General features: G+C 46.5%; 1 protein-coding gene across 6 annotated transcripts; it reads left to right on the top strand.

Annotated features, from left to right (window-relative positions):
• Nucleotides 1-17,826: 17,826 nt before the first annotated feature.
• Ift81 (intraflagellar transport 81) lies at nt 17,827-97,239 on the top strand. Of its 6 annotated transcripts, none has more exons than XM_039089655.1 (20): nt 17,827-17,970; nt 21,224-21,444; nt 22,419-22,522; nt 23,646-23,826; nt 25,898-25,987; nt 29,448-29,513; nt 29,820-29,930; nt 31,684-31,768; nt 36,940-37,103; nt 38,319-38,414; nt 40,479-40,625; nt 59,536-59,685; nt 63,215-63,343; nt 64,876-64,965; nt 74,385-74,471; nt 75,465-75,536; nt 76,568-76,653; nt 81,918-81,963; nt 86,091-86,234; nt 96,977-97,239. In XM_039089655.1, exons 2-20 carry the CDS (start codon nt 21,301-21,303, stop codon nt 97,010-97,012), a joined length of 2,028 nt encoding a protein of 675 aa, XP_038945583.1. In that variant the 5' UTR covers nt 17,827-17,970; nt 21,224-21,300; the 3' UTR covers nt 97,013-97,239. The 6 variants fall into 6 exon arrangements, with proteins under 6 accessions (XP_038945583.1, XP_038945584.1, NP_954551.2 ...); XM_039089656.2 differs by lacking the exon at nt 96,977-97,239 and adding an exon at nt 86,584-86,798; XM_063271568.1 differs by having other exon boundaries at nt 17,895-18,202.
• Nucleotides 97,240-132,571: the final 35,332 nt, after the last annotated feature.

The raw sequence follows: 132,571 nt of genomic DNA on the forward strand, positions 1-132,571 counted from the left end.
ACTGTGGGACATCTTGGTTTATTTCAATGTTAAATCATGTGACTTTACTTTTTTTTTTGGAGCTGGGGACCGAACCCAGGGCCTTGTGCTAGCTAGGCAAGTGCTCTACCACTGAGCTAAATCCCCAACCCGATGCTGAAGCTTTTTATTTTTGATAAGATGAGGCTCCATCTTTTATCCTTTCTTACTGTCCTGCCTGCAAGGGACCTGCCAGCTTCTCCCTTAGTGCAGAAATCTCACGTCCATGATGGATGGGTTGACAACATCTAACTTCCGTAAATCAAAAGGATTCCGTTGTTGTTTGAGGCAGGGTCTCTCCTTGCTGCCCTGGCTGTCCTGGAACTCTTTGTGTAGACCACGCTGGCCTTGAACTCCCAGAGATCCACTCGGTTCTACCACCCAAGCACTGGGATCCAAGGTGTGCACCACCATGCCTGGGAACTCCTTATGAAACTGGGGATGAGCTCAAATTTCTGATCAGCTTAGGTTCTACCTCCCAAGTGCTAGCGTTCCAGGCCCAAGCCAGCACATTAAGCTTGAATTTATTTTTATTGGTGTGTGTGTGTGTGTGTGTGTGTGTGTGTGTGCATACTACACAGGAGTCACACACTCGTGGACATGTATGCTACCGCATGAGTGTGGTGGTCAGAAGACACTTTGTGGGAGTTCTTTCTTTCTATCATGTCGGTCCTAGGGGGGCAAATTCAAGTCTTCAGGCTTGGCAGCAAACTCCTTTACCCACTGAGGCTTCTTGCCAGGCCTTGAATTACTTTTAAGTATGCAGTGCAGTAACATTAAGTATGCATACATTGTTGCAAAAACATCTGCTTAGCTCCTTTATTGCTACAGTAGGAAAATACCCGGGACCAGGTAAAGAAGGGAAGTCCAGAGCCAGCTGACATCTGTTTGGGATTTTGTGAGGGCCTCCTGCTGCATCAAAACATGGGAGAAAGACAAGTATGTGTCTTAGATGTCTCCCTGACTCCTTTGTTATCAGGATCTTCCTGCTTAGCCCAAGATGACCTTGACGCCCCATCCTCCTGACCCCCTCAGCCTGGTAAATGCTGAGATCACAAGTCTGAACCACCATGCCTAGCTGTTCTGTTGAGACAAAGCCTCAGTCTGTAGTCTATCTTGGCCTCGGGTGTGGCTCAGGCTGGCTTTGAACTTCCAACAGTCCTGTCTCAGCCTCCTGAGTACTGAGATGACAGATGTGAACTGGCTCACCCAGCTCCTGCTTCTAATTCTTTTAGGTATAAACAGTTTCTAGCGGTGGAGTGGCTGGATCATATGGTAATTCTGTATTTAAGCTTTTGTGGAGTGGGGTTGGCTTTTGTTTAATCTACCAGAATATCCACCCGTGCCTGACAGAGGCTCCTTTTTAACCCCAAAACTGTTCGTTCGTTCACTCTCTCTCTCTCTCTCTCTCTCTCTCTCTCTCTCCCTCTCCCTCTCCCTCTCCCTCTCCCTCTCCCTCTCTCTCTTTCTCCCTCCCTCCCTCCTTTCCTCCCTCTTCTTCCTCCCTCCCTCCCTCCCCCACCCCAGGAAGCAAGGCTGAAGTTGATTTGATTCCAGCACGGTATTCCAGAGGCGAAGACAAAATGATGTCATTCTGGATGGATGAAATTTCAAGGTGGGAGAGAAGGGAAGGTATGAAAGGAAAGAGGCAAGGAGAAGGCAAAAGAGGGAGAGGATGAATGTGGGGAACCACCAGCTTCACCTCTTCCCAGAATACCCTCAACAAAGACTTGTTCCCAAGCAAGCCTGACCTAAGTGCAGCTTCATGGTGTCTGTTCATAGCATTAAAACCCTAGCTAAGACAGCTCCCATTAAAACCTTTCTTCTCACTGACCGTCTTACCGACTCAAGCCGAACCCTTGGTGCTTACACTACTCTCCTCTCTGGCGTTTTGCTTACCCACTCCCACTAACACTCTCCCACTTAGCGTTTTCATGCCCTGCCCTTAGATCTGCATGCCCCGCCCTTCATATCTGCATGCCCCGCCCCACCTTCCCTTAAGGCTCCACCTACCACTCAGCGGCTGCTCTGATTAAGAGCAAGCTGAATATTGGTACTTGTTCCCCTGAAATGCACATTTTAATCGCAAATGTCCCTGGGGCTGCTATTCACAAAGAAAGAGCTCTGATTGCCTAATTTCTCATTAAGGGAATTGTGAGATTTCTAAGAATAAGCACCACTCCTGAAGTCCAATGAACTGCAGCTATTAATGTGACAATGATGGTGTTGATGATGATGATGATGATGATGGGGGTGATAGTGATGATGGTGTTGGGGGCGATGACGATGGTGATGAGCTATAAGTTCTTGGAAAACAAGGATAATGGCCAGTCCATACCAAGGTTCAGAAACCCAATATTTAAATGTTTAACTGTTGCAAAGACTAATATTTTTTTCTGCCGTTCATGCCCGTGGTGGTTTGAATAAGAATGGCCCCTATAGGCTCATATTTGAATGCTTAGTCACAGAAGAGTAGAACTCTTCGAAAGTCTCCCATTCTCCACCCTCTCTTTGGATCAGGATGTAGCTCTCAGCTGCTCCTCCAGCACCACATTTGCCTGCTGCCGTGCTCTCCACCATGACGATAATGGCCTCTGAAACCATAATCATTAGTGCTTTCTTTTATAAGCGTTGACTTGGTCACGGTATCTCATCACAGCAAGACAACACTGACTGACTGTGCCTTGCTTCCCTTTCCAGCCTCAACCTGACATCAGTAGACTCTTGTGTCGTCAGACTATTGGCTGGCTAGAGGCTAGTCATGACTTCTCTATGAAGAATATGAATAAGGGGGGCGGCGGGTGGAGAGATGGCTTAATATTTAAGTGCACCGGCTCCGTCTTTGAGTCACTGTGTGTGGCGCTGCTCTAGGCCAGTTCTTTTTTTGCAAGGATGTGTTTGAGTGACCGTTCTTCAATTCTTTGGGGGTAAAAATCTAAGAGCAGGATTCTTCCATCACACTCTCACCAGCACACGGCATGTGTTCTAAAGACCTTCTTTCTACCATTGCTTCATCATGGTTTGCCCAAAACATACTTTAGTTTAAACCATGGTTTTTCCTTTTATCTTTTCTTTTCTTTTCTTTTCTTTATTTCTGAGACAACACCTCCCTTTGTAGACAGACTGGAGGGTTCTGGAACTTTCTTTGTAGACCAGGCTGGGATTTTCTTCGGTTAAAAAAAAAAAAAAAAAGCTTATGTCTATTCGAGTGAGAGCATGTGGTATTTGCCTGTGTGCCATAGCGTGTATGTTGAGGTCAGAGAATAATTTGTGGGTGCCATTTCTCTGCTCCCACTATATGAGACCCAGGAAGTGAGCTGGCTGCTGTGTGCCATTTCTCACTGAGCTGTCTCAGCGAGCTCTTACGTAATATTACCAGTACCAGTCACCATGATGGTTTGCCTCTTTTGTATTTTGGTGGTAGAATCTTTACTCTGGAGCTGAACTCAAGAGAGTTCAAGTCTGGCATCTGTGTTTATTGACTGTTGGACCCCAGACAAGTGTCTTGACCTCTCTGAGCTTTGGTTTCCCAGCCTACCTTACAAAAGATCCAAGATAGGTGAGCACCTTTAGGCCCAGGGGCAGCTACTGTGGTTTATGTAAAATGACAAGAATTCCAGTCAGTCTGAGGCATGTCTTAGCTTCTTTGTCCTAACCAAAGCAACCCAAGAGGGAATGGGTTTATTCTGGATCACAATTTGAAGGCGGGTCCATGATGGCAGAGAAAGTCAAGGCAATGGGAGCTTGTGGTACCAGGTCACATCACATCCACACTCCGAAAGCAGGGAGATAAAGATGGATGTGTGCGGGGGCTGGGGAGATGGCTCAGTGGTTAGGAGCACCGACTGCTCTTCCAGAGGTCCTGAGTTCAATTCCCAGCAACCACATGGTGGCTCACAACCATCTGTAATGGGATCTGATGCCCTCTTCTAGTGTGTCTGAAGACAGCTACAGTGTACTCATATACATTAATAAATAATATTTAATACATTAAATAATAATATTTAACTAATACTGGGCACCAGGAGGAGGAGGAAGAGGAAGAGGAGGAGGAAGACGGAAAGGAGGGTGGGGGAGGGATGTGCTCAGGCCTGGGAATAGGTGCCATCCGAAATGGGAAAGTGTGAGCCAAGTTAGATAACCCCACCCCACCTCACCCTCGTGGATATGCGTGAATGTATGTATCTGTTGCAGGTGGTTCTAATTTATATCAATTTGACAATTAACACCAGCCATCACAGGTAGCACAGAAGATATAAAGACAGACAGAGACAGTGGTAGAGCGCTTACCTAGGAAGCGCAAGGCCCTGGGTTCGGTCCCCAGCTCCGAAAAAAAAGAACCAAAAAAAAAAAAAAAAAGACAGACAGAGACAGAGAGACAGAGAGATCGATCCCAGACTGTTTGGAAAACCCTGAGAGCCCGAGCAGAATACAATATATAGGTTTCTTCTCTCTCTTGTTACGCAGTTAGTCCCCAATTCAACATTCGGTTTGCTCAGTCCAAGGATAGATAGATAACTCTGTGCCCTTGACTGGCCTGTTGTCCAGAGGCCATGGGCATGGCCAGCAGGGGGCAGCAATGCACTAACATTCAGTATGGCGTCTGCGCTGCTTTTGTCTAACCCTGGAGGGGAAATCTGGTGAAATAACGCAGTATGTCTCTATTTCCAGATAAGGTTATTTTACCCTCAATGCGCACTGGAACAAGGTCTTCCCACTGGATCGAGATGAAAAGGTTGAGTCTCCAAAGCCTAAGAAACGTAACAAGGCTCTGTCTAAACCATAGACTCATAGGCTCACAAGCGTCCCAAATTGAGACCTGTTGGGAGGCATGACTGCCGTGTGTCTGCGCTGCAGAACATTGATGACCTTTTACCCGTTTGATGTCTCACAAAGCTCTTTCTGGGCCGCGACACGAGAGAATTTGCATCTGAATTCCCAGTTTATAGCGAGGGGCGGGGGTCCCTTAGACTCGCCTGCTTTGGGTCTTGACTTAATCTCAGAGGCTAAAAGCGGATTCTCAGGATCAGATCGGAAGCGGAATAACAATGCAGTCTAGACGGTCTGCAGCAAGTTGGTTTATTTTAATTTTATGGGTGTGTGCACCTGTGCGTGTGCACTGTGCTGGGAATTGAAGTCCGGTCCTCTTCAAGAGCAGCAAATGCTTTTAACCACTCTCCAGCCTGTTCGTTTTTAGTTATGTGCATATGTGCCAGTTTGTGTCCCGTTGTGCATGTGTGAGTGCAAGTTCCCCTGAGAGGCCAGAAGACGGTGTGGGATCCCCTGGAGCTGGTGTTATAGGTGGTTGTCACACACACACACACACACACACACACACACACACACACACACACACAGAGTATAGGTAGATACTGGGAACTGCGCTCAGGTCTTCTCTAAGAGTAGCAAGCGCTATTATCCGCTGAGTGCTGGTCCCTTGTACATTGTTTTGATGCGGTAATACAAGACGATTTCTAGCCAGGTATCAGTCCTGTCTTCAGCTACCTATGCGGGCTGCTTCTCTGTCTCAGCGAGCCTGCACCAGCGGTTAACGATTCCTTCTAGAACTGGAATCCCTTTTGATCAACCACAGTCCTCAGAACTATCAGTGGAACTCGGCACCAGATGCTGCTACCCACCACCCTCTGCTGCCCACTCCCTGTTGCTGATGGCTGTTTGGCCAGTTTTGCATGTGCCATGTCTTCAACAGACGCCTGGTTTGTAGACGATGATGTAATAGAAAAGCTCAACTTAAATTAGCTTCAACATAAGGAACCTGTAACTTGGATTTAACAAGCAGATGGCCAGGTGGTGCGAGCAGCCATTCACCCACTTCCAAGGGTCTGGAACACATTTGCTCTCCGAGACATTTCATTGGCTAGAAGCGTGTCACATGACCCTGCCTAAACCAATTACAAGCCGGGACAATGAGATTGCCAGAAAGACTTAGACCAGGTCTAAGTCAACCAAGACTTGGTTTTGTGGGAAGGCAATTAGTAGTGTCTTGGTGATCCCTGGTGCTGTTACTCTAGTTTACAGGGAGCAACAACCCGTTCTGATACTATGGTCCCTGCCTTCAGAAGGGAGGGACTACGAGAGAACCAAGTCCCGGTCTTGGTCGTCTCCCATTACCGGTGCCTGGGCTGTTTATACCAGGCTTTAACTTCCTTTACGCTGTGGCCGCTTGTCTCTTATGGTGGAAAATTTTGGCAAGGAAGGAAAAACCACAGAACTGATTGCTCACGACCCTACCATTCAGAGATGGCTGCTGTGCTACTGACAGTCCCCGCTCCCTAACCCACCCACCCCTGCCCCCAACCTCAACCGTTTTCTAGAGATTGAGGTTTAGGCGCCTTTCTTCTGGTCTTCCCATTCAGCTCCAGCGCTGTATTATGTGGTTCAAATTCTCTGTGTACCAGTTTCAAGGAGACCCAGGGAGGTTGAATCCAGGAGGCTCAACATGGATGCAAAAGTCCATTTGAAAGAAGAAAAAGCATTTAAGGGTGACCTTCCCCAAAAAGAGGGCTTGCCTCAGGAGCACTGTAAGTAGCAAACATTTTTCTGTTTTAATAAGAGAACAGCTCATCCAGCATTCAGTCCCTTTCCTGATAACATCAGTCAACCGTCCTTGAGAGGAGTTATTGTTAATCCTTTGTCCATTCCTCTAGTTCTGGCCTGTTCCCCGATTTCTGGTGATAGGCTCCCAGAAGGTGGCCACATGACTACATCAGGCCAATCAGGACCAAGGAGGTTCAATTTTGTTTGTTCAGACGGTCTGCAAGCGGCAGTCCTGTTGGATTTGAAGCTAAACAGGATTTGAGAGCTGTCAATTATCTTGCCATTATGAATATATTGGTTGCTTATCTATAGGGCCAAGGGGATGGAGATGTGTCTCAGGAGCTCAGGCGCTCAGGAGCTCAGGAGCTCAGGAGCGCAAGGCCCTGCCTCATTAGGGTTAAGGTAAGGGTAAGGGTTAGGGTTAGGGTTAGGCTTAGGGTTAGGGTTAGGGTTAGGGTTAGGGTTAGGGTTAGGGTTTGGTTAGGGTTGGGTTGGGTTAGGGTTAGGGTTAGGGTTCTGGGTTGTTCCCTTGCACAGAATCAACCCAGTGTGGTGTGGATGCCTGTAATGGCTTCACTTGGAAAGTACACACAGGGATATCAGAAGTTCAAAGTTGGGGCTGGAGAGATGGCTCAGTGGTTTAGTGCACTGATGCTCTTCCAGAGGTTCTGAGTTCAATTCCCAGCAACCACATGATGCCTCACAATCATCTAAATGGGATCTGATGTCCTCTTCTGGTGTGTCTGAAGACAGTGTACTGATATAAATAAAATAAATCTTTTTTTAAAAAAAGTTCAAAGTTGTACTCAGCTACGCAGCAAATCAAATTGTCATTTATTCTATGTGAGTTTGTGTTTTTGAGATAGGGTTTGTTGGTGTAGCTCATATGGTATTGAACTCATGGTCCTCTTGCTTCAGCCTGGTGACTACCGGGAATTCAAGCGTATAACCCATCACTACTCTGTTGCCTATCTTTGCATACACAAGTTTTAGTTAATTTCTTTCCTGTGGGATGTCAGAGCAGCTCAGCGGATAGGAGTGCTTGCTACACAAGCCTGTAAGACCTGAGAGAGTTCCGTCTCCCAAAACTCACAGTGGAAAGACAGAGCCAGCTTCTAAAGGATAGCCCCTGGCCACACATGTATGTTTAGCATGTGTGCTCCTGCACTCAAACACATCAGACACACAATAATTATAAGCGAACTAAACACTTCTGTCTTGTGCAGCAAAAGCTCGAATCCATTTTGTTGCTAAAAGTAAAGGGTAGGGGGGAGTATCAGGACTAAGTCAGAAGGGGCTGGCTGTTCCGCGGGCCAACCAGCTGTGCGAGCACCAGTTCTGCTCCTCCCTCCAGGTTCAATGCTGGGAATTAGGGGAAATAACCCATACCTTTGGGGGGAGGGGTGGAAGGAGTGACTGACTCTTTGTAGCTGACAGCGCCTCATGGATGTGATGAGAAATATAAATGTAAAAAAAAAAATTCTTCTGAAATGTCAGGGATAATTTTAGAGATCCCAGAAGGGCGGCAAATCGGAAAGTAAACACAAGCACTGCAGGAGCTAACAGGCCACGGGAAGAAGTGAGGTGACCGTAGGGATAAGAAAGCTCCCCAACTTCCTATTGGTTCCTTTTTGATCTCCTTCCCTTACAGTGAATGTAACCACTGGGCCATGCTTTGTGACTGCTAACTCCTGTCTCCTCCTGGGATTCTGATTCTGAGAGCGCTGTCACCTCCAAGTTCTTGCTAAAGCCACCCTTTCACTCTCCTGGGGACCAACCTGTGCAGCCCTTCTGCTGCCAGAACTGTGATTCCTGGTACCTGTGTACCCCTAGCAGGAGGCCAAATGCCTTTGGTAAACTGATGGCAGGCAGAGGCTCCACCCACCCTCTCCTTGCCCCGCCTACTATCCCTTCCTTCTTGGTTTCAGGTGTTTGAACACTCTTAGTCCCTAAGCTGGAACTGCCATTTTAGAAGGCTGTAGAAAATCTAGGCGGTGGGGCGTGGCTTGAGGAAGTGCGTCACTGGAGGCGGGGCCTTGAGATTTGATAGGAAGATCCTTCTTCCTATCCAATCTCTTCCTGTTTGCAGGTGCAGTGTCACCAGTTGCCTCACCAAAATAAACTCTTCCTCCCTTAAGTTACTTCTTGTCACGTACTTTGGTCATGGCGACAAGAAAAGAAAGAATATGAACTTCTGACCCTTCACAGCTCCCTTCCGGGTTCGTTCCTTCCTTGCTTCTTAGAGGATCCAAATGGCCAGAGCCCCTCTCTTCGAGGAGTTGAGCTCAGGGAGGGTTTCAGTCATCCAAACTCATGACCGTCCGTTCCTCAAGAGACAGAGTTCTACTCTGTAGTGATTAGGATCACAGGTTTAGGATCAGGGTATGAAGGCTACTCGCGATCACGTGACCCTTAGGAGCCTCTTCGCTCACTCTGCACCTCCTCTTCCCCAGCTCCTCAATCAGTGATTCTCAGCCGGGGACAGGGCTTGGCATCTCCTGTCCCCAAGACATTTGCCGTCAGATGGAGATAACTCTTCGTCATGATGGGTCCAAAAAGAAGCGTGGAGGAGAGGTCCGAGATAACCGCTGAACATCCAACAGTAACGAAAGAGCCCTCCGCAACAGGCAAGCCAGCCTCAATGTCTACCATGGCCAGGTTGAAACGCCCTGTGTTAAACGGAGATATTCCTGGGGGGTACTGGAAGAGCTGTCTTCAGAACCGACGGATTGTCATTCTGCCTCCTTTCAACTTCCCGAGTCCACCATGGTAGCGGCCGACGATGCTCAACCAATGTTCTGCATCAGTAATGAACACAGGCAGAGTTAAGCAAATATTTTTTTTAAAAGATTTATTTATTTATTATATATGAGTACACTGTTGCTGTTTTCAGATACACCAGAAGAGGGCATCAGATCTCATTACAGATGGTTGTGAGCCACCATGTGGTTGCTGGGATTTGAACTCAGGACCTCTGGAAGAGCAGTCAGTGCTCTTAACCACTGAGCCGTCTCTCCAGCCCCAAGCAAATATTTTTAATTGTTGAAATATCTGTCAAGTCTTTCCAGCCCCTGGATCAACCAACACCTAGAAATAAGAGAGTCTCAGTATTTGTTGAGTGGCTGGGTTTTTGTTGTTGTTGTTTGTTTTTTAATTTTATTACCCACTAATGTATGTGCTTTGGGAGAATTACTGGAAACTCATAAGAGACAAGCCTGGTCTCTTTTCTCCTTGTGTTCTGCGACAAGGTATATGGTTCACCAAAGAAACGACTTCAAAACGCCGAGACCTCTGTCAGCCAGCCATGGGGGGTGGGGGCCAGAAACCAAGTTGTGGAGAGTTTTGGATGAAGGTCTTGCTCCGTTTAGGCAAAAAAAAAAAAAAAAAGGAAAGCCAGGCCAGCTTTGTGCAGCCTCGCTGTGAAACGAGAGCTGTTTTCTGGGCCCAGAACCTGCTCTGTCCCATGTTTAATTTCTTCCAGCTGTCTGGTATCTGACCTCTGCCGCCCTCTAAGCCATTGCCACATATTGTCTGCCTATGTTCCCATATAAGGCCATCTAGCTCTCTCCCTCCCTCTTGTCCTCTCCCTCTCTCTCTCTCTCTCTTTCTCTTTCTCAGGGTTGGCCAGCAACACTGCTAGCCCAGCCTCCCCCTTCCCCCACTCCCTGGCAGCCTCTGCTGCCTGGATGGAGGGCTGAGAGCGGGAAGGGGCAGGGGGCTGCCAAGGAATGCGGCAGGTTTATTTTTACTCAAGCTGAATTCTTTGCCTGGCCCGCAGGCCTCAGCCACTCGGGGATGTCACATGCCGATAAAGTAGCAGGGTGACTGAGATCTGTGGCTCAAATCTACAACACCCCAGGTGTGAGCCACCATCATCCTGGAGTTGGGGTGGAGGGGAGGGAACGGGCAGGGACACCGAGGTCATGGGATTCACTGGTTCCCATTGCTCTGGGGCCTGTTCCCAGAAGGCAAGTTTGGTCTTTCTGAGAAGCAAGGTTAGGGCCTGAGATCTGTAACCACCAAGGCCTCACTCTGGGCAAAACTCAACACCTGCTGGGATGTGGGGTGAAGCTAGGTCTCTGAGTGAACTGAGTGGCCTTGCGACCCTTGGAGACCTCGCTCTTGTTTTCTTCTCGATCAAAATAGCAACGGTACATCTGTTTGATGCTATTATGTTGTGCTAAGGAAAGCACGCTCTACCCAGCAGGACTTCTGGTCTGTCTTGTTCTGTATTTTTTGTGGCAGTGGCACTTGTGTTAGTCATGCCTGGCACACAGTAGGCAGGCAAATGTGTACAAGGCAACGCCATGAAACAACGTTTTTGTTTAGTGGCACCCAAGAAATATTAACTGATTTGACCGTAGCCCATTTTTGTGTCCCTGGGCATCTGCCAGATACCAGTTAAGTGCCAGGTCATTTTAGGTCCTGAACAATGTAAGAGTGAACAAGGCAGAGAGGGCTGGAAGGAGGCTCAGTGGTTAGAATGCTCGCTTGCTCAATATGTGTCCTTTGGGATGGGTTCTTCCCCTCAGCACAGCGTCCTCCCGGTTCATCCATGGTGCAGCCTGTACCAGTACTCCGTGGGTGTGTGTTCGTATACACAGGTGTGTGCAGGTGCATCTGTGTGCCCAGACTGATGGAAGCCAGAGATCAGTGTCCACTGTCTCTTTCTTTCTGTTTTCAGGCTTACTCTGTGTAGCCCTGGCTGTCCTGGAACTCACTCTGCAAGACAAGGCTGGCCTCGAACTCACAGTGATCCTCCTGACTCTGCCTCCCAAGTGCTGCATTAAAGGCAGATGCCACCATTGCCCAGCCCTACCTTTTTGTTTTTTCCAATATGGTCTCTCACTGAACACGGTGCCCATCATTTTGGCCTAGACCGACTAACCAATGATCTCCAAGCATCCTCCTGATTCTCCCTCCCATGCTTGGCATCTCCTCACGGATTATGAAGATTTAAATCAAGTCCTTATACCTGCACAGCAAGCACCTCACTGAGCCATCCCTCCAGCCCCTAAGTTCTCTGTTTCATTTTTTAAAGGAAGACTCTCGTTTTACTGTACTCACACACCAACCATGGTTTCCTTGTTCATTCATTGGCTTACCCATCATTTGGGTTCTGTCATTCCATCTGTGGCCCTATCAAAGACTTTGCCTTGATGTCATCGGTTCAGGAGACTGAGAAGGTCTCGGTCACGTGAAGGATGAAGCCCATCTGTGTCCTTCTGTTCCTGGCCTCTTCTCACCCCCTCCCACCTTCCCAACAACCTTTTCCCGCATGGTTCTGAGTTTTCTGATGGCCCCAAATGCAGCTCTATCGCCAGCTACCCTTAAATACTCCCCCTGAATTCTATAAATACACCAAACATTAAGCTCGGGAAAAGAAGAAGATGAGAGAAAAAAATAGCACCGGCGAAGCATCCAGAACGAAAATACACTTTTGCTTTCCCATCACCAGCCAACGGTTTTGATCCATCTTCCTCTGCTCTGAAGTATGGGCTTGGGTTTCTTTTTTTCTCAACCATTAGCCCCACGTGGGTAGGAGACAAGGCTGCCTGGGCTGGGCGTAGCAATGCACACCTGTAATCCCATGCCTGAGACAAGAAAATTATGAGTTCAAGGTCAGCCTGGGTTCTGAGGTTCTAGCTCAGAAAAGGAGGGGAGGGGAGGCAGGTAAACGTGCTCGCCACACAAGCCCGATGTCCTGGATCCAATCCCCTGAACCCACAAAAGGTTGGATATGGAGGCCCCCTTCTGTAACCCCAGGACTCCCATCTTGGGATGGAAGGTAGAGACAGGAAAGTTGTCCCAAAGCCCACAGGTCAGGTATCCTGGAGAATGAAGAAACAAGAGAGTTACTACTTAATGAGTCAGAAAGGAGGAACTGACTTCTCAGAGTTAGTCTCTGACCTCCGTGTGATTGGGTGGCTTATTTTCATGCACATATCCACTTAAAATAGTAGCAACGTAAGTTAGAATGTAGGGAGAGCGGGCTGCTTCGAGAGCCCCTGGAGACAAAGAAAGCCACACAATATGTTGGTGCTAACCCTCGAGGAGCCCTTCAGTCACCTACCTTGGTGGCCTGATGGTGGCTCTTCCTCCAGACTCTTCTATGCCAGTGTGAGGTAGTTTAGTGGCCTGGCGAATTAAACTTTGGAACCAGGTAGACCGGTGTCTGAATTTTTGCTCCGGCGCAAGTCATCAGCTATGTGACTCTGGGCCCTCTGCTAACTGGCTGGCTCAGGTCCTCTGTTAACTGGCTCAACAGGCCTCCATCCATTTCCTTCATGGTAAACCCAGGAGAGTGACTGACTGACCTTGAAAAGCCTTTCAGTTCCTCATTGGATTTCGGAATTCAACCCACAGAAAATCGGTCTGCCTGTCCAGGTTCCCCTCTACAATCTACATGGAGCTCCGTGGCGGTGGGAACCTCTCCCACTTTGGCTACTGGGCTCAGCCGGATGGGCAGGCAGGCAGGAGATGAGAGAGGGGGAAACATGGGGTCAGGACTGACTACATATAGACTCCCTTGGATCGGCAGCTCCCTTTAGCTTTGGATGGATCTGACTCTTCCTTGAACTTCCTGCTTCTGGCTCAGGGAATCTACGACACCTTTATTGCCAGTCCCCTGTTGGGGCAGTGAAATCCTGCCCAAACCTTTATACACAGTCCTTTCTTATACTGTCCTGTTATCCTGGGGGTGGGCTGTCTCTACCTTAATGGGATTGCCAACTGACAGAAGTCATAATTGATCTTCATGGATGACTTTATTATTTCGTAATCTGCTGAAGTCTGACCTTGAGTTCCTCTTCTGCTAGGTTGAATGGAATCTCACAATAGGGTCACCACCCCGTCCCCACGCCCCCCGCCCCCGCTCCCACCATGGGCACACATGGTAAGGGGTGCCAGCTCCCAGGGATTTTCTGCAGGAGTGGAGCTTTGAGTATGACCATCCATCAATCATTCCAGCCTGCAGCTCTGTCCACATACAATAGCTCCATGTGAAGCCCAGGACAAGGACCAGGTCATTCACACCAGAAGCCACAGGACTTGTGGTGTGGCCTCTGTGGACTGTTTCCATCTTTTCTAGGGCTCTGTCTCTAACCTGGGATACCTCTTGTCTCTGTTGACCCCCGGGGGGGGGGTCTCCTCTTCTCCCCCAAAGATTTCACAGATTTGCTGTGGGAAGCCCAGTCCAGTCACAGTAATGGGAATTGCTTCCAGAGGAGGAGAAATAGGGCCGCGCCCGCCACACGCATTTAATATTGGAGTCAGTTCTGACACGTTTGTGAAGTATTTCTCAAAGATGCTGGTAAATACGAAGCTCTCAGCCCTGGCGATGGTTTGAGCCTCTGGGAGAACGTCAGGTGATGACTACACTTCAATCCAAATGGATAACCAAGGAGTCTATATAAATTGTAATAGGGTTTTGGCTACTTTATTTAGCCCATTAATCTAGCCGGTGATTTTTCAGGCTTTGCAAAGTGTGGTCCACTTGCAAACACAAAATCCATTACCCAGAAAGCCTGACAAAGTGCGGCATGAGGCATGCATTTAATTAGGCCTCCGAAATCTCGTCCGTTTAGCTGAATGTTTCACAAGATATTTGTCTTTCTGCCTTTTAAGAAAGCACATCCTGCTACCAAATGTGCCCACAAGATCCAACTGCCAGAGCAGAGAGAGCTCGGGGTATCTTCCAACCTGGATTCAGGTTTTTATTTAGATTTAATGACTTTCATCTCCACATAACCTAGATGGCAAAGGTGTTAAATGACAATTAATGGGTAATGAAATGACCCACTTCCGAGTGTGTTCCGGCGTCTGGGTCATCCCCCCCCCCCCCCCCCCCCCCCCCCCCCGGTCTTCAAAGGAGAAGATAACTCGGGTAGCGTGCAGAGCCACCCCAGATGGGATCTTGGAAACTGGCATTCACTGAATGCTCATTGGAGATCCAGAAATATCTCCTGGTCAGGATGGTAAGTCTAAATTTAAGGCCCCAAACAGAAAACTGGCTTGGATTCTTTGGATTCTGAACAGGGAAGCTTTTGTTTGGAAGTTCGGAACTGAAAAGGGGGCTGGAGACGGAGCATGCGTGGCTCCCTTCAGATCTCTACGAAGATCTAGGGACTCTATGGTGATCCCAAGAAGGCTCTTATCCCACAGTGGGGGCCTGCACCAGAGACAGATACTTTGTTGTAAGGAAACAAAGAAGAAACATTGTATCCCATTGATACAGACTCTCCACACACGAATACACGTGCACTTCTTGTTTTATTTTTATTTATTTATTTATTTATTTATTTTGGTTCTTTTTTTCGGAGCTGGGGACAGAACCCAGGGCCTTGCGCTTCCTAGGTAAGCGCTCTACCACTGAGCTAAATCCCCAGCCCCCACTTCTTGTTTTAAATTACCTCCTGTGCCCATGTGTGGAGCTCAGGAGTCTGCTTTCTCCTTCCACTCTATGGGTTCCAGGGATCAAACCCAGGTCATGAGGCTTGGCAGCAAGTGCCTTTATACCGCTGACTCATCTTGTTCCCCCTTCCCCCTTTTTTGAAATAGTGTTCCACCTAGCATAGGCTGGCCTCAAACTTACTAGGTACTTAAGGATGACCTAGAATGGCTAATACTCTTGCCTTTAACTCTCTAGTGCTGCCATACTCAGTTTTATGTGGAGATCAAACCTAGGGCTTTGTGCACTCCAGGCAAGCGCTCTGCCAGCTGAGCCACACTCCCAGCTTTTGAGGCATAACAGTCTCTCCTGACACAACTGCCCGATGTTGCTCTTGATGGCACAGCATCTCTTTGTCTGCTAAAGAGCCCAGCCTTTCCTTCTGGAGCGTCACCCACTGTTACTGGTGCTATAAGAGAAGAACTGGTTGATGCAACAAGGGTTTGAGGGGGCTGGAGAGATGGTTCAGTGGTTAAGAGCTCCGACTGCTCTTTCCAGAGGTCCTGAGTTCAATTCCCAGCAACCACATGGTGGCTCACAACCATCTGTAATGGGATCTGATGCCCTCTTCTGGTGTGTGTGAAGACAGAGATGGTGTACTCATATACATAATATATAAATCAGTAATTTAAAAAAAAATGGTTGGAACTGAGTGTGGTGTACATGCCTATGTAAGGTGGAGGCAGGACAGAGTCAGGCCAGCCTCGTCCACACAATGAGTTCCAAACATGTCTGGGCTATATGTTAAAGACCTTGTTTCAAAAAAACCAAGCACAGTGATATATATACCATTGACCCCAGCTACTCAGGAGGAGTATCCCAGCTGAGACAGGAGGATCAAAGAGCCAAGGCCAGCATGGGTGACTTAGCAAGACAGTTTCAAAATCAAATATGACCAAAAGAATTTTTTTTTAATTTAAAAAGGGAATCATCTGGGCGCTGGGAAGATGGTTCAGGCATTAAAATCATGTGCTGCTCTTCCAGAGAATCCAAGCTTGATTCCTTGCACACACACAAGGTGGCTTGTAGCAGTCTCTAACTCCATTTCCAAGGGTCTGATGCTCCCTTCTGGCCTCCATGGGCTCTGCATGCAAGTGGTGCACACACATGCAGGGAAAACCATTTGTATGCATAAAATAAAAATGAAGATATTGGGGGGGGTAGTTTAACATACTTTGGGCCAATGAGCATTTGCTCCAAGATTTTCTGACACACTAGGCTGCTGCCAGGCTAGGAGTAATCCCACCAGTACTAGCAGCAGCTGGTTCAGAGCAAAGTGGGGAGGAGACAGAGATGGAGAGAGAAAGCAAGTCAAGATGACAGTGAGCTCTTAGATTGAGTCAGACAGGAGTGATAGCCTTCCCAAGTACACAGCCTCTAACCACCTGTCTGCTTTCTGTCTTAGTTTACAGATCGCACAGTCTGTCATCCAGAAAGAAAAGGCAGGAGCTTGAAGCAGGAACCACAAAGGTGTGCTTCTTACTGGCTGGCACCTCCGGGCATGCTCAACCACCTTTCTTATATAGGCCAGGTCCCCATGTCCAGGCATGGCCTTGCTCACAGTGGTCCCGGTCCTTCTACACACAATAAATAAATGATGTAATAGAAAGAAAAAGCAAAGTTGGAGATGTCACTCAATGGTAGCACAGGCTACTAGAAGAACAGGAAGGGGAGGTGGAGGAAGAGGGGGTGGAGTGGGTGGGAGGTGAGGAAGTGAGGGGTGAAGTAGAAGTGACAAGTTTTGAGAACCGCTGTGGCGTAGGGTTAGAGCCTGTTAATAATCTATTCAAAATCTCAAACACAGTTCAGTTAAAAGGTACTTACAAGCTTATACAGAAGGCTTGACCTGGTGTCTCTAGGGAAAAAGAAAAGCTACCCAGAGAGGCTTGTTTCAGGCACACTAAGCAACACCTCTGTGTGGTAAAACTGGTGCTGGACTCCTTCATGAGTCCCACCAAGGAACAACAGGCAAAGTCAATTCCTCCTTTGGTGTGTCAGCAGGCAGAGACACAATCTGTCTCTGTGGAACCTGTCCCTAGGTTTGTGTGCCAAGCGCCTTTACCAGCTGAACTACTGCACCGGTTTGGATCCTTTTTGCTGGTCTTTAAACATGACTCTGTCTAATGGAGACTTGACAGTACGATCCCTTTCCCCCCAGTAAACATCCAGTGTGCTCTGTCATCACTGGGACATCTTGTTATATTTCTCTCAGTCCTGGGCTGTTTAACTATATTGTCTTTCTTACCTCATTACCTCTATGAGGGCAGAACCAACCCTATTGGGTCTCTGTTGCATTCCCAGTAGTCAGCAGTATGGGGCACGTAAGAAACGCCTAATTAATCATTTGTTAGTTTTAAGTTGTGGCAAGTCTGATGATAAATTTACACTCTCCAAGGATGTCTGAGCATCTAACCCAATTTTCAGAGTGAGACTCCGTTTGTCTGTCTCTCTCTCCTCCCCATGTCTGGGTCTCTTAATCCATAGTTTATAATTGCTCCATGCGCAGTTTAATCTGGAAATTCTTTTGTCGAAAACCTAAATTCGGAAACCACACCTATTGCCTTCTGACCCCCCAAACCCTATCTAGCCCTGATTCAAACAAGTCGTCGCCCCAAGTTTGGTAAATAAATAAAGGGCTGAAACAGTACACGCAAACAGCACAGGTTAAGTCCTCTGTCAAGTGCGAACTGGAGACGGTTATTATCAGCAGGAGTCTAAGTGGGGCTGACAACTCTGGTCACCCTTGGCTTTCTGTGGTGGCTCTGAACCCCAGGTACCAGAAACCCAGCTTTCCAGCCCGAGGCCCCGCCCCCGGTGCCCGCCCCCAAGCCATAGGAAGTGACATCACTGCATGGCAACCGTTGCCAAGGAGCGGTCTCTAGGAACCCGCTAGCGCCCCGGTGTCTCCCGGGGGTGGGGAGGTGGTTTCGTGAGGAGGATTTGAGGTAACCCCGCCAACTCGCGGTCGGGAACGCCGCGAACCCCGATTCCCCTCAAGCTGCGCCCGCTCCCGGTCGGTGGCGGCAGCAGGGCCTGTCGGGGGTCGGCCGCGCGGGTCCCCCTCCGCCCGGGGCCTCGCAGGAGGCCGTGGGCCTGCGCGCGCTGCCCCGGCTAGGCCAGAATAACACGCGCGTCCTGGTTTTAATTCTTGCCCCGGCCCCCTGGGTGCTGCTGTGGGTGAGTGCTGGTGAATTAGCTCGGCCTCTTGCGCTGGAAGAGGGAGAGTAATTGCTTTTGCTAATTTTAGCGCGCAGCGCCCGCAGGGCACCGACAACCCTACCTGTTCAAGAAACATCTCTGTCCTCTGAAAGCTGGTGGGGGACGTGGGGTGCGGGAGCCCCAACTCATTTCTTTCTTTAAACAATGTTTTGAAGATTGGCGTATGCTAGTTACGCATAATGGGTACCATTATTTTCACACATGCATACATACGGTGTATTTCCACCGTCCCATCCCGGTTTCTCGCTCTTCACCACTGATTCCCAACTGGGCTCCCTTCCACTTTTTTGCCCTCTTTCCTTTTTGGCGGTCCAGTGAATTTAATCACGGTTTCTTTCAGGAGCATGGGTTACTTCCCAGTGGCCAAGCACTGAAGAAAATGTGTTTCCCTCCCCTAGCAACCATTACCTGCCTGTAAATACTCGAGAGCCCCAGACCCCGTCTTTTCTTCTCTTAGCAACATTTACTTGTTTATCTGGATATTTGGTTTGATTTTGTGTTTTTCAAAGAAGAAAAAACTGCACCAACAACTTCTAAATTGTCTTAAATACATGTGAATATAAGGATATGTATTATTACAGTTGAAAACTTGAACCTCCCAAGTTTTAAAACGTAAAGATATTCTTTCTTTCTTTCTTCCTTTGTTTGTTTGTTTATTTATTTTTGGTCTGTTGTTTGAGACAAGACTTCTCTGTGTAGCTCTGGCTCTCTAGGAACTCACTCTGTAGACCAGGCTGTCTTCCAACTCAGAGATCCTCCTGCCTCTGCCTCCCAGCACTGAGATTAAAGTTGCACACCACTCTCTCTGGCTGAAACATTCCTTTTACATAAGCTTGAAAGAAACCTTAAATTTAGCAACGGTACCGGTTTTGCCGTTCTTTCTTGTCTTTTTAAACAACTTCATTTACTCATTTTTTATTATTATGAGGTAGTAAGATCTTTCTTCCTTTCTTCTAAGTTCCTTCCTTCCTTCCTTTTTATTGTCTTCTAAATGTAAACTTCACCCACTCAATTAAGGAACCCATTTCAGGCCAAACTTGGCGGCCCTTGGTTTTTGATCCTAGCATTCAGGAGACAGAAGCTTGGTCTACACAGTGAGTTCCAGGCCTGCAAAGGCTACACAGCAAGACCTGTTTTAAAAGGAGTGTGTGTGTGTGTGTGTGTGTCTGTGTCTATGTCTGTGTCTGTGTGCACGCGTGCATGTGCCTGTGTGTAGTAAGATGCTCATGGCTCACTCTACATCTTGAGGGAAACAGTATCTTTTTTCATAGTTTTTAACTGAGAAAGCATTGAGATAACTCTGTCTTGTCCAACTCATCTTTTCTAGTTTAAGAGGGTCGTCTTCCTGGACAGCCCAGGCTGGCCTCAAACTTCCGCTCCTTCTGGCTCAGCCTCCCCAGTGCTGGGATTACAGGTGTGTGGCATCGCTCTCAGGAGCAGAAGCTCAGTTTTGTTGCCATGGCCCAGGCTGCTTTGAACTCACTAAGTAGCCAAGGATCACTTTGCACTTGTGAGCTTCCTGCTTGCACCTCCTGAGTGACGACTTATAGCACCTGTCTCCACTTTACTCAGTGCTGGGAATCAAACCCAGAGCTCCCTACGTTCTAGGCAAGCTGTAAATCCCTAGCCCAGCAATTCATTTTAGTAAAGCAATTTACCCCGGTAAAGCCATTTCAGCTGTTAAGAAATCAGTTACTCAATTTTTTTAATTAAAAAAATTAAAAAATAATTTCTTTTCTTTTCTTTTTTTCGGAGCTGGGGACCGAACCCAGGGCCTTGCGCTTGCTAGGCAAGCGCTTTACCGCTAAGCTAAATCCCCAACCCCTAAAAAATAATTTTAAAATATACATCTATTATATATATATATATATATATATATATATATATATATAGTCTTGCTTGCATTATGTACGTGTGCCATGTGGATGCCTGATGCTGATGCTGTTCAGAGAGGGTGTTAGATTCCCTGGAAACAAAGTTAGGGATACTTGTGAATCACCATGTGGGTTCTGGGAACTAAACCCAGGGTATTCTCCAAATTTTTAAGGTTATGGTTTTTCATAACTGCCTTATTTCTCTTCCACTTAAGCTTCTAGGCTGTTTGTTTTGCCTTTCAGCTTGAGGCCAATGAACAAGTTCCTTCAGTCTAGTAGAAGTCGCCACTGTTTCAGGCTCCACATGTATTCAAAATGGAGTTGGATGGATGCCTTGTAGAATGCACAGTTTAGCAAAGAAAGAAAGAACGGCAGCTAAGAAACTAGAACCACATAAAAAGTGACCCAAGGAAAGCCGTGAGACTGGTGTGGTGGGCATGGAGGACAGGCTGTGTGCCTGTGCTGCAGAAGCCGAGCAGGGAGGGCCTGCAGAGTGGTGAGATCCTCTCCTGCTAATGAGGGCAAAGGAGGAGCCATGTTGTAAGGCAGAGAGGGGACAGTTGATTGAACGTTGAATCTAGGCAGGCAGAAGTGGGAGCAGTGATGGGGGTCAAGTTTGAGGGATTAAGTTGAGTTGGGTCATGAAAGCCTTGAGATCCCCAACCCAAAAATCTGATTTTTAAAATAGGAATTACCAATTAAAAAAAAAAAAGCTTGCCTATAGTTCTATCTTTAAAAACTATATTGGGGGGGTTGGGGATTTAGCTCAGTGGTAGAGTGCTTGCTTAGCAAATGCAAGGCCCTGGGTTCGGTCCCCAGCTCCGAAAAAAAGAAAAAGAAAAAGAAAAAAAAATATATTGGGGGCAGTTGTAATGTGGGTGGATATCATTCATTTGTCTGTGTCTAAGTGCATCAGAGTCAAGACAGGTACAAAAGCAGTTGATAATCGGATATTAGCAGCATATACAGATTTCATAATAAAATCCTGATATTCTAATTTCTCCCAACAAAACTGGCCTTGTCATAGCATTTTGTATGCAGTGCAGAAGTACCCCTCTCTACCTACTTCCTACGAATTTAATTCTGATTTTCTTTCTCCCAACAGGTTAGCTGCCAAGATTGAGGATTCCTCGCTCCTCTTTCTCTCTTTCCCCTCTGTAGTTTTAAGCTATAAGATTAATCATGAGTGACCAAATCAAATTCATCGTGGACAGCCTCAATAAGGAGCCTTTTAAGAAGAACTATAATTTAATCACATTTGATTCTTTGGGACCAATGCAACTATTACAAGTTCTCAATGATGTCCTGGCTGAGATAGACCCCAAGGTAAGTTTCCTCTTCCTTTGTAATGAAAAGTATAGCAGAGCAGCCCTTCTTTGCCCTTGATCAACTGTCCTGGGTTTGTTGCAAAGGCCTTTCCTGGGCGAGCTTCATTTATCTGCATGAAAAGGAGTAGCAAAAGAACCTGTAGGCCTCTGCACTAACTCACACTTCAGTTACCTACCTGAAGTTTCTACTTTTTTTTTTTTTGGTTCTTTTTTTCGGAGCTGGGGACCGAACCCAGGGCCTTGTGCTTCCTAGGCAAGCGCTCTACCACTGAGCTAAATCCCCAACCCCAAGTTTCTACTTTTTTACATTTCGTTTATTTTTTCTGAATGTGTGGGAGCATGTACTTGCTGTGTGCATGTGTGGTGGGTATGTCCTTGCTGTGTGCCTGTGTGGTGGGTGTGTACCTGCTGTGTGCATGTGTGGTGGGTGTGTACTTTTTGTGTGCATGTGTGGTGGGTGTATACTTGCTGTGTACATGTGTGGTGGGTGTGTGCTTGCTGTGTGCATGTGCAGGGCATGCATATGCTATCAAACCTATGTGGAGGTCAGAGGACAGCTGCAGGCATCAGTTCCTTCTATCATGTGGATCCCTGTGGTCAAACCGGACTTACCAGGCTTGGTGGTAGAGAGAGCCATTTCGCTGGTCCCTCAGTTATCTACTTATTTAGACATTATTTCTCTACTTAATAGACACAAATAGATTTGGTCCTGGAATAAAGATGCATTTTACAAAAAGTTTTGTTGTATTGCAAGTTAGTTCATGTCTTTTGTTCACTTTCCCATTGGAGACTTTTGAAGCTTGACATTAAAAATGTGAATCCTGACGTGACTTGGAATTAGGGACCCTCTATTGAATCTGTTTTATGAAGAGACCATTGTTTGTGCTCTAGCAGAACAAACTTGTCGATGAGTTTAAGTATCTTTCTTTGTTAAGCCTACAGGAATAACATGTTTTTCAACTCTGTTGCTAGCAAGACGTTGATATCAGAGAGGAGACGCCGGAGCAGACAGCCAAGCGCATGTTGAGCCTTCTTGGTATCCTGAAGTACAAACCTCCGGGGAATGCCACAGACATGTAAGGATCTGCTCCTCACACACATGCTTCTTAACGTCCGGCCCTCCGGATGATGCACTTGATCTTTTTGGGTAACAGCCGGTCCTCCCTCACCTGATGGCCTTAGGACACCACAGGATTTGCAGAACAGCAGTCTAATCCTTCTAGTACTGTTTTGTTACAGAGATCTTAAGTGGTCACTTCTCCCCCTCACCAGCAATCAGGCAAATACTATTTTATGATTTGTGTCATTAGCTAAGAACAGCTTGGGCGGTGGGAGGATGCTCAGTGGTTAATGCTGTTTGCTGCTCCTCCCAAGGACCTGAGTTTGGTGGCTCACAACCACCTACAACTCCAGCTCCAGGGGATCATATGCCCTCTTCTGGCTTCTCAGGGCATAAACACACAGACACACAGACACACACACACACAGACACACACATACACCCCACACACACACCCCACACACACACATACACACATACACTCCCACACATACACACCACACCTCCCCCACACTACACACACACACACACACATACACACATACACTCCCACACATACACACCACACCTCCTCCACACCACACACACACACACACACACACACACACACACACACACACACAGAGCACACACCAACCATATACTTAGACAAATATACACACGCACATGATTAAAAATAAATCTTCGGGCTGGAGAGATGGCTCAGCGGTTAAGAGCACCGACTGCTCTTCCAGAGGTCCTGAGTTCAATTCCCAGCAACCACATGGTGGCTCACAACCATCTGTAAAGAGATCCGATGCCCTCTTCTGGTGTATCTGAAGACAGCTACAGTGTACTCATATATAATAAATGAATAAATAAATCTTTAAAAAAAATAAATCTTCAGAAACCAAAACAACGTAAATGCTGCCCAGCCAATAAGGTATTGAGGTTAACTCTGCTGACTGAGTTTCAGCACAACATGGATACTGTAGTCCTATACCGAGGATCTAATTTTCTCACTAATGTAAGACCACATTAGCTTGTACCTGTATTTTAGAAGCAGTTATATAAAGGGACGAGGACCCTGAAAATCACACGTTGAACAAAGGCTGTCTTTTCCAGCTGTGCTGACAAGCATCTGTGTGTTTCCGTTTCAGGAGCACCTTCCGCCAGGGTTTGGTGATCGGGAGTAAACCTGTCATCTACCCGGTGCTCCACTGGCTCCTCCAGCGGAGCAGTGAACTAAAGAAAAGGGCGTATTTAGCTCGCTTCTTAATAAAGCTGGAGGTGCCCAGCGAGTTTCTCCAAGATGAAACCGTGGCTGACACCAACAAACAGGTACACCGCAGTGATGAGAGCTGCTGGGGTAGTGTTAATTGCTCTTTAATTGTTACTTTAGAGTTCCAGGTGACACCAGAGGGGACAGCAGTATCAGCTGACAGTCAGCCATAGTCCTGTCTACAAGTGTGACTTTTTCCCACAAACACCGTTTAGTGCGAGGACCTGTGAAAGGAAGTGGAGATCTTCAAGTACTTTCTGTGCTCAGTGATTCTGGGTAGACGGGCTCCTGGGCTTGAGATCGCAGGGCGCTGTGCTGGTCATAAGGCAGTGGTGTAGTTTGTCATCCACCTGGGAGGAACCGAACACCTTCATAATTACCCCAGGACCAATGACAGACGTTCAGACTACCTCTGGCCAGTTGGGACACATGAGGCCCTGCAGCTGAGCCAGGCCTGTGTCTCTCAGGGCAGAGGGAGGATGGGATGCTGCCATGTGTTTCACTCATCAGCACTGGACTCTGACCTCAGGTCTGTAAGGAGTGACTGTTGAGCACTCGGCTGCTCTGTGTCCTGGGTCCTCCTGTCACAAAGTGCTTGGCTGACCAGAGACGGTAGAGGCAACAGCCAGCGTGGGTTCCACACAGTTCTAGTCCTCTATACTTTCACTCAGTAGTTAGGTTGAGTTGGGTCAGTTTGTTACAAAGCTTTCGTTCTGTCTTTTCCAGTAGACCATGATGTCCAAGGAGACAGTGTCAGGTTCACAATGTCCATCTTTGTTTTCCTCCAGGATTTGATTCAGTGGCTCAGTATGGGACTGAATCAAAATAATGAACTGAAGGCTTTTCTTTTTCGTCTGTGTACTGTTAAAGGTGGCACTAAAAATATAGTTGATATTGATGTCTTAAAGCTGCAGCTGTGCAAGCCCCTAGGTCAAATGCTACCGTAGGCGTTTCTGTGATAAAGGGGACGGGTGTGTAAGTGTGGAGTGTGTCTGCTCCTCCCCACCCCTTCAGAAATGGGTTCATATATATTACACAGACCACTAGCAGGGATTTTAAAAGATTACATTTTGAATATATGTTTGATATGTGTTTGATGATGTAAATAGATCATCTATAGGAAGTTTATTAGTAGTATCTTAATATGCTCAGCTAACTAAGGGGATAAAAGGAAATCTAGATGTTCTTGAAGAATGTCCAAGAGGTATATATATTTAAAAAGAGAGGCATTTAGCAAAAACACTAATAAAAATTGTATGTTGTCTTTCTCAATGAAAAGCTTTAGATGAATACTTTGTAGATTTATAGCATATTATCAGTCACAAATACTGATTTTCTGATATTGTCATTTAAAAAAACAAAAAAAACACTGTGGTGTGTGTGAGGTGCTAGAGGTCGACCAGATCTTAGTCATGCTAGGCATGTGTTCTACCACTGAGCTACATGCTCAGTCCTTACAGTGCCCTTGATTAAAAATGAGGGTAAGAGCTGTGGATGGCATCCCATGAGCTCCACTCCTCTTTATCACGCACCTGTGTGGATCACGTCCTAGGGCTGCGAGGGTCTGCAGAACAAGTACAGCTCCTGCCGTTTCCTGGGGGAGCCAGACAGGTAACTCCTCAGCTATATATAGTGTGACCTCTCCCTGATAGACGGTCAGAGCAGGCTTTGCTTAGGATGGTGGTGTCTGTGGCTCTGTTTACTGGGATGAGTCTTTGGTTCAGATTAGGAGGGAGCGTGTCGTGAGTGTTCTCAGAGGGCATAGGTCACCTGAGGTGGGAGCACGGACTGTTCCAGGTTGACATGGCTAGAGGGTAGACTGAGAAAGTATTTAGAGAGAGGCATTTAGTGAGGAGACCAGCAGATCTTGTTTTTTAGATCCTGTATAGTTTGCAAGAATGTGAGGGCTTTTGTTTTGGCTTTGAGACAAGGCTTTGATCTGTGGCCCATTCTGAGTTCACACTCATGATCCTGCCTCAGCCTTCCTGGGCCTTGAATTGTATTCATGAGGCATCATGTGTTTAGTGCTCTTCTCTAGGGACTGAAGTGATTGAAGAGGTAGTGGGTGCTTGGTGAAAAGAACACTGCTAGGGGTGGGTGCGGCTGCTAACCTGCTGACTTCCTTTCCAGTATGAAGAGCTGATGGAAGCCTTCAAAGCCCTGCATAAAGAGTGTGAGCAGCTCAAAACATCTGGATTCTCCACAGCGGAGATAAGAAGGGTAAGGAAACGGCTATTTGGATTTTAATAATAATGTGTTTACCTTTTATGGTTTTAGTTAATTCAGCATGAGTTTGAGCTGTATGGAAACTAGATAAATGACTGCTTTTGTAGGACCTTTAATATGTAGTATACTTAATATGTAGTATATTTAATGTGTAGTATGTGTGTAGACATACGTATCCATGTGCGTGGATGTAGAAGCTAGAGGTCATCTGGAGTCTTTCTCTTCACTGTACGTTATTTTTTGAGGCAGAATCTCTCCTTGGATCTGACACTTAGTCTGATTGGGCAGCAAGCTCTCAACACCCATCTGTCTCACCCGCAGCCCTGAAGGCCAGACTCACTCAGCCAGCCCTGCCCCTCCTCTGTCTTTCTCTGCTGAAGCAATCAGTGAGGGCACTGAGCGCATGTTTTATGTTGATAACTAGCAGGGATTTATGAATGCTTCATTTCGAATCTATTTGATAGGTATTCCTCATGTGATACAGAAAAATGCAGAAAAGAACAAGGAACGAGAGGTTGCATCAGCGTGAGAACATAGAACACAATTACTCCATTTTTGAGGACTCCCTCAGGAGACCATTCTCCTTAGAGACAGGGTTTCTCATTGGCCTGAAGCTCACTGATGGGGTTAGACTGTCTGGCCAGCAAAGCTCCGAGATCCTCCTATCTCAGCTCCCTGGTGCTGGGATGACATGTGTTTACCATGCATGCTCATCATGTCGGTCCTGGACTCAGGTCCTGGCTCCAGTTTGCTTGGTGAGCTTTACTGGCCGAGCCATTCCCACAGTCTCACCAGTGAGCCTCACTGCTTTTTATGTGTCTATGTATCTGTGTGGGAGTGTGTGCATGAAAGTGCAGGTGTCTGCAGAGTCCAGAGAAGGATGTTGAAGCCCAAGAGCTGGAGTTATAGGCAGTGGTGAGCGGCCTACTGTGGGCGCTGAGAACTGAACTCGTGCACACATGCGCTTAGCTGCTGAGCCGTCTCTGCAGCCCCTCACTGGTTTGTAATCATTACGTTGTGAGTGCATTTCCATTGTTCCTGCAGTGGCCAAATCTGTTTTCCTCTGTGCATATACATTAGTCATTTTCTCCATTTGTTTGCTCTTATAAATAAAGTCATGAGTATCAACATAGCTTCTGCATGGCTGGGTTTGGTCCTACAATAGTTTTTAGAAAGAGAATTGCTTATTAACATGCGTAAATTATTTTAGGGCTTTTAATACATGTTCTCCAGAAAACATTTTTACATTCTGCCCTGGCATTTAAGTACCTTCCTTAAAGACTTGCTATTCTGACTTGCATGAATCTTGTATTTTTAGAATTCCTGAGTTATGAGTGCTATCTTTATATTCTCATTAAATCGGGGACATCAAAGTTTCTTCCTCAGGGAAGCCGTCCCTGACTCCCTAAATAGATCACTTTCCCTAGTTCTTTTCCTGTGATGGCATTCATTGCCCTTATAAGTGCCTTAATGTCTGCCTTTCTAGCTGCGTGAAGCCCTAAGAAGGCAAGGACTGTGACTGTGTGTCTTCTCCACTGTGTCCCAGGGCCTGGCATGGCGCTTGGTGTATGGCAGGCCACAGTAGGACCCCTGAGAAAAGGGAGTCCATCTCCTGTGTCCTGGGAATGAATCACAGAGGGGACAGAATCCGGAGTCTGACTTTAATTTCACTCATTATTACTAAATATCCTTGAACCTGTTCTCTGCAACAGATTTAGGAAACATGGTAACAAAAGAAATAAAGAATTCAGTCACACTCACATGCTGTCAAGATACCTGCTGTTGACATTTTTCCTTGGACTTGAACTATATATAATGTTTGAAATTTGCTTCTTTCAAGTAGTGTCATTTGTTTTATGAATTTTTCTCATGACATTAGTCTTCCATATCATTTTAATAACTTTCATTTTGTTACATCATAGTTTATAACCGTCAGACATTTAGATTCTTTAAAATTTTAGCTTCATTGGCATCAGTAAGAATCCTTACAGGAAAGGCCTGACTTTGCTGGGCAGTGGTGGTTCACACCTTTGATCCCAGCACTTGGGAAGCAGAGGCAGGTGGATATCTCTGAGTCTGAGGACAGCCAGGGCTACACAGAGAAACCCTGTCTCGACAAACACACACACACACACATACACACACACAAATATACATACATACACACACACGTGTTCTGACATATGTATACATGTGGAGGTCAGAGGATAACTTATGGCAGTCAATTCTCTCCACCGTGTAAGTCTGAGGAGTTGCCCTCAGGTTGTCAGGCTTGGCACCAAGCATCCTAACCCAGTGAGCCATCTTGTTTGCTGCTGTGAATATTTTACTAGAACATCCCACGTGCAGCGTTCATGGCCTGCAGGGATGCATGTTTGTTTAATGACTTCTCACATTATTCTTTAGCACAGCATTATCAATGTTTCCTGAAATCCTACCAGTGATGGCTGCCATTGCACATGTGTTTCTGCATGAGCCCTTGGGTTTTGTTGTTTGTTTTGCTTTGCTTTTGCTTCCTTAAGATGGAAATTTGTTTGTTTCTCTGTTTTCCTTGCAAACTATTGTAGAGCTGATTTAAAAGGAGGTAGTTTTTTTGTTTTTTAAGTTTCTTTTCAGGGAGGTTGACAAAACAGTTTTCAAGATGTGAGCCATGCCTGGCCATAGTTTTTTGTTTTTTTCCAGTTTAGTTTTTTTGGGACAGGGTTTCTTTGTGTAGCCTTGGCTGACCTAGAATTTGCTGTGAAGACCAGTCTGTCTTTGAACTCACAGAAATGCACTTCCTCTGCCTCCCGAGCACTGGGATTAAAGGTGTGTGCCACCACCACTGACAAGCTTCAGTCTTGCATCTTAAGAATACATTCTGACAGGGCACTGTGGCACATGCCTTTAATTCCAGCACATGTAGGGGTGGAGGCAGGTGAATCTCTTGAATTTGAGGCCAGTCTGGCCTACATGGTGAACTCGGAGACATCAGGATTCTGTAGGGAGACCCTGCCTCAAAAACAAACCAAAGCCAACTGCCCCACAACCAAAGACCCCATCATAACCTTAAAATAGTTTTGGTGGGAAATTGGCAGGATACGTGGTCAGAATTTAACAGAGCAGGGCCTTCGGCGGCTGTTCAGGCATTTAGACCTGCACACATTTCACTATGGAAGATTTTGGAAGACTCCTGCAGGCATGTTTGGGAGCAGAGCACAAATGTGCCGTAACAGCTTTACCTGCCGCGTGCACTGTAACCTGCCGTACTTACTTCTCTAGGTGAGTGCCATGCTGCCAGAAGGTTTTTCCTTGCATAGAGAAGCCTGTGGAAATGAAACTGCCCTCAAGTCAAAAGAGGGGCTTTGTTACTTGCTGCTCTGGTTATGAAGGCATGGAAGGTGCAGGGCTTGAGCAAGCCTCACCTCATCCCGCAGACCGAGTGTGTTTTTATTGCCTCTTTACTGCTTTTCAGGATATCAGCGCAATGGAGGAGGAGAAAGACCAGCTCATGAAGAGAGTTGAACGGTTGAAGAAGAGGGTAAGTCATGAATTACCCTGGACACCTCAGCCCAGTCCCAAGGACTGGCAGAGACTTAGGAATGCACATAAAGATTAAGCCAGGCATGGGCGTCCAGTGGCCGACGGACTCGAGTAACACAGGAGGAAAGGGATCTCCCAGGCAGTAGCCCAAGACTTTCAAGGACCTGAGTTGAAAGCTTGGCTGTCTTCTCTGGGGAGTACTGTTTACCAAGAGAAAGTGATAAGTGGATGCCAGGGTCACCTGACCTGCTAATGCCTTTCCTAAGCGTGACAGTGACATGCACTACTTCTTCTCTAACTGTAGGTGGAGACTGTCCAGAACCATCAGCGAATGCTTAAAATAGCAAGACAGCTTCGGGTTGAGAAAGAGAGAGAAGAGTTTCTTGCTCAACAGAAGCAGGAACAAAAGAATCAGGTATCCGCAGGAGGTTTATGCTCAAGACCACAGAAGTAGCTCCTCTTGGAATTCAGACTGAAAAAAAGAATTTGGGGTTGGGGATTTAGCTCAGTGATAGAGCGCTTGAAGGCCCTGGGTTCGGTCCCCAGCTCCGAAAAAAAGAAAAAAGAAAAAAAAAAGAATTTTACAATTTCTCATTTCCTTTTGATAGACCTATTCTTTTTCTTTAAGACTGGTTTTGTGAGAGTATGGTGTGTGTGTGTGTGTGTGTGTGTGTGTATGTGTGTGTGTGTGTGTGTGTGTTGCTGGGAATCAAGCCAGGGGCCTTTCTCATGCTATACAAGTACTGTATGGTTGACCTGTATCCCTAGTCAAGACTACAGTTTCTCTCCCTCTCCCTCTCTCTCTCCCCTTCCTTCCTTCCTTCTTTCTTTTCTATTTCTTTTTTCCTTTTTTCAGTAATTGAGGGTTGACCCTCAGACACATGTTAGGCAAGCACTCTACAACAGAGCTGTATCCCCAGATTCTTTTTTACTTTTTATTTTGAGACACAATTTGCTTATTTGTCACTAGAATAAAACGTACAGGGTGCTGCTATCACTGAAAGCAAAAGAACGTTCTAGCCGCCTGGTGAACACCGTAGGGTTAGCACTGACTTTACGGCTGCACAGTAGCGGGATCTGAGGAACAACCTGAGGCCAGTGCAGTCCAGAACACAACGCTTGCACATCGTACAGAGCCCCACCTAGGGTGTCGTTGCTGTTGACGGTGTCACAGAAGCTCTTAAGTGAGTGGTTGGGTGTTCACAGTCACCCACACCGCCATGCTTTGAAACTGCACCTTAAAGAAGAAAATATTTGGCTTTAAAGTATTATTTCAATTTATTAAAAATCTGCCTTAAACTTTAAACATATATTTCAAATCAAGGTAATTTCTAAATTGCCAATTTAAGCTGGCAGCCAAGATACTTAGCTCCTCGGGAGCTGACTCGGCAGCACAGCCATTTACTGCAGTGGAGGGTTCTGTTCCCTGAGCCTTGGTGGTTATTTCAGGTCAGGGACTGGTGCTGAGCCATTACTGCAAATGTGAACATTCCCTAGGGAAGAAAACCTTGTTACACAAGGGAAGGCATGCATCTCTCTAAGGAATAGTTTCTCTAAAATGTTTTCTATTGACTTTATTCTTTATTTATTTTGAGACAGGATCTTCCTGTATAGTCCTTGCTGTCCTGGAGCTGGCTGTATACACTGGCCTTGAACTCACAGAGATCCTCCTGCCTCTGTTTCCTGAGTGCTGGGATTAAAGGTGCATGCTACCATACCCAAATGGATGATTTTTCTTTAATCGCTACCTTAAAAAGTAACTAAAGGAAAATGTTCTGGAAGCATTTTTTAAATTTCGCATGAGGGTCTAGAGAGATGATAGTTTAATAGATTAGAACATATTGCTGCTCTCACAGAAGATCTGAGTTTGGTTCCCAGCATCCATACAGGATGGCTTACAACTTCCTGTAACTAATTCCATAGGATCTGACACCGTTTTCTAGCACACACACACACATACACACACACACACACACACTAACTAAAATAAATAAAATTTAAATGAACATGCAAATATCTTGAGAAAAGTATGTGCCTTTGCTTTGGTGCACTTCTTAGTATTTTCCTGTTTCTTGTGTAGCTAGGAATCCCATGTATCCCCGTTGCTTGTCTATGTAAGCCTTACTTCACTGGACTGAGCAACTAATAAGTTGAATTGTCGTTTAAAGCTGTTTCATGCGGTGCAGAGATTGCAAAGAGTGCAAAACCAGCTGAAGAGTATGCGGCACGCGGCAGCAGACGCCAAGCCTGAGAGTAAGTGGAGCCCTGAGTGACGTGTACTCGAGAACAGGCATTCACTGCAGGACAGCCCTGATCATGGTTGGCGGCCATTAACCGACTCCGCATTTTAGGGCATCATTGCTTTCCTACCTGGTCAAAGGGAATCCTGATTTAAAAAAATATCCATGGGTTTTCAAAAATAGTTTTTGCCTCCTGTTTTCAGTCAAACGATGAAAGTAGGCCCTTTCCTGTGTGCGTAGGATGGGTGTTGTAAAAGTGATGGATGGAAAAATTAGGAATCCTTGACAAGGCTAAAAGGAAAACGAAGGTTGGCAGTCACGGCACATACCTGTAATCCCAGTGCTTGGGAGGCAGAGGCAGGCGGATCTCTCCGAGTTTGAGTCCATCCTGGTCTACAGGGTGAGTTCCAGGACATTGAGGACTACTATAGAGAGAAACCCTACCTCAAAAAAAAAAAATCAAATACTAGACCTTGAGGCGAATGTTTTCTATGGGCTGGTTTGGAGAATGGCAGGTAATAACATGGGTGTCCCTGGCTGAGTTCTTCATAGCTCTGTGCAGGTGATGAGCTGTTTTCCTGGCCCACTCAATCCCATTCCAGGTATTCAAAGTGTCCTTGCTCCTCAGAGAGGAGCTCACAGGAGCTAAAGGAGCTGGACAAAGTTCTCATTTGTGTTGGGAAACTGTTACAATGTGAACATCTAGCCTAGGGAGGGACCATAAGCTATAAATAGTGCATGGCACCTAGGATGCAGTAACACAGCAACAGACAATCATGGGTGTTGGCAAGAGGCACAGGAACAGGATCCTCATGTTTGCTGCTGTGAAGACAGGGTAGAGATTCCTCAAAATGCTAACAGTCATTACCGTGTGAACTTCTAACTCTTCCCTTTTTAACCTTTATTCGTAAGGGGGCACATACGCCACCATATGAGTATGGAGGTCAGAGGACAGCTTGTGGGAGGTGGTTTTCTTCTATCGTGTGGCTCCAGAGCTAAGACCCAGATGGTCGGATCTGGTTGGCGGCCAGCAGCACCACTGCTGAGCCATCTCACCAGCTCCTGAACCAATACTTCTAACCTTAGCCATATACTTAAGAGATGGTAAACATCTGCTCACACAAAACCTGAACATACATGTTCATAGCAGCATTATGTGTAATAAACAAGAGTTGAAGCACCCCACACGTTCCTAGCGTGTATTTGTACAATGGAGTATTGCTGTGCCACCAAAGCGGGTGAATTGCTAATACGAGCTCATGGCGTGCGTGAATCTCAAAACCAACTGTAAGAAGCCAATCACAAAACACCATGTATTGTATGGTACTATTTATAAGAAATATCTAAGATGAGAAAACCCATAGAGGGCTGGAGAGATGGCTCAGAGGTTAAGAGCCCTGACTGCTCTTCAGAGGTCCTGAGTTCAATTCCCAGCAACCACATGGTGGCTCACAACCATCTGTAATGGGGATCTGATGCCCTCTTCTGGCACACAGGTGTACATGCAGATAGAACATGCATTTATATCATCATCATCATCATCATCATAAATATAATAATAATAATAATAATAATAATAATAATAATAATAATAATAAAGAAAAAAGTAAGTTCAGAGACTCCTTTGCTAATAATGACCTAATGAATTGTTCTGGTAGTTGGATAACTGTTTATATACTGAATTCATTGAATTGTACCTCTGAATGGGTGAACTCTGTGGCAGTTAAGTGGTAGCCCAATAAAGCTATTAAAAGGGACAATGCAGGGGCTGGAGTAATGGGTCAGTAGTTGAAATGGTAAAATGGCTTAGCCCTTGTACAGAGGACCCAGGTTCAGTTCCCAGCACCCACACAACAGCTTACAACCATATCTAACTTCAGCTCCAGGAGATCTGATGTCCTTCTCTGACATCTGTGGGCACCGCACACATGTGGTACACAAACATACAATGTAGGCAAAATACCCAGACACAAAATAAACCCTTTTATTTAGTTGTGGGTGTCCCTTATCTAATTCTTTGTTTACTAAGTTTTACTTTGTAGGAGGTAGAGTCTCAGCAGATTTTCCTACATGTGTACGACATGTTCTTCATAGTTCTCTTATAAAATGATGACTGTCCTAAAGATTTCATTATATTACAGCCACATTACAATATCAAAAAGTAATTTGTGTGTCAGAAATCTAGTAAATATTCTGTTAGTAGTTGGGGTATGCGTTCTGTCATAATACTTTTCCTGGGGAGATGAAACCATGTCTTCTTATAGACCAGTGTAAATATACTAAGTTCAGCCTAGTGAACCATGAGATTTTAGGGCTACTTAGAGGAATACAGGCGAGGGGTTATTTAGAGGAGCAGAAGGGACTCAGTGACAGCGGTATCACCAAAGCCCACCCCAGCATGGGTGAGAGCTCACAGAAGCTGGGGCCTGGAGCACACTGCACAGTATACAGGCAGCTCAGTGGGTAGAGAATGTTCTTTCCAGGTGACTTCTGGGAAGCCAGGACAATTTCTCCTCCTTTCAGACAGCATGTCTGTCTTAGAGTTTTCTAGGCAGTTTGATGGCATAGTCAGAGTTCTCTAGAGTAACTTAACTCATAGAATGAATCTGTATGTGTGTGTATTTGTGTATATACTGATGTATACATATACATATACATACATACATACATACATACATACATACATACATACAGGCTATGGTACAGCTAATCCAACAATGACTGGCTATGAATAAGAAGCCCAAGAATCCAATAGTTGATCAGTTCCTGAAGCTGGATGTCTCAACTGGTCTTCACTGGAATCCCAGAGAAGTAGACTTTTAGACTTTAATGCCAGTGAAGTAGTGGGCCTGGTAGCAAGCCAAGAGGACATGGGCAAAGAGTAAAAACTTCCTTCTTCCATGTCCTTCCTTACATAGGCATCCAGAAGAAGTTATGGCCCATAGTAGAGGTGGGTTTTCTCAGCTCAAAAGATATGGATTAAAGGCCTGTCTTCCTACCTCAAAGATCCAGATTAGAAGCAGATCTTCCTATTATTAAGCTTAAAAACCCCTTACAAGTATGCTCTCCAATTTTGGTTCTTAATTTCAGATGTAGTCAAGTTGACAACCAAGAATAACCATCACAACTAGTCTAAGAGTAACTGTCAGCAGTTTTATTACTTACTTCAGGTGGGAGGGACCTGGTGAATCTGGTCAATTTCAGGAACTTCCTGAAGTTGTTTTGAGTTGTTTACCTTCCTGGTTATGGGGTTTCCCTGCAGGATACAGTGCTTCAATGTATAGCTTCTAGGGAACAGTTACACAATAGGAAGTAGGAGCTGAAGCTTAACCTTGGATAAAAAAACACAATGTTTTCCATAGACAAGAGGGAAAAATCGAGTGAGAAAAACTGGCTGAAAACAGGTAAACATAAGATATTATATGTTATGCATGTACTTTGTAAGTGGACAGGAACTGAGGCCTAGGATCCTCTGCTCATAGTTCATGCATGCTGGGCTCTGTCATATCTGAGCTCTTCCCCAGACTGCCATCAGCCTTTAATCAAGGTAGTAGACATGCCTCTTACCTGAATGTTCTCTGTGGCCTTTGCAATGCCTCCCTCAGGCCCTGTTCCCTTCCTCAAGCAGGCATTGATCTACTCTTTGTCACCGTAGGGTTAGTTTGTGTTTTCAAAGCTTTTTAAAGTAGAAAAGTAATTAGGGCTGGAGAGATGATGGCTCAGTATTTAAGAGCACTGGCTGTTCTTCCAGAGGATTGGGGTTCAAGCCCCAATACTCACATGCAGTTCACAACTGTCTGTAACTCCAGTTACAGGCAAAACACCAATGCACCTAAAAATAAATTATTAAAAATAAAAATGTTTAAGAATCTTACATGTAAAAACATTTTAGGTGTAGATTTCATGCACCTGTGCTTATAGGAAGTGTGTAGCTACCTGGAAATGAGCAGGCTGGTCCCCACATGGACAAGGAGACGAATGTAGAGTTGGTGAGAAAGTGCATGGGGCTGGGCGCCATAGGAGCGTAGAGCAACCTTCCCTTCTCTACCTTTCTCCAGTCCTGAAGGGGCTGGGGGAGCACTGAGAGGATGAGTAGAAAACCCGTGAATTTGCACTAATAAAATTTTACATGTCTGATCTGTACAACAGAACTAAAATAACTTTAAGGCTTTGGGCCAGATTTGTTACGCAATCTTCATACGTAGATTACTTAAGCTAGAAACTCATCATTTTTAAAAGTCAAGAATTTGTAAATGTGTAACGGAAAGATCAGAAATAAACTACGTAAATCTCTCCAGGCTGGGAATTTACAATAAAACCATTATTCACTGAAAATCTGTATATAGTTGTACAGCTGCCAAAGTAAGAAAACTATTAAATCTTAAAATATTTACTATAAATTAATACTTTATAAAATTAAAAGCAACTAAATTTAAAACATTTATGGAAGTGGGCACTTTTATTTCTCTTTTCCGGATTTGAACTTGTTGACCTCTCACTGTCTGCATTGGTCTGAAGCTGGCGCATTACCATGTGTTACTAGTTATGAACTATTAGAAGTAGAGAAGCTATTAAAGAAAAAGAAGCCAGGCAAGCCTTTAATTCCAGCACTGGGGAGGCAGAGGCAGGTGGATCTCTGTGAGTTCAAGGCCAGCCTGGTCTACAGACTGAATTCCAGGACAGCCAAAGCAAGACAGACAGACAGACAGACAGACACACACACACACACACACACACACACACACACACACACACACACACAGATAGGAAGGGAGGAAGGGAAGGGAATAAAGTGCCCTGTGTAGGAGAATTCCTGGGGTAGATTGCTTTGTGTTTTCCTTTGGCCCACTGGCTTCTTAAATACTTAGAAGATGAAATAGGGCCCTGATAGATGTGCTTCCATAACGGTTATTTGTAATTTAAGGAGTTAGGTTATACAGTTAGAAAGATCCTAATCAGTTCTGCTATAACTATCTCAATGTTTTATGTAAATTGTGTAAATTGTGATTTATGCTCTTACTAATTAACCTGGAAAGGTTTCAGTGATGTATGGTACTGTATAGATACTGCACAGAGAGTGTTAACACATTACCCCACCGCTCACGCCTGACTCACAAAGCAGGATACAGAATGTCATAGTAAATGCCCTTTGAACTAAACTTTCATTTACTTTGTCTTTTAAAGGTTTAATGAAGAGGCTAGAGGAGGAGATAAAATTTAATTCATATATGGTCACTGAAAAATTTCCAAAAGAATTAGAAAGCAAGAAAAAGGAATTACACTTTTTACAAAAAGTGGTTTCTGAGCCAGCTATGGGCCACTCTGACCTTCTTGAACTTGAGTCTAAAGTAAGTGATGGTCTTCTAGTTTGGCGGTATGTGTCCTGGGACAAGGACCTGCACTCTTCTGTGATGTCCTCCTGTGACCCTAGAGCTAGCCTGGGCTAAGAGCTGACAGCCCCGCTGATGCATTGTCCTGTGGATATTCTGGAATGTTGTGTTCTTTAGAATAAATCACAATATAATATCACTTCTGTTTTTAAGTGTAACAAATAGGGTGGTTTTATATTTAAAACGTTTCATGTGTACTTTGACTAGACTTTGCTTCAGGATTCACTGAACGTTAATGTATTATAACATCTTGTTCCTATAAATAAGGCACTAATATTTGTATATTTTTAAAAGTTCTCATGCAAATTGATTGAGAGGTTTTTACTTGCTGATTCTTTAATTTGTTTAATAAGCTCTCCTATTAAGTATCTATTTCTGACCATATTGCCCTCCTAACTCACTTAGACAACATGGCTGTCCAAGTCAGATATGGCTTAAATTGAAGGTCACAGGTTAGGGGTTCAGACCTTTGAAGGATGGATATAGGAAGCCATGGTTGGTTGGTTGGTTTCTCTTTGTTGAGAGTCTGATGTTACTCAGTTTTGTTACTTTGGAAAGGGTTAGTGATCAGGATAAATGGTATCTATCAGTGAGTGTTAGATGTTCCATGTCGGCTCTCAGCTGGGTCCGTGAACTCCCTGCACTCTGCCTCTGGGGAATGTCTGTCTGGGTTCACATTGTTGCCTGGTAACTTGTAAGTCCCAGCGGAGGAGTGTGGGTAACTTCAGGTTTATAGAGCGCACCTTTCCTTTGAGTGCTTCAGGATCATGTAGGCATTCTGATTCAGTCTCTAGAAGTAGTCAAGTTGTATAATATTTATTATTATTTTAGTTGTTTCTAAAAGTGCTCACGACAGTCCACTCATACAGTAGTTGGTACTTTGTTCCTGGTGACTTCCAAAATGGCTGACTGTTACATAAACTCAAGCCGAGCGTGGCCCTGCTGCCGCACTGAGCTCACTGAGTGCACACAATCATGGGGATGGTGGTGTTGTTGTCTGGCTGCTTGTTTTAGTGTTTTTTGGTTTTTTGAGAGAGTTCTGCTGAGTAGCTGAAGCTGACCTAAAGTATCTATCCTCCTGCCTCAGTTTCCCTAGTGCTCAGAGTTTCAAGTATGCGCTACCACTCCTGGCTGTCAGGGAGAGTTTAACATCTTTCACCTTTCACATTTTAGGTCAATGAAGTAAACGCAGAGATCAATCAGTTGATTGAGAAAAAAATGATGAGAAACGAGCCAATAGAAGGCAAGCTCTCACTGTACAGGCAACAGGTAAGGTGGTTATCTATGGTCTTACGGTGAGGAGGAGAGGAATCACGGCTTCCAGGTCTCTGCTAATCTCCATGTTACAACAGAGGAGTAGCCGAGGCCTGGGAAGGCAGCACTTCAAGTTTGAAATGCAGTGTGCCAGTTTCTGTGAATGTGGAGTTCTGTTTATTAAATGGCAAGTTCATGCTAGGTGGTGTCAGTCAGGATGGACGCACACTGATCATGGTAGGTGGTGTCAGTCGGGATGGACGCACACTGATCATGGTTGGTGGTGTCAGTCGGGATGGACGCACACCCTCAGGTTAAACTACTGATGTTTTAGCTCTAGTGTTGCTGTTCGTTTTTTAGGATATAAAATCATCTGATCAGGTTCCAGCGCTCACATTCCTGTTCTGTCTGATGGAGTTAGCGCATAGCTTCACAGTGTTGGATGTAGGGAGAACCTGGGCACTTTGATCTTGGGAGGGGTTCTCCTGTTTCTCTGTCACATGAGATCTCAGTTCCCACACAGAGTGGCACTTCACTCCCTTGTCTTTAAGGTGGAGTCCCTGCATAAGGGGACACATTTCTTCATTGCTTCTCTTTTGTTTGTTTGTTTATTTATTTATTTATTTATTTATTTATTTATTGGTTCTTTTTTTCGGAGCTGGGGACCGAACCCAGGGCCTTGCGCTTCCTAGGTAAGCGCTCTACCACTGAGCTAAATCCCCAGCCTCTTATTTATTTTTTAATAAAATGAAAAAATAGAATTTTTAAAGGGTCTGCACAGCATGCCCCTCTCTTGTCATGCTTGTTTTACTCTATGGTATCTACTGTGTCACAATCTGGCTGATACCATTCTAAGAATCTAAGAAAACTCTCAAGGCTGAGTGTAGTGGTGCATGCCTTTAATCTCAGCACCGAGGAGCAGGCCAGCCTGCTCTACAGAGTAAGTTCCAGGACAGCCAGGGCCATGTACAGGAACCCTTTTTCCAAACAAATACAAACCCTGTCTCAAAAATAAATAAACAAATAAAAGAAAGACAGAAAAGAGAATTTCCAGAGTTCTAGCTCATGTAGATGTTCATTCACATTTAAGAGCATCCATCTGGATTATGTAAATATGTACAAGTCTGATGTTTGACTTTTAACCTATATCTTACTTATTAAAATGCTAGACAGATGCCTCTGCAATTAAAAGCTCCTGCTGCTCTTACAGAGGACCCCAGTTTTGTTCCCAGTCCCCAGGTCAGGCAGCTCACAGAAGCCTGTGCCTTCAGCTCCAGAGGACTCCGTGCCTTCTTGTCTCCATGGACCTACACACACACACACACACACACACACACACACACACACACACACACACACAGAGATGAGTCTTGGGCTGGAGAGATTGCTCAATGGTACAGAGCATGTGCTGCTCACATAGGACCCCAGTTTGGTTCTCAGCACCCACATGACACTGAAAACCTCCTGTACCTTCAGTTCCAGTGCCCCTGTCTGACCTCTGTGAGCTCCTGCACACACATAGTGCCATGCAGACACTGAGGTGTGCACGCATACACGTAACAGAAATATCTCAAAACAAATCATTTATTAAATGTACCAAATGTCATAGATATCTTAGTGAGGCTTCATTGCCACACAGGTGCTGGGAAGTGTGTATGTGGAGGTCCATGGAGACCAGACTGCATTGACTTCACTGTATTTCTCAAAATAAGGTGCTCATATTTTCTACCAGTGAGTGGAGATCTACAAACCGTAGACTGGGTCTTAGTCTGCGTCCTTCCCTGGAAGGTGTTTTCATTGCCTTTCAGTGTTACTCAAGAAGGCCTGAATATTTTTACTAGTGTATATTGGGGGGCAGTTAGTGGTTCCCCCCATCCCAGGGCTTTTGCCTTTCAGCATGTCTTGGGTTTGACAATACACATTGTTCCTGCTAAACACTAGCTGAGGAAAAGGACTGGTTGGCGCAGGTGGTATTTCTGGAAATATTGGTAAAAATAAAAAATAAAAAAGGTAATTTCACAAGATAACAGACAACTGAATGTATGTATTATTTTATTCTCATATTAAATATCCATCTAGGCGTCCATCATTTCTCGTAAGAAAGAGGCCAAAGCTGAGGAGCTGCAGGAGACCAAGGAGAAGCTGGCCAGCCTCGAGAGAGAGGTGTCTGTGAAGACAAACCAGACCCGGGAATTTGACGGCACTGAGGTTCTGAAGGGAGATGAGGTAGGTTGAAGCATCTGAGGCTCGAGGTTGTGTCAGTGGGGTTTTGTTTGAAATCACTGACATGTTCAACTTTCTTAAGTGTATGCTGATGTGAGGTTAATCTCAATTAGTAAAAGTTACTGAAAGCCGAAGTATTAAATATTGTGTCTGTTTGAGGTAATATTAAAAATTTCTTGATATGAGATACAAAAGACTGGTGTTTTCCGAAACAGTATTCTAGAGTTCCACTTGCCTTTTGATTTAAATTGTGAGTGTGTGGGAGGGGGTGTGTGCTTGTGAGTGTGCGTGCCTGCAGAGGCCAGAGCTGGTGTGCCGCACGCCGCTGCAGTCACAGTGGTCGTGAACCACCTGATGTGGGCGCTGGGACTCACCCTTAGTTCTCTGGAAAAGCAGGGCGTGCTCCGAGCCATTTCTACATCTCTGACTTTATGTTGGATTTATTTAAATATTAAATTATAAAGGCAAAGCAAGTCTAGGGAATCAAACAGATAATAAATTTGTCTTTGTTACTGAATATGGAACTAAGGAAGCATTATCACTAAATGACTGTCAGCAATATGTATTTGACTAACAGCCATCAAAATGGCCTCAACCTGCATGCTTTTAAGCTTTGAAATACTGCATGTCTGTGTTCCTAAGTTTTGAGCAATGCTTTAATAGTTGCATTTCTTGCATCAGACTTGTAAGTTAGTGGGGCAATTAACACTGACTGCTGATGGAGGAACTCAAGCAGCAAACACCGTTCTTCATTGTTTACTATCAAGTTAGCTCCAGAGCAGCTGAGGGTAAGGCCAGACATCTTGTCTCAGTGCTGTCTTACTTAGCAGCTCAAGTGGCAGGCCCCAGATGGACTCCAGCACCTTGCCTGTGGTCCTTAGCTCCTAGATCTCAACTAAGGCTGCTTTGAAAAGCTGCTCATGTCCAAACCCCATTTGGACTTTGAAAACTTCTTGAGTTCATACTGTGAAAATTGGCAGTGTTCCTTCACCGTGCCTAGTACAAATGAATTCTTCCTGTGCTGCAGATTATTTTCTTCTGTGCTTCTGATTGTAGCCTTGCAGTGTGGCTTTTAGTCTGAAGGGGAACTAGCAACTTAGTAGAGCAACATTTGGTTGACAAACTCCACTGGGAGCTAGATATGAGACTCCTGCCTGTTGCTACAACACTGGGAACCTGGGCAGTAGGGACTGAAGGGACTCTGAGGCTAGCCTAGGCTACAGTGTCTCAACAAACAAAAAGGAATTTCTTTGGCTTTTAGCATCTGCTTCCAGTTGGCTATCAGACACAGCTTATTCTGAATGATGCTTAGGAGACAAGTGTGTGCTTCTTGGCGTCTTTGATGTTCAAGGAAGAAAAAGGTTAATTTCCCAGCAGTTTTGCTTGTAGGGCCCTGTGCTGCTTCCTAGTGTTTTTATCCAAGTGAAGTCCCGGTCACAGGATAACTTAAGTGCTGTGACCACAGTGCCCATGAATCCCGTGTCAGGCTCACTAGACTTTCTCTCTGTGCAAATGCGAGGGGGAAGAACCCAGTGACAAGCTGTGAGCCTTTGTTTCCCAGACATGTTGTGCAGTGGTTTCTGATGGCAGACCAAGAATGCTTTTGAATGGGGAAAGATAGCTTTGGATTGCTATGGTCAACTTAATTTTCAAGTAATGTTTGATCAAACTAGAACTAATCAAGTAAATTATTTGGCATTTACCTAAAAGAACAGAAGGTATTGGGGAACATTATGCATAATTTTCTAAAGAACAAATCTTGGTAGACCAGTTTTATTTTCAACTTTGATAGAGTGATAGACCATATGGGCAAAAAGGAGGAAGCTCGTTCTACTTAAAATTATGTAAGATACCGGCCTTCTCTGAAGTTTCCTATTTGGCATCACACGGAAGTCACCCATTTATAATTTTCTCTGTGAAAGCACTTGGAGAGAAGGTGTTAGGAGATAGTGGCCCAGAGCTGGGTGGTAGTGACTGGAGCCTGTAAAGGCAGCACTCAGGAGTGCCCTGAGGCAGGAAGATTGCCAGAGGTTTGAGGCCAGCCTGGGCTACATAATAAGTGCCAGGCCAGCTGAGTCTACATAGACTGAGAGAGAGGGAAGGGGGTTGTGTAGTGTTTGTAAAGAATGCCATGACCGAACCTTATGAGTTGAGGAAGCGGGGCTCCAGTCTTGAGAGCTTCTCGTGCAGAGCACTGTGCTGGATGGCTTGCACTTGCCTGCTCTAATCAGAGCAGTGTTTTCACCCTTGTTTTACCGTTTTCGGGCATCCAGGGAGATGATAGCATTGCACAGCTCAGACTTGTTCAAAGTCGAATCTGTTTCCACTGACCTTGAGAAGATTCTTGACTTTTCTGAGGAATTTCTGTCTGTAAAATGGGGATGAATGTCTCTAGGAAAAACACATGAAATAATTAGTATCAAAGCTTCTTACAAAGCGGGCTGAGCCACCACATCATGTGTGGAGCTGTCGTTCTGTGGCATGCTCGTGCTTCTGGGAGGAACAAGGGAAAGAGAGGGTAAGAGCCAGGCCCCGGGAGTCAGCTCAGGGAGTCAGCTCTCTGAGCGCATATCACCCACTGGCACATGTCTGCAAGTGTGAATATGCAGAATGTGGAATAATTGATGGGGGTTGGGGATTTAGTTCAGTGGTAGAGCAAGCGCAAGGCCCTGGGTTCGGTCCCTAGCTCCGGAAAAAAGAAAAAAAAATAGTTGATGCCGGAGGACGCGGTGACTTCTCTCTTCCCTCTGAGGACTGACTGACTGCTTTAGTGCCTGCAGGGTCCTTAGAACACCAGCAGCTCCCATGCATTGGCTCCTCAGACCTCGGTGTTCTCGTTACCACGAAGTGGAGATTGTGAAAGCTAGAACTCTAGGTCACGGCTGAAGTTTGAAACCAATGTTCAAACTGGAGCTATTAGGAAAATATGAAAAATGTTCTAATTAATTCATAGCCTACATTCAAGGTGTAGTAGGATAGTGCTGGGGAGAGCCATTGCAGCAGCCGTTCACCGAGCAGTCGCCATGTGCTCCATCTGCAAAAGCACATTTTTGGTAAATAAATAAATAAATAAATAAATAAATAAATAAAAAAATGGCAAGCAAACAAGTCAAACTCCCATTTCTTTGGTAGTGGATGTCCAACAGCAGGACTGTACTCAGGATGGCAGTCTTGTTAACATAATTAGAATAAGAGACATGGAGATCAGGGAAGTTCCATGCCCAGGGAAACTTTCTATGTGTGTGGGTGGTTTGTCTGTATGCATATCTGTGTGCCATGTGCGTGCCATGTGTCTGTGGAGACCAGAGGAAGGAGGTGGAGCCCCTGGAATTAGAGACTTGTTAGTCACAAGTGGGTATTGAATCCAGGTCCTCTGGAAGAGTAGCCAGTGTGCTTAACTGCAGAGCTCATTACCCTGCCCAGCTCCCTGAGTAGATTTTTTTTTTTTTTTTTTGGTTCTTTTTTTCCGGAGCTGGGGACCGAACCCAGGGCCTTGCGCTTCCTAGGCAAGCGCTCTACCACTGAGCTAAATCCCCAACCCCCTGAGTAGATTTGACAGTGTGAGAATTGGACTGTTTCCTGTCCCCAGCCCAGCCCTTCCAGAGAGAAACAAGCAGTAATATACCTCTAAGTCATGTTAGACCTGGCTCTGGAGACAGAAACAGACATAATATTGTTCTGTGGGCTTGAAATTTGAGTAGCATTGTACTTTTTGTTTTGAGTTGAAGCCAAAGAATCTCCCAGAACACCTGTGTAGATTCTAAAAATAATAATTGCATATATTTCTGACATATTCTAATGTGGTTTTGTTTTTCTAACAAGTGAAACATTTTTAACTATTATCTTAGTTCTTACTTGGGTTAACAAATTCTTTTATGGTGTTAGCTTCTTTTGTTTTCCTAGGATGTTTTGTAATTTAGATGATATTAACATTTTTTCTGTTACTTTTATGGGTTTTGGGTGGCTCAGGGTTTGTAGAGTTTGTGTACAGCCTTTCTTTCTTCAAGGTCAAAATCGTATTTCCATACTAGAGCAGGGCAGCATCTAGGGTCTGAGTAACTGTCTCAGCAGACCCTTGGAGCATGTTCTCATCCTCTTTTGAGGATAGGCACCTCAGTTCTTCTTCTATCTGAACAACACATTTAGGCTGAAAATAAAACTTTGTTTGAGAATAAAATTCCACATTAAAAAGATTTGAAAGTCACTGGGCAGTGTTGTCCCATATATTTAATCCCAACACTCGGGAGGCAGAAGCTGGTGGGTCTCTGAGTTTGAGGCCAGCCTGGTCTACAGAGTGAGTTCCAGGACAGCCAGGTCTACACAAAGAGATCCTGTCTTGAAACACCTGAATAAATTAATCAATTAAGAGTTGAAAGTCATTGAATAAAATTAGTGGGAATCATTCACCAAGGGACATATAGGAATTTCTCAGTGTGACTTTTCTAAATTTTATCACTTATAAGAGAAAACACATTTTAATTTGTAAGTTATTTGCTATTAGATTCTAGTTAAAAATCTTCATATGGGGGTTGGGGATTTAGCTCAGTGGTAGAGCGCTTGCCTAGCAACTGGAAGGCCCTGGGTTCGGTGCCCAGCTCCGGAAAAAAAAATCTTCATATGGAGGACTGGAGAGAGAACTCAGTGTTTAAGAGCACTGACTGTTCTTCGGAGGATTCCAGGTTCAATTCCCCGCATCTACGTGGAGTCCAAGGGATCCAGCACCCTCTCTGGCCTCTCGTGAACACCACACACCTGTGTTGCACAAATGCATTTCGGCAGACATACCACAGAAAATAAAAATAAAATTTAAATATAAACAACATAAATCCATATATGGTTTAAAGTGCAAATCCCTTGCCATTATTCAAGTTCAGATATTGGAAGAAGATCTTAGGATTGCGTGACCTGACCTTTTCTGTGTTTTGAAGTGTTTACCTGTATCTGCACAGAAGTACCTCACAGTGATGGAGCAGCAGCACTAGCATCCGCAGGAATGAGAAGGCAGGACTGTGGCAGTGTCCGTGGTGTCAGTGTGCCCCTCTACAAGAACTCAAGTGGAGCCTCTTCCAGGATGCAGTCCCTGACACTGTTATCCTGCTCACACTGTCACTGTGGCCTTCCAGTGCGTATGCTGACAGCAGGCTTTGTGGACCACTGTAGTCTGTAGCGCTCTTGAGCTCATGCATCCAGTTTCTGCCTTCCCAAGAAACAGTAAAGGCCACAGATGCATCTTGGGTGCCAGACACTTGGAATGAAAGCTGGCTCCCCTGCTTCCTCCTCCCTGCTGTTCCCTCCTGCACACAACCCCCGCCCCCGCCCCCCTGCCACCTCAATTTCTTCCTTCCTTCCTTTTTTCTGTCTACATGGTCTCCTTGTGCTGCCTAGGTGGCCTGAAACTCAGGACCAAAGTGGTCTCAAACCCACAGAGATCTGCCTGGCCAGTGAAAGGTTTCTGTTTTAAACCAGGATATTAATATGAGCAAATGTCTTGGCGCTATTTTGCAAGCTTCGGTTGATGAGAAAAATTAACCATTCTGCACCCTAGTCATGGACACTAGCCACATCCTCAAGTAGTTTTATCATCCTGATCACAAACTTAAATTTGTTATTTAATCTGGTAGTCTATAGCCAATTCTTTAGGTGTGATATTTTGCCATTTTTTTTAGTCAATCTAAGCTTGCAGGCTATGTTCCTGGGGTTTTCATTCAGATTGACGTATGTCTCTTGGGTCTCAATTCTTTTATGGCACCAGATGAACCTCTAGTTACTTCCCCTGGTCTATGGGTTGAGAGGTCACCTCTGGGTGCAGCCCATTGCACCTTCTCCCTCCCCATCACAAGAAACTCGCAGCTCGGAAAATGTGCTTAGTCAAATACTATTATAAGCAGCTTTAAAAACAGCCAAGCATTTCATTCTGCAGTCACCACCAGAAATCCTAGAGCTAAATAGGGACGATTATGAAATCTTCTTTAAGGACTTCAAAGAGAAGCAGCGTGGTGATAAGGGAGTCCTGGCAAGATCTGCTGCAGCTGTCAGTTCCAGAAAAATTGGGAACCAAATTTTGACACTTGTGGTTGAATCATCCACCCTTCCAAGTGAGCCTAGGCAAGCCTGAGATATTTTTAGAACCTTTCAAATCACATTGTTCTCTTTATCATAGCAGGGCCTGCGGGTCCTACACTTTCCTAAAGAGAGAACAAAATTGGACCAAATAAATTTGGCTCGGCTTACTGTGATAGTAGTGTGTGTTGCGTACAATATTAGATTGAAAACTTTGCATCTTTTTTCTTGGAACCTTAAAACCATTGGGATGGCAGCTGAAGCAGTCTTTAGGGTGGTGACAGCTGTGGGGTGGTGGTCTGAGAGGAGAAGAACAGAGGCTTGGGAGGGCGTGCTCAGCTCTCTCACAGATAGACATTCCTGGGCCAGCCTCTGCTAACAGCTGTGGCTACCAGCTTGTATACCATTGTTCATCACAGGCTGTGAAGGAGTCACAGCTCACTAGCTGCTACCATACGCACAGCATTACGTCGTTCATGCTCGCCTGCTGAGACTAATTTAAAGTTAAAAATGTAAGACTAGCAGGTTGGGAAAGGTTGGGATAGTATTTGTGTATGTGTTTATGTCACACTAGCTATGGTGAACAGACGGCCATTTTAGCAGAAAATAAAGGTTGCTTTGAAACATTTTCTTTTTGCTTAAAACAGGTAGCAGCTCCGAGAGCAAACTTCTGAGCCCGTGAGTGAGAAAGTAGCCTGACCAACGGGACACAGCCACCATGTGTGCATGGTGGCACCCGCCTCCTAACTCATTAGCTGCCTCAAGCCTATTCCTATGGACTTTTTATTTAAGGATCACTTGACCAGACAGTTGACAAAGGTGATTTAATTGAGACATGGAGAGCAGCATGGAGGTTGGATGGATGGGATTTGAGAACAAGCAGTACTCACTCTGGCCCAGTTGTAAGGAGAAACTTGAGAGCTCGGTGGAATTTCTCCTTTAAAATATGCATGGTTCTTTATAGTCTCGGGCAGCAGAGCGAGCTTCCTGGGGAGCTGTCCTGTGAAAGCCTTGCAGATAACATTTGGAATATAATTTCCATGCTGGGTATTGAATGGAAAAGTTTGGAGTAGGGGCCGATTCTTGTCTTCACGTAAGTGTTCAGAGTGAAGTTGAGAATCCTGTAATTCTTTTGTCGTTCCCCATAGGCTAGAAAGGTGTCAGGAATAAGCTAGCCCTGATTCTGATCATTACTGTAAAAGGTTAGGAACACAGTGGGCAGATAAAAGGAGGAAGAACATTTATCAAATTCCATTTCGATCACGAAGGAGCTGAGTCTGTAATATTGTTCCTAAAGGCAGAGCTAGGGCTGTAAATCATTAATCCATTACCCACACCAATGCCTGCAGATAGATTAGTGTCCCTTAGCACCTCCGGGCCTGAACCGGAAAGCATGAGGCCTACTGACCTAAGTAAGCATTGAGAGGGGGGCTGATCTTTCCTAAATGACAGCATTGTACCGCATGTATAGTGGTACACATGGTTGGTGACAGCTGCTGAATTGCACTTTTCGGCCCAATGACAAGCTTCGCATTTCACTGTAATGTGGCACAGTCAATTGAGTGACCTATTGCAGTGCATGGTGGGATGCGTTGGTCTTAACCTTGCACAGATGTGTTGCTCATATCCCGTGCCTTTCTTTCCCCCTTTAAAATGATAACTTGTTTTTTCAACCAAGTCTGTTGGCTGGTGAAGTGGCTCATTGGTTGCAGGGTCAGCGTCTACCTCGGGAAGTTCACAGCCACCTTGGCTTCCGCCCCTGGGGATTCCATACTGTTTCCTGGCCTCTGAGCACCTGCACACACACACACACACACACACACACACACACACACACACACACACACACAATGATGATGATGGCGATATTACTAATTAGTAATAAAATGTTTAATGTCTGGAGCTGGCCATACAGTTAAGCACACTTAGTGCTTTGGTAAAAGACCCAGGCTCAGTTCCCATCATCCACACAGTGGTTCAAAACTACTCATGACTCCAGTTCTTGGTACCTGCTGCCTTCTTCTGACCTCCGCAGACCCCAGGCACCCACTCACAGTTCTGACTGTGGCTGGGAAGGCGGCTCAGTCAGTAGCACTTGCTGCTGAAACATCAGGACCCCGTGGGTGCCTACCACCACATAAGGTCCAGTGTGGTAGTGACTCCACACACACACACACACACGCACACACACACTCACAGGCACACACGGTGGGACACTGTGTCTTCAAAGATATGACGTTTATTTGTTTGTTTGTTTGTTTTTTCGGAGCTGAGGACCGAACCCAGGGCCTTGTGCTTGCTAGGCAAGCACTCTACCACTGAGCTAAATCCCCAACCCAAGATATGACGTTTAAATTGTTCCTTTTGAAGTCACTCTTTTCATTTTAAAGATTTATTTATTTATTGTATATAAGTACACTGTAGCTGTCTTCAGACACACCAGAAGAGGGCATCAGATCTCATTACAGATGGTTGTGAGCCACCGTGTGGTTGCTGGGAATTGAACTCAGGACCTCTGGAAGAGCAGTCAGTGCTCTTAACCTCTGAGCCATCTCTCCAGCCCGCACTCTTTTCATTTTAAATTTACATTTTCACTTATTTACACGTGAATATATCTGTGTGCACAGAGCACCTGTGGGGTCAGGGGATGGCATGAGGAACCAAATCTCTCCATTCACACTTTGGGTCCCAGGGTTAGAACTCAGGTTGTCAGGCCCGGCTTCAAGTGCCTTTACCCACTGAAGTGCTTGACTAGCATGAAATTGATTTCTTTTAATAAAAGACTCAAGATTGATTATGTGTTTGAGTGTAAGTATGCAATGCCCGAGCACACACATGGATGTAAGAGGAAACTCTTGGGAACTGGTTTTCCCTCCTGCCTTATGCTTGCATTGGAGTCTGTACTGTGTCTGAGCCGCACACCCCAGCGTAGCTCAGGTACTTGCTGCTGGTTCTCCACTCTGCTTCCCATGTCACCTTTCAGGCACGCTAGGATTACATCTGTGCACGGGTACACCTGTGCATGAGTGCACCTGTGCATGGGCACACCTGTGCATGGGCGCACCTGTGCATGGGCGCACCTGTGCATGGGTGAACCTGTGTACAGGTACACCTGGCTTTCTACATGGGCTCTAGGGACTGAGCTCAGGTCATCAGGCTTGTACAACGAGGGCGTTTCCCTGCTGAACTGTCTTCTCAGCTGTTTAAAGTGATTCTTGTAAATATCTACTTCAAAATTACTTTTCTTTAAAACCATTTTAAATATCTTCTTAAATTTTGAACATTTACTTAAAGTGTATGTTTTTCCTACCTGTGTGTTTGTGTAGCACATGTGTTTGTGTGTATGGATAGGTATAGATAGATATAGACAGATGAAGATATTTGATAGATATATAGATTAGATATAGTATAGATATAGATACAGATTAGATATAGATACATATATATACCTGGTACCTTTAGAAGAGGGCAGGAGATCCTCTAGAACCTGAGGTATGTGGTTGTAAACCCCCATGTGACTGCTAAGAATCCATGTCCTCTGCATGAGTGACAAGTGCTCCTAACTGCTGAACCATCTTGCCAACCCCACTCTAGGACATATTTTTTTTAAAACTTTTACAACTAGGGGTTGGAGATTTAGCTCAGTGGTAGAGCGCTTGCCTAGCAGGCACAAGGCCCTGGGTTCGGTCCCCAGCTCCGAAAAAAAAAAAAAAAAGAAAAAAAAACTTTTACAACTAAGCAAAGAACATTGAGAGTTTTGAGACAGCAGTAGTGGCATGGTTTTTTGCTGTTGGTTTTGTTTCAAGACAGGGTTTCTCTGTGTAGCCCTGGCTGTCCTGGAACTCACTCTGTTTCCAGGATGGCCTGAAACTCAGAGATTTGCCTGCATCTGCCTCCCCAGTGCTTGGACTAAAGGAATGTGCCACCATACTTAGCCAAGAATTTAACTTTCATGCATTATCTAAGAAGAAATTTTTCAACTAATTTTTTAAGTTAAGATGCATTTATTAGCCAGACATAGTGGTATACTTCTTTTTTGTTTGTTTGTTTGTTTGTTTGTTTGTGTTTTTTTGTTTGTTTTTTTTTTTTTTTTTTTTCGGAGCTGGGGACCGAACCCAGGGCCTTGCGCTTGCTAGGCAAGCGCTCTACCACTGAGCCAAATCCCCAACCCCAGTGGTGTACTTTAATTCCAGCACTCGGGAAGCAGAGGCAGGTAGATGTCTGTGTGTTTGAGACCAGTCTGGTCTGGTCTACATAGTGAGTTTAGGACAGCCAGAGCTACATAGTAAGACCCAGTCTCAAAATATCAAAACAACGGGACTAAGCCACTACCCAAAGAGTATACATTGACTGACCTTGGGCTCCAACTGCATAGGTAGCAATGAATAGCCTAGTAAGAGCACCAGTGGAAGGGGAAGCCCTTGGTCCTGCCAAGACTGAACCCCCAGTAAGCATGATTGTTGGGGGGAAGGGCGATAATGGGGGAAGGATGGGGAGGGGAACACCCATATAGAAGGAGAGGGGGAGGGGCTTAGGGGATGTTGGCTTGGAAACCGGGAAAGGGAATAACAATTGAAATGTAAATAAGAAATACCCAATTTAATAAAGATGGATGAAAAAAATCAAAACAACAAATTACAGTGATCAGTTTAAGAACAGCAACCCTTTCATTTAGGACCAAGGTGTTGTTTAAACAATGGAATTGCACTGTGGATATTTTAATCCATGTTTGCTGACATAGAAGTAAGTATAAAAGTCATACAACTTTCATTGCCAACTCTCTTCCCTCTAAAGGTCATTCACCTACCTCATTGGTCACTCTGAGACCTGTAAAATTCAGCAATATTTTGAAATATGTCTGCAGTTACTTTAATGAGAACACTTTGAAGCACTTTGTTCCAAGCGCTCACAGACGCAGGACAGTGGTGGTAACAGCAGTCACAGCCCATCCTCAGGCACTTTTCAGCCCAGAAGTAGGAGGGGCCTGCAACTTTAGGGTTTTTTAATCTTATTCTTAATGATGGTTCTATACATTATAACCTCCCTTTTAGCCTATCACCCACCAGAGGTAGTGGGAAAGAAAGGATACGGGGTGGGAGGGTGGGGAAGTGGACCTGTTTGGAAAGGTTCTTTGGAGCAACTCCCATCTGTGTGGAATGGAGATTGGCAGTTCAGTTCACGGTCAGCTGTGACAGCTCGACCACTCGCAGATACTTCTCAGGTACACCAGTAGTCTAATTGGGTAGAGTCAGGATAGCAAACTCGAGTCAGCAGCAGTGGCACGACCTAGCAGAGGGAGCCAGGCCTCAGCCTCAACAGGAGTCAGTACTGGGGGCCTACAGGGACATCAGGGGTTCTCAGGTGTGTCTTCCTGAGCAAAGCAAAGGTCAGCAGAGATGAGAGACCAGCAAGTGTTTACCTGTGTAAGCAGTCAGGCCCAGCCTGTCACTGTCTGCTGAGTTCTGTTTATGCCTCCAAATATCACGTCCTCCACGGGTCTCGCCTAGCATGTGTCTCTCTCAACTGACGTCACTGCCAGTCAGCCCAAGTCTGTGGAGTAGAAAGAAGCCGCAGCACCAGAAGTGGTGCGTTTCTCTCTGTGGAGTCAACACATGCAGCTCAGCTACATAGAATGTGATGTGTTTCTGTGGAGCCCACACATGCAGCTCAGCTACACAGTGTAAGGTGGGCCAACATGCGTGTGTCATTAGCAAAGACTCCTTCATCACATGTCCTTTCACATGTTTGCTTTAGCAGATCATCCTGTCTCCTGTGTCTGCTTCAGCAAAATGTTTCTTCATGAGTCTGCCTTAGTCTTTCAACTGTGTCCACTTCAACGAAACACTCCTTCATGTGTTTGCCCCAGCAAAACTCTGTCCAACACATCCACCTTCCAAAGAACCCTTAAGTTTCCACTTCAGGGACCCAGAAAGGGGGAGGAGAGTATTTCGGAACATTCAGTAGGTCAGAGGGAGAAAGGCAGGCACAGAGACACGGACTGTATACAGGGACTGGCGCTTCCACCTCTGTCCTGCCTTGGATCAGCGTGCCAGCCATGACAGGAATGGGGTCTCACTCGTTCTTCACTTAGAGACTGCCTTTGTGTCCACTTGGGGATGAGCTGTTCCTGGGTCGGAGGTAACAGACCTACAGTGTCTGTCCTTGCCATCATAGGTGATGCCACTGAGTGTGATGCAGGCCTCCCGCATCAGTCTGCCAGACTGGTACTCAGGGCTGCCTCACCTCTTTCCCTTCTTGTCCACCTGAGAGAAGAGCTCATCCCTGTCTGCGGTGGATTTGTCATGCTGGGCCTGAGTGTGGCTGCCATTCTCGTCTCTCTCCTGACTCCCAGGATGTATCTGAGGGTAATCCCTCTGGCTCGGCAGTGGTGAGCCTAGTGAGATGGGCGTGCAGCTCGCTCTGTTGGTGGACGAGCCATTCCTCAGGACTGCTTTGGTGCTGCTGCTGTACAAAGGCTGCTAGGGAGGGCAGCCCCAAAGTTGAGCCTCTGCTCCTTGGCCGAGGTGTAGGCTCACTGCACGTTGACAGGAGAGCCAGGCAGTGGCTGCCTCCTCTGTGCATCTCTAGCTAGCACTGCCCAGGAAGAAGTGCACCTCACAGCCTGCCAGTCAGCCCCAGGGCACAGTGGTGGTCAGCAGCTGCCTGCTAAGGCTGTCCCTGAATCCCCAGGTAGCACAGGCCCCAGTTGGGGAAGTACACCACCACAGTGTGTTCCCAGCCTTTGGGTACTTCCCCAAAGGTGAAGAGGTGTGGCCTAGCACCACACCTCTGTCCTTTTCCTGCTGGTCCATTCCCTCAGCCTGTGGAAGCAATTCTTACTGTGAGCAACCATCTTAAGACAATGTCGAGGTGTGTGTCAATAGTCAATGTTACAACAAGGTGAGAAATTACAGGAATCGTAGAATTCCTAGTTTACAGAACCCATCCAAATAGAACATTATTTTTACACTGGTTCCTCCTAAATTATTTGCAGAAGTGGCTTATGGGAATCAAGTGCACCAGGCTCTGGTTCTCAGTTGCAGCTACCAGTTTACGATTTTCTCACTATAAATATAAGACAAGACATGTTGAGGCTAGAGAGATGGCTCAGGGGTTAAGAGTATTTTCTCTCATAGAGGACCTGGGATTGATTCCCAGCACCCACTTAGCAGCTCACAGGCATCCATAATTCTAGCTCTAGGGGATCAGGCCCTCTTCTGGCCCTGAGATAGTGCACGTGTACATGTGCAGGCAGGCCACTCATCACACTCAATACATCTTCCTTTCAAGATGGGGTCTCTCTATGTAGCCCTGGATATCCTAGAACTCACTTTGTATGCCAGGCTGGCCTCAAACTCACAGAGATTCATCTGCCTCTGCTTCCAAGTGCTGGGATTTAAGGCATGCACCACACAGGGCAAATCTTTTTCTTTTTTAAAAGAATTTTATGTTTTGTTTTACCCTATACATTTTTTTTTGTAATTTTTTTCCTTTGAATTTATTTACTTCTCACCACATTGTCTAGTTCCCTCAGATCAGAGATGAACAAGCACATGGTCCTCTGTGTATCCAGGTTTGCACTCATGGATAGATCTTAACTTGCCATGTCTGTCCTTGCATGTATTATACAGACCGCTCATTCTTATCAATGTACTACACCACTATTGGTACTTCCCCTTTGCTGGTTCTAGAAGATCGTTTATGTCATTGTGACATCTGGCTCTTTTTTCTCCCTGTTGGATTTACTTATTTACACAATCAATTAACTTTTGGTTTTTGAAAAGCTTGTGTGTATGCCAGAGCCCAGAAGAGGGTGTGTGCCCTGGAGCTGGAGTTACAGGGGGTTACGAGCTGCTAGTGCAGGTGACAGGAGCTAAACTCGGGGGCCTCTTAAGAGCAGCGCATGTTGCTGTTCCCTTGCTTTCCTGGTTTTGTAAGGACGAAGTTTCTTATAATCAGACTGCCTTTGAGCACTCCGTGTAGTCATAAAGCACTTGAGCTGTTTATCCTCCGTCTTCCAAGTACTGATTGCAGTACCACGGTACCTGTCTCAGCCACTGTTCTCACCACAGCACCTCTCACAAAGGAAGCAGTAGCCAGGGCTTGCTGCTGGTTCAGAGGCTTAATGCACTGTCATGGCAGGAAGCCTGTGGCAGGCACAGCAGGCTTGGTGCTGGAGAAGTAGTTGAGAGCTACATCCTGATCTGCAGACAGAGACAGAGAGACAGAGAGACGGTCACAGACAGCAGCCTGTGGACGCCACTGTTATTCAGACCACTACAGCACCTATTTCTAAGTAGATGTCAAAAGATGCTTTAGTTCTGGACATGAACCTGGTGTTGCATGCATGCTAGGCAAGTGCTCTCTCTACCCTTTGAGCCACATCCCTACTGTCTGCTTTTTGTTTTGTGTTGCTGTGTTTTGTTTTGCAGTAATATTATCTAGCTCGGGCTGGTCTCAATTCAAGTTGGGTTTTTTTCCCTCAGACTCCTGAATGTCTACAGATGACTGACTATCTGAATGACTACAGATATGTGCCACCCTGCCTGTATTAATGAGTCCACTCTCACAGTGCTTAATGGAGTCAACATACCAATTACTTCCACATGCCATCCACATATCAATCTTGCATCCCACAGCTCACATTATCACCCTAGTATCTTTATTTCCCATGTTGTCATGGGCCTTCCCCATGCCTACTACTGATTGGTCTGTGTCTATGTCATTTCAGCCCCTCAATTCTGTCCATCACTCTCCATCCTTGGAGTCCAGCCTGCTGATCTCACTTCTGTAAACATTCCCAACCCACTCAGTTATAACCTCTGTAGGATTCCTCCATCTATTCCATTCCCCATGTCTTTGGTCTCTGGACACTGGCCGTGCCGCTTTGCTACTGAGTCTTTGCCATTGGCCCTCCCTCTGGGTACCATTGTCTCTCCTCTGTGACGGGAGCCAGAGGGGAGAGCTTACTCTGACTTTCTCACGCGTGCGCCATAGAGCCCACAGAGGCTTTCTGTGCAAGCACCCGGGGGCTAGCAGAGACTCTGCTTGCTTTTCCTGTGTTTGTGGTGTCCAACATCGGGAACTTTCATTCCTGGTGTGGTAAATATCAATAGGTAGGATCCACATGAAATCTTGAAACCTTTGATAATTTTAAGAGGATTGCTGGGCATGGTGGTACATTTCTGTAATCTCAGCTCTTGGAAGACTGAAACAGGAGAATAATGAGTTCAAGACCAGCCTGAGCCAAATAAAAAAGATTACATAAAAGGTTCTTGAGACCCGAAAGCTTGAGAATCGTCGTTACAGATGCAGAAGCAAAACACAGCAGGCTGGTGACAAACTGAGTCAGAGGCAAGCAGGTTGTTCCACAAGATCCCTGCAGGTGGTCAAGGAGAAAATGATCAAAGCCAAGCTTCCTAATAAAGAATACAGGCTAAAGAAGACAACTGGTTCACTTTTTAGATCGATTGTACAATATTATCAATAGCCTTCTGGAGAGCAGTTTGGCAGAATGTCAGAAATACATGTTCCGTTTGACTATGTCTGGGAAAATATCCTATAGAAGTTACGGAACGGAGTGTGTATTTAAGGTGGCATGGTGACACAAAGCTGCAAGATCCTTGTCTCAAAAAAAAAAAAAAGTGAAGAGCCGCTGTCTCTGTGTTGTTTGTGCGTTATTTAAAAGCCCAGAGATGCCCCAGAGTTCACATGGTAATTAGAAGCAGTGTCCAGGAATGAAAACATTGGAGAGTTTTCTCTCCTTAATTAGCCAGGAGCAGTAGAGTACTTAGAAGGCCACCTCTTACTTCTTTGTATGGAACTGTGATTCATGTGCCCCTGACTATGCCCTCCCCTAGGTACAGTGTACAATGAAGGCCAAATAATAACCGGTTCTCATAGAGTCGGGTGAGTAATTCGTGGGATTGTTCCTCCACCAAAAGCATTTCTAGCTTTTACCTTTTATAAATAGTCATGAAGCACAAGATAGGGAAGGGAAACCGGCCTAGATGTTACACGGGTACCAGATGAGCAGGGCTGATTTCATCCTGGGCACTTTGCCCAGGACACTTTTAATAGAACATATAGTTACTCTAGGGGTGCTGAGGCTGTGCATAGATCTGGCTTACACATGTATGCTTTAAGGGGGAATTAGCGCGTTATTAGACTCTAGGGACTTTGCTATTGCTCAGATTTTTTTTTCCAGCATCTTGTGTAACCCAGCCATTGAAAAGTTGCTGTGTGGGACTGGATTCCTGAGTAGGAAGACTAACTTAATTATAGAGAAATATTTGGGAGCCAGTCATGGCGGTGCACGCTTTGGAAAGTGGAGGCAGAGATCAGTTCAAGCCTGGCTACAAGGGTCAGTGAAACAATCGCCTGCCCCCCCCTCCTGTGTGCACATGTGCTTTCCTGCCTGATATATGATCAAAGGCAGTGTGTTGTCACATACCTGTAATTCCAGCACTAAGGAGGCCAAGGCCAAGTGCCATGTTAAGGTTCAGTCTTGCCTGGACTACATAAGGAGACCCTGTCTCAAATCCACAAAGAAAACAAAGAAAAAGTATTTTTGAATTTCCTTTCTCTAAGACTCATTTCCTAAAACTGTGGATGGCAAGTTCATGGGATGGTGTAACAGAATTTTGGAGACAGAGAGAGAGAGAGAGAGAAAAAGAGAGAGAGAGAGAGAGAGAGAGAGAGAGAGAGGACAGCAGTAAAAGGTTTAGAACATACAGTAACCAAAAATCAATTCAGAATCAAATCTGTACAAACATGTAATGGATCTGTAGTATTTCTGGCAGTGCTAACTCATGTTGTGTCATAGACCTCTCTGCAGCCTTGCTAGATCTTAAAAATGGCCGTCTGAGTTGCTGTCTTGAATCTCATTGAAAAATATTGTCAAATTTACTTTAGCCTAAGACTAAGACAAAATTTTCTCTCATTTTAAGATGTTATTCAGTAAAAAAGTAAAGTTCATTACTTTATTAAGTAAGTTATTTATTAAACTCACCACCTTCAAAATTAGTTTTAAGAAGCACTGTGCTGTCATGTGCATGCCCTTAATCCTGACACTGGGGCACAGAGACCAGAGGAGCTCTGTAAGTTCAAGGTCAGCCCAGACTACATCACAAGCTACATCAGGACAGCAAAGGCTGTTCACTAGTGAGAGAGACCCCGTCTCCAGAAATCAAGAAATAAAACAACACAGAAAGCAGCACGGTGTATTCTCGGTGGTGGTGACCATCTCGGGTGGGTACAGGAGGAGCTTGGTTTTATGGAAGTGGTTGGTGTTCTTATGGCAGCCCGTCCTACAATAGAAAATGTGATTGTGTAGTTAGTGAAATGCCACTTGTGTTAGAGACATGACACAGTAGGAGACCTGGTATGGCAGGAGTGGGTGTCAGCGTCTTTTCTGTTTCTCTACTACTACTACTACTGTTTCTCGTTTGCCTCCAGCCTTCGCTTCTCTTTTATGGAGCAGTGTCTCAGGACCTGTGCACAGGCTGTTCCTACTTCCTGGGATGCTAGTGATGGCTGCTTTCTCCTCCCTTTAACATCCTCCCATGCCTTCACTTTTGGGGTAAACATAACTTATACTGGGAAGCGTCCTATGAGCCCCTCCTCTAACCCACATCTCTCTTTCTGACCTTCCCCGGCACAAGTTTAGCTGCTCCGTGCTCTCAGGGCTCCTTCAGGTCTTTGTAAACATGGATGGTTTTCTTAAGCTTGACGAGTAGAGAGCCTTGTTCAGATTAGTCGTCTCTGCCACCGTGCTGTAATATGTGATAAGTAATGTTTATCGTGTGACTTTCTTGAAATATTTTATTTTACTTGGCTCTCCAGACTAGTTGGTATTTCTTGGTGATGGGTCTTTAGTGTATCGGAGCCATAGCTTGGCTATCACATGAAGGTAAGTGACTGGGCTTCTGCTAACATTCAGTATTTGTCACTTCTTAAAGTTTAGGATGAGTCCCTATGCTGGGCCTGAAAATGGGCACAGGTGTCTGTCAGGCGGCAGGTAGTCACTGCTGCTGACCCTGGTTCAGTGTCGAGCCCAGTGAGCCCAGTGAGCCCAGTGCACTTCTAGCATAGTCATTCATAAGACTGTGACGGGACCAGGGCCGGAGCCACTCACAGCATCTTCCCTCTGCTTTAGGCCTTTGGACTGTTTGGGGTTCAATTTCTGGTTTTTTTTTTCTCTTATTTCTTATTTGTAAAGTTTGAAGTGAAGAGCTTTTCTATGAGGACTCATCACTTCAGTCGAGTTCAAAAATGAAGATGTGTATGTTGGTTTTTTTTTTTTCTTTTTTTTTTTTCGGAGCTGGGGACCGAACCCAGGGCCTTGCTCTCGCTAGGCAAGTGCTCTACCACTGAGCTAAATCCCCAACCCGTGTATGTTGTTTAATTAAGTAGTTAGTCTTAAGGCCTGAGAGATGGCTCAGTGATTAATAGCATTCGTTGTTCTTACAGAGGAACCAGGTTCATAGCTGGGTGTGACGGCACATGCCTGGCCAGCCTGGTCTACATAGCAAGTTCTAGGACAGCCAGGGCTGCATAGAGAGACCTTACCTGAGAAAACAAAGAAGAACCAGGTTCAGTTCACAGCACCAATGGGGAAGCTCACAACACCCGTCTGTGACCTCAGTTCCTAGGGGGTCTGACACCTCCCTGGCTTCTCTCTCTGCACTGCATACAGTGCACACTCACAAGTGCATAGATATCAAGGGTTAAGCCTCTACTACTTTCCTAAGCTGGGTTTTTATGTCTCTGTGATTCATGGACTGCTGAAAAAGAGGAAAAAGGCTTTCTAATGCAATGAGTTTATTTGTAATGCTTGGGTTCTGTTTTGCAGTTCAAGAGATACGTCAGTAAACTTCGGAGCAAAAGCACAGTTTTCAAAAAGAAGCACCAGATAATAGCTGAGTTTAAGGCTGAATTTGGCCTCTTGCAGAGGACAGAAGAACTTCTGAAGCAACGTCAGGAAACCATTCAACATCAACTGGTAATACAGCGTTATCGTGGCTGCTAAAAATACCGACGTCAGGAGGCTTATTTTATGGCTTGTAGCTTTATGCTGAAGTCATTGTTTTTACTGGAAAATCATCCAATTATTAATTTTCTTGGACTAATTACAGAGATGTCATATAAGCTGATTCATTTATTTTTTTAATACAGCAGTAAGCACTGCCTTTTAAAAACTATGTGTGCCTACTTTGGGGTTATTAATAGAAGTTGGAAGTCCAACTGGGTTTTTCTTGGTTAGCTAGTTAATATGAGTAAAATTATCATTCCAAGCGGATGACTGTAAAACATTTATTTATCATAGCTCACACATGCACTTCCAAGGAAAGAAATAGCCAGGGAAGGTGCTGTGTGGAGTTTGCCTGCAGGCTTGTTCCTTGTGTTTGTGCTTTGGTTGGCACGTAATAGTTGAAGCATTGCTGTTGAGCCGCTCTGAACGCCAGGTCCCTGCAGTTCTCGTGGTGTGACACTTTCCCCCCGTTCCCCCATGGGGGAAGCTATTTCATCAGGACGCTGCTGTGACCTGCAAGCCTGGTTGAGGTCAAGGGCATTTCACTTTTCAGTGTTGTGATTTAAGACTAAAATTTACAGTGAACCAAACATGGATCTCACAACACTAGTTTAAAAATTGACAGTAGCCCCTGCATTATTGGTCAGACTATTTCCTAGTGTCCTCTTGGATCCCTTAGCCTTGACTTTAAATCAAATATTTGCGGATTTCCAGTTTCCTCTTGTGCTGTAGAATTCTAATTCACTGTGGCTGCATGGGTTATTGGCCTCTCTCTCTCCTCCCTCTTACTTGCACTCCCATGGCATCTGTCTTAGTCCTCATGCCGCTCCCCCTCTTCCTTTATCATTGGTGTTACGTTTGTTCATTGTGTGTGTTCACGTGCATGTGTGGATGTCACAGGACGACTTCTAGGGGTCTGTCCTCTCCTTCCACCACATGGGTCCCAGGGACAGACTCAGGTCCTCAGGTTTTACAGCAAGTGTCCTTATCCTGAGCCACCTCAGTGGTCCTGTGTCTTTATCAATCATGTGTGTCACTTTTTCTCTCTTACATTCCAGAGTCTTGTTTCTCAGAGTGCTTTACTCTGGACTGTTTTATTGTCTTGCTCTTTGGACCTTCCTTTGTTCTTAGATTGATTTATTTTCATGTGCATAAGTATTTAGCCTGTGTACATGTGTGTGTGTGTGTGTGTGTGTGCGTGTGCGCCCCCCCCCCCCGCATGTGTACTCAGATCCCTTGGAACTAGAGTTACAGATGGTTGTGAGCCGCCATGTGGGCGCTAGAAACCAAACGTGCGTCCTCTGGAAGAGCAACAAATGCTCTTAACCGAGCCATCTTTCCAAGCCTGTTTTTCTACCTTCTGGTTCATTAATCTGTGTGTGTGTGTGTGTGTGTGTGTGTGTGTGTGTGTGTGTGTGCCTAGTTTGCTGTTTAAAACATTTATAAAGTTCTTAATCTCACTTATTTTATTTCTCCATTTTTGAATTTCCAGTTTATTCTATTTTATAGGTCCTAATTCATGGTTTCAAGTTCCTATCTACTAAGTTTATACAGACACCCATTTCTCTTGCCTATTTTTTTTTTTCTTGTTTTAGGAGCATGGTCCTGTTTCTTTATTCTTAATATTTATTAGATGTCAAAAATTATGTATAATTATGGTTCTAACTATATTAATTTTCCATCCAAAGGAGAATTTAATTTTTTTTCTGAAGATCACTTTGAGGGGTAATGTTAGAGCTGATTTTCTTCTAATTTTTATTTACTCATAAGGACAGTCCATATACTGTGAGAGATTTTATTCCTCGAAATTGGTTGTTACTATTGGGCCTGGGTCTGGCTGTTAGGTTATCCCTACTCTCTAAGATGCAGCCCTCTGAGGCATTAGCTGGAAGCCAGGACATTTACCAGGGTGCCTATATGTTGACAAGTCTTGAGGTCTACCTCTGTCTCCATAGTCCTGTGGAAATGCTGAAATCTGTCTCTCTCGTAAGCAGCCATATGCCAGTGTCTGCTCCATCTCTTGAGTGTTGTCCTCCTCAGTGAACAGCTGAGGAGTTTGATCATGCCCACAGGTGAAGCTGCTCGCAGAGCTGTGTGCTAATTACCTGTGACTCCTTCTTCTCTTTTATGCCCATCCTATTGGCAGCCCAGAAATCCAATCCTTTGGAATATTCAATGTTTTTATTATTCTTTGAGATAGCATCTTACTGTGTAGGCTAGGCTGCCCTGACACTGTGTAGTCCGAGCTGGCTTTGAAGTCATGATCTCCTGTCCCTAGTCTTCTGCATGCTGGAATTACAGTCACGTGCAACTATGCTGGGCTTCCAGTAAGGTTTTAAAACTTGCCATTCCTCAGAAACTCTCATTAGATCACGAGAGCCTTCAATTTTGAGGTGTTCTCTCTCTCTCTCTCTCTCTCTCTCTCTCTCTCTCTCTCTCTCTCTCTCTCTCTCGTTTTTGAGACAGGATTTTTCTGTGTCACCTTGACCATCACTCTGTAGACCAGGCTGGCCTCTGGCTTTGAGTGCTGGGATCAAAGACACCCACCACCACCCAGCTTGAGTTCTTTTCCCACTCAGCCTTTCAGCAGTATTTAACAAAGTTGACTGTTCTCTCCTCCCTGAAACATTTTTCTGCAGGCATTAGGAGCTGGCGCAGTCTGTGCTTGCCACATAAGCAGGAGGACCTGAGCTCAGTCCTTCACACCATGTCAGGGTGAAGCACACCAGTGCAAGCCTGGCACCAGGGTGCAGAGTCAAAGACGACTGCAGGGCTCACTGGCAAGGCTGTACTCAAATCAGTGAGCTCCAGGTTCAGTGAGAAGCACTGTCTCAAAACACATGGTGGGGAGCAATTGAGAAAGACACCAGGGGTCAGCCTCTGCACACATGTGCAAGCTCACACACGTGTATCCACGCATACATTATTCCACTCGTCGTCATCCAGGATGTTGCATTCTCAGGTTTCTCTTCCAAAGGTTGCTACTCCATTGCTGGGGTCCCGCTTCCGTGCTCCAGCAGAGCTTTGCTCAGACGTCGTGTACCTTCTGTGCAACATCTCATCCCCCCTGGAGTGTGCTGTGTTTCCTTGTTTTATGTTGTGTGTCTTCCCACTAGAAATAAGCTAGTTCCACTAGAAAGAAGAGCCCAGCGCTCTATACCAGTGACTAGAACTGTGCTCAAAACACAGTCACCCGTGAGTGCACGCGTTCTCCACGTGTCTATTGGGGGCACCGTGTGTTTCATGTTCTGCACTAAGTAAGTAGCCGTATTTGAAGTCTGGCATTCGATACGCTGCCTCTGCTCTCAGGACAGAATGGCAACTTTGAGTGCAGGTTTGTATAAAGATGCATTCCTGGAGGACATCAGAATGGAGGTCAGAGCAGATTGTCTGTTAGGATTCTGTACAAAGTATGTTAGTCACAACTTTTCAACAGAAATAGGAAGTATTTCTTGTGGGAGGGAGATGCCAGTACTCATGGCCTGTCCGTTTCTTATAGCGAACCATTGAAGAGAAGAAGGGCATCTCTGGTTACAGCTACACCCAAGAGGAGCTTGAGAGAGTGTCGGCCCTGAAGAGCGAGGTTGACGAGATGAAAGGCCGGACCCTGGACGACATGTCAGAGATGGTAAGGGCTTCTGTCCTGCTTGCTTGTTCGTGTGTGTGTGCGTGTGCACGTGTATGTGTCTGTGCGTGCGTGTGCATGTGTGTGCATGTGTGTGTAATTTCAGTTAAACATTTAAACATTCATCTCTATACAGTATTTACTGTCTATTCTTTTGCCACGTGCTTGTATGGTACCAGGGGTGGAGCTCCTGGGGCAGCAAGGGAAGGCCCGAAGGACAGACACACAGGCACATATAGAGAAAAGCTAGGGTGGGGTGTCCAGGCTCCGAGAAGCTGCTGCTGCTGCATACCTGCTTAGCTGTTTATTACACACAAGGAAGAAGGAGGAGCATAGCTGCTCCGCTTAGGAGCAGTCTCTGTAGGGTAGCAGGCTTCAGGCTGTAAGCATTTACAGGGGAAAGCTACGGAGGGCATTTTCGGCACACACTGTAACTCTCACACTCAGGCCACAGGAAGGATTTGACTGGGGAAGGCCTTACCGTGCTCTGGGGACTCGGGCGTTGGTCCTGGACATGCTCCGCTCACGTCAACAGCAGCACACACGCCACTGGAGACCTCTCTCTCTCTCCTGCACTCTTTCATATATGTGGTGTTTTTATGGAGAAATTGTTCCATTAGAATGTTTGACTTAAAATAGTGCATAACTTGTATCTTAATTTAATATTAAAGAAATAGTTATGTTAAAAATAAGTACTGGAATTATTTCATCTTTGCATATGTTTTTTTTTCTTTTTTTTCTTTTTCTTTTTTCTTTTTTCCGGAGCTGGGGACCGAACCCAGGGCCTTCCGCTTGCTAGGCAAGCGCTCTACCACTGAGCTAAATCCCCAACCCCTGCATATGTTTTTATATTGCAGTCATTTTCATCAAGCATCATGATATTAAAATCTTTTCTTATTTATTGGTAAATAGTCCCCAAACTCAAAGACTTTCCTGAATTTATCCTAGAACTTTCTGGATTTTGCCCAGACCTAGTTTCTAAACATGATTAGTATAAAGGAGGCCTCCAGGACCCCTATTCTGTCAGTTCTTCACATTCATATAGAAAAATCACGCATGCATATTTGTGCTCATTTTACCTGCCCTCCTGATTTGCACGTCTCATAGACAGTGACATAATGTGCACACAGGTAACCTGCAGCTGCTTTGTGCCTTCAGTGTTAGCTTACAGACATCTCAGAATGGTGGAATCATGGTGACTGACATTTAGAGCCAGCAACTGTCCTTCACCTCGCTAAGGAGTTAACATCTTCTAGCCAGGGCCTAGTCACATATCTGTAATCCCAGCACCTGGGAAGCAGAGACAGGTAGATCTCTGTGAGTTCAAGGACAACCAGAGCTACATAGTGAGACCCTGTATTCTCCCCAAAAAATAAGAAGAAAAGAAATCAACATCTATCCCTTTCCTATTATTTGGCACTAAAGTAAGTAAAGTGTCTATTTCTGTAAGTCTTTATTTAACTGCAGTGGTATTTTTATGTATGCGGCATTTTTCATTTTTTTTTAAATGCCATGTGTTTTGCTTTAAACGACAGGTAAAAAAACTGAATTCCTTGGTATCAGAAAAGAAGTCAGCTTTAGCCCCAGTTATAAAAGAACTACGGCAATTGCGTCAGAAATGTCAGGTAAGTTTGATTTTGGTGGTTTTAGTTGCCTTGCTTGGATATACCAGTGGACGCTAAGTATTTTATTTGGGAGATAGTGGAAAGGAAGTTAGTTACAGAACTGGTGTGACATCGGGCAGGGGTGACAGGCCCGCAAAGGTCTTTTTGGATTTCTGTCACTTACTTTGTCATGAATCAATGAGGACTGAGAAGGAATTCCAACTGAAATGCGAAGTGCAGCCAGATGAGACTTTTAAAACTCATTTGCATTTGAAAGTGTAAATATTAAATCTCATTCTGTGTGGTCGAGCGAAGGCAGACTGCCCCAGAACTAGCAGGCGGCCATGGAGGGGTGAGCCCACTGTCCTGGCAGCACAGCAGGCGCCACAGTGGGCTAAGCTCCAGGCAGCTACCGCGGAGTTCGCTGTACCCACGGTCATAAAGGACAGGGAGAGGTACGGCCTCCACAGCACGGTGAGCGGCCTCTAGCATTTGGTTAGTGTTGCTGCTCCATCAGTCTCTGCGGTAATTCTGAGTGTGAGTGTGAGCCATCCTGCTTGTGCCTGAGGACGGAACTAGAAACCAGTTCTATGTGAACACCATCTGTCAGAGTTAGCTCCAGAGTGGAAAATCACATAGACTTTGAAGTCAGTTATAGACATCACTTCCTTTTTATAGAAAAGGCCCCACCGTCTGAGATAGGTTTAGAAGCTTATCTAGACAGACAAATGGGAGGCAAATGTAGGGTCCTATTCTAGTCTACAAATGCTCCCTCCCCTCTCCCTCTCCCTCTCCCTCTCCCTCTCCCTCTCCCCTTCCCCTCTCCCTCTCCCTCTTCCTCTCCCTTTCCCTCCCCCTCTCCCTCCCCCTCTCCTCCCCCTCTCCCTCTCCTCTCCTCCCCCTCTCCCTCTCCCTCTCCTCTCCTCCCCCTCTCCCTCTCCCTCTCCCTCTCCCCTTCCCCTCTCCCTCTCCCTCTCCCTCTCCTTTCCCTCTCCCTTTCCCTCCCCCTCTCCCTCTCCCTCTCCTCTCCTCCCCCTCTCCCTCTCCCTCTCCCTCTCCCTCCCCTTCTCCCTCTCCCTCTCCCTCCCCTTCTCCCTCTCCCTCTCCCTCTCCCTCTCCTCTCCCTCTCCCTTTCCCTCTCCCTCTCCCTCTCCCTCTCCTCCCCCTCTCCCTCTCCCTCTCCTCCCCCTCTCCCTCTCCTCTCCTCCCCCTCTCCCTCTCCCTCTCCTCTCCTCCCCCTCTCCCTCTCCCTCTCCCTCCCCTTCTCCCTCTCCCTCTCTCCTCTCCCTCTCCACCTCCCCTCCCCCTCTCCCTCTCCCTCTCCCTCTCCTCTCCTCTCCCTCTCTCTCTTTCTCTTTCCATGGTCTTCCTCCCATATTTTTCTGGAGCTCTATGTTCACACCCGGCTGGCCTTGGATTTAAAGAGATCCACGTGCCTCTTCCAAGCGCTAGGATTAAAGGTGACCGCCCGCCCCCCACGTCCAGCCTGAAATGCCTTATCTCAGCCTGTCTCATTACACACTGCTACCATCACAGAGCACTCAAAGGGTTACGCTCTCTCAGGTTTATGTTCTAAGGGATATGGTAGCAGCACATAAGAATTCAAGCAAGATGAAAGAAATCACATCTAAAGAGCAAGTAATGGGGGTTGGGGATTTAGCTCAGTGGTAGAGCGCTTGCTAGGCCCCGGCTTCGGTCCCCAGCTCCGAAAAAAAAGAAAAGAAAAAAAAAGAGCAAGTAATGTATATATTAATATATTGTAGAACAGGCCTGAGAGACTCTAAGAAAGTTTTGAGCTGTAGGAATGTTGGCAATGGGGACTTACAGGTAGGGATGGTAAAGTTGATGTTAACAGTATTTATTAAACACCAGCTATGTACCTTGTACTCTGACATTTCTCATTTGGACCTTACAAACAATCCAAGAGACAGGACTTATGGAAAGAAAGGAAGGAATGGAGGGAGGGAGGATAGAAGGGAGGGGTGCAGGGAGGCAGGCATAGAGACTAGAGACTTGTCTAAGGTTGTGTTGTGGCAAACGGTACTATACTAGTAATGTAATGTGACCCCCGAATCTCTGGGGAGTCTCCTCTGTTTCTGCCACATGCCAGTCTTCTTACCACCATTTCTTTTTCCACATCATGGTCTCCTACTCTTGCGGGAGCTAGTTATGCCTCGCACCAGCTCCCACTGCCTTATTGTTAAGTATCTCACACAATGGCCTTTCTGTTATGCCAAAACGTTCACCTCTAACTTCTCTGTTGTCCTTGATTTTATTTGTTTGCCTTGTGGTGCTTGAGATGGAGTCCAGGGCCTGTCATATGGTAGACAAGCATTCTTCGACCTACCACTAAATATTCCCTATTTCAAAGGTTTCGTGTGTTTTGGTTTGGTTTGACTTTAATGATTTGCAGATGGAATCCAACTTTTTTTTTTTTTCGGAGCTGAGGACCGAACCCAGGACCTTGTGCTTGCTAGGCAAGCGCTCTACCACTGAGCTAAATCCCCAACCCCAGAATCCAACTTTTGACACATGCCAGGCAAGTGTCGTCCCAGTAAACTACATCCCTAGTCTAACAGCCATTGTTTAAATTCAAATCGTTGTTAGTGTTTGGGAGAGGATCTGACTCTTGCCCAGAACTCAAGGGCTAAGGGAACCCCTCATCCCTTAGGCCGTGCCTTTTTATTTTGTTTTATTTCTGTTTGTTTTAAGTGAAGATCTTACTGTGCAGTCCTGGCTGGCCTGGAAGACACTGTGTTGCCCAGGCTGGCCTTGAGCTCCTAGAGGTCAGCCTGCCCCAGTCCCAAAATGTTGGGATTAAAGGTATGTGCTACCATGACCAGTGACACTATCATTTGTTTAAAGACCAAGAGCATTTTAATACACTGTACACTGTAACTTTAGTGGGCTATCCTCCAGTATTTCCATTGTACTGAGAATGCATTCTAAAATTAAATTTATAACTATTAAAAATCAAGAGTATCACCAACTCAAGATTTACAACTTAACATTTATCTAAATTTTTATAATCATCTGTAACTAGAATAACATTTTAAAAAGTTTATTTTCCTAGAGGCAGTTCTATAGCTGTGTAGTTAAATGGAATAATTACCTGCAGATGTAATCGTATACTCAGTTTAGAGTATAGTCTAATAGTTTAGTTTTCTTGAAGTACTTGTTATCGGTTGATTGCTCTTTTCTTAGAAAGTAAGGCTAAGCTGGCTGTGGTAGAGCTGGAATGATCAGAGGTTCAAGGCCATCTTTGGTTACATCTGCACTGAACTTGAAGCCACTATGGGCTCCATGAGATCCTGTCTCAACAAACCCTCCAAACCCTAAAATTGTAATGATTCAAGCTGCACAGCATTGTTTAAGGGAGAGTAGGGAAGACTGGGGGTATGGAGCTCAGTTGGTAGGGTGCTTGTCTAACAAGGCAGAGTCCTTGCTGTAAACCCCAGCACCAAGCCAGTCTGCACCTGTGGCAGACACCTGGAATCCAGCACTTGGGCTAGGATGGTGTGGAAGGGAGCTGAGGTCATCTTCGACCACAGATGCTGCTGCTGTAGAGGGGTACGCCGCACCCCTGCAGCATTCCCTCCATCCTAGGCCGAAGGCATGGATGGCTCCCATCCCTTCCAGTACCTTCCCTAAGCTGCTAATTCCTAAAACACAGCAGCCCCAGATTACCTTGTAGGTCTTATTTCTAGGCACTACCTTCTGCCATTTAAAGTCTCAAGGTGGCTTAGAGCACCTGCCACCCTCCCAGAAGTCAGAGTCTAGGTCAGAGCACCCACACAGGGTGCCTCCCTTGTTCTGGCCACCGTGGGCCCCTGCCCATATGTGACAGACAGAGATGTATGTATGTACATGTACATGTAAGTAAAAGTAAATGTTTTGTACGTCTGTACAAGCAAGAAAGTTCCTTTGTTCTGTGACTTTCTTGCCCTAGTTGTGAGTGAGCAGAATTACTAAGGCACTGTCCTGCTGGTGTCATGCCCTTGATCCCAGCACTCAGGAGGCAGAGGCAGGAGGATCTCTGTGAGTTCAAACCGAGCCTGGTCTACAGAGGGAGTTCTAGAACAGCCAGGGCTGTTATACAGAGAGAGACCCTGTCTCAAAAAAAAAGAAAGTTCAAGGCCAGCTAAGGCTACCTGAGAACCTGTCTCAAAAATACTATTTTTCCTATCTGCTACTTCATCAGAGAGAGAGAGAGAGAGAGAGAGAGAGAGAGAGAGAGAGAGAATAACTTAATAGAGCCTTAAATAGTTTCTAGAAATTTTATGGAAGTTAGTAAATAGATTTTATTTGTTTCTTTGTCTGTCTATTTATTTATTTACTTATTTACTTAGTGGCAGAGTCTAATTGTGTAATCCTGACTGGCCTGGAATTCACTATGTAGACCAGGCTGGCTTTGAATTCACAGAAATTCACCAGCCTCTGCTTCTCCTCCCGAGTGCTGGGACTAAAGACATGTAACAAAGTTTTTTTAATTAATTAATTTATTATTATATTTGTATTGTGTGTGTGTGTGTGCGTGTGCGCGCGCGCGCACGTGCATGTGCATGTGCATGTTTGTCTGTCTGTGGGGACAACTGTGAGAGCTAAAGGAAATCCTTGAACCCCTGGCTCTGGAATCATAGATGGTTGTGAGCTGCCCCGTGTAGGTGCTGAGATCTGAACTCAGACCCTGTAAGAAGAGTAATTAGTGCTTAGTCTCTGAGCCAGGCCCAAATTATTATTTAATGACTGCCTTAAATTTGTTTTATATATACTCACTTTATAAAAGTCTCTTCTTTTTTTTTTTTTTTTTTTTTTTGGAGCTGGGGACCGAACCCAGGGCCTTGCGCTTGCTAGGCAATAAAAGTCTCTTCTTAAGGGCTAGGGATGTGCTCAGTAGTAGAGCTTTATGGAGCATGTGAAAAGCCTTGTGTAAAGTTCCCTAACACACACACACACACACACACACACATATACACATACACACACACATATACACACATACACACATATATACACACATACACACATATACACACATGCACACACACATATACACACATGCACACACATATATACACATACACACATATACACACATATACACACATGCACACACACATATACACACACACCTATACACACATATACACACATACACATATACACACATACACATACACATATACACACATATACACACATGCACACACATATACACACACATGCACACACATATACACACATGCACACACACATATATACACATACATACATATACACACATGCACACACATACATATACACACATATACACACATATACACACATACACATACACACATATACACACATACACATACACATATACACACATATACACACATACACACATATACACACATGCACACACACATATATACACATACACACATATACACACATGCACACACACATATATACACATACACACATATATACACATACACACATATACACACATGCACACACATATACACTCATACATATACACACATATACACACATGCACACACACATACACACACAAGCACACACATACACATACACACACATACACACATACACACATATATACACACATACACACACACACACACGCACACACAATTATCTTTTCTGTATCTTTTTTTTTTGTGGTTCTTTTTTTTTTCTGTATCTTTTTTTTTTGGTTCTTTTTTTTTTTTGGAGCTGGAGACCGAACCCAGGGCCTCGCGCTTCCTAGGCAAGCGCTCTACCACTGAGCTAAATTCCCAACCCCCACAATTATCTTAAATATGAATTTGTATTAGAAAGCAGACTGAAATCAACCCTGATTGACATGGTGATAATTTTTGCTGTACATTCTTCCTTCTTCTACTTTACACATTTTTAGACAGATCTGAAATTAGATGTTGCTGTGTGATACAATCTGAAAGGCGCATTTTAATAGATAGGTTTGGCTTGTTTCTGTTTACTGACGTACAGACATCCTGGTCTTGGCGCTAGCACGTTATGTGTGCATTTGGAGTTTAAAGCCTGTACAAGTCTTTCTCTTTTGCTCTCATTTGTGTGTGTGTTGGAGTGACTGTGTTCCACCTTGTGGTTTTCTTCTAGCCATTGTGTGTCCAACTTCACCACCAATCACCCTTGCATTAGACAGCATCTATTAATTCCCTCCTTGAAAAGTGAGGAAACTGGTTTGCTTTGGTTTTGTGGTCTTTTTAACTCCCTCACCCACCTCCTCTGACAACGGAGTTTAGTTTGGTGTGTCGTCTTAGTGTTTGCCTGTGTGCTTTGACTGCGCTTATGCTCTGGCGTCCTTGTACTCTCCTGTTTACTCCTAGAAGTTCTTTTAATTAGAAAACCAGCATCCTTGTCCTGTCTTCTCCTTCTTTCCCCTCTTTCTCCCTTCAGGCATTGCATCATCCCTGCCTTAGCAGCCTCGTGTCCCTGATTCCATCCCCCCGCCCCCTTATTTAGCTCATATGTCTGAACTACAGGTCTGATGTTCTTCCCAGTGTGTCTTCATGTCCCTTCTCTTTGTAGCCTGTCCTCTAATAGAGCCCTCACAAATGACTCCAAAGACCAGTAGCCCCCGCCATGAGTCCTGGTGTGTTCTAGAGTTTGTTTGCATATTTCCACAACAGTTTAGTCGACCACGCTTTCTTTCTTTGAGTATTTCTATAAAGTGTTTCTATAAATAGTTCTGCAAACTACAGGCGTTAAATGTGGCCGTACAGTAGGTTTGAGGCCAACCTGACTTTGCTAGTTTGGTCATGAAAAGAATGTGTCCATCCCAGTTGTTGAATACAGGATTTGCCGAATCACCAGGCTTCTTAGAAGTGTTGAACTTTCTGGTGGATGATAGTTGTGTTTAATAGATAACATCTCACAGAAACTCTCTAGGTGGAAAGAATTCTGGAGGTGGGTATTGGTTTCAATACTTAATAAAGACTAGGTTAATTAACATCGTGAGCCAGTGTACAGACTTTAGAATGATCTAATACACACACACACACACACACACACACACACACACACACACACATGTACACGGATTGTTATCCTCTGGCATTTTATTTTCTTATTTCTAGTTCCTCTTTATACTGTCATGTCTGCTTTAGGTTCACCCCATGGTTACTGTTGCTCACCATTGCTGCCTGTGTTTCATACCTTCCTTCCAAGCAGCCACCCTCCCTGAAAGTCATTCATTCATTCATTCATTCGCTTGTTTGCATGGGGACGTACAGCGGTCAGAAGAGGGTATTAGACTCCCTGGGGTTAAAAGAGGTGGTGAGGCTCCTGACAGGGGCACTGGGAACTGAACCTGGATCCTCTGAGAAAGCAGCAGCTGCTACAGCTGTTGAGCCAGCTCTCCAGCCCTTAATTTTTTTCATTTATTTATTATGTGTATGTGTGTGCAGACTCATGTCTGTCTGTCTGACATGAAATGACTGAGCAGTTCACAACCCTCTTCCTTCTAAGAGCCAGGATAGCAGCTGGCCGCCATGCCCAGGGCAGAAGGTGGTGGTTATTCAGGAGTTTTGCCTAGAGTTTTAGACTAGTCACAAGCTAGGGGCTAGTTTTGAGCTAGTATCTCAGCTTGTAAGTTCTCAGACCATGTAGGTGGAGAAATCCAAACCTTAAGTCAGCCTGAGTTCATGTACCCACAGCAGCCAAGATATATCTTGATTGAGCTGCATTTTAGATTCACATTTTCATATAATATTATTAACTATTATCAGCCAGTCGTGGTGGTTTACACCTTTAATCGTAGCCCTGGAAAGGCAGAGGCAGGCAGATGTCTGTGGGTTCAAGACTACTCTGTCTACATAGCAGTAAGTTTTAAGGTTTTTACAAACTAGAACTGCATGTTCCCTGATATTTTGGTTTGTTTCTAAAGAAGGTTCTGTAAACAACTGTAGCAAGTTCATCTTCGTGAGTACGCACAGCTGCTGCCCTTTCTCCACTTATGAGACATACGATTGTTACATTCATTTATTTATTCTGTGGTGTGTATGTGTGTGTACATGCATAGATGTCAGAGGTCAACTTGTAAGAGTCAGTGTTTTCCCACCGTGTGGGTCCCAGGGGTTGAACTTGGGTATCAGACTTGTGGACAAGTCTGTTACCCACAGAGCCACCTCACTGGCTTCCACTTTAGCTCATGGTAATCCACAGAGCCACAGCTCCTCTCCACAGCTTTCACTGTGTTTTAGTTATGCCGAGCCATATGTAGTCCCATACCACAGCGACTGCACACGCAGCAGGACTCATGCTTGTAAGTTCCCAGCGTGTGCTCCTGTTTCCAAGGACCGTACTGTGGGACCAGGGTTGTTTCCGGGCTAATTTAACCCTTCCTCTTTAACCCCTAACCCTTCGGAAGTTTCCAAACTGTGGACTGAGGACTGTGGGGTCCTCAGTTCCAGCCTCTCACCCTACATGTTCCCAGTAGTTTGTCCTACCCTGTGGATGTTACTATCCGCCTGTGTGCGGACTCCTTTTCCCATGATAACCACTGCCTGCCTCTGGTTCTAAGACTGATGATTCTACTTCCTTGGCAATCCAGTTCACCCTTGGATTTCAGGAGAAATTTGCTTCTCCTTAGCTAGCATTTGCAGATACTTATCGTCCTTGTGTATTTGCAGATTTTCAGATTATCTTCTTCAAAATACCTAAATAAACTTGGAAACCACTAAAAGAGCTTGAATTCATTCTGACTGCCCTTTATAGCAGTGCAATCTGGGCAAGGCACTGACCTTTCTGGGTGTTCTCTAAGCCATCTGTGGAGGTGGCAGCGGCACCCCCTTCAGTGCTGTAGATTTAGTTACTGTCCAGGTTCTAATCGGATTCTGAGGTCTTACACAGCCCACGGATGTCTTCATCCTCCCTCTCCCTAGTCCCAGACTCTGTCCAAAAATGGACCACTCGTTACATTCCTGGATTCTTCTTCTCCTGCGCTTCCAACCCTTACACACAGTGTCCCTTTCTTTTTAAAGCATCTCCTTTCCCTTGCTCACCTTCCCTAACCATTCTTCCTAATCCCTCATTCTCCGATTAGATATTGGTTTCTCAGGACGCTGTCCCCACTGATTCCCCAAGCCTGGGTTAGGTCTGAGAGTCCTGTGCTCCTGTGCAGGCCATGTGCCCGTGCCTCTGAGCGTCACTTAGGGGTGAGCTGTTTGTGTACTGTTGTGTCCCAGCTCCTAAGCAAGAGCCTGGCACACAGATCAGTACATGGAAGCCGTTGGTCTTATCAGCCCCTCCATTTGTCACAACTCTCAAATGTCCAGTTGTATAAATAACTCTCGAGTATGCCAGGAAGCTGAGCGTTAGGTTACAGGACTGACAGGGCGCACATTGTTTCCGAGGCACGTTTTCTGCCTTTGTTTTTCACTTAATCGTCTGCCCTTTCAAACTAGGAGCTAACCCAGGAGTGTGATGAGAAGAGAACCCAGTATGATAGCTGTGCGGCAGGCCTTGAAAGCAACCGGTCCAAATTAGAGCAGGTAAGAAGAGGGCTTTAACAGTTTACCAAAGCTGCCCGCACGTGCAGGGCACCCACTCAGTGTTACTACATTCTTACATCTTTACCGTCGCCTCCCAGCATGCCTCCAAAGTACCCGAATTCTCATTCCTTTAAGCTTGGTATGCAGACTCTGACGTTCCCATCTGTATGACTACCCCCAAAGCTGAAGGCCCATTTTCTCTTGGCAGACCCTGTAGTAACCATCTGTCCACTCGGGTCTGCCTTCCTGTGTTTAATCTCCTAGAGCAGACTTGGTGTCATATGTAAGCCACCCCCCACTGGCTTCCCAGTATACTTGACGTAAACCTAACCTTCAGGGTACATTATAGGGGCTCCAGATGCCTGGTCAAGGTCATATCTTTGTCGTCCTCCTTGTCGAACGCAGTGGCCTTGTGTCTGAACTTCAAACTGGCCAAGCTCATTTCTACGTCCAGGTTACCGTGTGTGCTCCTGTCTGCCTGGGACACTCAGTGTCTTCTTCCCCATTGTCTGCAGCACATAGATCTCAGCCGGAAAGTCAGCTCCTACTCACACACATCCCGATCACTCTGCCTTTTGTTTCCCACCTCCTCTCCCCCAGGCTGACACGCTTTACTGTCCCATCTCCCCAGTGCCAAGTTGTCCACATGAACCTGCATCCACTGGGAACAGTCTTCATTCCTATTCCCTGTTTATGAGCGGAAGGGCCCACTTTCTTCCTCACTGCTGTGTCCCTAGCTCTCACAAGAGTGCTAGACACTTAATAAGTGAGTAACTGAAGTTAGCACCTGAAAGTCAGCGTGCTAGGACTAGTCTCAGTAGAAGTTAACAAGTGAGTAACTGCACCCGAGGTTAGAGCGTGCTAGGACTAGTCTCAGGACCCGAGCCGCTTGCCTCCGCTGTTATCACAAATGAGCTCGTGCTGGGGAAATGGTTCTGATGGTTGCTCCTTTGTTCTTTCAATAATCTGTTGCCCGTGTAATATATACTGTAGGAAGTACGAGGACTCCGTGAAGAATGTCTTCAAGAAGAAAGTAAATACCATTATACAAACTGCATGATTAAGGTAAGTCAAAGAGTGGGGTCAGAAGCTGTCTTGAAAAAGTTTAAAATTCATCCTTTTTTTTTTTCACTTTTTAGTCGGGTCCTTCATTTCCTTTGTGTCCATTAGGCCATGAATCCATATGGACTGGGCTCCAGCAGCTCGGGCTCCTTTCCGTTAGTCCTCACAAAGTGGGCTTCTCTGGGTGGCGCAGGCTGGCGCTTCAGCTGAACCCAGGTGCCCTTCTCTTTGGCTTCCTTTTTCTTCTGATCGTTCTCCTTCACCCGCTTCAGGAAGCTATCTGTGCTCTTCGAGTGCTCGATGTGCTCAATCTGCATTGATCCTCTTGGCCAGAATCTTGCCCTTAACTTTCTTGTTTACAGTGATGCCCACAACGTGCTGGGTGACATTGTAAACTCTTCCGGTTTTGCTGTGGGGCATTCCTTTTTGAACAGTGCCCATTCCCTTGATGTCTACAACATCAATGTTGTCATGTAAATTCGCATGTATGTGGCCAAAGGAACAGCTCCATGTTTCCTGAAAGGCCTAGAGACCATATACCAAGTACCACTCTCTTTCCTTTTGTGTTTGTCATTTTGGTGAGTTACTGGAAGATGGCTGCCGCGGCCGAAAGCAAATTCGTCCTTTCTTTAGTTTGTGTTTTGAGACAGGGTCTCTCTATAGTTCTGGTTGTCCTGAAGCTTGATACGTAGATTAGGATGCTCTAACTCAAAGAGATCTGCCTGCATCTATTTCCTGCAGGCTGGGATGAAATATGTGCACCACCATACCTGACTAAGAATTATTTCATTGATTTATTGATTGTGTATGTAGGTGATCATATACACCGTGTGCCCTAGTGCATGTGCAGAGGTCAGAGAACAGCTTACAGGACTCAGTGCTCTCTTTCTACCGAGTGGGTGGGTGCTGGGGATTGAATTCAGGTTGTCAGACTTTGTGGCAATGGCCTTTACCCACTGAACCATTTGTAGGCCCCATCTGAGACTCCCCGCCCCCAGTATTGACGACTCCCTGAAGCTTGTGTTTGCATTTAGAACCTAGAAGTTCAGCTTCGCCGAGCCACTGATGAGATGAAGGCGTACGTCTCTTCTGATCAACAAGAAAAGAGGAAAGCAATTAGGCAAGTGATTTGTGATTTCTCTGATTGACTCTGTGTCTGCACCTATAGAGGGTTTCTTAGTGAGATGGGAGCACACAGAGTATTTTAGCTATCAGGTGAGATGCTAAGCTGCTGTTGAAGGCTGAGTCTGAGGATATGGTAGCCCTCCTAACAGGGTAGGAGTGCATGCGATTGTACTTCTTGCTTGCTTTTTTCATGTGCTAAACATATATATTTATATAAAATAGAAAATGTGTCACTTAGCCACTTCTAAGTATGCGATTAGTGGCCCTGATGACATTCACCATGCCGAGCCATCAGCACTGTCTGATTCCAAAGCCTTTCACATTTCATTAATCATTAATCCCCCTCCAAGTCCCAGGAATATATGTGCTCTCTCTAAGCATTAGCATGTTAATGTCCTCTCTTTAAGCACACATGGCTGGGACTCTGGTCATCTACCTGTTAATTTGCGGTGTGACAACTGCCGTTTAGCTAGAAGCATGTGGCTGCAGTGTGCAGCCTCTGCAGTGAGAACCATGTGTAAATACTGCAGTGAGGACAGCGTGTAACAGTGCAGTGAGGACCGCGTGTAACACTGCAGTGAGGACCGTGTGCAACAGTGCAGTGAGGACCGTGTGTAACAGTGCAGTGAGGACCGTGTGTAACAGTGCAGTGAGGACCGTGTGCAACACTGCAGTGAGGACCGAGTGTAACACTGCAGTGAGGACCGTGTGCAACAGTGCAGTGAGGACCGTGTGCAACACTGCAGTGAGGACCGTGTGCAACAGTGCAGTGAGGACCGTGTGCAACAGTGCAGTGAGGACCGTGTGTAACACTGCAGTGAGGACCGTGTGTAACAGTGCAGTGAGGACCGTGTGCAACACTGCAGTGAGGACCGAGTGTAACACTGCAGTGAGGACCATGTGTAACACTGCAGTGAGGACCGTGTGTAACACTGCAGTGAGGACTGTGTGCAACAGTGCAGTGAGGACCGTGTGTAACAGTGCAGTGAGGACCGTGTGTAACAGTGCAGTGAGGACCGTGTGCAACACTGCAGTGAGGACCGTGTGTAACAGTGCAGTGAGGACCGTGTGCAACACGGCAGTGAGGACCGTGTGTAACAGTGCAGTGAGGACTGTATGTTAATATTGCTTAGTCCTTGAATAGTGAGCTTTTGTAGTCTCACTGTGGCCTTAGTCTTGCCTAAAAATAATTTATTTGTAAAATATTTGCAAGTTGTGATAAACTGTAGATAAGCCGTCTTCGCCCTTCATCACAGTTAGATGTTTTCTTCTTACTCTCCAGAAAGAACACTAAAGGGAGGAGCCACATTTGTCTGAGGCTGCACGTGAGAGTTTTGAGTGACCGTGCGTGCATTAGTGTTACCAGAAGGAGCCTGAGAGCTTGTCTGTTGTGGACGTTGTCTGTTGCAGAGTCTGTGTAGTGTGCTGGAAGGCAAGGCAGCCTGGAGATCTGCTATAAATAGCGATTTTAGTACATGCTCACACACATTAAACTATAAAGTCCTTATTCCCATTCTTTCAAGCACTGTAAACTTTAGAGTTTCCTTTTTCATCTTCTTCTTTTTTTCAAGACAGGGTTTCTCTGTGCAGCCCTGGCTGTCCTGGAGCTCACTCTATAGACCAGGCTGACCTCAAACTCACAGAGATCCACCTGCCTCTGCCTCCAAGTAGCAAGGTGTGTGCTACCACTGCTCAGTCCAAACTCTGTTTTCCTCTATATCATCGGTGGTAAGAAATAAGAAGAGTTGATTGGTTCTTAAGAGCAGACATTTTAGAATTTTCATGTATTTCTTTAAGGTTATCAGTATAAAGATGAAGAAGGTTATATAATTGCTTCTGAACTGTTAATGTGAGGATTTCCTGACAGGATGTACTTCAATCACTAAAAACATCAGCATGACCACAGGATGGCTCAGTGAATAAGGGTTATCTCCTGCCTCCTGACAACCTGGGTTAATCCCCAGAACCCACACGGGGAGGAGAGAACTGAGTCCCACAAGTTGTTCTCTGACTCCCATGCATGTGCTGTGTGTACCTTGGGTTTTGAATGTGCATGCGCATATGAGTAAATAAGACAAAAGCAGTATAGCTAGGAGGTGGCTCAGTGGGCAGGGTGCTCCCTGCACCGAGTCCCCAGCACCCACACACACAGCAGATGCAATGGCGTGTGCCTGCGACCCTGCAGTGGGGTCAGAGACAGACACTTCCCAGGCCTCACTGTCCAGCTGATCTGGCCAAAAGAGCAAGCTCTGGGTTCAGGGAGAGACACTGCTTTAGACATAAGGAAGAGAAGTGAGGGAGGAGATCCCTGAAACCAGCCTCTGCGTCTACACAGCCCACGTGCTGTACATACTGTAAAACGGGGTCAGCAAAATGGCTCCGAGGGTACAGGTGCTTGCTAGCAAGCCGACGACATGAGTAAGGTCCTGCAGGTTGTCCTCGATGCAAGTGTGCTGTCTGCTGTCATCAAGGACCCTGGGTGCCTGCTGCACACCCATCCCAGCCGCCCCTGCCCTTACACTGCAGGGCATGGCCTGGCTCTGGTGGTGCTGCTGGGTTTCCCATCTTGTCTTGCTAATTCTTCTAATAGTACAGTCTGTTTGCACAGAAAAATAGAAATATTGCTTTTTTTTTTTTTGGTTCTTTTTTTTGGAGCTGGGGACCGAACCCAGGGCCTTGCGCTTCCTAGGCAAGCGCTCTACCACTGAGCTAAATCCCCAACCCCGAAATATTGCATTTAAATATAAGAGTTAGCCAGGCATGGCAGCACGTTTTTAATCACAGCACTTAGGAGGCAGAGGCAGGTATATCTCTCTGAGTTTAAGGCCAGAGCTGTTACACAGAAAAACCCTGTCTCATAAAACTCTAAATAGACAAACAAATACACAGAGACTCCTCCCATGATCCTTGCTTAGTTAGGGTTTCTGCTGCTGTGAGAAAATACCACCAACATAAGTCAGTTAAGTTCAGCTTATAAATGTTGGGAAGTCAAGGCAGGAATCCAATAAGGAAGGAACCTGGAGCAGGAGCCCATGCAGAGCCATGGAGGGTGCTGCTCATGGCTTGCCCAGCCTGAGTTTGCAGAGCACCAGGGACCAGAACCCTGAATTGGCCCCACCCACACAGAGCAGGGCCCTTTGACATGCAGAGCCGACTAAGGACCCTCCAGGCTCACCTACAGCCTGGTCTATGGAGGCTGTTCTCAGTTGAGAGTCCTTCTCCTCTATGACTCTGTCTCACCCTCAAGTTCCAGGCCCAGGGGCGGCTAGGATGGGGGTGCACAGCAGGCACCCAGGGTCCTTGCTGAGGCGCACAGACAGCACACTTGCCTCAGAGGACAGCCTGCAGTGTGCAGAAAGGTCAGAGGCCAGGTCAGCATAATACCCTGGCCACTTCCATCTGCTCCTTAACCCTTTGACCTCACTATCACCGACTTTAAATCCCACTTTTTTCTTATACAACAATAAAATAGAATTGTACTTTAATTTTTAAATACTTTGAATTTTTACTTTAAATGAGTCTTTAAGCTTATAAAAATTATTTGTAAAACCAAAAAGTAATCATTATAGGTAGAAATTGAGTGCTTTCCAGACAAAACTTGGTAAACTTGGTGACATATACCTCAGCACTGGGAGACTGAGATTAGAGGATCATGGTTATAGGTCTGGCCTGGACTACATAAGTAATGGTGGGAACTTGTTAAGGTGTGCATTTGATTGTGTGTGTGTGTGTGTGTGTGTGTGTGTGTGTGTGTGTGTGTGTGTTTTCCAGCACTCAGGAGGCAGAGCAGGCAGATCACTCAAGGCTAGCCTGGTCTACCTGGATGAATTCAAAACCAGCCAGATACCTAGTAAGACCCTGTTGAAAGAAAGAAAGGAAGGAGACGGGGGAAGTAGGGGGAAGAAGGGGAAGGGGAAATGAGAGGAAAGGGAAGGGAAGAAGAACAAAGGAAAGGACCTAGTGTGTGGTGGTGCAGTAGGCACCAGCGCTTGAGAGGTGAAGGCAGGTGGATCAGTAATTCCAGGCCAGCTAAGTTTGAGGCTGTACTGGCGTCTGTGAGATCTTTTAAAAAGCAGGAAGAAGGAGATGGTGGGTGGAAGATGACTGGGGAGATGGCTTAGAGCAGTGTTCTCCACCCTCCTGGTGCTGCAACCCCGACACACTTCCTCATCCTGTGGTGACCCCCAGCCACACAACTGTTTTCTACTGTTGCTACTTCATAACGAGTTTTGCTACTATTGTGAATCGTAATGTAGATACCTGTGTCTTCCAGGGGTCTTCAGTGTCCCCTGTGAATGTGTTGTTCTACCCCCAAAGCTGTTGAGCTCCACAGGTTAAGAACACTGGCCTAGAGATTAAGAGCACTGGCCGCTCTTCTAGAGGATCTGGGTTGGATTTCCAGCACCAACATGGTGGCTCACAGCCATGTGTAACCTTAGTCCCATGGGGTTCAGCTCCCACTTATGGCTTCAGACTAATTCGGCACGCATGTAGGGTACAAGCATGCATGCAGACAGAACACTGAACACATGAAATAAAAAAATGTTTAAAGGTGCAGGCCACATTGTCATAGCTCCTGCCTTAGCAGTCCACTGTTAATGCTTCCTGTGCATTGTACATTAGTCAACATGGAAATGCTACTATGTCTGCATGTGTGCATGTTAGCAATACATGGGAAATACATGGATACATACATGTTTGTGTACAAAAACAATACTAAGTTATCTTAATATTCATTTAGAATTTTCCACTTCAGTGTGTGTAGATTTGCCTCCTTTTTCACAACTGTCATTTCTTTCGATAGATTACTGTAATCTGCATAGACACTCCCCTCTGTATGCAGCTTGTCTTCCGGCTTTCAGGACTCTATGCACTGTTGAGATGAATAGTATTTGCTTTTGTGTCTCTTAAGTTGTGGGGGTTCTGCAGGCTGACCCTGGAAGCAGGCTCGGAGAGTCAGACACGTGTTTATTTAATAGACTCTAAAAGACAATGTGTAATTAAGCAAGTGGGTTGCCAGTTTTAAGGGTAGATTAACCAGAAATAGTACTATATCCTAACTTTCTTAACTTCCTATATAAGGCTTTGCCCCTTACCCCTTTAAATTGCTGTTTACTGGAAGAAACGAAGGAAAACAAAGCATCTGAGTCCCATTCTGACTCTGCCCTACAGTGTGAATGCACATAGATGTGCTGACTTAGAGTCGAGTTGTGTGATTAAATCATTCAAGCTAAGATGGATATTCTGTTGACTCCCTAGGGAACAGTATACCAAAAATATTACTGAGCAAGAAAACCTGGGCAAGGTAAGAATTACTTTTGTAATGTCTCTAATTAAGACTTTTATTGCATGGCTCTGACACTCATTCTTTTGGAAGGCTACAGTTTCAAGGGGTTCTTACTTCCTTTCTTAAGACTGGAAGGGTCCAGTGAGGGGTGCTGAATGTTAGCCTGTGTGATGACTTGATCAGTCTTCAGGACTCACATGCCAGAGAGAGACCCAAGTCCTGAAACAGGTCCCATGTCCTCCAAACACGTGTCAACTGCGCGCGCGCGCGCGCGCGCACACACACACACACACACACACACACACACACACACACACACACACACACACACACAGAGAGAGAGAGAGAGAGAGAGAGAGAGAGAGAGAAAGAGAGCTTGTAAGTTCTATACCTGATTTCTTTAGAGCAGTGGTTCTCAGCCTTCCTAATGCTGTGACCTTTCAATGCAGTCCCTCATGTTGCGTTTGACCCCCAACCATGAAATTATTTTTGTTGCTACTTCATAATTGTAATTTTGCTACTGTTATAAATTATAATACAAATATCTGTGTTTTCTGATGGTCTTAGGGGACCCCTGCGAAAGGGTCACTTGACCCCCAAGAAGATCACAACCCACAGTTTGAGAACTGCTACTTTATAGGGTGACACAACTGTATCCATAAAGGAAAAAAAATGGAGTTTTCATGTTAGAAATGACTGTATTTGAATTAGTTTATATACACCTTCGTTGTAGAATACATTAACAATAGACTGTTTAGATTTTTAGTGTGTCAGTGGGCTTCCATTGAAAGATTCCACATTATGTTAATATGAAACTTTTTCTCTTGTTTAGAAATGGGGCTGGAGAGATGGCTCAGTGGTTAAGAGCACTGACTGCTCTTCCAGAGGTCCTGAGCTCAATTCCCAGCACCCACATGGGCGCTTACATTTGTCTCTAAGTCCAGTTCCAAGGAATCCCATGCCCCCTCTGGTGTCTGTATGAACCAGGCATACATATGGTACAGACATACATGTGGGCAAAACACCCATAACACATATAGATAAATATACAGTAATATATGTGTTTACTATATATTTTATAAATATATTATTATATATTATATGAGTATATGTATTATATATTTATAAACCATAAATATATTTATATTTAACAGTTCACACTGAACTATAATATGTACTATAAATATATAAAATATGTATACATTAATATTGTATATTATATTAATATATGCTATATTGATGCTATAATAAATATTTTATATAAATATGATACAATAAATAAAGGTATGAGTGTATTTATCTGTATTCATTATAGGTCATGACACATATGTAATCTTTTAATTAAAAATATCTGAATGAGTGTTGTGTGTATAGAAACACTTAGAAAACCTTAAATATCTTTACAAGCCCAATTACTGCTGTTCCTTGGGCTGGGTGAGGCTCAGTGACAGTGTACATGTTGAAAAGGCCACAAAAGCCTGGTTTCAGTCTCCAGCACCAAGAAGAAATTCTTGCTCCTTCCCGTATAATGTTTTTCTTAAGCAAGATCTCGGGGAAAGCTGTAGGAGCCATCAGATATAAAGTATTTTTGAGCAGAGTGAGTCAGCGACTCACCCATAACAGAATTGGTACACTTCTTAGTCCTCTCCTCTCCAGAGTGGATTTCCAAGGCAGCCCAGGAGTAGACCATGTGCGTGCGTGCATGCGTGCGTGGTGTGTACACACATGCAGAGGTCCTGGACCCATGAGTGTCCTCTTTCATTGTTCTCCACCTGGTTCCTTGAGAAAAAAGCTCACACTGAACTGTGAGCTCCTAGGTCTCCCTTACTAAGCCAAGGGGTCCTCCTGCATCTGTCTCCTCCCCATGCTGAGGTTACAGATGTTAGTATTGGGGATCCCAACTCAGGTCCTCACACTTGAGCAACAAGTGTGCTTACCCACTGAGCCACCTTCCCCACCTCTAGTTGGTTCTTTAAGTAATTCTTTTTTTTTTTTTTTTGGTTCTTTTTTTCGGAGCTGGGGACCGAACCCAGGGCCTTGCGCTTCCTAGGCAAGCGCTCTGCCACTGAGCTAAATCCCCAACCCTCTTTAAGTAATTCTTACAGGTTGTTAGCATTTTGAGAAAGATATTATTTCAGTAATATCAGAAAAATTATAATTTAAGTTTACTGTATCTGAAAAGGTCATATTCAGAACTCTTAAAAGTCTTAGGATATTTTAGTGGTCTTTTCAAATACCTTTAATTTGTAAACACAAAGTGCTTTAGTGAGATACATTACTCACAACATAAACTTACACATACTCAGCCTGCGCCTTCGGCAAAACATTGTTAAAATGGTTGGTTACATTAGTTATTTCTGAAGATCCCGGGTGTTCTCTCACTGTTTCCTGTTACATTTGCTCTCAGTACCCATAACCGGGTGGCAGTATTTAATCAGTGGTTTAAATCTCGCCTGCACCCTGCTTCATTCTCTTATTTGGGCAAGCACCAGCCACCAGTGATCTCATTTGTCCTGAGGATCAGTAGATGAGCCATCTCCTCAAAGAGGACAGATGAGCGTGTCCCCTGCTGTATGCTTACTTGTCCCTCTCCCTCCACATGGGATCTCTTGACGTTTCTGTCACAGTGGATCCATGTGTGTCCACTGCCACCCCGCCCTTCTTTCTTGCTGTCTCTTTGTTTTGTCTCCTTTTTTTCTATCAGCTCCTTCATTTACAGAATCAAAGTATAATTCTACAACTCATGCAAGAAGTAAACCAGTTTCAGCAGGTGGAATCAGCTAGACAGGAACAAAAACAATTCTGGGGGCTGGAGAGATAGCTCAGTGGTTAAGAGGATCCAGATTCAATCCCCAGCACCCACATGGCTGCTTGCATCCATGCGTAACTCTAGACTGGTGACTTGACACCTGTCTGACCTCAGTGGGGACCAGGCATGAATCCAGTGCACACACATACCTCAGGCAAAACACCCATACATACAATAAGTGGTTTTTCTTTTCCTTTCTTTCCTTCTTTCTCTCTTCCTTTATTTTTCTTTGTCTTTGGAGACAAGGCTTCTCTGTATGTCCCTGGCTGCCCCGGCATGTGCTCTGTCGTCAGGCTGGCGATGAGTCTTAGTTCAAAAAAATATTTCTCATAAAGATTTTGGCCTATTACATGGTAAACACATTTGCAAAAAGTCATTGATTTCTCTGAAGATATGCATATGGTTTGATAATTTGAACTTACATAGAATGTACATGATTTCAGGGTACAAGAATATATTTAATGATAATGACATACACAGTACAATTTAGCTTATCAAGTATTTCCATCTGTTTTCACATGAAGAGATCCTTTCAGTGTTCCTGATTACTAGCAACAGTTGACAGTTAAGAACACCAAGATCCGGGGTTGGGGATTTAGTTCAGTGGTAGAGTGCTTACCTAGGAAGTGCAAGGCCCAGCTCCGAAAAAAAGAACCAAAAAAAAAAAAAAAGTATAGCTTTCAAATCTTTAAAGAACACCAAGATCCAGGGACCCTAAGCACCTGCCCATAACCAAGTGACCTCAGCCTGGGTTCTGTGCTTCCTGTGCCGCTTCCCTCCCCTCTTCACCCCCTTCCATCTCCTCCTCTCCCCTTCCCTCCCCTTCTCTTCCCTCCCCTCCCCTCCCCTTTCTTTTCCTTCCCTTTTCCCTTCTCTTCCCATTTTTCTCATGACTTTCGTTTGTTTCTCACACTTGATCTTAGCCAAAAGTCTGAGACGCAGTATGTTTGTTTTATATGGGTGCATGGCTGCTTAAATTTATGTAAGGGTACCAGATGTGTGCGGCGGAGCCCCTGGACTGCAGTTACAGATGTTTGTGAGCCACCTCGTGGGTGCTGGGAATCAGAGCCGAGTCCTCTGCAGGAAGAGCAAGTGTTTCTAGCCTCTGCGCCGTCTCTCTAGCCCCCTTTTCTGACCTTTTAGTGTCAGTTTATTCTATATAGACCTTAACTTTAGTTAACTTTTTAAATATTCTTAGTGTGTTTTAGAGGAGAGTATATCTGCTTTATTAACACTCAAGACATGTACAAGACATACTGCTTTCCTCTGTGTCCTGAAGACAGAAGTAAATCCCTTTAACCAATAATTTATTATTCTCGGTGTTTTGTAATGGTAGAAACTTCGGGAAAAACAAAAGGCTGTTCGAGAAAGTCACGGTCCCAACATGAAGCAAGCGAAGATGTGGCGGGATCTTGAACAACTGATGGAATGCAAAAAACAGTGCTTTCTGAAGCAGCAGAGCCCAGCCTCCATCGGCCAGGTAATTCAGGAGGGCGGAGAGGACCGGCTGGTTCTCTGAGGCCTGTGTCGGCAGGGCTTAAGTCACATCTGCGTAGTGACTTCCTTCTCGGAAGTGACTTATTCATCCTTTGCTTTCAGACTAGCTGCCCCTTCTAAGGTTGTCTTGGAGATGAAGTGAAGGCAGATCAGGCTTTAAAGGTTTTAACTGAAGAAGGGGTTTTCGTTGTTTGTTTAGCTTAGACGTCGAGTGGTGTCTCCTGAGTTTTATGAGAAAGGCTAAGCTTGCTCTCTGTAATGTAAACATGTGTCCATTAAGAGCCATGTAGTTTTTAAAGCTGTAATAACCGATGGATTAATGTTTTTCTCAGTCTTTTTTTCTGACTTAGAGGACTCTTTGAGGAACTAGTATCTCTTGTTTTGAAGAAACGTTTGTCTGAAGTCAGCAGTCCCTGTGGTTTCACTTCAGCTTCTCTCTCTTCTATAAAACCCAAACCAGTTCATATTGTGAAAAGCATTTGTGTTGTTCGTATGATTTCAAAGCAAATAAAGCCTGAGACCTGTTATGGCTGCTGATCTTAAATAACAGAGTTGTGTCGAAAGTTTTCTTTTAACAGTATTTTGTAGCATTCATGTCTCATGTCAGGGTTCTCACTCACTTTCCCTAGTGTGGACATCATAACACACTGGCTGCGTTGTTCCGAGGACTGTTGTTATAGATATCAAAGTTGTCATAAGATACAGATGCAGCATACGGGCTCTGTTAGAAAGCTAGAAAGCTAACACGGGGTTCCTAGTGAAATTAAGACTATAACATGCTCCCAGCCTCTGCTGCGTGTGTGCTACAGACTTAAAGACTCCTTTGGTTTTCATTAAAGAATGATATTAAACTTGTATGTTCTCTTTTACTTCACTTTTGCTTCAATCTGTGTTTCAAAATGTCTTTGGAGTTGAAAACCCAGGTTTAAATCATTAGTATGTCCTTTATTGGCTAGTTCTTTTTAACTATCCTTAAAAAAATTAATGAAAATTTGTGTTGTGTAAAATATACAGACATGAATCGCTTTGTCCCAAATTTAATCTACTCTTAATATTTGTTTGAAAGCTTCCTGTTACTAATCAGAATCTCAATGTCTACCTCTGTTCTCCACACATCCGTGTACACACACACACACACACACACACACACAAAGGCATGCACACATAGACACAAACCAAACATACAGGCACACACACAGGAGGCACATACATGCATTCACAGAAGGACACACAAAGAAAAAAGAAGAGGAGGAAGGAGAAGATGAGTGTGATAGTGTCTGTGAGTGAGTCTGGTCCTCAGTTTATTTGCCCTCTTGCCTGGGCAAGTGTCAGCTCCCAGTGTTGTTAGTGGGTGGAAAGAAACCTTTCTTTTTTTTTTTTTTTTTTTTTTTGGTTCTTTTTTTTGGAGCTGGGGACCGAACCCAGGGCCTTGTGCTTCCTAGGTAAGCGCTCTACCACTGAGCTAAATCCCCAGCCCCAAAAGAAACCTTTCTTACAATCGGTTCTGGACACCAGGTAGGTTATTTATGTCAGATCAGCTGCAGGCCTACTGTGGTTTAGCAGTATCTAATGCTCCATTAACCAGATGGCTTTTCAGAACCAGCACTTTACTCCCCAGAGAAAATCTTCCAAGATAGTACACCTAGAGGCCCATCTGTGTTTTAGCCCCACACTCTGCCGTCCTCCTACTACTACGGTCTGGGGTTGTGAAGGACAGCCCCGGCCACCCCAGGCTCTGATTGATTATCACACGCCGTCCTTCCTCTGCACAGAGTGAGTGTGTGCAGAGCACACAAAGGCTGCTCCAAAATTGCCCCACTAATTGAAGCAGAACATCGTTATCACTTCAAGAAAAGCAAATTGGAAAAAACCTCTACAAGACCAAGTTATTTATAGCTTTTACGTAACATTGGACACTTAGTAACGCAGCTTAATGGGTCTCATGCAGACTTCCCTTCCACTCGCCCATGACTTGATTGGAACATTAAGAAGCTTTGACTAACCCTCACAGTTTCTGACAGCTTGTACTTAGTAAAGAAGAGCTTGCTCCATTTTTTTTCCTTCAAGGTTAATGTGCTAACTGGCTAATTGACAAGTGCACTTAATCATTTTACAAAATAATTGTGTCTTTCACGTGATGGCCCAAATAAAGGAGAAAAATGTCGCCTGCGAATCTGCCTCTGCAGTCGGGTTTCTGTCTCTGGAGCGGTACTGCCAGCTGTTGTGAGGACTTTGACTGTCAGTGGCAACTCCCTCTTGCTCACTATTGGTTCAGGAGATAATCCTGTAAATATGCCCTTTAAGAAAAATCTAGAAGTCGGATGTACTTCCTGTTACAGTCTGTTGAATTCAAGGTCACATTTCCCAGAGCTGGGGAGCAGGCTGGAATACCCAGAGCACTAGCGAGTGAGGGGAAGGGAGGGACCCTGACACTGAACCAGCCAGCCTTCCCTGGAGGCTCATGCTGGCTGCCTCCGAGCTGCTTTAATTCAGCAGGCAGCCATTCTAAAACAAGCTATTGAATCACATTTGCTTTGATGCGATGTTTGTCATTCTGCTGAATTCTTAGCATGCATGACATTTATATATTTTTTTGGAAAATTTTAAGGTCTCTGCACTTTCCAAGTGTATTTCTTAAGGTTTTAATGCTAAGATGATACCAAGCATTTTTTAAAATAATTTGAGTAAAATAAGAGGCTATATATGCACTCAAACTTTAAATGTGTAAATTGGCAGGATTCTTTTGGATTTGAATTTGGAAAAAAAAATGCATCATGAGTAACACAGACAAAGCTGTCTTCACAAAGGCAAAGTTTTTATTAAAAAAATAACTGTGTTTCTCGAAGAAACCTCATCTTACACAGGTCGTCGCCCAACTCTGGTGCCAGATGAGGGTGAATAACAGGTTTGTTTCCACAAAGAGTTCTAGGTGCTTACATCATGCCTCTTGCTTGGCAGGAAGGAGTTTGCCAGCCTCTGGGAGCCCACCCTGGTGATTAGCCTTCCCCGTAACTTGCTTGTCCACAGCTTGGCCATGCTGTGGTGAGGTGGGTCTGGGGTGTGTATTCCGCACTGTCTCTCAGACAGTCTACAGCAGCCAGAAAGAGGTAGATCTGCACCTTTGTCGCCGATGTAATTACCCTGGTCCTTATGCTGGCCGAGCCCTTCCTCCCTCTCCCCTAAACGAGGGCAGTCTAATTAGAGCTGTTTGTACGGCAGCTAGGCATGTAGTGACTGTTTTGTCTGAGGAGGGTAGAGAAGGATCATTAAAGGTGATGTGTGTGTTTTGATGTTTGACTCTTCTATCTTAAGACAGTCTTTAAAAAAAATAGCAGGTTCACTGGGCAAGAATATGGTTTGTTTTTACCCAGTCCTTGCAAAAGAAATAAAAAAATAAAACACAGAGTCCAAATAAGTAGTGTTTCTGAGAGGCCTGGGCAAGCACGTGCTTTCTGCTCCCCTGCACCCCCTTTTGGCAAACTGGAAGTACTTTCTTGGTCACTGGTAATTTCACAATTTCCTTTCTAGAACCAGAGAGCCTTGCAGGCAGTCACTAAGCTGGTTTACTGTTATGGAAATTCATGATTCAGAATATGGGGAGAAAGGAAAGATTCCTGTTTGCCAGTGAGATCTTAAGTTCCCACTTGAGTCCAGGTTGTGACGTCGGTCCCTGTGAGGAGCTTAGTGCAGCACTTGGTGGGTAGCCTAGAGATCAGAGAGCAGCAGGCTCTGGTGTGTGAATGACTCACCCGCATCTTCCTTCGGTGGTGACCACTGAGGGAGCCCTGCCAGCCAGCGCAAAGCCGGTCTGCTGCTGCCCTTGCTGCAGGCTGCCTTCCCGCTCTGAGGAGGAGTTGCAGTGCAGTTCCCTCCTTAAAGAGGCTCAGGCACAGTGCTGTGGTATCAGAGGATGGACTTGGCTAGAACATTAATTAAACAAAGCAACACATTGGCAGATACTATCTCCCAAAGTTCCACAGTCACGATAAAGACGAAAGGGCTTGAACCGTTGCTGAGTGCTGGGTGTGTGCCAGGCATAGTCCCCGAAGCTTCTGTGGAAGCAAGGTGACTCTCACAGTGAGGCAGGACAGTTAGAGACCACGATATGGACCAGGCGAGGCTGGCAGAGCCTGCATCCAATCCTGTGCTCTTAACTGCTGGCTGGGGGTGGGGTCCATTGTCAACAGAATTTATTTGTAAACAAGTGGGTGTCTGTTTCTGAACTATCGCGTGCCTTAAATTCTGTTTAGTAACGCTTATAAACTTAGAGTATCTTTTTAAACAGTGGGTTCGGGTCAGGAGAGATGGCTCAGTGGTTAAGAGCACTGGTCACTCTTGCAGAGGACCTGGGTTCAATTTCCAGCATCTACCTGGTGGTCCACAACCATCTATAACTCCAATAATCTTTTAAATTAAAAAAAACATAAAAAGCAAGACTATAAGATATGGTTACATTTATTCAATCATAATTATTTTGACCACTTTATAAAATCTCTTGCCATTTTTCTATATGCCAAGACATAGCTTCTTTCTAAACTGGAGAAGATTTACTTACGTACAAGTATTACCTTCTGTGTGTGACTCTTTACAAAGTTATGAAATAAAAAATATTGTGGAATTTTTTTTCTTTTTTTCGGAGCTGGGGACCGAACCCAGGGCCTTGCGCTTGCTAGGCAAGCGCTCTACCACTGAGCTAAATCCCCAACCCCTGCAATAAAAAATATACATAACCTCAGTTTTGCTATGAAAACCTCACTGCCAGACAGGTGAGGTGGCTGAGCAGTGCTTGCCACCAAGCCCAGGGGATCTGAGCTGGCCTCTTGAACCCTTATAGACATGAAAGTTGTATACACAATAAACAGAATTTTCCAAATGCACAGACACAAATACTATATAGGAAAGCAGTATTATATATTTTGAATGGTCTGAGGAATGATTTTTTAAAAGGTGAGATGAGTCTAGATGTACAAGGATGTGTTAAGACTTTATGGAAATTTATGAAAATCTTACAGAAATAAACAGAAGCTATAAAAGCATCTTAGACCCGGAGAGATGCTCGCTCAGCAGTTAAGAGCACTGGCTGTTCTCACTGAGGACCTGGCTTGGGTTCCCAGCACCTACGTGGAGGCTTACAACTGCCTGCAGCACCAGCTTCACAGGAACGGATTTCCTTTTTCTGGTCTCCTGGAGCGCCACACACACATAGTCCACATTAAACATGCAGGGGATCTCAGTGCTCAGCTGGGTTGCCTTGGGAGAGGAAGGAGTCCGCTATGAGCTAAGCTCTTGTGCGCTGTCCAGCAGCCCCTCCTGATCACAGATTTGCTTTTTTTTTGGTTCTTTTTTTCGGAGCTGGGGACCGAACCCAGGGCCTTGCGCTCCCTAGGTAAGCGCTCTACCACTGAGCTAAATCCCCAGCCCCACAGATTTGCTTTTTGATGTTTCAGTTGCGTTTGGTCAGCTGAGCTCCAAAACTTATAAATGAAAAATGTCATAGTAACCCATAGACTTTAAATAGCTTCGTCATAGTATCTGACTTTAAATCCTATTTTATTGGTACTGCCGTTGAGCTTAAATTTGCCCTAGGTATGAATGTATAGAGAGAAAACAGTGTGCAATAAGAAGGCTGATTTGGCACTTCCTTTGGCCTCAAGGACCCACCAGGGGCCCCTCAGCTAGAATGTACAAAAAGGCACAGGAAAATAGAAGGTGTGGCTGCAGGATTAAACAGACCTAAAACACGTTAAGCATCAGTGAATACCCAGGCCTAATAACCAGGTGTTAAATATGCTGGTACTATGGAAGGTCAGCCAAAAGAGGCATCTAGAATATTCCTCCCTAAGCCCCTCCCGCTCTGGGGAGCGCTTTCTCAGTTTCCCTAAATAAATCTATGCTCATAATGCTAAGAAAACAAAACAAACCAGCCAATCATCTGGAACTGGCACAGTGGTTTATGCCTACTGTCCTGCTTGTTGGGAGCTGAAGCAAGACAAGAGGGTTAGGAGTTCAATGCTAGCCTGGGCGGTAATGAGATAAAAGTAGGTGGAGATGTGGTGAAGGGAAGAAGTAAAAAGAAAAATCAAAACACCAGGGATCCAGGGAAGACTAGAAGATGAAAAAAGTCAAGGAGGTTTCCTCAGAGGTGAGAATTGGTGGGCCTGGAGAATGGTCAAGAGAGTGACAGTGGGGACAGCTGAAGATAACACGCACAACGCACTCCTGGGAGGAAAGCATGACGTCTAGGTATCAGTGTGAGCAATGGAACCCACAACAGAAGTGCTTTGTACTGCTTGTTTAGCTAGTGAGCAGAACTACCCCAGATTTCCCGAAAACTACAATATTTCTAGATATCAACATTTACTACAAAGAGGAGAGCTTCACGGGACTTCCAGACACTCACTTTGTGTCTTAGTTTATTTCCTTTATGTCATGTGGAGGGCGCTGCAATCCGTTTTGGTTTAAGATCTCCAAGGGGCCAATTCAGAAATCAAAGGAAGAAAAGCCCTGTGGCTGAGCAATCTTAGGCCCGCCCAATGAAGAGCGACACCTGTGATTGGCTGAGCAATCTTAGGCCCGCCCAGTGAAGAGCGACACCCATGATCCCACCTCTCCTAGAAGCACACGTAGAATCTGACTTGGAGTGGAGCTGCGACTCCATGGGGAGTATGAAACCTCCAGAAGAGCATGCCCTGTGGTACAAGCTGGAGCCTATCCGGGATGAGGGAGAGGCTGCTGGAAACCAGATGGCGAAAGCTCTGTGCTGCAGCTCCTGTGATGAGCGGATCCTAGGCTCTTGTGGTCTTGGTTCTCCAACTGCCCCAGTTTCTTGACGGGCTGTTGATGAAGTGAGAGGCTCTCTGTGTGCAGAAGAACACGTGATCATCGTCTGGGGGCCTAACTGGAGTTGGGATGAGCAGTATAGACAGTCGACCACTTAATTTGTTTATTATATTAAGGGGAAGAGGGTATTTCCACACCAACACGAAGACCCAGCCTTTAAGGAGGTATCATCTAACCTTAAAAAAAAAATTATATGTGACAGTTTTTTATTGTGTGTGTGTGAAAAGATTTGATCATTCTAAAGAATTTAGCCAAAGAACAGAATATCTCAAAGGGATATTCTTGTTGGGAAAGGTTTTTATAAGTTTATATGATTTCCTGTGTTTAAAAAAGGAATCGGAGCTGGTGGTTCACAGTGCTTGATTTCTTTCCCTTGAGAGTCGGGAGGGTTTTCACTGGGACAATCGCAGTGCTGCCAGGGAGAGCCTTAGCCATCAAGAAGACCACTTGCCAGGGACTTGGCCGTGTCAAACAAATGTTCAGCTTCCATTCTGACACTTCTCGAAGAATTTGATTGAAACTATATATGTCTAGATAACACTCAGCAAAGTGGCCCTTCTTATATTTGTTTCAAGATATATTTGGAAACAAGGGAGATGACCTTGGGCTCAGCCACTTTTCCAATTTAGGACTTCTCCCTGGGTCTACTGAGCGATACTCCCCAACACTGCAAATTCGCCGAATGGAAAAACATTCTTGGTACTCGGTGCTGTAAGCCCTGGGGTGGAGGACATTTCCCCCTAGCAATATGCTCTGCCTTTAAAGATGGGCTATATTTACCCACAAACTCTATGTTCTAACCGTCTACTTCAAAATACAGCCAGGGAGCATTTGCTCTTCGTCAGAATACCTTTCTGTAATCTAAATTGAGCTGCCCTTGGTTTTTAAAATATTTTAGCTTCTAAGAAATTTAAAAAATAAAAAAACCAGCCAACCTTAACCCTTTGCATTTGCTTTCTGGCATTGGAAATCTGGTTTTGAAGCCAAGAGTTCATTGCAGCTTGATGTAAGGTCTAAAAGAAGATTTTGAAGGCATCAATGGCAGTCGAAGTCCTACTGGGCCAGCTCCCGACCTAATGCCCAAGTTAGTTTCCAGTATCTGCAGGAGGCCGTGGAGGTGGATGGCTGACCCTCTCTCCACACTGATAGCCTCTCAGATGCTCTTCTGCATATTTTGAAGGCAATTCCATTTTTCATTGTTGCTATGGCCTTTAAAACCTTGGTTTGGATTTGCTTATTTTATTTTACAGGTCTCGGTGTTTGGCCTGCTAGCATGTCTGGTGCCCACAGTGGTTAGATGAGAAGATGGTTGCAGTTCCTGGTCCTAGGAATTGTAAGCCACCATGTGAGTGCTGGGAACTGAACCCAGGACCTCTGGAAGAGCAGTTAGTGCTCTTAACCGCTGAGCCATCTCTCCAGCCCCTAATCATGGTTCTAATTTGAGACACAGATGTCCTCCTTGATAAGATGTATTTACTTTTTTTTTTTTTTGGTTCTTTTTTTTTTTTTCGGAGCTGGGGACCGAACCCAGGGCCTTGCGCTTCCTAGGCAAGCGCTCTACCACTGAGCTAAATCCCCAACCCCAGATGTATTTACTTTTAAGCAACTAAGAATTACAGTCTCATTATTGTTTTATCTTACTTAGCATATCATCCAGGATAGTGTTATCTGTTTTCGTATGGTTTCCTAGTGTGTTACAGGGTGACCAGAGCATTTACAGAGGTGGCTATGTTGTGAGCAACCGTCTCCAGCACACATAGCATATTAATTTCCACTAACATGCTGTGCACACCCATACCGCATGTGAAAATAAAGACGCCATATTATAATATTTTAAGGATAGCTTGTGCTCAGGAATTCCCTGTTGTTTGCTCTGGAATCAAGTTTTACGTCAGTTGTTAGCCACAAGGTAAATGGTCTTGACTGGAAATAAAATCAACACAAAAATTCATACCTATGATCCTTTGGAAGATGACCCTCCCCATCTGATGACAGGCTCATCCACAGCGTTTAATTATTACGGACTGCCACATCAGCCTTACTTTGTAATTTCCTAACTTGAGAGCTGAAAACGTTTCTCGTTTAACCTTTCCTCCTTTGCAGAAGCAAGCAGTGCATGGCGGCCGCCCTGGGCATGGCGGCTGCCCTGTGTATCTTTCCATTAGTGCATGGATGTTGAACCAGGGCAGTGGCTGAAGTCACTCCACTGACCCAATTAAGCAAATAAGAGTTTGTGCTTGTGCTGCCTGGGCTGATAGATTTGCACAGGATAAGCAGTAAAGTTTCCTCTTCCTGCTTCGAGAGACTCCTCCTGTTGCATAACTTTTGAACTATGATTTTTTTTTTTTTTTTTTTTTTTAGCGATATGGGAAAGAAAATAAAGATGTTCTACAAAACGTTCCCGAGATCTGGAGTGCTTAAAGGAAAATTTTTTCATAAGGAGAACGCCCCCCAGAGGAAGGGTAGACTTTTATATGAAGTCAGAAAGATGTGAATTCACCAAATGTTTTCAGAAAACATTGTTTTCCAAAAATACAGATTTTTCTCACCAAACCCAGGGCTTCACGCCCGCTAGGCAGGTGCCCTATCGTCTGAGTCACATCCTCAGACCTTCTCATCCTTTCTCCTAAAATATGCACAGGCTGAGGCCGGCGTGGGTCACAGGTAGAGTGTACAGTTTTTGCACCCAAGGTCCTGGGTTCGATCCCCAGGAACAGAATAAACAACACAAACCTTTAAGCCTAAGACTTGGATCATCGCTGGATAGCTTAAGAGGTGTGTCTGTTTCAAGGACCCCTTTCCCCAGCTCTCCTTGTTCTCAGATTCTCTTGGCCAAGTAGGTATTGTCAGTATTCAACGGAACTTGTTACTTGAGAACAAGTACCTTGCTGTCACCTCCCGTCTTGCGATGGAGGAGTTCCAGAACCTGGGGATTAGCACTGTATCTCTAAACTCATTTACGGGTGCGTCTTCCAGAGATGGAACCCATGCAGCCCTTCTCAGATCGATGTATAGTCTGGTGGTTTACCCAAATACTCAAAGCCCTGCCTAATCTGTGGTATCTAAAACGTTTTTAGATTTACTTATTTTATGTGTATGAGTATTTTTGTGTGTGGGGAGTGTGGGGTGTGTGTGTGCACATGCACGCGTGTGCACGTGTATCTGTGTGCACCTGATGCCTTCAGAGGTCAGAAGATGGCGCTCGATGGTCATGCGGCTCAGTGGGTGCTGGGAACCAGAGCCTAGTCCTCTGGAAGAGCAGCACATGCTCTTAACCGCTGAGCTGTTTCCCAAAGGCTCCTTTCTCTTTTTCTCATCCTGCCTGTACATCTTACCTCAATGTTTTGATATAAAAATCACTATCCGTTTATTTAAGGAGGCAAACCTAGCAGATTCATTTTTTTTTTTTTTTTGGTTCTTTTTTTCGGAGCTGGGGACCGAACCCAGGGCCTTGTGCTTCCTAGGCAAGGGCTCTACCACTGAGCTAAATCCCCAGCCCCGCAGGTTCATTTTTAAAATCTTAATTTTTTTCGTCCTTTTTCTTTACATGCCGTACAGTTGTGGGTGGGTACAGGTGAGGTCACCTGGGGGGAGGGCTGCTATGTATGTTGAGCACACGTACTCTTGAGTTGAGGCCAGAGGTCACATGACTGCTGCAGGCCAGACTCAGGTCCTCACGCTTGTGGGGCAAGCCCTCTCCTGACGGATTGGCCTCCCGGATGGGACATCTTTTGGTGGTGGTAGTTGCTTTTGTTTGATGATTTTGTTGTTTTTTTGACTCTTGTATTTTCCCTCCCTGTTCAACCCTTTCTGATCTTCTCGTATACAGCTTCTTACAGCTAAGTGCCTCTGGAACGTTTCTCAGAAGTGTTTTCTATTTTTAAGGACATAGAAGTCATGTATGGTGGCGTACACCTGTAAGCCCGGCACGGGGGAGACCGAGACAGAAGGATTAGCAGTTTGAGACCAGCATTGGGCTATGTGGCAAGACCATGTCTCAAAAACAATAAACCAACCCCCAAAAGGAATGAGACCCCTGAGGAGGCCTATGGGGCTCTGACTGTCTGAAGAGCACAGCACATGTGCACATTAACAACCACTTCTAAGGGTGAGTCAGTTCTGTGAGGTGAATAAAACTTAAAAATACATGCTCTGTGTAAGAAAGTTCAGATAGCAAAGAATATGTGGTTTTAAAAAGGTGGGCCGGAGGCCAGGTGTGATGGCGCACGCCTTTAGTCCCCGCACTCAGAAGGCAGAGGCAGGTGGATCCCTGTGAGTTCCAGGCCAGCCTGGTCTACATAGGAAGTTCTAGGACAGCCTGGACTACATAGACCGTGTCTCAGAAAACAAAAGGACTTGGGCCCGGCAACATGGCCGAGTGTGTAAGAAGTTTTAGCCGTGCAAACCTGGCAACCTGAGTTGGATCGGCAGAACCAAGAGTACGGTAGGAAAGAATAGCTGGGCCTGCACAGTTACCCCGGAATCGCCGTACGCGTGACTCAGCGCTCATATCCACGCATACAGTTTTAAATTAATAAATTCAAACAGAACTTGAGCATGGTGGCACATGCCTGGAATGGAGAGGTGAGGTGGGTGGACCCTAGGTTTAAGAGCACCCTGTTTGGGTGGGGAAGGGGGAGGTAGATCTGGATAGAGCTGGGGAGAGAGGTGATATGATCAAAAGGGGTACATAATTCTCAAAGAACTGATAAAAATATTTTAAGACCGGGTGATGGTGACACACGACTTTAATCCCAGCACTTGGGAAACAGAGGCAGATCTCTGAGTTCAAGGCCAGCCTGATCTACAAAGCAAATTTCAGGAGAGCCAGGGCTACATTGAGAAACCATGTCTTTAAAACAAAACAAAACAAAACCAAATAAATCTTTAAAAAAATATGTTAAAAGGAGCATCCTGTCTCAAGATAAAAATATTAAATAAATAAATAAATAAATAAATAAATAAATAGGGCCAATTTGCATTTCCATCAACTGAGGATTGCAGGGCCTCATTTGCTGTCAGCTTGCCTAGGCAGGTATGCTAATGCTACAGTACCTGTTAGTATCACAGGGCTACAGTAGTTCCCGGCCAGCAAGGGCTGCACAGGGAGACCCTGTCTCCACAAACCCCCCAGACAAGCCAGCCACCTGTAATCTCGCTCAGAGGTTGACACGGCCTGCAGCTTTGCTCCCAGTATTCTCTCTATGAAATTTATTTTTAATAAATAATGACAGTAGGTAGTGGTATTATATTTCCAAATAATGTATTTTTTTATGAGAAAACTAAAAGTCTGAGGCCACAGCTGTCAATGGTAACCCTCAATTAGCGTGCGTGGGACCCTAAACTTGAGCCCGAGCACCCAAGGGAGAGAAAAGATTACAACTGAGCTACTTGGTGAGTTTTTCAATTGAGGTGCCGTGTGACGCGTCCTCTGCCAAGCTTCTGAGATCAGCTACTGGAGAAGCATTAACACTCTTGCCTGACGCTGACTGTCCCTTCACTGCCAGCTCTGAAACTAGAAGGATCTCCTAGAAGCCAGTAGGTCCCTAGGAGCAGGTGGAGCAGTGGGTACATGCATGGAGGATAGTACCCTATCACATGCATCATCCTGTTACACGCGTCCACGTGTGATCATCATATGCAGTCATGGTGCACACACAAGCATGTAGAGCATTGAATGTGTAATCCGGGAATTGGGCCATCATACAGTTTTGGTGCAACCTAGGGAACAGCCAACAAGTGAACTGGAGGTCAGCCATTCCAAGTCCTGTCCCGTTTGCTGCCTGAGTTTCCCTATCTGACCCTCCTCTTGAATTATAAGCACATAAAAAAAGCAGAATTGAGTCCCTGGGTCTGCACAGGCAGATGGGCTGCTCGGTCAGGAAACGTTGGTAAAACGGAAGTACATGGCCTTCTCTAGCAAATCACTTCGTTGTGTCTTTCTGTGGCCAAAAACTCCCTGAAAAGATTAAACCGTGGACCACAGGGTGCTGCTGGTGGACGAGGCTGGGCGCCCTGTGCGAGCAATGGTGTCACTCTTCTTGCATAACTCCATGCAGTTTCTATTCCAGCCCTGCCCAGGGAGATCTTACCAGGTAACGCTCCCTAGCAAGTGGATTCTTAGCTCACCTAATGGGGGAATGTAAGGTAGCTTTATAATTAAAAAGAACCCTCTCCAGCCTTTTATTTTCTTGGAGACGAGGTAGTCTCCTGTAGCTGTGAACTCACCCTGACCTTGAGCTATCCTTTTTGCCTCTACCTCCCAAGTGCTTAGATTGCAGGCATGCACCGCCACGCCACACGTGCTGGGCATGCAACCGGGGCTTCATGCGTGCAGGGTAAGTACTCTGTCAAGTGAGCTTCTCCCCCAGCCCAGTCAACCCCTAGTCTTTATAGGCAGTTTGCACCCTACATGGAAACACAGATTTATTCTCTTTCAGAGAGAGAGGCAGCCAGTGCGCTTACCACAAAATTTACCAGAAAACAATTAAACAGAGTCGTGGTTCTCAACCCTCCTAATGTGACCATTTTTAATACAGATCCTCATGGTGTGGGGACCATAAAACATGTTTTTCGTTTTTAAAGATTTTATTTATTTATATATGTGAGTACACTGTAGCTGTCTTCAGACACACCAGAAGAGGGCATCGGATCCCATGACAGATGGTTGTGAGCCACCATGTGGTTGCTGGGAATTGAACTCAGGACCCCAGGGAAAGCAGTCAGTGCTCTGAACCACTGAGCCATCTCTCCAGCCCCCCTCCCCAGTTATTTACTTGCTGCTTCATAACTGTAATTTGCTACTGTTATGCACTACAATGTAAAGGTCTGTGTCTTCTGATGGTCTGAGGCAACCCCAGTTGAAAGGGTGTTCAACCCCACAGGAGTCACAGGCTCCAGGTTGAGAACTGCTGTGGTGAGGTGTCCTGTGAACATTGATAATATCCAACAGTATGTAAATTTGGGGCTAGAGAGATGGCTCAGAGGCTAAGAGCCCAGGGTGCTCTCTAAAGAACCAAGTTTGGTTCCCAGCACTTACATGAGATGGCCCACAATCTCCTGTAACTCCAGCGCTGAGAGATCCTGTGCTCTCTTGTGACCTCTGCAGGCACCTGTATGTCACGTATGTGTGTACACACATGAGTACATACAGACATATGGACACACACATGACTAAAAATAAAATATTGTTTTAAACTATGGGCCAATCTAACACTAGAAGACCCAGTAGGCTTAGGAGAACGTGTATAGAAAATGGATATTACCACCTAGCAATATGTAGATGGTTATTATTCACATGTAGATCTGATAGGTCATGTGGTATGTACACAAGATGGTAAGTGGCTGTTCCCAGAGCTTACCTTCTGCCCAGAGTCATATGAACATCTGTCCTTTACATGTATCTTGAATCAAGTATTTTGGGAAATGGTTACATTTTGGAGTCAATGTGACAACTTTTTAATCTTGGCAAGATTTTGTGTTCTACTCAAGTTCGATTCTGTGACCTTTTAGGTTTGTTGAAAAAAGAAAGTATGCATAAGAACAGTTGAAATAATACATCTTAAGTACAAGAAAGTATCCACTCTCAGATAGGAAAGAAGATCTCTTACCTAGTAGTGAACCCCCCAGATCCAATACTGGAAGAGAATTTTTAATGGAAGCATCGGGTAGACATGGGTGCTCCTCTGTAATCCCAGCCTCTAGGACCCTAAGGCGGAAGGATTGCCTCAGCTTCTAGTCCTGCTTGGGCCTTGGAAGGTCAGCCACACTCCACAGGAGGACATCCTCAACAGAGACGGCTCAGTGGTAAAGAGCACCGACTGCTCTTCCAGAGGTTCTGAGTTCAGTTCCCAGCAACCACATGACAGCCCCTATTATCTGTGACTCCAAGATTTGATGCCCTCGCACTCAGACATGCATGCAGGCAAAACACCAATGCACATGAAATATAAGTAACTTTTTTTTTCTTTTTTTTTTCGGAGCTGGGGATCGAACCCAGGGCCTTGCGCTTGCTAGGCAAGCGCTCTACCACTGAGCTAAATCCCCAGCCCCGTATAAGTAACTTTTTAAAAAGTTATCTTGATGTGGGGGCTGGAGATACGGTGCATGCAGAGTCTAGTGTCCAGCACCCACATGCGGTGGCTGGCTGCTGCTCCAGGACACCCGATGGCTGTGACCTCTGGAAGCGCCTGCACACGCCGTGCATGTAAGCACGAAGGCACAGGCACACACAGACACCTTTCAAATCTTGATGTGAGTGGAAACACTTCGGGCTTGGGGATTTAGCTCAGTGGTAGAGCACTTGCCTAGCAAGCGCAAGGCTCTAGGTTTGGTCCTCAGCTCTGGGGAAAAAAAAAGAAGTGGAAACATTTCTCATTCCTCTTTACTGCAGTACCATGAAAATAACAGATTGGCACATGAACTTTTTCCTTTTTTTCCTTTCGTAACCCCCAGAATTGCATAATCAGGCAGGAATTGGGAAGTAAAAACAATCACAAAATTAAACCAAGTGGCCTGTTTCCATAACTCCATCACAAGTTAAAAAGATATATTTAAAAAGACAAACACATCAGCAGGTTCATCACATTTAAGAATTCTTTCCACAGCAGTCATGATGACAATGAAATCAAGTCGTTACTCAGGCTTTTAGCTCCGTGCTGCACTTTAAATCCTTTCGAAATGTGGCAGAAACAAAATAGCCCAGGCTGGCCTTCCCCTCGTGCTCCTAAGTGCTGAGACGGCAGGTCTGAGCTCCAGGCTCAGCATCTCCCTGCCTCTCAGCCGTCAGCTTCTCCAGTGTTTCCCGTGGGCGTGTGGCTGCACGCCGACTCTCCACACCTTCCAACTCACAAGAACAAACTCCCGAGGCTTCATATCCTCATTCTCAGCCAGCACCTATCCGGTTGGTTTCCACCCTCCTGATGTTGGCCGTGGGCACCTTGCAGGTGGCATCATGTGACCGGCTTTCCTCTCACAACGTCCCCCAGGGTCATCCACGATCCTCAGTGAGACTGGACGCTGTCCTTCCACTGTGTCTTTTCTATCCGTAAACTTTTTTTTACAACCAAGCCAAAATGCTCCGAAAGTAAATGTTCTGAAGATCATATCTACTGTAGTGTCCCAGCGTGTAATTAAATTATGGAAAAACAAATCAAAAGGCACATTCGGTTGTCTAAAGTGCCCAGAAATCAAGAGAGATTTATAATGCAACTGCCAGCATAGAACCTCCTCTTCTCAAAAGCAGCTACCAGGCCTGAGAAGTGTTTGCTGGGCCCCTACGGTAAGGTTTTTAGTTGTTTTCTGCACAGTGCAAGGCCTATTCCACCGTTTCCAGATCTCCCCTTAACCAGCTCCACTTTCTTGAGCACAGTTGAGCCGGTTGAGGTAGCTGGATTCCTGTTAGTGGAGGGCCCTCCTTCCCTTCCTGTCCCAACAACAGCCTCAGCTCCATCTTCCGTTAAGAGAAAACAGCTTGCCAAACAGAAACAAAGTACCAATTATTTAAATGAGTCAGACTTCCTACTTCCGTGGTTTTCCTACCTTAACTTCAGCCTGTAATCCAATGGGGGATCCATTTTTTTTCTTTTGAGAGGGTTTCTCTGTGTAGCCAGGGCTGTCCTGGAACTAGCTCTGTAGACCAGGCTGGCCTTGAACTCAAATATCCGCCTGCCTCTGCCTTCTGAGTGCTGGGGTTAAAGGCTTGTGCCAATGGAAGCCTCCCCCCTCCCCCAGCATTGTGGGTTTTTTTGTTTTTTGGGGTTTTTTTTTTGGCACTCCTGTGAGAACAGAGGACAATTTCAGTAATCCTACCACATGGTCTCCAGAGGTCATGAGTTCAACCAAAAGCACTCTTACCTGCTAGTGGGTGTCATGTTTTATCCGTGTTTGTTTGTTGGGGAGTTTTGCTGTTTTGGCTTGGGTTTCTGGTTTTGTTGTCCCATTTAGTACAGGTCAGCTTTGAACTGACCTTGGTTGTTGGGTCTTCCTGACTCTCCCTTGGGATCGCAGGCTTGGGCCACCAACCCAGGCTGCCAGCACTTGTGATTGTCCCTCTCCTCATTAACAGGCCACCGGAGAGGCAGCTGCATTGTGCCTTTCCATGTCCCCACAAGCTAGTTCTCTTCTTGCCCAAGCTAGAACCTGTGGATCAGTGTCAAACAGAAGTTGTGAGCTTGGGTGTCTCCGCTCATCTTCCGCCATTAACTGGGATGTGTGTCGCATGTGTGAGTTTAGTAGACAGTTTATCAGACTGGGAAACGCCTTTCTATTCCTGGAGTGTCTCTCTCCTAAATGGATGTGTGTGTGAGAGAGCGCGAGAGACAGAGAGACAGAGACAGGCAGAGGGACTTATTGACTTGCTTTCTCGTCCAAGCTGGCCTCCAACAAGTGGTTCTCCTCCTGCTTCTCAGGTGCTGGGATCCCTACCTTACCTTTGATCCTTATTTGACCCTTTTATTAGCTACACAAAATGTTTTTTTGTTGTTGTTTTTTTGCTCTTATTCATTAAGTTTTTATGGGACACGTGGTCTGTGCTGGACTTGACCGTGGGTGCTGAGGTCCTGTCTAGAAGGGGAAGAGCCCTGTGCGTCTCTGCACATTCCCAGGCGCAGCAGACACCAAGCGATCAAACCAGGTAGCTCCCAGCCCCGTAAGTCCACCTTCCCTCTATATAAGGTGAGGCGCACAAGCAAAGCTTCTCCGAAAATGAATCACTTAAACCTAGACGGTGAGTCCCAACGCCAGCATAGATAGCAGGTTGAGCCTTTCACACGGGCGCGTTCTATCTAGTGCAGAGGCTTGGAGGTTGGAGGAAGTTCTCTGTGTGTAAGGACCAGCAAATGTCCACTGTGGCCAGGGCCAAGTCCAGATTATGAGGGATGAAGCTAGAGGAAGGACATCGTATTCTTAGCCGGGGATGGGGGTGGTAGTGCCTCGCTGTGTAGCCCAAGATGCCTCAAACCCCTGACAGCCCTCATACCTGTCTCCTGGGTGTGGAATTTCAAGCAGGAGCCACCACACCTGTCTTACATTTTATTTTTAACACACTGATATGCTATTAAATGCTCCTGAGCAGGAGGAGGGCGTAATCTGGTTTGGATTTAATTTGTCTTTTTTTAGATTTCCTTCATCTCACACTGACGAGTGTTCCGCCTCATATACATAATGAACGTGCACCTCATGTGTGCCCTGTGCTGCCACAGCAGAGCGCGTTGGATCCTGTGCAGCTGGAGTTCAGGATGGTCGCGAGCCATCATGTGGGTGCTGGGAACCAAACCCAGGTCTTCCCCAAGAGCTGCTCTCTTAACCACTGAGCCGTCTCTCTAGCTCCCTCTTGTCCGATGTAGAAGAAAAGCTTTGCAAATGTAAAAACTGGATCATAGGCCTGGACATATTTGTGCCTGGCCACAGATTTTCAGTTATCAATAGATGTTAGGTAATCAGAAACCCTATGGGGAGCCCAGAAATCATGAGGCCTTGGGGGTCGATTTCACATCTGAGTGTGTAAGTAGTGTCTGTTGGAACTAGATCACTGAGGCTACCTTGCTGTCCTGCTTCAGGCAGTAGTGCGTGAATACAGTCAAATTGCTGGAGGGGGCAAGGTGGGGCACAGCTCTTTGATTTGTTGGTAGACTTCTGTAATCTAACGAGAAGCCATTAAGTAAGGTGTAGTTTTCTTCAGTGACCACAGAGGTGGGAAGTGAGGGCCCTTATGACAGTCTTCCTGGTGAGACATGAGCAGACATCTGCTTACCCCGTAGGAATCCAAGGACAGAGTAATAATACCACGAAAACCCAACCTGGTGATCCAGGGAGTCTGTTAGTGGATACTTATAGGACTGTGGATGACTCAAAGCTTCATTACCAACATGAGTGACAGCCAAAAACAAAACAAAACAAAAACCAAAAACCTGATATCCTAGAGCTGTCTTTACAACTCTAGAGCTGTCAGTTTGACAGGTGGGAGAATCTCCTCCCCTCAGCAGCCCTTGCTGCTTATATTACCTTAGGGAGGGAGGAGCCTTGAGAATCTGGTTAGTTTTGGGTACTTCCTAATACTTGTGAGTTGTTTGCATTCCTCTCAGAGGATCCCTCCTCTAGGATGGACTTTTTAACTTGGGGGAAATTGCTACTCAACAAGCATCTTACCACAGTGTCAATCCAAGAATGTGAGAAAGACAGACCAGGAACTGGAGACTCTCAGCCTCCTCACCTACAAGTCGTCCATGATGTGTCTACCATAAATCGTATTATTTTTGGCCTCTTAGCAGGTGCCTTATAGAGAGATTCTGGAGACATTTCCCACCTGCCCCTCCCCCATCCTCCCATGTCCACTCCTTTATATATGGATATGTGCACAGCATTCAAGGACATTCAAGGGTGTAGCTTTCTAGTCCAGGACCCATAACACTTTATGATGGCTCCAAACCTTAACCCACACCCGCCCACACCTCAGATGCCAAAGAGCAGGAATCAGTCCTTCCTCCATTCAGGTTCTGTCCTTGCCAGCTACTGGTCTCCACTTCTGTCCAATGGGACATAGGGACCACAGTGCAGCTTTGACCATCCTGACCCCTTGGAGAGGCACCTAACAGAACTCCATGCATACACATGTGCACAACAGCTCCCTTAAGTTACAAACGCAAATACCGGAAATACTTGTGACCAACAGTGTCATTTGAAACCAAATCATTCCATTCTCTTGCTTTTGCAGTAAACAATGGGGCATCCTTTCGTGAGAGTCAGAAATAGGGGTGGCCCGACAGAACCTGTCTGTGTTGAAGGTCAGAAGACTTGGTGGCCATGAGCTGAGCTGCTCGGACGCTGGGACAGGCTGTAGGTGCTGGAGGTTCTGTTTGCAGAGACTCAGCAGCTATTCAGCCCTGGCCAGTTGAGTCCTTGGCATTGACTTTGTGGAGTCAATTAGCGTTGCTCCTGAAGATAGACTCCAGGATCTCTCAGAACAGCGGAGAAGGAAAGGCAGCAGATGCTGAGAGAGAAGCTAGAAAGGGAGCCATGTTGACACTGGTGGGAAGCTCTCTGTAGGTTTATGTGCATGGATAGAGCACGCCTGCCTTGACCCCATAGTTGTTTAGGAACATCCCTCCTCCCCTGACGACCTTCCAAACACACACACACACACACACACACACACACACACACACACACACACGTACATAGCAATGTAGAACCCTCCTTAGCCTACAAAAATCTTTCTCTGAGACATCAGTAATGACTTGTAATAACAGGTTTTCTGCTGGGACCACCTACCCAGAGGCCACACCCTACTGGCCTGCACAGCCAAACATCAAGCCTGAGCCTTCCCCGTCCTGTGGCGCTAGGAGCACTGCCTTCTGCTTTGGTTCAGTCTAACTTGCCCTGTGACTTTGGCCACGGTTACTCATCCTCTCCACAGGACTCATGGTTCTCATCTCCTAGCAACGTAGGGAGAACAAATCTTCAAGTGTACATGCATCCAGGGGACGGGGCTTCCAAAACGCAGCGTTTTCCTCTTGCTTTGGTTAAGGTGTGAGGGTTTTATGGGCTCTCAAGCAAGTCCTTAGGAGGCATTTACTCAGAGAGCAGGCTGAGGAGAGGGCCTGCAAGTCTCCCTGCCTGGAGAATCTGCAGCCACCACTGGCTAGCAGCCTGGAGTGGAGGTGGGGCTGACTAGGTGGCTTGTTTTGCTAACTTCTGGTTTCTCTTTCCAGTCTGGTCTGTTTCTGGGTCACTAGTTGGATGGGTCACAAGTTACAGGAGAAAATACAACGTCCCAGCTGCTGAAGGCTGACAGGTGGACACTGTTGACCAGCCTGCCCTGCCGGTAGGGGAAAGGAAAGTAGTGAGTGGAGGGAGAGAAGGGAAGAGAGAGGTAGCCTTTCTATTACTGTGTGACTCTTCGAAGGAAACAGTGATCTGCCCCTGTATCACCTGCTAAAGAATGAACTGAGGGGTTGGGGATTTAGCTCAGCGGTAGAGCTGGGTTCGGTCCCCAGCTCCGGAAAAAAAGAAAAAAAAAAAAAAAGAATGAAGTGCAAGTTTCTTGTCTTCACCAGAGTACCTCAGGTTCTGCTTTTAACATGCATTTGTCTCCTGATATTGCTATACAAACATCCAGCTTGGTGGCTTAAAACAGGACTGTAACCTTAAACTTCTAAGGCCAGAAATCCAGAAGTCAAGGTGTCTGTTTGGCTGTGCTCCCTCTAGGGCCACTGAAGGGTATTCATCTTGCTTCTTCAGCTTCAAGAGGCTAGCGCATTCTTGCCTGAGGCCCCTTCCTCAAAATACAAGGATTCCTCCCTCGCTTAGAGCCTCCTGCCATGGATGAGTCACCATGAGCTCTGGCCCCAGCCTGTCCTATCTCCTGTTCTCTGTCCTGCCTGCATTTCTTCCTTGTACTTTTTCTTCTTGAACTTTGTATTTTGTCTTGTTTTAGTCTGTATGGATTTCACTGTGTAACTCCAGGCCAACCTCAAAGTAGTGACCGTCTTGGGGCACTGTCCCAAAATCCCAGGTGTGCGTCCCTGCGCTCAGCTTCCTTCCTCGGCTTCCGAGGGACTTCTTGGGCATGGGGGATTACTCCATGGCAAGAGACAAAGGACAGCTACAGGTTGTCCTCTTAGGAAGCTTCCCTAGAACAGAGGAGCATCTGAGTGTGGGAGCTGTGGGAAAGACAGAGTCCAGGCATAGGAAGAAGGGGGCCCTAGTGTGCCTGGACTATAGGAGACACAGAGAAAGAGGGCACCAGTGGCCAGAGTGCTGGTGTCACAGCCTTCCCCTTTGCCTTTCCTGCAGGGCGATGTCAACAAAGTGCCACCATGCTTCCCAGGTCTTCAAGCTTTTATTTCAGGTTTGGGGTATTTTCTATTGTTTGAAGGTTGCCTTGCAACCCGTTTGCCTGGAGGCTTTAAACAATATAGAGTTTCTCTGCTGAGCAGCAACAGTAGCCAAGAGAGACCGAATATAAACTTTTCAGTCTATTTTCTCAGCGTTTGTACATCAGCAATGGCTTTAACAGAGGATTGCGCGCCCCCAGCTTGCCTCTCCTGGGGGGAGGGCAGAAGGGTGCCTGATAGAGAACACTGTGTGTGCACTTATCGTCTGTGCAAACGCAGGGACAAGCACCAGAGTAGGAAAACAAAACATCTGCTATTAATACACCTAAGTCCTCCAGCACATGGGCTGGATTTGATTATTTGTGAAAGGGAAAGATACTCTCTGACCCTCAGAGCTCTCTTGCCAGCCAGGACAGAGCTGGCAGAGGCAGCGCCCTCTATGATGAGAAAGGGATGGGAACCCAGGCTTAGATTTGGACAGGAAAGAGAAGCCTTCAGACTTGTCCAAGAGGAATGGTTTGCCTGGCTCAGTATGTCCGAAGCCCTGATGGTTTCATTCAGAATTAAGAAGGAAGAGAGAGGGCCCCGTCTGCTCAGAGAAGAGCAGGAGAGTGAGGGGGAGATTGTGTGTGTGTGTCTGTGGGGGGAGGGGGTGATCGGAAGAGAGGCAGTGAGCGGGATGTAAAGTGAATAAGTAAAAACTAAATAAAAATAAATAAGAGGGGAGAGGGCTGGAGAGACGGCTCAGTGGTTTAGAGCACTGACTGCTCTTCCAGAGGTCCTGAGTTCAAATCTCAGCAACCACATGGTGGCTCACAACCATCTGTAATGGGATCTGATGCCCTCTTCTGGTGTGTCTGAAGACAGTGACAGTGTACTTATATGTAATAAATAAATAGATCTTTTGAAGAAGGGGGGAGGGGGAGGGGGAGAAAGAAGAGGAGGAAGACGAGGAGAAGAAAGAGCCGGAAAGAGGCTCAGGCAGAAAACTAGGCAGAGAAAGAGCCCGAGTACCCCACCTCTCCATCAGACAGGCATCATCGACATCGCCATGTTTGTGTCCAACCCCAGGAGCCAGAGACCCAGGCAGCCTGGCCAGGATCCTTGACCACTTATTTGGCAGTGTGCAAAGCTAAAAGAGAGCAGAGCTGGAAAGACACAAAAGTGCTGTGCAGAACAGACGCAGGGTCCCCTTAGCCCTTTATCCTCCCAGTGACAGAGTGTCCAGGTTGGCGAGAGTGGCCTAGATGTCTAGTTAATAATAACCCTTCTACTGGCAAAGAGCCAGAGGGAGGGGAAAGGGTGGGGGCGGGAGCACACACGACACCTAGTCCAGTGCCTGCTGTGTCACCCCGGAGGCTCCACAGTGTCCTAACTGCCTGAAAGGTCCCTGCTTATCACCCACCAAAGTTAGGCTGCCGCCTCGGGCCCAGGGAACATTTGAGCAGCCAAGAGCCCCAGGCAGACCCTGGGAGAAGAGGGCAGTACTAGCAGGGCCAGCCCTCTCCAAGAACAAACAGGACAAAGGTCACTGTACGCACAGCCTCTCCCATCCTGCCTGGCTCCGGTGCCACATGCCGCAGGTCGTCCCAGCATTGCCACACCAGGCAGGTACCTGCCGCTTCTGTGCCTGTCTGTCACCCCAGATCTCATTCCCCAAGTGGGACACAGTGCCATTGTAGTGGGAGTGATGGTGCCCAGTCATTTTAAAACAGGAGAGCCATCCTGTCTGAACCTGTTGGGCAGCCACGCTTGCTGGTGACATGTTTTTCATGCGAGTATACGTGAGAGGAAAGAGTCTTTAACAAAAGCCAGCTCCCTGGCCTGCCTGTAGAAGTAGCTCTCTGTGGAAACACTGCTCTCCAGGCTCCCTTAGAATCTAAACTGACTGACACGGCCTTGTCCTGCCATCCAGGCAGGCTTGGATTTGTCTCTCCACCAGCAGCTCCAAGTATCCACTGGGCTGCTCTTTGAGAATTCAAATAAGTTGGAGGCCACAGAGTTTGGCAAGAGTAGGCAGGCCTGGCACTGGTTAGCCGGAGACAGAGCAAGGGAAAGAAGGCTCGGGCATTGTGAGCCGCTGAGGTCCTGGCCCACGGCCTTCTCGCTGGGTGGGTATGAGGAGAGTTGCTGCTTTTTCTTGTCTGAGGATGGCCTCCAGGCCCTGAGATAATGTGGTCACAACACTCACCAAATACCGTACCGATTACACCACGTGTATTCTTTCTCTGTTCTTTTGTTCTGTATGTTTTTGAGCCAGGGTCTCTTGTAGCCCAGGCTGACCTCAAGCTCACTACACTGCCCAGGTTGACCTTGAACACCTGATCCTTCCGTCTCTATTTCCCGAGTGCTGGGGTTACAGATGTGCCCCGTCGTGCCTGTGAGGACAGGATGGTAGAATTGGAGGACAAGCCTCGCTGTAGGCTGTGCTGTGTGCAGGCTTCTTAGAAGCTACGGCTCCTGATTTATGCTCCTCAAAGCTGTCTGAGGAAGTTGTTTAGCTTCTAAGGTGATAGATGAGGGCTGGGTCTTCTGTTTGCAGAGCCTAGGGCGGAGGAGGGTAAGTCAGGACAGTTCCTCTCCTCCGGTCCCCATGGGCTCCACAGGCCAACCGTTGGGCAGTGTTCACATCATCATATCTAAAGTCTTAAGCACAGCCACTCAAAACTAACTCTGTCCCCTCTCAGTCTGTCTCTGTGTCTCTCACTGTGGTGTGTGTGTGTGTGTGTGTGTGTGTCTATTCCTCCAGCTCTATGTGTGTGTGTCTATTCCTCCAGCTCTGTGTGTGTGTGTGTGTGTGTGTCTATTCCTCCAGCTCTATGTGTGTGTGTGTGTCTATTCCTCCAGCTCTGTGTGTGTGTGTGTGTGTGTGTGTGTGTCTATTCCTCCAGCTCTATGTGTGTGTGTGTCTATTCCTCCAGCTCTACCCTCCTTGTGGAGAGAAGCCAACTGGGAGTACTTCCCACCCATTCCCTTTGACGCAGTCAGCACCAGCCAGAAACCCAAGCCCCAGCCGAAGCCTGGCTAGTGCTTGTTTCCGGAGACACAAACACCTTCTGTGGCCACACCACCTTGGGTGCAGGGGTGCTCTGTATCCCTGCCGTGACCCCCGAGGAGCCAGCTGGCTGAAACACTCATCGCACAGACCGGGTGGCCGCAGCAGCTTGCTCAGAGCGTGGGAAGAGGATGCCTGGGCTTAGAGCGTTTGTGTTAGCAAAGGAGGAGGGCAGAGGCGTTTCTACAGACGGGGAAGAGCCTCCCTCACGGGTAGCTCTGGAAGGGAAATTTTAGTCGAGTACCTCATCCCTGCCAACAAGTGTGCCACCAGCTGCCCCAGAGCCACTTAGGGTACTCTTGTCCCCTTCTATGGGCATACAATGCTGACGGAGGACCCTGGTTCCCCTGGCTGTCCCCAGGAACCACAAGACCACAGTCTAATGTCCTAGGCGGCCTGTCAGCCTTGCCCACACTGCTCCTGAATTATACTCACTGGCCCGGGGCCCCAGCTCTCCTGTCCCTGTGCCCTGATGTCCTCTGGTTAATAAGCAGCTCACTTAAAGACACCGAGGACTCTTTGGAGAAGCAGAGGAAGCCCGTGGTTCCCTGGGTGCAGGCCAGGAAGGCCTGGACTTAGCCCCGGATCCTGGGGCCGTTCATGCTCTCTCTCCTTTGTAGCCTTCCATGTGGGCTAAAGCGGATCCCCACCCAAAAGCCGCAGTAGACAGCTAGGTGAGGCAGTGAGGTAGTTATTAATCACGGGAGGCATGCTGAAGCCTGAGGTCCCTTCCTGGAACAGCTTTAGTTCTCTTTCCTGAGAGTCCAGATCCACGAGCTCCCTGAACTTCAAGCCTCGATCCCTCCTCCCCAGGCCCAGGCAACTGCTGAAGTAGCTCTCTTCCCACCTGCCCACTCCCACCCATCTGCAATCCAACCCCAGGGCTTTTGGATATGACTTTGAGAAGTCTCCGTAGAAGGGAACACTGGGAAACGTGTGTCAGACAAGCCCCTAGTTGCCCCTCACAGGACTTGCCCATTCTCAAGGTCTTGGTCACCTTTAACACCTCCTGAGGGATCCACATTGCCAGCAGAACTGTTTTGCGTTGAAGCCCAGCAACAGGACAGGTTGAACAAGAGATCTCTTGACAAATGCTTCTCACTTAATCCTCCCTGACTTGGCCTCAGGTTGCCTAGCCAAATTTATCGGACACTGTTAGTGCCCTCAGGAAACACTACCCTTGTTCCAGGCATTGTGTCTGGATGTGGGAACCCAGGGTAAACAAGGTGACAGGCCCTGTCCTTGAGGACCAACCACTGGGAGAAATAGTATAAAACACAGACCCCAGTCCTTCCAGACGCCACCATCCACCCCTGCTCTCCACTCCCCTCCTCTCACCCCACTGTCTCTTGTAACTTCTAGACTCCTTGCAGCTCTACAAAAGAGGGTTATTGGTGGCCGAGGTGGTAACTCAGGCCTGGAAACCCAGCACTGTGGAGGTTGAGGGAGAGAGACAGTGAGTTCATGCCCAATCTGGGCTTGCACATAGACAGCAAGCAGTTACTGCAAACCTGAACAGAAAGGGGCCAGCAAAATGCTCCACAAGTGAAGACACGGCCGCCATGCCTGATAACCGGAGTTTGATCCCCCAGGCCCACGTGTTGGAAGGAGAGAACTGGCTCCCAAAAGCTGCTATCTTGTTTCCATTCATGTACTTTGATGTATCAACATCCAAACACACATCCACAAGGAAGAAATATTTTTTAAAAAAAGGGGGGGTGGGGATTTAGCTCAGTGGTAGAGCACTTGCCTAGCAAGCGCAAGGCCCTGGGTTCGGTCCCCAGCTCCGAAAAAAAGAAAAAAAAAAAAAAAAGTAGGCTCAGTGGTTAAGAGCACCAGCTACTGGGTTGGGGATTTAGCTCAGTGGTAGAGCGTTTGCCTAGCAAGCGCAAGGCCCTGGGTTCGGTCCCCAGCTCCGAAAAAAAAAAAAAAGAGCACCAGCTACTGTTCCAGAGGATCCAGGTTCAATTCCCAGCACCAACATGGTGACTCGCACCTGTAACTACAGTAACGAGGGACCCAATGCCCTCTTCTGGCCCCCACCAGCACTCTGCACATGTGGTGCCCAGACAGACGTTCAGGTGGGGAAAGTACCCATATACATAAAAATAAGAAGGTAAAAAATTAAAATAAAAAATAGAAACAGAAAAGGAAGGGGGGAAAGGAAAAAGAAGAAGAAAGAAAAAAAATTAAACAGTTTCTAGAGCCTAATTTATAAAGCCAACCTAGAACTCACTATGTAGACCAGACTGGCCTTGAACTCACAGAGATCCGCCTCCTGAGTGCTGGGATTTAAAGGCATACACTGCCATTCCTGGCTGAGATGGCATCTAGAGCCTGGTACATAGGGCTGGGCCAGTGAGGACAGCATTTGTTTTCCCAGAAGGATAGCATTTGCCAGAGAGCAGTGAATTAATGAAGTAATTTGGGGTCCTCGGTCTACACTAGCTTCTGTTCACATTTGGCCAAAGTAGCTCCTCGAAGCAGCATCTTTATGGGTGACGACAGTTCTCTTAGGAGTCCCCCAGGACGGGGAGAAGATCAGTTGGCGGAGTGCTCTCCTAGCAAGGATATAAAGATCTTGGTTTGGGGCCAATGAGAAGGCTCAGAGAAGTGGTCCTCAACCCTTTTGGGGTCAAAGGACTCTCTCTCAGGTGTCATATAGCAAACATTCTGCATATCAGATATTTCTGTTACGATTCATAACAGTAGCAAAATTACGGTTGCAAAGTAGCAGCAAAAACAGTTTTGTGGTTGGGGGGGTCACCACAACCATGAGGCACTGTATTAAAGGACCACAGCATTGGGAAGGCTGAGAACTTCCGGCTCAGAGGGAAAGGGTGCTTGTAGCATGATGGCCTGAGGGGAGAAAACTGACTCCCAAAATAGTCTCCCCGCCTCCATACATGGAGTGTGGCACATTCATGCACATAAACACAAGTAAATAGAGAAGTGTTAAAGGCCTGGGTTTGATACCCAGCACTACATGAACTGGAGGTAGTAGCCCAGACCGCTAAGCCCAGCATTGGAGAGAAAGGCAGGAAGACCAGGAGTTGAAGGCCATTCTCAGCAACATGTCAAGCTAACTGGGGATATAGAAGACATTGGCTATAAATAAAGTTTATAATAATAGGCTTGTAGTCTACAGTGCGTGAGACTCTGAATCCTAGCCCCAGTACCACAGATAGATAGATAGGTAGATAGATAGGTAGGTAAGTAGGTGGGTAGGTAGGTGGGTGGGTAGATAGGTAGGTGGGTGGGTAGGTGGGTGGGTAGATAGGTAGGTGGGTAGGTAGGTAGGTAGGTAAGTGGGTGGGTGGGTAGGTAGACAGACAGATAGATGATAGATGGATAGATGAACTGATAGCCATTAAAGCCCCAAGACCCACAGCAAGAGTTCAAAATGTGCATCCCCTGGGAAGCCCTGAAGACTGAAGCTCCAGGAAGGTAGAGCCTGGGGAAAGCTAGTGTGCCCTTTGTGAGTAAGGGCCCCGTTGTCTCAGCTAATCCTTGAAGCTTGACCCTCTCTGGTTTGGTTCACATTCTCCCAGAGAAGAGCATTCCCTGATAAAATGCTCCCTCCCTCGGTCCTCTGTGCCTCTTTATGGAATGCCAGGCACCCGGGGCTGTCCACACTTAAGCCTCACCTGCCCGAGATGGGCATTCAGCTCCCCTAATCACTCCCCACAGGTCAAACACCAGCTCCTGACCGCCCCCCAGCCCCCACCCATCTCAGGTTTTGTTCCCGCAGCTCGTTAATCAAATTAAGGGAAAGGAGGGGGGTTAGATAGGGTTACTAAATATATTTCTGTCCAGGGGATAGAAGAAAGGAAGAGCCCAGGAGGAGGGGACGTGTGACATTCCTTAACGAATGTGTCCTGAGCCTCCTTTCCCTAGAACGAGCCTGCTTGGATCACCCCTCTGTGGTAAAGTACTTGTGTGTCCACTATCACTGGAGATAAGGCCCTGGTGGCATCTCGCCCACCCAGGGAAAGGTCTGCTGAGGCCACTGGACAGACCCTGTGAGCTGATCTGACCCCAGTCTATATATTCCACAGGACACCCTGGCCCTGAAGGGGTGACTGGGCTCTCTGTTCACAGCCGGAGGGCACAGTTCACAGGGTACACGGTCCCCACACCAGGTCTTTGGGAATTCCTTTTTTTCTGTTTCAAATATACTAAACTATAAAGGGGGAAGAAAAGCCACCACAATCACTGCCTAGCTTCTGGTCATCTGTCTGTATAAGCCTGCTTATCGGAAAGTGGGCTCAGACACACACATTGACTATACACTTTTATATTTCCCTTAAGGCTTTAGTGTTCTACTCATCAACATTTCTTCAGAAATACCTCTTTCTGCTTTCACTTTACTTTGATCTTGGGGTGGATGGGTCCGTGAGTCACAACCAATAGGTAAAGGCTAAAATGACCTTTACTATGTAGAGGTCCGAAGGCAACCTGAAGAGTCAGTTCTCTCCTTCCACTATGAGGTCGTGCATATCAAACCCAAGCCTTGCTGCAAGCATGTCTTCCTTTAAGTCCACTTCGCCAGGCCCTGGAAAAAAATCCTGAAAATCATACTTTGGATTTGTCCCTTAGCAATATTGAGATACTGATCTAGTCTCAGAGACCAGGGACTCTAAGAATGTTAGGTACCATGTGACTCAAGCTAAAGGTGAGGATGGTGAGGCCCAGGGAGGCGAAGGAACGTGTCCTCAGTCCCTAGGATCTTTCGACAAGGGCACAGACCTTTTAATTAACATACCAGTGGCTTTTTTATTTTGTTTTTCCTCTCCCCAGTGTTGGGACTAGATCCCAGGACTTCACAGGTGTCAGATAAGAGCGTATATACCATGGGTCTGTGTCTCCAGCTTCTCATGGCCTCTTTTGACATCTAAGGAAAAGTCTTCATGAGTTTATGATGAAGGATAATTCTCCTTTCATTAGAAACCTAACCCCTCCATGCCTCTCCCCGTCTCCACACTTGTACTCTTAGCTTTGAACCACCACGGTTCACATCTCTTACCACCTTTTTCTCAGAGCCTTTTCCTAGAAGTGAAATGACTAAATGGTTCCTTTAATGGCCCCTTTACATATTACCAAGTGCCTTCCCAGAAAGCCGCTGTGGCACTCCCACTCCCACCGGTGGTGTGCTGCGGAAAAGCATCCCATTTGGTAGGTGGAAGTTTCCCGCCTCTGCTGTGATTTGCATCTTCCTTGATCACTGGTGAAGCTGAACTTGCCTTTGCACGTTTATTAGTCAGTCCTCTCTCCACGAGTGCTTGCCACAGGGCAGCTTTGTCACCCCTTCCGGGCTCTCCCTCTCTGTTCAGTCTGCACCCAGTTACTCTAGGGAACCCTGTGAGAAAGAACACGCTTCCACATTCCATATACCCTGCAGAACAGTGCCGTGGTTTAGATTTCTGTTTCCTCTTCCCCCCCACCCCAGCCACACCTGTCTCACTTTGGGGCTCCTGCCACATTGCCACACCTCAGAGACAAAAGGGTCAGAGTGCAAGATTTCCCTTCACCCTAATCTGCCATCCCCAGGGGAGGATCTCTCTCTCTCTCTCTCTCTCTCTCTCTCTCTCTCTCTCTCTCTCTCTTTCTCCAGGCAGTAACCAGCAGGCCAGTGCCCTTGGTTTTCTCTTCCCAGGAAACTTAAATTCCTATTGCTCTCTGGGGAGGTGAGAGAGCAATGGGGCCAAAGAAAGGACCTCAGTTTCCCATGAGCCTGTGGCCTCGGCCGCCCGGCCTCCCTACTGAGATTCTGATGGGCTCTCCGGATCGTCGGAGAAGCCTGCCATCCTTGGCACTAGAGGGGCATGTGCCATCATCTCCCTTGGGTGTGTGAGCCCCTTCCTCTGGCTGGCACACAGTAGGTACAGAAGACACCACCCAGAGCTGAGATCCTCAGTGTCCGGAAGACTATGAAGGAATTTCCCCCTCCAGGCTCCAGCTGAGCGCCTGGCAGTGTCCCTGTGGGTGTGGCTCCCATGCACAGTCACCCGGTCTTGCCTGCCACACCTAGAATTGTTCGCCTCAAGATTGGACAATATGACCTCCTCGATCTCTATGGGCTACCAGATATATCCTCTCAGTTCCTCAGGTGGAGTCCGGGTTCAAAAGCCCAATTCTGTTATATCCTCGCCTGTCCCAGCTTTAGAAGGGACTAGAGGGTGTTAAGTGCCAAGGAAAAAAATGTCAGTTGGGGAGGGGCAGGAATTAGAGCATGACTCAGCTCCCGATGGCACCATTTTGCCAACACAGCACCAACAGTGTCAGACATCCGAGTCCTTTCTCTGGCAGAGCAGCCGTTACACATCAAGGAAACGGAGGCTCAGAAGCTACACTACCGACCCCAGCCACATGGGATGACGCTGGGCTGAAGTGCAAACAAGCGATCCCGCAGCCATGCATGTGTGCTGCAGGCCAGTGAACTCTGGCTGACCCAAAGTGGCCGAGAGGCCTCACGGAGCTTCAGCTCCAGCAGGTGGAGGAGCCTGCAGGCAAGGATGTGAAAGGGACCTGAGGGACCGGATGTCCTCACAGTCCCAAAGGTGAAAATGCAGCAGCCGTGGGCTGGATCCTTCAAGCTACTAAAGAAGACCTAAGATGAGGCAAGGAACCAAGGAGACGGACAGCCAGCAGGAGACAAGAGATAAAGAGTTATCGAAAACAATTGGTTTATACAATCTTGGGGATTGGCTGGGAAAATCCCATCCACTGGCCTGGAAGCTCCCAGAAGCTGTATCACACCGGTGACATTTCTTCTACAGGGAAACCTTGACTTGATGTCAGATTATAAACTCCTTAAACTCAAGTGCTTATAGACGCTAATCATCTACAGAGAAAAGCAAAGTGTGCGCGCCCACGCGCGCGCGGACACACACACACACACACACACACACACACACACACACACAGCAACACAGCAGCAGTTTGAGGCTGACGTGGGCTGTGGAAGTCAAGGAGGGAGGAAGAGGGCCAACCTCACATAAACTTGGAGCCGGGTGGCAGTGACACACTTTCAAATCCCAGCGCTCCGGAGGCAGAGGCAGGTAGATCTCTGAATTCAAGGCCAGCCTGAGCTACAGAGCAAATCCCAGGGCAGCCAGAGCTACACAGAGAAACCCTGCCTCAAGCCATAGTCAACGGGGGTCATCTTAGCATTTGCCTCTACTCTGTGAGGATTTCTCTACGAGACACTCCCCCCCCCCCCCCCAGGGGAGATAAAGCTGGTGTGATGCCAATAGGATAAACCGAGAGGAGGAAACCCAGTCAGTGTGTGAGAACTGTACTGTGTTACCTTTTCTTATCCCCATAGCCTCCAGCTAGGGCTGAGGATGTAGCTCACTCGATTGCTTGCCTGGCATGCCCAGAGCTAGCCTTGGCCACCCCACCCCCAGCCCCAACACCACATGAGCATGCACACTGGCAAAACTGTCCCGGCGGCGAGCCAAAGGTACAGGCGGGAGAATCTCAAGTTCATGGTCGTCCTGAGCTATGAGACCCGGCTTTAAAAGGATAAATTAGGCCCAAACTCTCCAACGGAATGCTTTGTTTTAACCTTGGGAGCCAGAGAGGGAAATGGGTTTGTCATAGGTTTCTTCTGTGGTGACACCTCATTTTTCCCCAAGGCTGATTCAGGACAGGTCAGTTTGTTGGCAGGTCCCCACCTGCCCTCGCTCCCAGCAGACACGGAGTCAACCAGCCGAAGAATCCTTGGGCTGAAAGGAAGACAGGTTTCTAAAACTTCCCTGTCTCCTCCTCCTTCGTCCTATCTATCACTGGGCCCACAGGTAAAGCTCCTAAGGAAGAGGAATAACGGCTGATTGGCTGATGGTCTCCCGTGGTTCCTTCCACGCCTACCTCCATTCCAGCAAGCGCCAGGAATATCCAGGTCTAAACCTTGAATTAAGGGCATGATCCTAGTAGGGGCTGGAGAAGCTACAGGCACAGGCCTGACTGACCCTGGTAGGAAGATGAGCCGGAAACGCCGTCCCGGGACTAGCAATGAGCCGGCTTGCCTGTCCGTAGGGACAGCAGCAAGCAAAGGGTCTCCAGCTTCCTGGTCTGATGTGACATCCAAAGGGAAGGTGTCTTTCATACACCCTTCCCTGTGACTTGGAACACGTGTGACCCTGGAAGACTGAGGCCCAGAGGCTCCAAAAAAAGAACCAAAAACACCCAAGAGGATCCCACGAAAGACACAGATTCTGAGCACCTGCTCCCAGCAGAGCCAGCTTCCTCCTGTCAGTGGCCCCAAGAACAGAATGACAGAATGAGGTCGCCAACTCCTCCCGACAGTCAAATTTCCCTCCTGAGGAGAAAGAGCAGGGAAATGAGGGGAAAGTGACAGTGCCCCCCCCCCCCCGCCACACCAGATTTAGGGAGTTGAAAACAGCCAGCACAGGACTGGACAGGGTTCAAGCAGTAGACACTCCATTCTGAGCTTGAGCCGGGCTCTCTCATGAAACACCCTGAGAGGCCTAAGGGATGCACGGGTGGGGCTGCCCGGCCCAGGGCACTCTAAGGAGTCCGAATTGAATTGCAGGAAGGATAGGCTAGCCCAGGTGGTGGGGGGTAAAGGTTAGGGCCAAGGCTTATAGCGCAGGGCGGGGTACGGTGTTGGAAATCAAGAAAGAAATATCAGCCTGGTGGCTCAGGCCTATAACCTTGGCTGCTTGGAAGCTGAAAGAGGAGGATCCCAAGTTCAAGGTTAGCCTGGGCAGCTTTGTGAGCCCCTGTCTCAAAACACTAAAAAGGCGTGGGCTATAGCCTGGTAGCAGAGCACTCACCTGATGTGTGAGAAACAAAGTCCCATACCCAGTAATAATAAACATTGAACGCACACACACAGACACACGCGCACACACACACACACACACACATGCACACACCACAGACACACACACATGGAGATACACACAGACACACACACACAGACACAGTCACACAGACACACACATACACACACAGACACACACAGACACACAGACACACACACACAGACACAGTCACACAGACACACACACAGACACACACACACAGACACACACACACACACACAGGCACATACAGACACACACGGAACATCTGATCTAACAATCCCGTTACTGCATTCCTGGAAGAGAACCCGAGAGCATGGCAAGCTGTCTTGGAGAGGTGTCCATAGAACCAGCTTCATTACAGCACTGTTCACCATAGCTCAGAGGGAGAAGCCATGTAAATGCCCATCAGCTGATGGTTAAATAATAAACACCAGGGGTCTCCCCCAGTTACCCCAGGAAAATGGAAAGCTGATTCTGTTACCCACATTTTAGGGATAGGGTACTGAGGGTAAAACCCAGGGTCATGCCCCAAGCCTCTCATCTATTTTTTTAATGTATGGATGGTTGGATTAACGGATGGATGGATGGATGAGTGGATGGGTGGATGGATGGGTGGATGGATGGGTGAGTGGATGGATGGATGGATGGATGGATGGATGGATGGATTTTTGAGACAGGGTCCTTCTATGTATCCTGAAACTGTGTAGACCAGGCCTCCCATGTGCTGGAGTTAAAGGTATGTGCCACCATACCAGGTTTGTGCCTAGTCTTACTACATGTTGTTATGCAGTATTCAGGATATCCCTGGGAAGACTGCTCTTTTCTGAAGGGACACGGAGGAGAAGTGACTCGGGGGGAGGGGAGGTGCAGGGGCTGGGATAGTTGGGATTGGGAGGAGTGGAGGGAGAGGAAGCCTTGGCCAGGAGGATGTATGAGAGAAGGATACATTAAACAATTAAATTTTTAAATTCATTTTTATTTTCAATTATGCATACTCCGGCTCCCAGCTCATTCTCCTGCCTTTGTCTCCCACCTCACATTAGGGTGCTGGGATTACAGACACGAGCTACCTCACCTGGCTCTCAGAGAGGGCTCAGGTGGGCCCGCGCGGTTGCTCCACGAATGCGTTCGCTGTTTGTTGTCTATTTGTTTCTTTATTTATGATTTTAATCTGCTGAGCTATCTCCCTCTCCTCTCCGACAAACCAGGAAGTGTGAACACGGTTCGGGTCGCTTCGCCCGAAGACCACACTGTGGACGCAACGCCTGCCATTCTCTTACTTTGTTTCTCTCAGTTTCCAACAGGTGAGGAGCGGTTGACTTTAAATCACCCAGCTGAAGAGCACACGGCTCACAAGACGGAACACCCCTCCGTGGATGGGGGACCGTCCTCTCTTGAGGCTCTCCGGAGCCTGCCCTTGTTCTGCTTCTCTGGGCTTTCTCCTCCTCCTCACTTGCTCTCCCGTTGGCATTTGGCTGCCTGTAGCTGTATTTCTTCTGTACCCCCAGTGCCTAGGGCCCCTGATCTGGGGTCTGAGGGTGGTAGGGCCTCTCCTTTCTTGGATTTCTACCAGTTTCTCCTTAAGGTATTGTTCCTAGGTACAATGGGCTCCGAGCTCGCTCACACCTTGATGTACTTCCCTTTTCGGCGCACGGAGCTAGCTGGGCATTCACCGTGCCTCGTTCCCATTGTCCCCAGAGTAGGAGGTAATCAAACTCTCGACTCAAACGAGGGGTGAGCCAAGGTCAGCAAGATGTGTGGCATTGAGACGCCACCCCGCGAAGGGAAAGGACTCCATGGCGGCTCACCTTGTTTGGGGCTTTGTTTGCGTTGCTGTGCAGTTGTAATGGAAAACGAATAAAAATAAAAATCCCAGGGCCCTTCTTGGCCAGCGCTTGGGAAGTTAATCCCATTGTCCTGGCCAAATGCCAGCTCAGGTCCACGCAGTCTCGACGTCGGCCTCCTGCAGATCGCTGGAGGGCGTCACACGCCCTCCCCGCCCCCACCCCCAACCTCTAGCTGGGACCGCAAGTATGTCCATGCCTCACCCTTGGAAGAGATTGCATTTCTGCAGGACTCTAAGGGGCCCTCTCACCCCCTTGGCTCTGGGAGGAGGGACGAGACCTGGGGTCAGGAAATTAAAGCGCTGTTCGCTGCAGGGAGATCTGTGTGTGAACATTTTCACACACCACAGAGGCATTGGCTTCTGTCGTGAAAATGGCTTTCAGGAATCGCGAAGGCCTTCCCAGAACTTCTGCATAGAGTCCCTCCCTTTGTTTTAGGCAGAAAATGTTTTTGTATCTAAAGTACTTCGAATTTATCTCCACAGAGAATACTGTTGCTGCGTCCTCGGATTTGCGTCCCATAATGCTTAGCTCTCTCTCCACCACGAGGTTTAGTATATTTTATGATATGAGGAATTGATCCGTACAAGTTCCACACAAATAGTCATCATGTGTCCCCAACAATGTAACAGCCTTGGAGGAAGTGAATAGAGAAAAATAGAGAAATATTTTTCTCTTAAAAAAATTTTTTTGGGGGCTGGGGATTTAGCTCAGTGGTAGAGCGCTTACCTAGGAAGCGCAAGGTCCTGGGTTCGGTCCCCAGCTCCGAAAAAAAGAACCTAAAAAAAAATTTTTTTTTTTTATTTTATGTGTCTGATTTATTTGCTTGAATGTATGTCTGTGTACAGCAGGGACCGGAAGAGGACATGGGATCTCCTGGAACTGAAGTTAAAGTTGGGTGTAAGTCACCTTGTGAAACCTCAGACCTCTACAAGAGCAGTAAGTGCTCTTAACCACTGAGCCATCCGTCTGTCCAGCACCAGACCTCCTCTCTGTTTCAAAACAGGGTCTTACTCTGTAGCCCAGGATGGCTCAGAACTCAGTGAGTAGCTTAGGCTGGCCTCAGAATCACTCCAGTCTTCCTGCCTCACCTCGAACGCTGTGATCACATGTGTGCACCACATCTGGCTCTTGAATAGTGAGTGGTTTGTTAAGTCTGTGACTTCAACAAATGGCAACCTATCTGAGACCTATCAGATTCTGGGGGTTGGGGGGGTAGAAATGACAATGACACCTGACACCTGGTCCCGAGGATCATGACACGTGACCCATGAGCCTGCTGCACAAGTGGAGAGTTCGCCAGCGATAACGTCTGCCTTCCCAGTTTCTTTTCCCTTTCGGTCTTAATCAGCCTGATTTCCGGTGTGTATTTGATTGTTTTCTAGGTTTATGTTATGTTCCATTGAAATCCCTACTGGACCCTCCCAGTGGTTTCTAGCTCGGGTTGAATATTAAGAAGCCAGTAACTCAGTTGGTGAAGTGCTTACCCAGCATGCTTGTAACCCCAGCACCTGGAAGACAGAAGCAGAAGGGTCAGAGGTTAAAGGTCATCCTCAGCTACATAGGACCAGCCTGGGCTACAGGAGAGCTAGTCTCAAAAAAAAAGGGGGGGGCAGAAATAAAGAAATATATAAATGAAATAGGGCTATGAAAGAGAAAGCGGGGGCAGGTATTTTTCTGGCCAACATTCCTCATGTGCGAGCGTACAGGCTTGCGAATGCTGAGCTGTACCTCCAGCCCCCTCTTGCCCTTCCTTGGGTCACAGAAGCCTCTTCCAGGATGTTCTTTGGTCTCTAAATGTCCCCTCCCTCAAGCTGCCACAGCTGATCTTTTGGGGGGATACCTGAGATTTGAAGAGAGAGCTCCGTGAGGGCTGGTTACTTTTTGGGGTGAGGGTGGGGGTTGGCCTGCCTTTGCTGCCTTCCAGGAAGAAGGAGGGGCTCTGTTCTCCTCTGATGAGTCATGGGAGAGAAACTTCCAATGTTTGCAAACATCCCCCGGGCCAACCCTCTGCTTCCTCGGATTCTGTGCAGCAGAATCAGGGCTCCCTTGGCCCACCTGAGAGGACCTCAGAGGGAAGGCCAGCCCAGCGGGTGAGAGGTTCTGCCTCCACCTGTGGCAGAAAGCAGCCAAGGGAACGGGACAGTTGGGTATCTCGGGCCTCCAGCACGTGAGGCACCGGGAGGACCTTCTAAAGGCGGTTCTGTCTATAAATCAGGCCCCGGTCTGGGTGGTACAAGAAGGTCACGGGCAGGAAGTTGGCTTTTGAGGCAGCTCAGTTGGCGAAGTACCTGCCATGCTCGAGTTGGATTCCCCAGCACCAGAAATGCAAACCACAAATTACCCTGCCCTTTCTCTAGAGGCCCGCCCTCCTGCAGGTCTCCAGTGAATCCCAGACCCCAAAGTGGATGCCCAGACCCATAGTGAAGGGCATCTCAGGAAAGAAGGCAGGACTCGGGGGAGGAGGAGTCTGCAGGGGTCTTCCTCTCCAGGGAAGATGACGGAGAAGCGGGCTAGGGAGGAGCTGGTGGTTTGCTGGGATCTGCAGTGCGTCAGCTCCACAGACTGCTGGAGCCAGACGGAGCTCCTGATGCAGGCACCCAGATGGAACTGATCAGGCATGGCAGACACACTTCTCTCAGGATACACAGTGTTCCCCTCCTTCCCCCTCGCCAAAATGAGGAATCACAAGGTGACTCGGGCCGACGGCCAGACCCCTGGGATTTGTGGAGAGCTATCGGGTGGCTAGAACGGGATCACAACAGACACCTAGACGTGCTCATGGGTCCACCAATCACTCTTTCCGCTATTGTGGGACATCAAGGGAACCAGCTGGTCAACCTTGGGAACAAAGAGCCTGTTCTAGGAAATTGTCCACGGCAACCCTATCTGTTGCTTGCTCTATCTGTCCTTGGGTTCCTGCCAGCCTGAAACTCTACCTGTTCACTACCGCTACGCCTGCTGGGGAGCAGGGGAGCAGGGCCTTGGCATTAGTGGGGGGGGGGGCCTCCAGCCTACCTTGGAGAGTCTCATCATTCAACTAGCCAGAGCCTGTTCCTTATTTTTGTTGGGCTAGGAGACCGAGTCCCCCTGCCCTTCAAGAATTTAAACATTTAAGGTCTGAGCACCTTGAAACTGGAGGGGGCCACTGGACCGGGTGGGGGGCAGGCAGGACGGAGGGGACCAGGGAGGACAGAGGAGAGAAACTTTAGAAATGTTTCCACCGTTGGGGATTTAGCTCAGTGGTAGAGCGCTTGCCTAGCAAGCGCAAGGCCCTGGGTTCGGTCCCCAGCTCCGAAAAAAAAGAAAAGAAAAAAAAAATGTTTCCACCAAAATCAAAGAGCAAACCAATGGAAGCAGGAACTGTTGCTAAATTTAAAGTGCAGTGCCCCGTAGGGAGCCAAGGCTTTGAAACCCATCCCACAATGCTTTGCTTGCACTGCTCTACGGCTTTCTCTCTTTTCTTTTTTTCTTTCTTCTCGAAGATGGCAATGCTTTGCTCATCTCACCCCACCCCACCCCCACCCGCCCCAGAGCAGCAGCTGCAAAGAGAGAAAAGGGTCTTGTTAATCAATTAGTTTGATATGTGCGGTACCTGTGACCCGCTGTGCTTGCTGGGGACACCAACGGGGAGAACATGAAAGGGTCTCTGAGACAATGGTGGCCACACGTTTATCTGGCCACCTGTAATTATCACCTGCAGACCCCTGCTCTCCTGCGCCTTATACTTTGTTGTAAGAAGAGAGGTGACGGTGGGTGACATGCCCACTGTATTATTATTCACATGGTGTGCCCATTTCTTACTCATTCTGCCCCGAAGAGGCTGAACTTCTTGGCCCTGGATAGCCTGTATTATTTATGACTCCCTTTTCTAAAGGACATGACCTCTCACTCACCCTTGTCACCCTCACGCGGGGGCCCATGGCTTGGATGGGTGGAGACGTAGGCTGGCAGCTGAGCTTGTCAGTCTGGACGTGAAAATGTGTGTGTCATGTGTACGTGGGTGGGGCTAAAGCAATGTCGAAAGGAGGGATTGAAGATAACAAAGAACGGCCAGCCCTGGGCCTTGGGCCACCAAAGCTTCAGAGTTAAGGAGGGAGAGACACAGGCTGAAAAGGAGGCTAAATTAACCTGTTGGCGTGAGTACCTACTACTGTACAGGTGACGCTCTGTGAGCCGAGGCTAGCCTGGTCTACACAGTGAGTTCCAGTATAGCTAGGGCTACCTTGGGAGATCCTGTCTTAAAAATAAGTAAATAAATAAGTGGTTTTGCCAAACTAGTGAGTTACAGAATGGAGTCCCTAGGAACTGCGTCTGCCACCACCTGGGACAGCTGGGATGTGGAGGTGACTTTGCCTGTGTAGCCAGTCAGTCACTGTCCGTTTGAACTCCCTGGAAGTCTCACGTTCGTAAGCTTCCTAAGAGTTGGAGTTTCGAACACCGGTCCATGAGAAGGGCACTTAGTGACGCATGGGGTGTGGGATTGGGGATTCTAGAGAAGATGTTCTGGTAAGTCGCTCAGATGTCAGTTTTGCGGCATGTAGAAACAATGGCGGTCACAAAGCGCTAGTGTGTGTTTGGTGACCCAAGTCATGCTTGAGTGAACATGTCTCCACACGAAGCCTGACAACAGGCGGTTTGGAGCCTGTTGTGGACAAGGACTCCTGAACATAGCTCTCCCATTAATTTCTTATGGACAGCCGAGAATGGTGGCACACACTGTTAAACCCAGCATTCAGGAGCCTGGGGCAGAAGGACGTCGGATTTGTAGTATTTTGATACTGCAGCCTCCCCAGCCACCATTTCACTCAACAAGAACACATCCCGAGCAAGCGAGAAGTGGCAGATGGGATCCTGTCAGAGGTCTTGGCTCCTCCTCGCCTCTCAGTGTAAGCATTTCACGATGCCAAGTTTGGTCCTGGGGCATTTTTCATAGTACATGACCTTCAAATTCCGTCAACCACGAGAAGAGCAATGGATGCTCCAATTGTATATGACAGACCATCAGGGGATTAGTAGGCAGGGACACCCTTAAAGAGCCTTACTTTCTTGGCTTTGGAACCTCTTTCCAAGATGACTTATAACAGCTAAATAATCTCATTCAGTTGATTAGCTTTTTTTTTTAATTTAATTTAACTTTCATTTTTATATGCTGTGGTGGTATGAATGTGCTTGGCACTGTTAGGAGGTGTGGCCTTGTTGGAGTATGTGTGTCACTGTATGGGTGGAGCTTAAGGGCTCCTAGTGCCCAAGCTCTGCCCATTGTGGAAGAGAGCCTCCGCCTCCTAGTCTTTTCCTGGCTGCCTTCGGTTCAAGGTGTAGAACTTCCAGCTCCTCCTCCAGCACCAAGTCTACTTGTGCTGATGATAATGGACTGAACCTCTGAAACTGTAAGCCAGCCCCAATTAAATGTTGTTCTTTATAAGAGTGGCCTCGATCATGGTGTCTCTTCACAGCAGTGGAAATCCAAACTAAGACATAAGCATCTGTTTGAGGATGGCAGATCCCCTGGACAGTTGTGAGCTGCCCCATAGTTGCTGGGGATTGAACTTGGGACCTCAGGAAGAGCACCTAGTGTGCTTAACCACTGAGCCATCTCTCCAGCACCTGACTAGTTATTTCTGATCTGGAATGAGTAGCTAAAAGACCTGTTGGATAGTGACGTAGTCATCCTGTTTGTTAAATTATATGTAAATCAAATCTGAGATGTATCACTGAAACACTGTTTGGGGTTGGGGTTGGAGGGGCCACTGAGTGGTAAGGAGCAGTTGTTGGCCTCCAAGAGCACCTGGCATGTATATAATGTACAGACAGAGCGTGGTGATTTGAATAGGTGTGGCCCCATAGACCCACGTGTTTGAAAGCTTGGCCCTAGGGAGTGGCATTATTAGGAGGTATGGCCTTGTTGGAATAGGTGTGGCCTTGCTGCAGGAAGAGTGGGTGGGCCTTGAGGCCTCATGCTGAAGCTACCCCCAGTTGATACACAGTCCCCTTCTGCTGCCTGCCAATCAAGATGTAGAACTCTCAGCTCCTTCTCCAGCACCATGTCTACCTGCGTGCTGCCATGCTTCCCACCATGATGATAATCTCTGAACCTGTGAGCCAGCCCCAATTAAACGTTGTCCTTTATAAGAGTTGCATTGGGGGTTGGGGATTTAGCTCAGTGGTAGAGCGCTTGCCTAGCAAATGCAAGGCCCTGGGTTCGGTCCCCAGCTCCGAAAAAAATAAAAAGAAAAAAAAAAAAAGAGTTGCATTGGTCAGGGGTTGGGGATTTAGCTCAGTGGTAGAGCGCTTGCCTAGCAAGCGCAAGGCCCTGGGTTCAGTCCCCAGCTCCGAAAAAAAAAGAGAAAAAGAAAAAAAAAAAAAAAGAGTTGCATTGGTCATGGTATCTCTTCAATAGCAGTAAAACCCTAAAGACGTGTATGAAAGGCAAGACACTCATAGACAAAAACTAAATCCTTTTTTTTTTCATTTTTTCTTTTCTTGAGAATAGATTCTTTTCTCATTCAATATATCCTAACTGTAGTTTTCTCTCCCTCTACCCCTTCCAGTTCCCCCCTCCACCTCCTTGGCCCTCTGGATCCACTCCCTTTCTGTCTCTCATTAGAAAAGAACAAGCTTCTAGGAAATAGCAACCGAACATAACAAAGTACAGGATGCAACTGTCATTTAAGAATGTGGAACGCTTCACAAATTTACACATCATGCCTACACAGGAGCCATGCTAAGCTCCTCCACTTCCTTTCCTCTTTAGGTGCTGCCAGAGGGAACGTAGTCTAAACATTGTTTCATTTTGTTTAATATTTATTTATTTATTTTATGTATTTGAATACACTGTAGCTGTCTTCAGACACACCAGAAGAGGGCATGGGATCCCATGACAGATGGTTGTGAGCCACCACGTGGTTGCTGGGAACTGAACTCAGGACCTCTGAAAGAACAGTCAGCGCTCTTAACCGCTGAGCCATCTCTCCAGCCCTAACTTTTTCTTTAGTTCTTTTTCCAGCACCCATGTTGATGGCTCACAACAGACTATTAATTCCAGGTCCGGGGGATCTGATGCCCTCTCCTGGCCTCTTTAGGTAACTGCACTCATGTGCACATACCGCCACACAGATACACACACACACACACACACACAGAGTTCAAACTAAATCTGGGGACTGCAGAGATGCTTTGGTGGTTAAGAACACTGCCAGCTCTTCCAGAGGACCCAGGTTCTAGTCTCAGCACCCACGTGGCTGCTTACAATTATCTGTAATTCCAGTTCTGAGCGATCTGATGCCACCTTCTGGCCTTCGCCGTGGTACCTACGCGTGTATGCGAGCAGAACATTCATTCCCATTTTTGAAAAATCTTTTTAAAAAGACTGCTTGAAGATAAGACTAAAAGAGATCATAATAAGCACAAAAAACATTCAATTATAGGCAGGGCTCAGTGCCTGGGACAGAAAAATCAACAGGCTAAGTATACCATAAATAGCTTTAACGGGACTCTGATTCGTGCGCAGAGGGCTTGGTTTGAGTTCACTGCTAATACGATGTAAGTGGAAGGACAGAGGTGGGTCATGCACGCTTGGGCGAGGATGCTCAATATTGGACGAGTCCAGAGAGGTTGAGGGGCGGGGACTCAGGCTTTAGGAAACAGCTCAGTGCCCAGCTGCTCTTTTTTTTTTTTTTTTTTTTTTTTTTTTTGGTTCTTTTTTTTCGGAGCTGGGGACCGAACCCAGGGCCTTGCGCTTCCTAGGTAAGCGCTCTACCACTGAGCTAAATCCCCAGCCCCCCAGCTGCTCTTTTTAGTTAGGAAAGGACACATTGGGGCGATCTGGAAATACTCAAAGGGAACACAGAGAAGGATTTAAGCTTGTTCGAGGTGGTTGTAGCCGGGAGAAGGTGGACTCAGCTCACAATGGGGCTGCTTTAATGATTGGAGCTGTCCAAATATGGAGCAGGCTGCCTCCTGTGGCCCCCACCACTTCCCGGGAGGCCTGCAGAGGGCTGAGACCCGGCCCGGCCTCTTTTGCAAGTCACCTCCTGGCTTTTCTGTCTGAATAGCTTTTTAAACTAACCTGCTTTTTTTCCCCGGTTAGCTAAGGTCCTCCTTTATTCGTGCCTCTGAAGGTCTTTCATCTTTCTGCATTGCACGCTGCGTCTTTCCGTCTCTTCCTGTCCTCAAGTGATTAAGTATGTGGTTCTGAGCCTTGCTGGAAGACGGTAACCTTTCTTATTAAAGCCTTGCAAACCAGCGGAGTACAGCATTGCACACAAAACAAACTGAGCCCCATTTTTTTTTTTTTTTTTTTTAAGGCAGGTTCTCACTAAGCTGGCCTGGAATTCACTATGTAGATCAGGTTAGTCTACACCTCATCCTCAGCTGCCTCTGCCTCCTGAGCGTTGGGATTATAGGTGGGCGTGACTACGCCGTGCCCGTTTCTCCTTCTTTTTGAAGCGAGATAGACCCTTTTATGTGTTTCTCCCAACTTTATTTCTACATAAAAGTAGCCAGGGATTCTGCCTCCAGGAGTCTGGGTTCAAGATCAGTTTTGCCAACCTCTGAGCAAGAGGGCTCAGAGATAACGACAGGCTGAGGAGACAAAGACCTAGTTGGCATGATCATATGCCTGGGGCCAATGCTGAGCTAAAAATCATACTATTAGTTTAAGGGAGCATTCCAACCTTCAGTAAAAAAGAAACACCTTGCAAAGAACATTCCAGAAGGGCAATGGAAGATGGTAGCGGTACCTATGAGACTAAGGGTGTCATTTCTGGGAGCCCCATAAGGCAGCTTTGTTTTAATACTAAGCCTCACAGCCAATCTCATAGGCCAGTGGTCCGGGGGCCAAAATAAATCCAGTTTATTCCTGAATGGAAAAAAATCAATACACTGGAGTTGAGCCGACGAGTGCTGGGGCCTTTGTGCTGGCACAGCCCCTTTGCAAGTCACTGATGGGTTGAGGAGGGTGGGACTCTCATTCACTGAAACCGTACCTACTCAATAAATGCGCAGATGCTGGGGGCTAGGCCTTGTACTGAGTGTGGACAAGACAAGCTCTGTTCGCGTGGACCTCAAATCTGGATGTCGTACAAGACGCTAGGAGGCCGGCAGTGAGCAGCTAAACGAAATGTACAGCCCGTTTTCCATAGATAAGTGTTAGGGGAGGAGACCCTTGAATAATGAGATAGCGGGCATACTGGGGAGGGGAGCGGCTTTAGATAATAAAAGCATCTTTCCGGAGGGGACATATAGAAGATGGCCCGGGGCGGGGGCGGGGGCGGGGCGGGGGCGGGGGCGGGGGCGGGAGAAGAACCAGGAACTCATGTTGTAAGGTGCACCTACAGCCTCTGAAAGAGGGGGCTACACAAAAACAAAGAAACGAACAAAAAATGAAACCCAGTGAGCATCTCAAACAGAGAGGTCATGACCTTCCTGCTCTCAGCGCCTCTTGCAGTTGGTGTGAAAAACACGAAGGCAGGCAGAACTGGAATACAAGGAGGAGGAAGACCCACGGGCTCTCCATCACCGCACCCCCACCTCGCAGGCCGTCACCTGATCCTCCAGAAGAGGCTGTGACCTAACCAGTTTCCACCTTGCTTCTAGGCAGTGCATTGCTATACAGTAGAATTTTTGTTTGTTTGTTTCGTGTAGGGTTCTGTTGGTCCTATTCCAAGTATCAATCAGAACTGCATGCCAGCCTCCACTCCTTGGAAATAATTAAATGACGTACTTGATTTTTTTTTTTCAGTCGGGTAAAGCACCGTGATTTGCATCTGCTGAAGGCATCTATCTTAAGTCTTGAGGCGGAGCCTTGTGGGACGGACTTAAGTGTTGGGGGGGAGGCGTTGCTAAACACTCAAGTAGACGAAATGCTTTATTTTGCAATCTATTTCCCTTCGTGGAGCCGCTTTTTGTGAAGATATTCGTGAATTCAATGCAAAGGTCCTCCTCCCTGTTAAGTATGGCTTCCCACCTTCCTCTGCCTTAAAAAAAATTTTTTTTGATGTTTTAGACAAGGTCCAATATCGAAGGCTGGTTCTAAACTCAAGTGTCTGGACGTGACCTTGAACTCTTGATCGCGTCGCTTCCACCTCTGGGTGCTGGGATCACAGGCGGGCACCACACTTGGCTCCGTGTGGCCTCTTTATATTGGCAAAATTACGTTCCATGCTAGGCTCTCTACAGACCTCACCGACACAACATATGTGGTTTAAGAATAGATTTGGGATTGAAGGCTCCTTTTCTCCCATTGGGGGAAGTGAAAGTCTATATAGCAGCCTTCATTTTTGAAGCCAAAGCCAAGCTACCTAGCACAGGCGTAGCTGTTACAGCATAACCTGTGACTTCTATGCAGACGTGTGTCAAAGGCTGTGTGAGCTACTAAAACCGAAATAAAACTTCCTCCTTCCTCCCCCAAGAGTGGGATTCCCTGTCGGGGCACAGAACCCGCAGGGGAAGGAAGGGCTGGTGTTGGCGTGCGATGGAGATGGGGCTTTCGGCTGGGGGTGTGGGATGCGGTGTTCCCGAGGCGACAGATGAGCGCTTTTGGCTGTGTGGGAAGGGAACTGCGGAATTCCTCCCCTTGGTTGCTGAGGGGGGCTCTGAAGGAGACATTAGGATGCAGAGCACGGCTCGCACTGCCCAGGGCGCGGAGGCAAGCCAAGGACACCAGTCCCTGCGCGCCTCGGTCCCCAGCGTTCCGGCGCCTCCCTGCCACCACGCGGCCCCAGGAAGTCCCCCCTCAGCGGCGGGGCCCCCAGCACAGAGCGCCCACCCGTGAGCTCCGCGATCTATTCCTGCACGCGGACGGAATGGGAAAGCCGCGACCGCGTAAGGTCGGGCTCGCCCTCCGCCCGCCCGGGCCGCAGCGAGCACAGCGAGGACGCGGAGGTGGCCTGCGCGCGCACACCGCGCGCGGC

The sequence above is a fragment of the Rattus norvegicus genome, chromosome 12 (assembly GCF_036323735.1).
Source record: "Rattus norvegicus strain BN/NHsdMcwi chromosome 12, GRCr8, whole genome shotgun sequence".
Classification (NCBI taxonomy): domain Eukaryota; kingdom Metazoa; phylum Chordata; class Mammalia; order Rodentia; family Muridae; genus Rattus; species Rattus norvegicus.

What these genes read in the sequence shown, in the direction of transcription:
- Ift81 (NM_199120.2), top strand. Translation starts at nt 21,301, where the DNA reads ATGAGTGACCAAATCAAATTCATCGTGGACAGCCTCAATAAGGAGCCT. An exon ending in TCTCACTGTACAGGCAACAG is followed by an intron (nt 38,415 to 40,478) that starts GTAAGGTGGTTA and finishes ATATCCATCTAG; the next exon opens with GCGTCCATCATTTCTCGTAA. An exon ending in AATTGCGTCAGAAATGTCAG is followed by an intron (nt 64,966 to 74,384) that starts GTAAGTTTGATT and finishes CTTTCAAACTAG; the next exon opens with GAGCTAACCCAGGAGTGTGA.